This window comes from Rhinatrema bivittatum, chromosome 10 (assembly GCF_901001135.1).
Source record: "Rhinatrema bivittatum chromosome 10, aRhiBiv1.1, whole genome shotgun sequence".
NCBI lineage: Eukaryota > Metazoa > Chordata > Amphibia > Gymnophiona > Rhinatrematidae > Rhinatrema > Rhinatrema bivittatum.
The window spans coordinates 115,228,769-115,372,947 of record NC_042624.1 but is presented as its reverse complement, the minus strand read 5'-3'; the positions used below and the strand labels follow the sequence as shown (position 1 = coordinate 115,372,947).

Sequence of the window (144,179 nt, the reverse complement as noted above, 5' to 3'; positions counted from 1 at the left end):
GATTTGGTGTGGTCTGCTGGCTAGGGAGGTGAATTATGAGTCAAGAAAGTTCCAGAGCCTTTTGGGTTGAAATCCCACTGACTGTCCATGAAAACACGGGCAGGTCTGCCACTGCCTATCATTTCTATGGCGCTACCAGACACACACATCGCTGTACCGATGTGCATGAACAGACGGTTCCTGCTCTGTGGAGCTTACAGTCGACAGTCGCTTTAAATAGCCTTGCCTTTGTTTTTCCACCTGCAGCTCAGCAATAAAAATCACATCTTTCCTTCTGCCCTTTGAATGGTGACACGGGAGTAGGAAGACCTTCCACCTTAGAGGTGAATGCATGCCTGTTTTGAAAGTATTAAATTGCAAAATGCACAGGCACTGGATTTGGATGAAAGGTGCCATACGAATCCAAATTGCTATGATGTTACAATCCATCAAACAGACAAAGATCACTATTCAGAAAAGCAGCAAACAGATAATGTATCCAGCTAAAATGAGCTAGATAAGTTATCACTGAAATACACAAATATACATTGAATATACACAAATAAAGTTTTCCAGGTAATGCTTCCTTTATGTGTGTGAATATTAGCTGGTTAGGTTTATTCAAAGGTTCTCAGGGAACATGTACTCAGATACCTTTTCCTTTCCAGCTATATTCAAATTATATAGCTGGTTAAGTGTTTGCAAGCCTGCAGGACCAGCCCCCCTCTCAATACATGAAAGTAATATCAGGCATTGCGACTGATCTCCTTCCCCCCCAAGGCTTCCCCTGTTGGCCTGAGGAGCTGCCTCACTCACCCCTCTGTGATTTTCTCATAACATATTGACCTTCGGCCTCCTTATCCCCCGTTTCCTTCCTCCCCCTCGCAACACTAACCCACATGCCCCCACCTCACCCGGCAGCCCTGAGAAGCCCCGAGGCTACCATCCTGCCAGCGTTACGTTCACAGCGACGTGGGAGTGTAAGCTGCCAGCGGATGAGTTACCCAGCTAAGTTAATTGTGCCACAGAATGCCCCCCGGACTGCCTCCAGTTTATCCGGATACATTTTATTCGGTTACTGACTTATCTGGATAAAACTGATCGGGTTAAAGGGTCCGGATATTAAAACAACTCCAAAATTATCCAGACAAACCCCTTTGAATATGAGCCTCGCCATAATTTGCAGAGAGCACATATGCACTTTAAATGTGCATCAATTTAGCGAAATACTGGCCTCTGGAATGGCGTAAACTGCATGCCAAAGTCATATAAACACCATCATGACATTTACCCTTGGTGTTAAAACACGTTTCAGCGCCCACATGGCTTTCACAGGGCCATTCGTACGGTTACAGTAACAGAAACACATTCTTTTGTGCAACTTAACATTTGTAGATCAATTCCATATGTCTTTAATCCAAAGACCATGGTTCCTCAGTGGCTCCTAGCCATGCTTCTCCCCTTCCCCTTCCTAGCCTAAATATTGACAGAAATGTTTAGAAATTGCTCAGAATGTGCGCAATTTACAACTCCTTACCTGCTACCTGGCGCATTGACAGGACAAGTCTCAATACGTCCAAACCCAATCAGCAAAGACATTTGTAGCCTGAAGGCAGATAACGGGAACTCTTCGTTCATAAGGATTTCGTGCCCTGTGTCTGCAGTGGAAGATGCACTTTCCTGCCTCGTGGCTGAGTGGACCAAGAACATTTTCCATACAGCAAGTTCCAGGTGAGAATATACCTGGTGCTAAGCAATTTTCTTTCGGGGAGGGGGGGTGGAGGAGAGGGAGATATTAGTTTTCTTGATGCCAATAAAAATTGCCAAACGTCATTGCCTCTTTCAACCAAAGAATTAGCTGCCTGCTACGAAACATTTCAATAGTATCCATCAATGTGCCATTAGTTACGGTATTTCTAACAAGACTGATGGGGGAACCTGAATATCAACATATGAATACATTTTGTTAGGGAGGGGGGTCAGTTTCTAATACATAGGCCCATGCAATATTGGCGCATGGAAAACAGGCGCTCAATGATTGAATGCCTGCTCTCCTAACGCGCGCCGATCAACCTCTCCAGGATTTCAGCTTTCTACCTAAGAGCCTACATTTGGCTTCCAGAACCTCCCTCCCACATTCTCCTATGCCATCGGTGCCCACATGTACCACGACAGCCGGCTCCTCCCCAGCACGGTCTAAAATCCTATCTAGGTGATGCGTGAGGTCTGTCACCTTCGTATAAGGTAGGCATGTTACCAGGCGATCCTTGCGCCACCAACAACTACGATGGCTGACCTAACCCTTCCCGCCTGGGCTGTGGGCCTTGGGGAGATATCCTCAGTGCGAAAGGACAATGCATCACCTGGAGAGCAGGTCCTTGCTACAGGATCCTTTCCTGCTGCACCAGGTTGATGCTCTCCCATCATGAGACCTTCCTCCTCCAAGGCAGAACAAGGGCTGCTAGACTGGAGTTCGGACTCGGCTACTATGTTCCCAAAGGTCTCATCTGTATACCTTTCTGTGTGCCTCAGCTCCTCCAGGTCTGTCACTCTAGCCTCCAGAGATCGGACTCATTCTCTGAGAGACAGGAGCTTTTTGCATCGGATGCACACATACAACTTCTCACCTGTGGGTAAAAAAATCATACATGTGACACTCGATGCAAAAGACCGGAAGGCCCCAATCTTGTTGCTGGACTGCAGCCTTCAATTTAAATTTGATTAATTCCTAGTTAAGTTTAGGTTGCTATGGGAGTAGGAATGCGTATAATTAGTGTCCTTTAAATGTATTAGTGTGTTCACTATTTATCTGGTAGTGACCTACAAGGGAATGATTAAACTCTTGATAAATTCAGAAATTTCCCTCACCTTAAGTTAAAAGGCGGATTTTTATTTTTTTTTTAAATTGAAAGTGTCTCCTGCTTATAAATCAAAGGATGAGCTAGGATGGGAGGGAGGGAAATACACAAACTCCTGGCTTTTGCCTGCTTCTGACTAGCTATTTAATAGAAACACAAAAACACACTAAAGAATATACCCCAATAGTTAATTCTACTTTAAGTTCTAAAATTTCCCCACGCAGTACTCGCCGATTCTCTTCAGCCACCGGGCAAAGTGATTTTTTTTCCTCTCCGTGTTCCAACTGGATGGATCCTCTTAATCTGCTTGTGCTTCAAAATACTTGGAATATTTTTGTGTCATCTACAAATGGGCTCATTTTGCTCATTGCTCCCTCTTCCAGATCGTTAATAAATACATTAAAGAACACCGGTCCTTGTTCAGAAGCCTGGGGCACGCCACTATTTAACCGTCGGAACAACGCCGGAAGCCTCTGGGATTATTGTACGAGCCAGAAAGGCCTTTCCAGAGGTACCAGGTGGATGGGAAGGGGGGATACTGCTGTCAGATTTGCCTAACCAGATGGAGGAGAGGAGGAGAGCGTAGACTGGTGAGTGAACCCCCGATTTCTTTTAATTTGTATTCACTGTTTTGAAGGGTTTGGGAGGGGGAAGGGTCCATTTGTGTGGCTTTGGAAGGGGAGTCTGTGATTCAGGACTCTTGTTTTTATAATATGGCCACCTAACTGGTTATAGTCTTTTGGGGCCGGATAACTGTAAACATACCCAGCAATATTCAAAGCTAGCCGGTTAGGTTTAAAGGTTAGTCAGGTAACTTTACTCCTCAATATTCAGCGGAGTGTTTATCCCACTCAGGATCCTGGGTAAATTATCCGGCTAACTTTAGCTGGAAAAGTTTTCCGTTTTAGGGGGTTTTGATTATTGGTTCCTCTTTGTTCTCGCAAAATAACTGAACACCAGGCTGCCAGGAGCCCTCTCTGATGCACAGATTCGGGAACCGGGAGGAACGAAGGCAGGCATGCACACGGATCAAAACGATGGCCTGGGCTGGACATGGGGGAAGGAGGGGCCGAGATGATCCCGAGGGAACGGAAAGAGAAGGCAAGAAATGACTGAAAAAGACGTGTGAACCTCTGCTCTTCCCAAGGTCTGATTATGAGATCGGCGAACGAGGCTTTGCGGGGCCCGGATAACATTTTTTTTTTTTCTTCTGACCAGACTGAAAATTGCCTGCATGGAAAAAACAGTCCCTGCTTTGTCAGGAAATACTAAGAAGGTAATTAAATGGGGGGGGGGGGAAAGCAAAGGCAACTTTTAAAGAAGTTTCTGGTGCTGAATTGCTTCTTAAGCTCAGTGCAATTCTGCTGAGGTTTATCTTGGATTTTGAGTGCAGAAGGAACATGGTGGGAAGTGCACCGTACAAAGGCAGAGCTGGGATTTCCATTTGAGACGGGAGACAAAGCTTCACAGAGGAGAGCTGTTTTCAGAGACTCTGCTATCCATTCCCAGATGACCGGCCTTGCACTGCTGGTTCTCACGCTGGCCGAGGACTGGATGGGGAATTCTCCTTTACGGGCGAGTGCCTCAGTGCCTGCTTTCCACCAGCAGGGGTCACCCCAGTAGCAGCAGTTGCCTTCCTTCTCACCTGAGGCCTGGATGTGCCGAAACCGTCCCAGCACGCCTGGACTCGGACCCGAGCTTTCTGCACTGCGTGGCAAAGCCGCAAGGCAGGCCCAGCCGAAGGGCTTTGAATCTCCAGGGCTCAGGCTATGCAGGGCCGAGCCGCTCCCTTCCAACCTTCTGAGGAAACTTAACCAGGTTCTGTGCAGACTGTGACTCCTCGCGTTACGCCCACAGGAAAGTTACGCCCGGGCGTGGTATCTGCGCTTTCCAGGGCACACAGGTTCTTTCTTCAGCTGAGTAAAATATTCTACATTTTCCAGGATGCGTGTGGTTATGAGAACTTTGCGCCACGGGAATTATACACCTGGTGAACAACTCCACCTACCGAATGCAATTTTCAGACTCCCCGGAGACGTGCACAGTCGGTGGGTACTTTCTACCCGACAACTGTGCACCGACTTTCATAGGGGAAACTTTTCCATTGAAAATTGCCCAGGAAAAAACATCTGCACAACTTCGTACCTGCTTTTGAAATCACCCAGAGAGACATTGGGGGGAGGGGGGTAGCGCACATAATTCGGTTATGGGGCTGCTTTTCCCCTCCGCACTCGCCGCGGGCATTCCAAGGAGCCGATTTGGGGATGGGGAAACCATTTGCACGCATTCTTTCAATTTTTGAAAATACGAGCGCGGAGAAGCACGCGCAGAAAGCTCCTCCTGCTCGGGAGCGGGTGTTAGCATTCCACGGGTTTTGTCCATGCGGGCGCCAGCATAAAAGGAGGAATTCTCAACACAAGTTTATGCGCATAATAAATCTGCTGAGAAATTCGGGGAGCAGCCTGCGAGTAACACTGTGCAGGTAGAGGGGTAGAGTCACACGCAGACTTTATCCCGCATTTTAAAAGTTCGCTTTTTAAAATCCCCACGATGCACACAGCAGCTCACCTGCACAAAGCCCCACCTGCTGTATCGAGGGTTAACTCATGGGAATACGTAGATCTCAACTCCACTCCAGCTTTGCCCCCAGAGCACCTCTCCCCGGTGCAGATAAAAGCAGGCAGCACATACTGAACCCCAGGCTATTTTAGAACAGCCGTTTTGGCATATAACACTGTGTTTTATGCTTGCAAATGACTTTGAAAATGTATCCTTTAATTAATAGATAACGATTAGACTCTTGCTCATGGAGGCCTGAATGGGCTTAGGGTTATTTAATTACTTGGTCTTTGGGAAAGGACCTCAAGTGGTTTCTCACCGCGACGAAAGCAGGACGCATGGTGTGCAATGGGGGAGACCCCTGGTGGACGACCCACAGTAGATCTGGGCATGCTCTGTCAAGCTTGAGGCGGTGCTGGGGGTGGAGTCAGAGACAGTGGGTGAAGGAGGAGGAGGAGCTGTGGAGACAGAGGAGTATTCTAGATTAAATGCACTAAAATACAGACTAATAAATAAAAACAAGAAAAAAATATATAAGATGACTTTCTGCTTAGCTCACTAGGGCAGCGGAAGGCCTTTTTGGATGGGGGGTGGGAACCAAGCTCTGCCTATACTCTGCCCCCAACTCCCAGTTTCTTCCTGTACATTTACAGTTAGTCATTATTTCTTACATACATTCTTTGCATAAATCGTGGAATAAAATTATTCATACAAGACCAACCATTACAAAGCTTGATGTCAGAAAACTAGACATAGTGATGGAAGAGGAAGCAACCAAAACAGCATTACTAATGGAAGTGCCAGTACTAAGCGACTCCTCCGTACTGTGCATGGAGAGAGAGGAGATCATCAAGTACCGAGAGATGCAATCAGAGACCAGGAAAATGTGGCCTAAAGATACATGCAGAGTCCTAACTATTGGGCACCTCTCACCTGCTGAAGAAAGTGCCTTCATATCTCTGTTACATCACTCAAGCTTCAGAATGATTGAATTAAGGTCACTAGCGGTAAATTGTAGACCCAGCATGCTGTACCCTGGCTTAAGAGCGAGGTTCATGCCTGTCACTGTATGTGCAAGACGAACCCAATATAAATCCTGTTCCTCCAGTTCTGCATCCTAGGGCTCCCCAAATCTGTCCTGGGGACCCCATAGCCAGTCGGGTTTTCAGGATATCCACAATGAATCTGCAGGAGATAAATTTGCATACACTGATTCTTTGTCGAGTGGCACAGGTGCTACACTTGCTTCAGAATAATACAAGTGAAGGGGCAACCTTTTATCAGTGCTGCTCATGTTGTTGCATTATAAGTGCAGACGTGCCATACGTCTCCAGCCCTGCCGCTGCTCTTACGCAGAAACGGCCCGTGGTGCAGAATATCTGCAAAGACCTGCTTAAGTTCCTTCTCCTTTTTTTTCTCTCCCTGCAAGTTGTACTGTAAGCATAAATCAAAATAGTTCTCCTACCAAAGTCCCTTCCTCTTCTTTTGTGATCTGGGGGTGATCCTATCTGATGATCCTAAGGTGGCCAAACAGGTGAACGAGGTGATGGCAAAAGCCAGAAAGGTGCTTGGCTGCATAAGAACATAAGACTTGCCATACTGGGTCAGACCAAAGGTCCATCAAGGGAAGTCCTTGGCTGCAGAATCAACTTCCATATCTAGATTCCTGGGGCTTGTTGTGGGCTGTAACTCTTTATGACCCCCATCTCCATCTCAGGGGAATAGCTTGTTTCACATCCTCTGCTGCACAGTTCTGAGCCACTCCCCAGAAAACAAAACAAAAAAAACAGGCAGACCCAAAACAAGTGCCTTTTTTTTTTTTTTTCTCTTGTTTCACTCCAGATAGGTGCAACAGCTCTTTCCATTCCTTCCTGGTTTCTGGCAAGTTCTCATAGGCTCATCAGTGTCATGTGGTCTCCTCACTTTGTAAGTTGCCAGGTTAACCATGAAGCTGCTGGTTCTGCAGCAGAGACATGAACTTCATGCAAAAACAAGTAAATCCTGTGTCTAACATACAGATAATTCCTTTAGCACCTCTCTTCCCACAGCTGGGGAACATCTAGTGGGCGTGACAGTGGTTAAATTCCCTTTAGCAGATCTGAGACAGGTAGGTATTAGAAATGTTCCCAATACTGGAAACCAGCATAATACGAGTTTAGGGGCTAGGGACCCAGATCATGGAACTCTGTTACCCGATCAGCTTTTAGTAGAGAATTCCTAAAGAAATACAAATAGCAGGTTGTTTAGAGCAGGAGACTATATGCAACTTTAGCAATCAAACAGCCAAGATAGTATTGTACAATATTTTCCAAGTTAGTCACTTTCCCTGCTTGCCTTCCTGTACAGGTTATACTTTTGCAGCTGTGGCCCTTGCCCTTTGTCATAGCCTTCCTGCAGGAGCCAAACTCACCTCTTTATTCAGTCAGAGATTTCTCTGTTTGCCTGGTCCTGCAAATTACTCTTACTGTAAGCTTTAATATTGTCTAAAATCAGAAAATCATTATGGGCATACTTTACATCATTATTCTTATCGTTGCATTAATTATGCATGTTGTTATGTTATTCTAAGATAAAGTAATTTCATTCTTCTCATGGAGCCGTCTTGTAGGTGCTTTTTTTAAAATATGTACTAGACTTGCTTTACTTAACACGAGAGTATTATTTTTTTGTCCCAATCAGTAGTAAACCCACAATGCCCCTGAGAGCAGACGGTAAGTGGCAGTATTCTAAGGAAATCAGACACTTTCATTCACATTGGAGCCAGATTTAAAAAGCTCTAAAAACTCAACCTTTACAACTGGAAAAGCAAGACCGTTTTGCAAGCCTTGTGAGCTTAGACCAGAGGGACGGGCTCAGGAGAGATGACTTTGGAAGGGACTTAGGCTACAAGGCATGGCTGGGCATGCATTTTGGCCCGCATGCTGACATGAGTGCAAGTACAGCCCCCAGGGGAAGGTGTGCAAAGTACAATCTCCTACGGTCAAAGTTTGCAGCTGCTTTTTACCCATGGATTTTTGCACAAGAGTTTCTTTCAAGTTCATATGCACTTGCCCTTTGCACATCTGATTTTTTTTTTTCCCAGGTAGATTTTCTACAGAGAATAACACACATAGACTCGGAAACACAATCTACCTATGTTATTTTTGATCCTGGCTAAAACACGCCTGCAAGAATGCCAGGTAAATGGCTTTGAAATATTGTCCTCCCCATGAGGACAATAAAAACAGGCGGGAAAGCTTGTTTGCTTGATCAATTCTGTTCCAGTAAGAGAAAGTCAGGAAACTTCTGTTAAGCACTCATGCATTCTGAACTTCTGATAAAGAAGAAATGAAAACGAGCCAGTCCGTTGATGACAAAGGCCTGATTTATTGAGATGTATCCTGCGCCTATGGGAAAACAGCTTGGTTAATGAAGACATAGGCTAAACAAAGACTTGCATCCTCCAAGTTCAGCTAACACGTGGTTGTCTAAAACAGGGATTCTCAACTTCGATCCTAAAGGATAACAACCACCGCTGATTTTCACAGTAGCCAGCATATGAAAATGTTTCTTGGACCAAGCGTATGGAGATAAATCTGATCAATATTCATTGAGGACATTCAGAAAACCAGGTCCAATTATGGCCCTTGAGGACCAGAGCTGATTGAGTACCTCTAGTCTAAAACTACCTAACCTGTTTACTCTAATACCTTTTCCTTTCCATTCGCTTACTATACTGGTTCACATTTTGGCTCTGTCAAGACACCTAAATGCCGCGCCAACTCATGGGAACGTTGTCATTTGGAATTTCCCTGAAATCCGATGCATTTAAATATTACGGCTTTGAGGAAAAGCACGCGAGTCTTCCACTAGCCAAAGTTCATTCCCAAACCTACTGGCAGACTTGTTTCCAGAAGAGATGGCACATTGAGTCAAGAATGCCAATCCGCACTGCCGTGTTTTAAACTCTCCCCTCCATGGCCTTCATTCTGCCGCACGTGGGGAACCCCTCAAGCCTGTTTTTCCAGTAGTGCCCTCCTCCCCCCGCCCGGTGAGATTTCAGCCAGTAGGATCCAACATTTAAACTGGAAGTGTGAGTGGTATGAAGCTTGCTGGGAAACGCCTGCCTTGCCCTATGAAATGATATGAAAAGACTGGGGGGGGGGGGGAAGACAAAGAATGAGAAAGGTCTGCTCTCTTCTCCTTCCGGGGCATCGTTATACGCTGCAGTGATCGGGCCTGACATCCTCAAGCTGAAATCACACATCTGAGAAATGAAAAGGATTTAAAAAGTGAATGCTGGATCCTTCAAGCACAAGACGTTGGTGCCAAATCTTGAAAACTACCTCTTTTGTTTGAGTTTGAATGTTGGCCAAATCATTCCTACCAATCGTTTACACTCTCGAACATGGATTCCTGTTTTAAATATGTCCAGTTAGACAAATGTCAGATGCTTCTAAAAGGTTGATTTTGGTTTGTTTTAGTTATCTTTTATTCTTTTTTTTTTCCCTCTGTGTGTCTGCAGAACAAATTCAAGTTTGTATAAACAGATTCAACATTTTTGAGCACCACCATCCAGTTGTTGATATTTTCTCTGTCCGAAGATCTGTCTCCATTACACGCAGTATACATGGAAAGTAAAAAAAAAATCTGGAAGTTTCCTGGGCATTTAATAGACAAGTAGTGTCCAATTCATTTACTCTCAACGTGTATGAGTCCATTTTCAAAGGGGTTATGCATGGAAAATTAGCATAAACACACACCTAAGTATTCGCATGTAGGCTATTTTATAAACATCAAAAGTACGCATGTGTTTACGCTTCCGCGTGCACATATACTTTGGAAAAAGGGGACATTCCAGGGCAGGGCCAGGAGCTGTGCGCAAAGTTGCTATTTTACAGGACATTATGCAAATACATTTGGCAAGCACGGGAATCACAGGCACCGTCAACTTTGAAATGGGGTGTGCTGTGCCCCACCAAGTTTGATGCTATCGCCTCTTCTCTGGCTCTCCCCAGCCCTGGAACGTAAGCGGCCGAGGAGCAGTGACACCCGGCGAACGAACGAACGGAGCCCATCCTGCTCGCCGCCATGGCGCGAGGACATCCAGCAGGCCGGGAGCAGAGCCCATTCTCTCACGGCCAATTAGCAAGGACAACGAAATAGGGCTGCCTGTGCACAGGAGCAGGATGCAGAATTGCAGTCCCTGCAGCCCACGAGGCTCTTCATTCTTTCTGGGCTGTGGGAGATGGAAGGAGGTTGTCGATTAATCATGTGCTTCCCAGGGAAAAAGTGAGCGAAAGAATGCATGTGGGTCTATTGAGAGCATGTGTGGAGAGAGCATGTGTCTGGGTGAGCCTGTGACAGACAGAATATGAGTGTGACAGCAAGCCAGTATGTGTGTGTGAGTGAGTGAGAAAGTCTGAATGCAAACCCCCCCCCCCCCCCATTCTCATTCCATCCTCCCCACTAATCTAAGACAATCTCAATGCATCTGCAACTCAAAAGTTCCCAGGTATGGAGACCAGGTGATTTTGTAATCCTTATTAGTTTTAATTATTGTTATTTGATGTGTCTGCTGTTTTGAAATATTTTATTGGTGTTTGGGATTTTTTAAAAAACTTTATATGATTTTTTTCATAATTGGATGTTCTATTTGTCACCTGCTTTAAAATATTTATTCTTTTTATTAATATGGCTTTATTTACTATTATGATTGATGTTTTATATTTCTTGAATTTGTTTGATGGTTTATGAGGAATGATGCTTCAGTTTTGTTTCCATTGTTGCACAGCATACAAAGTCTGGCTTGTAGCTGTTTCCAGTTCAATTTGTGTCTGATTGTTTCTATGTATACTTTGTGGTCTCTTTATTCATAATTTGATGGTCTGTCTGTGTTCTGTGGATGTGACCGAAGTGAGGTATGCTGCAAGCATGTAGTTTCTCTATAGTGGCCTGGTTTATTCTGTTTTCCTAACAGGAGGTATATTGGTGTTTTAGGGCCCAATATAATTCTTGCTGTTTGAGTGCTGGCAGTTAGTGCTCAAAGGCATCCCAGCTCTCTCCCCCCTGGTTTTTGTATGTGTGTGTGAGAATGGGAGCCTGCCAAAGTTATGCACCTCCTGCTGGGAAAACAAAACAAGGCTGCTAGGGATCCCATCCGCTCGCCTCGATCACACTTGCAAAACACAGAGAGACCGAATAGTTCACCACAAATTACAATGCACAGTCAATATTTTAAAGTCACAGCGCAATGCAATCATTCCCTTTGAGCACTAACTCATTTTTTGTATTACATTTGGAGGCGCAGAATTCCCCCAGAGGTGCTGTACAATTCTGTCAGGCTTGAACCCAGGGCTGGATTTAGGCACAGGCAACACAGGCACAGGACCCTGGGAACCAAATTCTGAAGGCACCCACAAACTGGGACTTCCCCGTCTGATTTCCGGGGGCAAAATCTCCCACTCCCTGCTTCTCTGCCTATCGGCGCCATCATTTTAACTCTGGCCCTGGTTCCACCCACAGCCCTCCCCTCTCAACATTTCCTCTCTCCAGGCTCAGTCTTCCTCCTCTGCCTCGTCTCCCAGCTTACTCCCCCCCATTCCCAGGCTCAACCCCTCCCTTGGCCAAATGCTCCGTTTGCTCCCTGCCCTCTCCCCCTCCCATTTATTACCCCTCCCAGTTTGCTTTCCTCTCTCCCTCCACACCCTGCCCCGTTTGCTCCCTCAATGCCCTGCCCAGTTTGGTTTTCCCTGCCCCATGCCCCCTCCCTCAGCTCAAACACCCTGTCCAGATTTTTCCTTGCCCCATGTCCCTTCCCTCAGCTTAAATGCCCTGCCAAGTTTGTTTCCTGCCCCTTGCCCCCCATCCACCCTCCCACCCTCAGCTCAATAACCAGTTTGTTCAGGTTATCTCCAGCTCCAGCCTCCAAACAGGATCACACTGTCCTCTGCTCTGCTGCAATCCCTCCAGGCCCACGCAGGATGAAATGTGCTTCCTGCTGACCATCTTCTCCCAGCCTGGAACTTTCTACGGCTGCTCCTCCGCCTCCTTTATTTGCGTAATTACGGTGTGCGACTCCAGCTCTCCCCCTGCTGGTGCAGGTGTGCTGCAGCCCCCTGCTAATTCGGCTGCCTGTGAGGTTAGCAATGGGGGTCAGGTGTGCCGGCCCTTGGCGCAGGCACAAAGCAGCAGGATGGAGGAGCGGAGATTTAAAAAAAAAAAAAAAAACCAAAACAATTTCCAGCTGTGGCTGTGTCGGATCTCGTGCTTTCTCCTCTGTTCCGTCAGTGCAGGTCCTTCTCCTGTCAAGCTGCGTCGCCGCGGATTTTTTTCCTGCTGGTTCGCTGCCGCCCGCTGCCCATCAGAATAGATGAGAGAAGGCAGCATTTTTTTGTTGCGGCGCAGCACACAGCAACATCATGTGCCATCCCACCTCCCCGGGCCCCAAATCAATTTTTAGCGCACCTGCTTGTCAGTTCCTCGCCGCTCCACCGGGTCTCTCACCAGCTGACAAGGGGGGTGGGGGAAGGAATATATGACTGCTGCAGCCGCCCCCCTAAGTGTGCCGCTCCGAGCAAATGCACGATATGCACACCCTGTCTAGCCGGGCCTGCAGGCAGGATTAGGTTTTGGCTTAGGGAGCCCATTTTGTTTATTATTAAATGTCATGAAATCAAAGATACCTGAAAAGTCTTGGGTATTTTCATAGAAAGCTATTTTATTTATTTATTTATTTATTTATTTTATTTCTTTTATATACCGACATTCAATCGAGATATCACATCGGTTTACAGGTAACTGAGCGGATAGGGCGAGTTCTGCCCTATTTTACATTATAACATGATAACAAATATAACATGGTAACAATTATAACAGGAATATATGGAAAAAATAATATTATGGCATATAACATATGTACATTATGGGGCGGATTTTAAGAGCCCTGCTCGCCTAAATCCACCCAAATCCGGGCGGATTTAGGCGAGCAGGGCCCTGCGCGCTGGTGAGCCTATTTTACATAGGCCTACCGGCGCGCGCAGACCCCGGGACTCGCGTAAGTCCCGGGGTTCTCCGAGGAGGGCGTGTCGGGGGCGTGCCCGAACCGCGCGGCGTTTTCGGGGCGTGTCGGGAGCGTTCCGGGGGCGGGCCCGGGGGCGTGGCTACGGCCCGGGGCGGTCCAGGGGCGTGGCCGCGCCCTCCGGACCCGCCCCCAGGTCGCGTCCCGGCGCGCTAGCGGCCCGCTGGCGCGCGGGGATTTACGTCTCCCTCCAGGAGGCGTAAATCCCCCGACAAAGGTAAGGGGGGGTTTTAGACAGGGCCGGGCGGGTGGGTTAGGTAGGGGAAGGGAGGGGAAGGTGAGGGGAGGGGAGGGCAAAAGAAAGTTCCCTCCGAGGCCGCTCCGATTTCGGAGCGGCCTCGGAGGGAACGGGGGTAGGCTGCGCGGCTCGGCGCGCGCCGGCTATACGGAATTGATAACCTTGTGCGCGCCGATCCAGGATTTTAGCGGCTACGTGCGTATCTACTAAAATCCCGCGTACTTTTGCTGGCGCCTGATGCGCCAGCAAAAGTACGCCAAATCGCGCGGTTTGAAAATCTACCCCTATGTCTTGATGATAAAATAATTTTGGTTCACTCTATTCAGAATGAATGAAAAATGGCCTCACTTGTTGCATTTTCTGCCATCTGTTAGAAACAAATGCACATCCCTATCAATTAGTTCCAGCCAAGAAACTCCCTCAGGCTGGGTATTGATTATGGGATTTCCACAGCCCTCGGCTTGAGAATTCAGAAATCTCCTTTTGGATTGAAGAATTATTAACACCGCACACAAAGAGCAGGAAACAGCCTTCAAGTCTAATCAGCAGCCACATGTTCAAAATATACCCACAATGTGCCTGAGCAGACAAAGGGGAACGGCTAATTGAAAAGCGTCTTCAATTTCCGTGGGGGTAATACGGTACTAATGAGGCAATTAGGGACCTACACACATGGTGTCGAAATATCTGAATTAATCACCAACAGGAAAAAGGCCAATGTCGTACGCCTTCATAGATCCCGGCCTTCAGGGATTTCTCTGTTACAACTATAATAATCCACACGGAGGGTAATTTTATTGCAACCCATATAATTTATGCTTTGCCAAAAGGCATACGTTATATCAATTTTCAAAGTGAGCATCACATAAATTTACTTTGAAAATTAACTCTAAGAACATGCACAAACTCACCCACACAGAGTTGCACTTGATCTTTCTGAGGTGTAACTTGTGCATGTTAATTTGCACACACGAGTAGATTTTCAAAGGGATTGTGCACGGAAAATTAGCAGGTTTCCAGGTAAGCAGCCTGTATTTGTGTTCACGCTATTTTATGAACATTCAAAGTGCACAGGTATTCTCGTTTCCACGCATACATTTATATGCGCAAAAATGGGGCGATGGAGGGTCATTCTGGGGAGGGCCCAGGAGCTATGAGCAGAAGTTGCTAGTTTATAGGAGATTTATGTAAATATGTTTGGCAACGTATTCACACAATTTTACACCTGCTAATTCACTAGCGTGGCTGATATCAGACTCATCTGCTGTCTGCTATTTTTGGGTGGGAGGTCTGGGTGAAACACTAGGAGGGTCTTGTGCATTCTAACTAATCGGAGAAAGTTATTTTTCACTCAACGCACAATTAAACTCTGGAATTTGTTGCCAGAGGATGTGGTTAGTGCAGTTAGTATAGCTGTGTTTAAAAAAGGACTGGATAAGTTCTTGGAGGAGAAGTCCATTACCTGCTATTAATTAAGTTGACTTAGAAAATAGCCACTCCTATTACTAGCAACAGTAACGTGAAATAGACTTAGTTTTTGGGTACTTGCCAGGTTCTTATGGCCTGGATTGGCCACTGTTGGAAACAGGATGCTGGGCTTTATGGACCCTTGGTCTGACCCAGTGTTGCATGTTCTTATTCCTTTACAGCACAGAAATCCCAAATCTGCCCCAGCTTCACAACCTGGAGCACTTCTATTTTGTTTTCATAAAAGCATGCGTGAAGTCGAGTTAGACCCACACTTTTATGGACCCAGTATTGAGAGCTGGCTGTTTAAGTAATTTGGCCAGATATAATTTTTCTGGCGTAGTTTCATGGTATATTCAGTGGTATATATTCGCACTTAGCCGGATAAGTACTCACTGCCTAAGTTGGACCCGCTCTATAGCACGTCTAGCTTATCCGGTTAACTTACGCGGATAAGAGCAAATAGCGCTACTTAGCCACGTAAGTTATGCAACAAAGTCGCTCCGCTCTGATCCACCCACTGCCTGCCCATGATTTATGCGGCTAATGTTTTAGCAGTATAAAGGGACTTATGCACCTATGTGGTGGACACTACTTAACTGCATAAATCCTACTTATCCTGTTAAGTAGCACAGAACGTGCTTTGAATATCAGGCCCTTATGGGTACAACTCCCGCACAATTTTATAACAAGCCATTTATACGCAGAGTTTAAACCCAGTACTTTATGTGCTTTGAAAACTCCCCCCCATTATGCTGAGATTATTTGAAACCCTGCCCCTTCTTATTTCTCTCTTACCTTTGATATAAAGTGTACATTTCTTGGGGTTTGTTTGTTGCTTCAATTATGCTGTCTTTATTCAATGAATCAAGAAAAAAAAAGAGGTCTTCATTCCAATATAATTCAGATTAAATTAGTTTGCTGGCGTTCTGAGGTCTTACTAAATCAGTCCTGGGCATTGTCTCAGCAGTGAGGATCAAATATGCAAAACAGAAATATGGAGATGGGAAATGGAGATATGAAGGTAGAAGAACACTGTAGGTCTGGTCGGGATGTGGGCACATATTTAGTGATAGATGAGGTTAAAGTAATGGAGCATCTAGTTTGGGACCTAAATCCATTTAAACCCAGATGTTCAGAGTTGTGAGACTTGTATCCTTTACTAAGGGATCTGATAAATCTCTCGTTTTGCGATTAATTTCACAAAATACAAAATTTAAGAACAGAAACAGCACCTCCCTTTGACTGGAAAAGAGCTGTGAAACTGGGACAAGGCTACAAGATGGGCCTCCTATTACGATATCACCCACCAACCTCACTAAGCAAAAAAATAAAAAAACGAAGATCTTATCAACCTAGTGACCAAGTCAGCGCTAGACCCACCACTCCTCCTAGGAGGCTTCAGTTGGCATTTTAAATACCCAAAAGGCCGTGCAGCTTTCAATATCCTAAGTGCAACATATACACTGACCTACAGCAAATGTATTTACCCAGAGCTGGACACCTCGCTGACAGTACTCATCTGCAACTCCAAAGATTTGAGAGGATCTATCCATAATCTTGAAAGCAACCCAGTATTCTGGTCAGTCCATTCCACGATCGCATTTAATCTCAGCATATCGTTAGCAAAGAAGCACAGTTTCATAGAAACCAACCCTGAAAACCAGAGGGAAAAGCCAATGCTCTGCAACCGAGCAAATATCTAAGCGCCAAACCTGAAACCTGGAACATATCCTGTTGGGCAGTTACTCTGGACCAGGCAGCACCACTGAAAACTAGAAACAGTCTGCCCCAACCTCTCCACGCCATGGTTCACACAGCACATAAGGCAACTCCAAAAGCCCTGCAGAAAACAAGAAAGAATATGGGGCAAAAATCAAGAAGACTGGGCAGAATGGGCACTAGCCTTTAAGAACTACAGGAAAGCCTACATGCACCAAAAAAAAAAGCCTCTTACTCAAATGCCAAAAAGGAAGCAAAAAATCCTACCTGAGAACTAGTCCACATTGCTAATGGACTCCACAACTACACAATGATGCACTGGAAACCTCCCAGTCTGTGATCAACTCGCTGAATATTAATTACTCCCATAGAACAATATAGCTGGTACCCAAAGAAGACTAGACACCACATTTCAAACAGAAACTAAAGATAAATCAACCATAATGACAACCTGTGAACCCACATTAGGGGAAAAAGTGACCAAATAAAGTCAAGATTATCTCACTTTTCCCCGAACACAAGAGACAGATGCAGCCACCCTAGAACAGTTTTACAAGACAGACTCTGAGAATATAAAAAAAGCTAACTGAGCAATTAGGAAATGAAAACTGTGCATCAGACCCATGTCTTGCATGTCTCTTCCAAACCCTACCAAAAACAATTCTTTCCTACCTAGTAAACACTGTAAATGACTTCTGATATAAAGAACACTACCCAGGTTTATTAAAGTCCATCAATGGCAGTCCCATGATGAAAAACCTCTCACTAGACACCCCAAAATGTGCCAGCTGCCATCCAATATGAAACCCCCCTACATTAGCCAAACTCCTGGATTCTGTAGTCACCAGAAAATTACAAGAGACCAGCAGACTGGACCCAACCTGAGTTTCCCTACAGGATCCTTATTAGATGACATGCAACTTAGGATGGATCATGGTGGGCCAGGTCTCTTGATCCTCCTTAAACTCTGTGTCATATTTGACGCAATTGACCACCAAATTATGCTGTCCAAGCTAAGAAACATAGGGATCTGGGGAAAAGCAAGAAGCTGGTCTGAATCTTTTCTTACCTACAGAACCCAAGCAATAACCTGGAACCCACAAACGTCCAAAGATTGGCCCTTCAAATGCCGTTTACCTCAAGGCTTACCACTATCACCCACCTTATTCAATACATACCTCACATTTTAAGGAAATTTGGCCTTAAAGCACACATCTATGCAGATGACATTTAAATCCTCATGCCAACATCAGGTTCCTGGGAAGAAACCACAGTAGTTTTAAAAACTGCCTGAAGGAGATCATCTTGAACAACAATGAACTCCTAATAAACAAGGACAAAACCGTATGGATAAGCAATTCATCATGACCTTACAACGGCCCCACCTCCCTCCCACCACCACCACCACCACCACTTGTCTTGGACATATCACACTATACATACAACAGAAGGTGAAGAGTCCATCCTAGGTTGTGCATTGACCATGAAGAGCCAAGTAGAAGCAATGACAAAGAAAGCATTCTAGCATCTCCAAATGGTGAAGCAACTACATCCCTTTCAGCTTCCAGCCAAGCTCAAAACAGTAATGCAAGCCACTTGGACTACTGCAACACCATCTACATAGGGCTACAAAAAAAAAAAAAAAAAGACACATTACAGGTACTCCACAGCACCAGTGCCAGAACAATCATGGGCAGAAAACATGGGACTACATCTCTCCCCTTTTAGTCACCCTACACTGGTTTCCCATTTTACTATCTATCAAATATGAGATCCTATCACTTACATTCAAGGCACTGAAAAACGGCTCCATATAGCTGACTCAATAGATAAAAGGGCATCACCCAAAACCTTCACGCAAGTCAATTACAACAGCTTGCTCCCCTTCCCCTTAAAATATCCTTCAGTGGAGCAGCACCAAATCTAGGAGGTGCATTTCCCTCCTATCTACAAGGAATCTATGACTACTTAGACTTCTGGTACCAATTAAAAACATGGCTGTTTTACACAATAGATTGAAGTCCCTAATCAGCATTGGCAAATTGCAAAGAAACTGTAACACTCAAGAACTAGGAAGCAGAGAGACTCAAGAAACTTGATCTATGCAAAGACCTTGATATAATGCCTCTGCCTCACTGTAATGTAGCCCCTTGAAATGCATTACCCCCCAACTCCTGAACTAAGCTACCACTCTGTAATCCACTTTGAAGCATGTTTCCAGCCACAAAAAGATGGAATAGAAATATCAAATTAAATTGCCATTTAATATGACAGCCATCCTATGACTTAATGGCAAGGGCTTTTGTGGAAAATGGCAACCACCTGCAAAACTGGTTCCAGCCACCACTGTCATCAGATAAAGTGTGGTTAAGAAAAACTTCCTTCCTCTTTTAAAATGCTTTATAATTTTTTGGCACACAAGCACTCCAATGCAAGGGTCAGAAGAGTACCTTGCCAGGATTCAGCAATATCCTCATCCTATCTCCTCTTCCTACAAAGAAATAATTTGCCAGGAATCATGACAGACTGGCAAGCCTTGATTCATGAGAGTTTTTGTCCCATTCTGTACCCGTTCATGATTCTAGGCCTAACCATCTAGCCACGATTCTAGTGTAGCTATTACCTTTCTTCTTGTCTATGCAGGATGTCGTTTTCTTTCAGCTTTACCTAGGATCCTGAAGCTGGAAGTAAAGACAGACAGCCTGCACCAGCAAGCACGCTGTTAACTTGCACATCTGAGGAATCGGTTTGCTGATCCTGAGCCAGCCAGAAGCTAGATAGTCCTGAGCTTATTAGGAGATTTAAAACAGAGATGTGGCTAGGGCAGTGTCTTCAGGGAGCTGAACATGGTAGTTGGGGGCCGCTGGTGAGGAATGAGATTCTTCAGTCTGCAAGATCTATGTTGCATAGCCAGGGGCTCCCCAGTCTGGTATCTCCACTACCTCCTCAGCTGAATTGTGTGGTAAGCCAAGTTGCTTTTGGCGGCAAGTATCACTGGCTGTTTTCAGACCCAGTGAAAATAAAGGAATAGGAACCAGTGTGAACGCTGTGTGTCTGCTATTGTGTCTTGCGCAAAGAGCTGAAACTGTAACTTTGTCTGCATACGCTGTGAGTGAAACCAATCCTGCCTGAACCGTGAACCTGCAGGTGTGGGCCTTACCTAGGATTTATCTACATTATGTAGCTTGTTGCAGAAACAGAAGTTACGAGATGAAGACCTTTTGATCTATGATCATCTCAGTCTGCCAATAAAGAGGGACGTGCATTTGTTTAAAACGAATGGGGAATCAGAAAGAAAAACAGGCCATTTTCGTTTGGGTGTTTTTCCTGAAATAAATGCACGGTGCCTCCGAAAACCCTTACAAACTTTGGGCTTTTCATTTTTGCAAATAGTACACAAGCAAGCCGCCGATATTCAGAAGCCATTTAGATAGATAACTGGCTATATTGAGAGCCATATTTGACTAAATTCTAGCTGCATAATGAGTTATGTCGAGGGTATTACGGGAGCAGGTGGGAGGAGGCGGACCAGAGTTGGCCCCATAAGTTATGTGGCTAACACCAATATTCAGTTTGACAAAGCAGGCTAACTTTAAGATAGTTGGGGATATTCAATGGCGCGGCCGCATTGCTGAATATCCCCATTAACTTAACTAGCCGCTCCACGGCTGAATATCGACCTCATTATTTGCAAATAGTCCATGCCATCTGCCAAACCCAAAAAATACAATTCAGATGAAATTCAGCCAAAAAACGGGCCAGAACAAGAAAAATGTAATAATCCAAAACCTTTTGCCTGCACAGTCTACCAAAAAAATCTACCAATGTGTTTTATTTAGTGTGCTGCATCCTGACATAGACACACACAGAGAAAGTGAAAGACTGAATAGGCTTCTGGAATTGTTTTATGCTACCTCTTATTCTTAAGTGAGCTTGGTTGTAGAACTTTTATTTGACTGTATTAAGTAAGTACATTTCTGATTTTTTTTATTTGGTGTGGGAGAGGGAAGGGATTCTATAGAGGCTTGCATGTGGCATTTACATAATAACATAATGACATCAGAAAAGGGCCAAATGGTCCATCCGATCTGCCCAGCAAGCTTCTTACGGTAGTAACTGCCACTCCATGCAGGTCGCCCTCATGTTTCTGTTAAGGGTAGTAAGTGCCGCTCTGTGCAGGTTACCCCATGTTTCTGTTAAGGGTAGTAACTGCTGCTCCATGCAGGTTATCCACCATGCCTTCTGTTAAGGGTAGTAAGTGCCGCTCTGTGCAGGTTACCCCCATGCCTTCTGTTAAGGGTAGTAAGTGCCGCTCTGTGCAGGTTACCCCCATGCCTTCTGTTAAGGATAGTACGTGTCTCTCTGTGCAGGTTACCCCCCATGCCTTCTTTTAAGGATAGTAAGTGCCACTCTGTGCAGGTTACCCCCATGCCTTCTGTTAAGGGTAGTAAGTGCCGCTCTGTGCAGGTTACCCCATGCCTTCTGTTAAGGGTAGTAAGTGCCGCTCTGTGCAGGTTACCCCCATGCCTTCTTTTAAGGATAGTAAGTGCTGCTCTGTGCAGGTTACCCCCATGCCTTCTGTTAAGGGTAGTAAGTGCCGCTCTGTGCAGGTTACCCCATGCCTTCTTTTAAGGATAGTAAGTGCCACTCTGTGCAGGTTACCCCCATGCCTTCTGTTAAGGGTAGTAAGTGCCGCTCTGTGCAGGTTACCCCATGCGTTCTGTTAAGGATAGTAAGTGCTGCTCTGTGCAGGTTACCCCCATGCCTTCTGTTAAGGGTAGTAAGTGCCGCTCTGTGCAGGTTACCCCCATGCGTTCTGTTAAGGATAGTAAGTGCTGCTCTGTGCAGGTTACCCCCATGCCTTCTGTTAAGGATAGTAAGTGCTGCTCTGTGCAGGTTACCCCCATGCCTTCTGTTAAGGGTAGTAAGTGCCACTCTGTGCAGGTTACCCCATGCCTTCTGTTAAGGATAGTAACTGCCGCTCCATGCCGGTTACCTTCATGCCTCATGCTCATTTTATCTCATACACACTATGGGCCCGATTTTAAAAGCCCGGGCTGCGCAAATCCCGGGAGATGTGCGCGTGGTCGGCCGTTCTCACACCGAGCACATTTTCGAAATGGCCCGGCCACGCACGTATCTCCCCTTATGCACGGAAGTGCAGGGCTCCAAAGAAGGGGCAGGGCCAGCGCCTGTCCCGGGGAAACACGCACCGGCAGCTGGCCAGCACGCGGAACTTACTCCTGCTCCGTGGAGCGGGCGAGTTCAGCAACAAAAAAAAGTTAGGGTAGGTAGGTGGGATTTAGTGGCTGGGGTGGAGATGGGAAGAGAGAAGAAGGGTAGGGTTAGGGAAGTTCCCTCCCAGTCCGCACGCATGTTATAAAATCGGCGCGTCCATGTGCACGTGCGGGTTTTAAAATGTACCCAAAATTTCTTTTCAGACTGGCTTAGCGGTGCCTAATGAATCACCAGGGCACCGCGTTCTGTTTCAAGCTCAGCTTTACTGACTGCATAGGCCCCAGATATTAACATTTAAATCCCCAAAGGTTGTATAGGGATTGAAAATGAAGCACCTGTGGGACTTCAGTGATGTTTCATACATCGAGAGGATGGTGCTGGGCTGAACTGCGCACAGTTTCACAGGCCGTTAGCTCTTGTGTGCTCTCATAACTCACCACAACTGCAGGCTTATGATTGGCTGTGCATACGCATCTGGATAGAGAAATTCCTACAGTACCTGAATGTAAACCGGTGTGATATCTCAATTGAGATGAATGTCGGTATATATAAAAAAAAAAAAAATAATAATAATCTTTAACAGAGGAAGCACTTAAATGGCCTTGGGTTTTTTTCATCGTTTTGGTTGGTAGTTTAAACAAATATCTTAACCCCACAGAGTGAAGGGCGTGCAAAGAGCCCATCCCACATGTGAGGGTAAAATAAAAAAAATGAGATTCTAACTGGAAGACTGAGCGGATCTGACCTGAAAGTCACACAGGTGCCTCATCTTCCTGAAGTGACTTCTCGCTGTGCAAGATTCCCTGGGACATTTCTTAAACTGATTTAAGATAAATGTGTTAGTGTTTGCATTATCCCAGAAGTCATTGCAAATGCATTCCAAGATAAGCTGGAAAAGAAAATGGCTCACTTTGCAGAATAAAACCTGACTTTAGATCAATGTAGTACTAAACCTTTTGTGAAGGTGTTTCACGCTGTGTGAGGTGATCTGCGGGCACCTCCCATCTCAGGCCTAAACTCCTCGGCCATTCCTCTTTCTCTAATCATTCACTCTGTGCCATCCCAATCATTCGCACCTCCTTAGCCCGTGATGCTTTTATTGTAATTACAAAGAGCCAAGGCAAACTCTTGTACTTCACCCCTTTCATGCAAGTCAGATAAATGTCCTCTCACTGGGAGGTCTGACTTTCTCATTACACTAATGGATGGTGTGGCTACTACAAGGCAATAGCAAAATCCTTGATCATTTATTTCAAAAGAAAAACATAAACTTGGAAAAAATACATGTTAAGGCAAATTATTTAAAAAATTCTCTCACTCATGAGACTATTTAAATTAAAATAGCAAATGCCAGCTCAAGGTGCCAACCACGAGTACTCATGGAAAGTCAGTTCCAGCACCCAAAAATAGATATTAGCCAACTTCCCAACCAAAACTGGGCTGATACACTATTGTTGTGAGATATGCAAATACTACTTGTAGGTAAGATTTCACCCTAGCCCTGGCCCACACCAGAAACTTCTACCTTAAAACAGCAGCACCAGCACATACAGTTTTAGGTCTTTAACAAGGTCCTTCTGCAGTTCTTCACAATTTGCTGCTTTTTGGATGACTCAAAACAGTTTTGTGTCATCTGCAAATTTGATCACCTCACTCATTGTTCTTTTTTCCAGACCATTTATGAATATACTAAATAGCACAGGTCCAATACGGATCCATTTGGAAAACTGACCATTTATTCCAACCCTGTTTCCTGTCTTTTATCCGGTTACCAATCCACCATAGCACACTGGCTCCCATCCTATGACCTTCTAATTTCCTGGGGAGTCTCACATGAGGGACTTTGTCAAACACCTTTTGATAATCCAAATATCAACCATCTTACCTTTATCTGCACGTTTATGTACAGCTTAAAAAAATGAATAAATTGGTAAGACAAGCCATCCCTTTGCAGAAATCATGCTGACTCTCCTCCATTGAACCGTGTCTATCTATGTGGTCAGTAAGAATGGGGAATTTTCAAACATTTGGCTGAAAAATTATCATATATGCACATAAGTAGCGTGTACTCATGGTTACGCTATTTTATAAACATCAAAAGAGTACATGCATTTCTGTTTTTGCGCGCACATTTATAAGTGCAAAAAAGGGGCGGTCCCAGACCATTCCAGGGCGGGGCCAAGAGCCATGCGTGCCATTTGCTGTTTTACAAGCACGTGTGCACATTTGGCATCTTATTCAGGTAATTTCACACCTCCTAATTGAGATCTATTTTCTACTGTTGGTTGCATGGGAGGTCTGGGTGAACTGTGGGGAGTTCAGAGTGAAGAACTGGGTGGGTCTCAATGACCTGGAGAAGGACTGGGTGAACTGGTGGAGGTTTCGGCAAACTGGCGATTTCAATTACGCACTCACATTTTAAAATATAATGACTTTTGTGCATAAAACTGGGTTTTACATGAGCAGGTCACAGGTTTTTTTCGTGTGTAAAATACACGGGTGTTTGTTTTTAAAATAGGAAACGTATACACTTCCACAGGTGAATTTTTAAAGGAGTTACATGCGTAAATGAAACATACTGTCGTACCAACTGTAAAGCACACCTACATGGGTAATTTCTATGGACAATTCAATGGCATATATTGAGACAATTTTCAAAAGTCCACTTACGTGCGTGAATAGGTAAGTCTTTAGCAGTTTTTTAAATTCTCTTCGGTTTGATGTCAAACGGATATTGTCTGGAAGGGAATTCCATAAAGTAGGTCCGGCTACTGAGAAAGCACGTCATAGTGCATAACACATTGAAATCGTTGGCTCAGTGTGCTGAATGTTGGGAATTATTAGGAAGGGAATGGTTAATAAAACGGAAAATGTCATAATGCCTCTGTATCGCTCTATGGTGAGACCACACCTGGAATACTGTGTACAATTCTGGTCGCCACATCTCAAAAAAGATATAGTTGTGATGGAGAAGGTACAGAAAAGGGCAACCAAAATGATAAAGGGGTTGAGCAGCTCTCCTATGAGGAAAGGCTAAAGAGGTTAGGACTTTTCAGCTTGGAGAAGAGACGGCTGAGGGGGGATATGATAGAGGTCTTTAAGATCATGAGAGGTCTTGAACGAGTAGATGTGAATCGGTTATTTATGCTTTCGGATAATAGAAGGACTAGGGGTCACTCCATGAAGTTAGCATGGGGCACATTTAAAACTAATCGGAGAAAATTCTTTTTCACTCAATGCACAATTAAGCTCTGGAATTTGTTGCCAGAGGATGTGGTTAGTGCAGTTAGTGTAACTGTGTTTAAAAAAGGATTGGATAAGTTCTTGGAGAAGAAGTCCATTACCTATTAATTAAGTTGTCTTAGAGAATAGCCACTGCTATTACTGGCATCAGTAGCATGGGATCTACTTAGCTTTTGGGTACTTGCGGCCTAGATTGGCCTCTGTTAGAAACAGGATGTTGGGTTTGATGGACCCTTAGTCTGACCCAGTATGGCATGTTCTTATTAAGCATTTTTCCCATAGATAGAAAATGGAAGAAAACCTTCAGTAAATAGCCCCCCTTAGATTGTGAGCCCTCTGGGGACTGGGAAATCCCTACAGTACCTGAATACAATGTGCTTTGAAGTGTCTGAGGTGTTTGAGGAATATGAATCAAATAAACATTTTATAATCTGCCTGTATCTGATCTGCACAGGTTCCAAAATGCTGTAGTAGACCTCAGTGCAGCCATATCTGCACATATATGGGGTCGTGCAGAGCTGTTGAAAGTTACCCTCATAGTGTATCACGTATTGTTCTATATTGCTTGTTTGTGGCCTGGAATTGCGTCGTACTCAGGCTCAACCCTTTTACAGCGAGCCCTTCCCCAGTCCAATAAGAAAACATCGTGATTATATAAAAAAAATAAATGTGTTGGTCTTTTGCATGCTTACAAAGACTGACCTCATCTACACTGCATGCCGACTCCTCCCATCCTTGGTACCCGTGGGCACTCTGCCATGGCTGCCATTCTGTGCTTTGGGCATGCTTTGCATGTACAGAGTGAGTGTCATTTTGGACATCAATTTAATCTCGCCTGTCTTTTGTTAAATTATGGTGGGGGTGTGAGTGTGTGTGGAGGAGGTTCTTCTATGGATTCTGCCCATATAATTTCATTGACTTAGTCATATGTGTGAAACAGTTTCCAGCTCTAAGTTCAACACCTCCTCCCCCATTTATAATGTATTGCACTATCTTGAGGAAGAGTTTTTAATTGTCTTTTTCCCTTTCAGCCACATCCTAACGTGTTAGGTCTGCAGCAAAAACCAACAGCTGAAGGAGATGCTAGAGCCTAAGACGGAGACGACTTAAGAGGCGCCAAGAGGAACCTGGCAGATCTCACCAGAAACGAGACCTCTGGGTCTTCATTGTTTTTAATTGAATATTTTCAGTAAAGATTTTATTATTTGAATAAATATACCGTGTGACCCCACTGCTAGTAGGTACAGTTGTGTGCGAGCGTGTGTGTGCGAGCGTGTGTATGCGAGCGTGTGTGAGCGCGAGAGAATGCATGTGTATGTGCAGCGTATGCGCTGCTCCTATGAGCAGGAGACCAAGAACTTGAAGGCCAGGTTGGATTGGAAGGTGGGGGAATTAGTGGTCAGTGTGAGTGTTAGGTTTCTTCTGTAGGAGGCAGGGTCCGGCAAAGTGCTTTAAACAAAAATAAAATAAAAAAGGTAAGCACCCAGCTCTACAATGTTCAAAGTGGCACCATTCCATTAAAATGGCTTTTACCATAAGAAAGAGCAGCCAATGTTTTGGGTTTTTTTTAGACAAAAGAAATAAATGTTTTGTCACTTTTGCCTCTCAGGACAGCTCGGCTTGTTTCAGATAAGGGTATGGGTTTTGCCCTGAGAAGGAAAGAGGCTAAAAATGACAACATGACTGACACAGAGCAGAGCAGGAGCTGTGTGGCTGTGGGAAGGGGCTTTCTGAAGCCACTCGAGTCCTGGGAGGCCGTGAATATGTTCCTGCGGGAGGCGCGTGGGTGCTTCGTGGGCACAGCACGGCGCAGTTAACGAAACTTTCCGCGTTGCAGGAATATCTGGAGGGAGATTTGAGTGACCCCAAATATATTTGCCCTCCAGGGATGCGGCTGCGCGTGAAGTTTCTGACAAACCCCTTCCTCGGGGGGGGGGGGGGGGGGGGATCTCAGCGCCCTATGGCGAGGGGCTCCGGGAATCGCAATTGTGGCCAGAAAGCCCCTCCCCCCCACACACTTTAATTCGCTTTTCTTGCCGCACCGTAAATCAGGGCTTCCGTGCAGCCGCCGTCCCTGTAAGACGTTTTATTTCCCTGCTCGGCCACGGGGGGAGTCTTCGGCACTGCAGCAGAGAAAGTGGAAGATTGCAGTGAGGCCGGCCACGGTTTCCCAAAGCAAACAGTGCCCTTGCCCGTGGCACTTTGCTGTCAGTCTTTATTTGCAGTTTTTCAAGGAGAACAGAGGGGGATTTCTTTTGGACAAATTCTCAATGGGGAAGTCGGTTTTAACGCTCAGTACTTAGAGGTCACTGAACTCTCTGCTCGCATCGATCCAACAGGAGGGGGGGGGGGGGGGAAAAGGAAAACAATCCTACCAGGCTACAGTTTGATTGCCCACAAGGCCCGCGATAAATGCCAAGTCTTCAATCCCGTTAAATACTGAGCAATTAGCTAAAATGCTAATACGCGGCCATTAAAAAAGCACATTTCTTTTGGGTTAAAAGACTGGGGTTGGTTTCCCACGCAGAAAACGGAATTTGAGTTTTCTAATAGTTGCCGAGCCATGGGTTGGTGGCAGGGGCAGAGACTAGCCGAAGGGCTAATGAGAAGAGAAAGTAATAATATAATTGGAAAGAACAATCGTGCCGAGCAGGTAGATTTTCAAATGCATGCACCTGGCTAAGACGACCTCGGAGACACCGAAAAGTGGGCCCAGGGGTCCTGCGGGCCATGGCTCGGCCTGGGAAGGGAAAAAGCGGCCTGGGTGCGGTCCATTTCCAAACGTCCCGGCGCCCTTCCTCCCCGCAGGCGCAAACTGCACCGAGGCTGTTAACGCACCCTGCTCATTTTCAGAGGGGACACCACGCAGGCAGTTTCTCTTTCAGGTGAGTTTTAAAAGCCCAGCGCGCGCATCACAATTAGGGGATGCGCGAAGAAGTCAGGCTGTTATCTGGTTAAATGCCTCTGAAAATTACCCTCTCCTTACAAGAGGCTTTCCTTCTGGCTCACCTAAAGAAGTTGCTGCTTTGTTCAGAGGAATTTTTGCTGCTTTCAGGACTCAGGGAGAGGACAGGGAGTCAAGCATTAAGGGGCATTGGCAGGACCTTGGAGTGCTTTCAGTACCACTGGGGGAGATGTCACATGAGCAGAAGACTGACTTGACTACACTTCCCAGCTAAGGGGAAAGACCAGGAAGAATAGCTTGTACAGCTTGCAATTGGGAGATATCCCTAGCACAGCAAGTGGCGATAAGAGGAAAGACTAAAGAGGTTAGGACTTTTCAGCTTGGAGAAGAGATGGCTGAGGGGGGATATGATAGAGGTCTTTAAGATCATGAGAGGCCTAGAACGGGTAGATGTGAATCGGTTATTTACACTTTCCGATAGTAGAAGGACTAGGGGACACTCCATGAAGTTAGCATGGGGCACATTTAAAACTAATCGGAGAAAGTTCTTTTTTACTCAACGCACAATTAAACTCTGGAATTTGTTGCCAGAGGATGTGGTTAGTGCAGTTAGTATAGCTGGGTTTAAAAAAGGATTGGATAGTTCTTGGAGGAGAAGTCCATTACCTGCTATTAATTAAGTTGACTAAGAAAATAGCCACTGCTATTACTAGCAATGATAACATGGGATAGACTTAGTTTTTGGGGACTTGCCAGGTTCTTATGGCCTGGATTGGCCACTGTTGGAAACAGGATGCTGGGCTTGATGGACCCAGTATGGCATGTTCTTATGTTCTTAAGTTAATGGCCTGAAGCTAACAGCTTGGGAGATATCCTTAGCGCATTGGAGACAATTATAACCAGGCAGACAGGAGGAGCCAAATGGTCCTTATCTGCAGATGTGTGCTATGTTATCACAGTGGGAGTCCCCAGGTTTCAGGATAAAATCCCTCTGCTCCTGGCTGGAACACTTCTGCAAGGGCAGAACTGTCAATTATTCTATAAACTTTAATTAGGATTGAAAGTGGTTACAATGATAATATCAGACGGTGCCTCACATTTCCCTTTAGCCTATTCCTGTTTGACTTGGTGCGCAGTTGCCTCTCCGGGATGCCGCGAATAACCTGCCATCTGCGTACCCGGCGCGGAGAGGAACGGGGACAGGAGCGGGGCCTGCGATTGGCGCAGTCCAGTGACATCATCGGGGCGACCGCACGGCTGGGGTGGGGGGCTGTTAGATGACGCACCCTAGAGGGCAGGAGGAGCAGAACAGACCTTGGGCTTGCCTGGGGGGGGGGGAGAGGTGGTACAATGGCTACACCAGGTGTTGTGGTGGATGAATAGGGAGGGAGCAGCTCAAGATCCTTCTCTTTTGTTTCCTCTCCCCATTTCTCACCCCCTCTCTCCTTCCCTTTTCAGATTTATTGCCCGATAGAAATAAATGTCTAGTTACAAGGTTTGCCTGTATCTTATGTCGTTGATAATTAATTGTTCCTGCATTTACTGGTCGTCTCAGTGTTCAGCCTCCTGCCTTACAATTACCACTAGGATTCATCTGTTTATGTTGTGATATTCCCCATATAATATTACATGATATTGTGTATTAATCCGATACATTTATTTTAAATCTTTGCTTAATACCTTGATCTAAAATGTGAATTCTCTTTCTGAGGTCTGGCATGATCTTTCATTAGAAATTCCAAAAATTACAATTAAAAATAATGGCAGGAGACATTCTCACAAGCCCCAGAAAAACGTCCACCACTGAGACCTATTTTTCTTCCTCGGTTATTACATCACCTGTTAGTCTGAGGGTTTTTTTTTTATTCCACTAATGACTTGTCCATCAGATTTTGGGCTCCTCTGATAGATTGCCCTCATGTCATCTCGAGGGCGCTCCCCTGCCACTTGTTCAGGGTCTCATCATTGTCTTGGTTGAGGTGGCAGGAAGCACTCTGACAGCGCAATCCTCAGTAAAAAAAAAACAAACCTTTTCACTCTATAGAGTGCGGTGCCCGGCACATATGGAGGACAGCTTGGTGTGCTCTCGTGTCTTTTCGCTCAGTTTGAAATGACTCTTAGCTGGGGAAAGCTGTATTTGTTTGTTCATCTGTGCAGCTGTGTCAGTACAGTAACCAGAGCCTCTCGTAGGAAATGTGCAACAGCCGCAGGGGAAGCCCATTAGGGTTTAATTAAATTTTATGTATTTCAATTCGCAATCATTCACTGCTTTCTTTCCCCTCCCCCTATTCAGTTGTTTTTGCTGGACAATAGACTCATAAAAGTAGGGTACGTTTCTCTGTGAAATCTCAACCCCGTTTTGCAGTGATCGCACATTAATTGTTGGTACCTTTTTGAGGTTTGTTTTCATATTTTGCGAAGCCTTTTCTATTATGTATTAGAGATGTGATTCGCCCGAACCTTTTGGTTCGACCTTTATTTGTGGCCTGCTGCAGGAAATTTTGTTTTCCCATGGTTCAGGCCAATTTTATTTCGGCTGCCCCCGAAACGAACCCCCCCCCCCAAAAAAAACAAAACTTGCCGAAATTCCCTGATGGTCCAGCGGGGGGTCCCGGGAGCGATCTCCCGCTCTCAGGCCGTCAACTACCAGTAATCAAAATGGCGCCAATGGCCCTTTGCCCTTACCATGGGACAGGGGCTATCGGGTACTATTGGCTGGCCTCTGTCACACGGTAGGAGCAATGGACGGCCAGCACCATCTTAAAAAATCCATTATGATGGAAGTTACTGAATGACGGTATACAAAAAAAACCAAATATAAATTCCCACACACAACCCAATACCGACTTCTCCCTCCCCCATGTCTTTTACCCAGTGGCTCAGCCCTTTTCCTACCCCTGCCCTCCATATCTGCCCCAAGCATGAGAAAAATATGTTACCGTGATGGCCTCCACTACCTCTGTTGGTAGCCCATTAAGGCCTTGCCATCTTCAGCTTTGCTTCTTTACAAGACCAATGCTTAAGTCAACACTCAGGCCCTCTTCTTAGCAAATTTTGTAATAATCCCTCCAGCCACCAAGGTTAAGTAAGGTATTGTAAAAATTGTTACCTCCTGCTGTTCATAGAAGTTTGAGTTTTAACCATGGTCACCTCTATGCGGGTCACCTCAATCTTCTTGGAAGTCTCATGCAATCCTACCACAGCTGGTTAGGGTTGCAACTGCTGTACCATACGAGTTACCCCAATACATATAGTATATGTGAACGTGTGTGGAGCTGTCTATATACGGTATATAAGGCTAAGAGAACATGTCAGGGGGTAGCTATAGATTTATATTTCTTTATAGGTGTTTGTTGGTTGGCACATGTGTATGAGGACTCTGAATTATCTAACCCAGTTAATCCATGGTTAGATTATAGAATGTAAATAAAGACCAATACAAAATCTCCTCAATCTTTTCATTCATGACCCACTTTTAAGGACAAATTACAGGACTCATCACAAAAGATAAATTACTTCAGAATCTAAGGCAACAATGTGTTTTTCTGTAGAGATGCCGAACTTTAAAAATCATTGAATTCTGCTGTCTTGTGTTTACTTTTTAATTTTCTTGTTAAGCATTGTCTGATGGACCCGCCTGAAAGTATTGAGACCCTTTAGTGGTTCCAGGTCCACAACTTAAGGAACCAGGGAGCCAATGTTTCTTATCTTCGGCGTAATAATACAACAGGATGTAAGATTTCACATCAGAGAAGCTAGCTACTTACTGACTTCCAAAATAAAGATTGCTTTCCTTGTTGGTTATTATAATGACATTGGCTGAAACCTGCAAAAGATTTGCAGTCACATTAGTTCTGTGTTATAATACCTCTCTCCCCCTCTCTCTGCCCACTCTTGCTCTTACTTTGCTTCCTCTCTCACCCTCTTCCTCTCACCCCTTCCATCTCCCCCTCTCTCATCTCTTCCCCTGTCATCGCCTTCCCTCCCCACCTCTCACTCTTCTCCCTCTCTTTCCTTCGCGCCTTTTCTCCATTACTTTGCCTTCCCCCTCCCTCCTGTTTCCCTCCTCTCCCACTCTGCAGATGCAGATAGTTTCCTCTGGCCCCACCTTTCTGATTTTCTGCCTTGGCAATGCAGCCTGACTGCTCCCAGCACAGCCCAATGCCGCCACTAGGGCCTCCGCAGGTTGGAACAGTGACCCTGAAATTCTCCAGTGAGCAGGTCTGGTGCAGCTGTGGTATGCTGATGCCTTAACACAGTTGTTTGAGATGATTTTCTCTAGCAATTCATGAGCCACAGCCCTGCAGAGTTGGATGCCACGTGCATGCAGCCATTTCCCCAAACGACAGGCTCTGGGTGTTGTGATGTACAGTTTTAGGAAGAGATGAAAAGGACTTTTTGATCTGCTGTACCTATGACCCCCAGTATATAACAGGAAATGCAAAAGACAATACGTTAACAAGTTGTCTCTAAAACTGTGCTTGCAGCACTTAGGGGAAAGATAAATGCATGGGGAACCCGAGATCTCAAGTCTGTTCCTTTCAAGAATGCCTTCATTTATCAAACAAATAGTAGGGATGGGTAAAATCCCCCTGGCCTAAAACGAGTTTGGGCTTGGATCTCCTGAATCACAGCTGGTCTGGTAGACTGGACCTCATTAGAATTAGATTAAAAACAGTGCTGTTTGGATCTTGCCAAACTCCGACCTGCTTCTCTTTGCTGACATGAAAAGTCGAGTTTTGCAAGGTTTGCAGCATTTCAGCAATATAAGGAAAACACTGATGCAATTTTTGTGATTAAAGGTTAAATGTTGCTTTATTGTTGTTTCATTTTCATTCATTTCTATTTATAGGATGCTTTTACAAATAGATGAGCTGATCAAAGTGGCCTTCCCCATATGTAACAAAACAATCACATAAAATCAAACACAGCTGAAACTTGCCAATATCAACACAAAACTAGATTGGAGAACCTATTATTTCTAAAAGAGACTATGCTGACCATGTTTGTGCATTCATTTGAAGCAAATGGGTAATCTGAAATGAAACAGGCCATTTTTCATTTTGTTCAAAATTAAATGAATGAACAGTCCCCCGAAAATAATGAAAATGTTTCTTTGCATTCATTTTTGGATCCTAATCAAGTCTATGGGGCAAACCAAATTTCAAGTTTTTTTCTAAGCCAGACAAAACAGAGTCAGGGTGGAAAAGGACAAGGAAGAAGCAAGGTCAAACTTTTTTTTTTTTTTTCAATCGGCCTATCCCAGCTGGCAACAGCATGGACTGACAAAGAGTTCCTCATTTTTTTAAACCTGAAATTGAAAGCAAAATGTAACTTTGAGCAGTCACCATTTTGTTCCCTCATTTCTCTGCTGGATTTCAGACAGAGAGGTTGTGATTCTGAAGCTCTTTCTCAGAGGCAAAGAAAAAGTTAAAAAAAAAAAAAAAAGCAGAAAGTGGCAAACTCTCACAAATTTCAAGTGAAATATATGGTAAAATCAATGGGTCGTTGATAATTGGGTCGATGCAGTTAAACTTAGAGGTATTGTGTTTGTTTCCTTTCATTTAATTTAGCACTCGCCAGGTGTTTTAGCATATGCTAAAATCATTAATTTTCACTAAAGTTAATCAGGGCATACTAAAAGTATTTAATGTGATAAATTGTGTTAATACCTGCTAAAACCATTTAACAAGTTTTTAAACAATGAAATGAAAGGACACAAAAAATAAGTTTTCAGCTAAACATTCCTACTAAAATTTGTACTAAAAGAGTTTTAATGTGTATTGTAAAAATTATAGCTTGGATTTTAAAAGGCTTGCGCGCGTAAATCCGGGGGTTTACGCGCGTGGCCAGGTCTTGTGCACATTTTAAAAAGGGCCCGGCCACGCGCATAAACCCCGGTACGCGCACAAGTGCCGAACCTCTCCAAAGGGGCGGGAAGGGGAGCTGAGGGTGGGGGGGTAGGGGGGCCGGAACAGCACCATTGTACGCTGTCTCGATGACTTGCACATTGACAGCTAGCGGGCGCGCGCAACTTACTTCAGCTCCGGCCCTGAAGTAAATTCAAAAACAACAACAAAAAAAGGATAGAAAGAGTTTAGGGGGTGGGGAGGAGAGGGGAAGAGGGAGGGAGTTTAGGTGGGAGGGGGTAGGGAAGTTCCCTCCTTAATTGGAACTGGGGAAGGCCCAATTGCGTCACTGCACGTAATTTGTAAAAATTCCCTCCCCCTCCCCTTGCACTAACCCATTAGATAAGGAGGTTACAGAATTTCAGTAGAAGACAAACCAGACATAAGTGTGCGTTTCTGCCCATCTGTCTTCTGTGTCAGGAAGAGCCTTGAAAGAGTGGAGTGAGAGGAGGATGTGACTGCTGAGAGAATAAAACATGGAAGAGGGTGAAGCGAGAAGGAATTTGCCCACTCTGACTCAGAAGCACACTGTCAATCCGACTCTCCGTCCTCCATCAGCACCTTGCAATGTTGGGCCGGCAGTGGCTGAAGGACAGACTGTGAGGGCCTAAAACTTAGGTCCCTAAATTTAGTCCTGCTGTTTATCTGCTTAGATTGGGGCTCCTAAGTTAGGTGACTATTGCTGAAAATTAGTGCTGAGAGCCTAATTTTTATTTTTATTTATTTATTTGTATTTTTCTATACCGGCATTCACGGAGTTCGTATCATGTCGGTTTACATAAAACAAGGGGTGAGAAATACATTATAACGTAAATAACTAATAACATAAGAGTATACATTAAAAGTAAAACAAGTGCATGGAAGAAGAAGTTACAATAAAACGAGGGTCATTCTAACTGGGATTAGAGTTAGAGGAAAGATAAAAAGTTTAACAAGAAGTAAAACATTGTAGTGATTGGTAGATAGTGACTGTTTCAGTTTAATAGGAAATGTTCAGTAATGCTGCATTTGATGGTAGTGAATCTTTAAGGGTCCGGAAATGCTTTCATGAACAGCCATGTTTTCAGTCTTTTCCTGAAGGTTAGAAGACATGGTTCCTGTCTTAGTTCTAGGGGGATGGAGTTCCACAGTGGGGGACCTGCTGTGGAGAAGGCCCGATCTCTCAATGTTATATGTTGGGTGGTATTGTTGTGTGGTACCTGTAGATATTCTCTATATGCTTCTCTGATGGGTCTGTTGGAGGAGTGTTTTTTAAGAGCTATTTGTAGATGGAGTGGAGCCAGTCCATGGATATTCTTGTAGATTGTGGTGAGGGATTTATGAATTATTCTGTAGTGGATTGGTAACCAGTGTAGGTCTTTAAGGACTGGTGTAATGTGATCTCTTCTTCTTTTGTTTGTTAGAATTCTTGCTGCGGTGTTCTGTATCATTTGGAGCGGTTTAGTATGTGATGATGAGAGGCCTAGTAGGATCGAGTTGCAGTAATCAATTTTCGCAAATATTATTGCTTGGAGCACTGTTCTATAATCATGGAAGTGAAATAGGGGTTTTATTCTTTTAATACGTGCAGTTTGTGGAAGCAGTCTTTGGTTGTTTGGTTGATAAACGATTTCAAATTTAGCCGGTTATCTATGGAGACTCCTAAATCTCTTACTTTTGAGGTTTGCAAGTTGGCTGGCGGGTTTGTAGTGATTTTGCAATTATCTGGAGAGATTAGAATGAATTCACTTTTTGATTGGTTTAGGATTAGATTTAAGCTGGATAAGAGCTCGTTAATTTCTTGAAAGCAATTTTCCCAAAGTTCTAGCGCTTTAGTGATGGATTCTTTGATGGGGATCACAATCTGGACGTCGTCGGCAAAAATGAAGTGTTTTAGGTTCAATTTGTTTAGCAGTTGGCAAAGCGGGAGAAGGTATAAGTTGAAAAGTGTTGGTGAGAGAGAGGAACCCTGAGGAACTCCTTGTGATGATGGGTATCTGGAGGATTCTTTGTTGTGGATTTTAACTTTGAAACCTCTGTTTTCTAGGAATGTTTTGAACCATGTTAGTGCTGATCCTGCAATACCGATGTTCGCTAGTTGATTTAGTAATATGGCATGGTTCACAGTATCGAACGCTGCCGATAGATCCAATAAGATCAGTAGGAAGGCCTGTCCTTTATCGAGGCCCAAAATAATATGGTCAGTCAGTGAGATGAGAAGGGATTCGGTGCTTGAGGCTTTTCTAAAACCGAATTGAGTGGGGAAAAGAATTTTGTGTTCTTCTATGTAATCTGCTAGTTGTGTGTTAACTAGTTTCTCCATCACCTTGGCAATGAAAGGCAGATTTGAGATTGGACGGAAGTTGTTAGGATCTTTGGGGTCCAAGTTAGGCTTCTTAAGTAGCGGTTTGATGGATGCTATTTTGAGGTCGTCTGGGTAGAAACCCTGGATGAATGAGCAGTTTATAATGTCTGCTAGGGTTTTGGTTATGGTGTCCGGGATTAGCAGTAGTAATTTAGACGGAATCTGGTCTAGTGGATGCGATGAGGGTTTCATTTTCTTAAGAAGAGTTTGGATCTCTGAGGAAGAGGTGAGTTCAAGAGATTGGAGGGAGATGTCTTTATTATGAAGAATGTAATTGCTGGTTGGTGTGCCGGTATTATGCTTTAATTGTGTTAGTAGGTTTGTGATTTTCTTACTGAAGAAGAGTGCCAGCTCATCGGCTTTTGTTTGAGCTTGGTTAGGTGGTATGTCAGGAGGGTTTGCCTGAGTTAGATTGGAGACAAATGTGAATAGCGCTTTGGAATCGAATATAATGTTATGAATCTTGTGTGCATAGAAGTCCCTTTTTGTTTTTAAAGTGGAGCTCTTGTATGCTTGGAGGGCGAGTTTGTATGTAGAAAGTGTGGAGGGGGAAGGGGCTTTACGCCATTTACTTTCTTTTTGACGCAGGTCGAGTTTGAGGTTTTTAAGTTCATTTGTAAACCATGGCTGCCTTTTTGACGCACCTTGTTTGACTTTTTTTGTTATCCACGGACATAGTTTGTTTGCCACGGTTTCTGTTATGGAGGACCAGGAATTAACGGCTGCATTGGGTGATGTGAAGTCCATGTGTGAAAGTTCCGTGATTAGATGATTGCTGAGTTCATCAGAGGCGCATACTTTTCTGTAGAGAAATGAGTGTTGAGGGGCGTGATTATTGTTCATTTGGGTCATTGAGAAGGTGGTGGAGATTAAAGAGTGGTCTGACCAGGGAACTTTTTTGTAAGTGGGATGTACTGAATGTGTTATACCTGAGTTCACAAAGTTAAGGTCCAGTGTGTGACCTGCCTTGTGGGTAGGTTCATTGATTATTTGTTTGAATCCCATTGCAGACATGGCTGTAAGAATGGTTTCGCAGCTGGTTGAGAGTGTGGGGTTATCAACGTGCAAGTTGAAATCTCCTAGGATTATCGTTGGGATGTCTGGTTTTAGATAAGATGCTAAGATTTCTAGGAAGGGTGATGGGTCCGTTTCTAGAAGTCCTGGAGGGGCATATATTAGAAGGATTTGTAGTGAGTCTGATTTGAAGAGACCTGTTTCCAATTTCGAGTCAGATTTGATTGGGTGATGAGTGAATCTAAGATCTTTCTTAGCTGCTAAGAGAATGCCCCCACCCCTTTTTTTCTGTCGTGGGATTGAGAAAAAGTCGTATGTCTGAGTAGGTAGTTGATTAATTAAAGCTATATCTGTAGATTTAAACCACGTTTCTGTTATAGCACATAAGTCTGGGTTTGCATCTAGGAGAAGATCATTTAAAATTAGTGATTTCTTGGATAGTGATTGAGCATTAAATAATATCAATGAGAACAGAGTGAATCCTAGAAGTTGTGTGATTGGAGTAATCATGATGGGGATAAGTGATTTGTAGGTGTGTTGATTGTAGATTATGTTTGATTTTCCTGTGAGTAGCGTTCTATGATGGAGAATCAGTATTGGGAGACCGTGGTACATTGTTTGCATTGTTAGGAGCGAAAGTGGTGTTAGATGGTATTAGCTGAGATGAATGCTGGTGAGGCTGGATGCTGGGGAGATGAATGCTGGAGCGGCTGGAAGAATGCTGGAGTGGCTGGAAGAATGCTGGAGAGGCTGGATAAATGCTGGAGAGGCTGGATAAATGCTGGAGTGGCTAGATGAATGCTGGAGATGCTGGAGTGGCTGGAAGAATGCTGGAGATGAATGCTGGTGAGGCTGGATGCTGGGGAGATGAATGCTGGAGCGGCTGGAAGAATGCTGGAGTGGCTGGAAGAGTGCTGGAGAGGCTGGATAAATGCTGGAGAGGCTGGATAAATGCTGGAGTGGCTAGATGAATGCTGGAGATGCTGGAGTGGCTGGAAGAATGCTGGAGAGGCTGGAAGAATGCTGGAGAGGCTGCTAATGTTTTTTTCCCCATCCTAACGCCACTCCTGTAGTCATTCACTTTTCAGGTTCCTAAATTTAGGGACTGAGCCCTATTACATTTTCAAAGAGGCCAGTTTAGGAGCCTAAGTCATAAAGTTAGGCACCTAAATCTTTTCAATATTGGCAGCTCTCCTTTTTTTGAATATTGCCGTGCAAGGGACCTTAATGGCAGAGAGAGGGAATAGACCACAGATAAATTAAGGCCTGTGTCAACACAGTAGACAGGTACACATGGTCAGGCTGGGGGTCCTTTTCTGGAGCCATCTTGTGGGTTTCTGGGATGAATTATTAGAAGGATTTATGCACACCAAACTCGGTTTCTTGCACAAAAATGTGATTTTTGAAAAGTGCCTGGTGCTGGTGGTGGTAGGGGAGTGTTAGATGCATAAAATTATGCCCAAAAGTGATTTCACACCCACTTTTCCATGCACGAGAAAGAGACGCTCCAGGAATGGAGTAGGTGGGGTGGGGAAACCAATTATGCTCTTGCTTTCAATTTCTGAAAGTATGCACGTAAATCTACACACACACCCACACCACTAAGGAGTGGACACAGATAGGTATGTGCATGCCACGGGGTTCTACATGTGCCCCATTCACTTGTACATGGACTTATGCACGGAAGTTCACTTTGAAAAATTTGTGCGAAAGTTTGCATGTACTCTCTACATGCCCATCGCCGGCTGTTATAAAATGACTTTCTCTGAAAGTATGTTGCACTATCACATGGAGACTATAAAACATTTTCTGTTGCCTGGTTGTAACCTGCAGTAAATGAATACCATTTACATTGTAACACATTGTTCCATGGCTAGAACTAGAAAAAAGTAATAAACTACAGTTGAAATATTATTATTAAAACCAGTTGGAGCACTGCTCCAGGAGAAACACAGATATGTTTAAGGTCGAAACTGTTACGCCACAAGCACAAGGATCCTCTGAAAGGATTCAGATTCCATTGCACAATGTTAAAAAAGCAAATGCCCAACCATTTCATTTTTATTTAGAATTTAATGCTAGCCATCCATAGAGAGTAAAATCCAGATAAGCTGTAAAAATAAAAGACCGGACTTTTAGAATGGCCACAAAAATAGCACAGGGAAATATTTACCTTAAAAACATTCCAAAGTACTGCTGTAAGCATTAAAACCTTCAAAGGCACTGAAGCTTAAGACCTGGAAAAGATTTTATAATAAAGAGACCTTTATCTGCTTATTTTATTGAATGTTTTTTTTTAAAGTGGCATGAGAACAGAAGCCTGCTTTTCTATGCTCTTTGCGATTATAAATAAATCATTTACTGTCAGGACACGGAATACAAAGCATTGATTAGCATGTGGATGCAATAAGGGGATATGGAATGTGAGTGCTTACATGCTGCATTTTTAAATTCTGTAAGTGCGGTAAGACCACTATACTGTGTAGGGCAAGCTGTTGCTTAGAGATCATTGAAAAATAATTGCTGCTCTGTGCTTAATTACGTCCTAGTCTCCAAATCGGAGCTGGTTTGCATTCATCCTGTGAAGCAGGGATGGTAGTGGCAGAATCCCGTGCATCCCTCTGGGTGTACCACGGTTAGCTTCTGCCAGCAAAGGGTGTTGTAGACACCCTTGAGAAAGTCCCTAGATTTTTCCCAGGTGAGAAGAGGATTCTTCTTTATTTTTTTTCCTAGCAAAGAGAAGAGATGAGCTAAATATCTGTTTGGTTAGAAAGTTTTCCCTTTTCATCTTTGCCAGGATAAACATAGGCCAACCTTTTCTGCCTTCGTTGGTGAGAATTGGCAGAGTAGATAGAAACACGGAGACGAGAGAAAGGAAGAGAAGGTTTTCTGACAGTCTCCATGAAAAGTATAGCGTGAGTGACGGAAGAAATCCTTTGCCTGGATAGAAGAGAGCGAAGCAGTGGGCTTTTCGTGTGTTCAGCATGACCATCCTAATCCCAAGGTTTTGATGTGGATTTGTAGACAGAGCTGAACAAGGTCCTAAAACCATCTGTCAAAGGAGCAGAGAGTGTTTCATGTGGGAAGCTGTATTTTCTGGTGATCCAATGCTAATACTGTCATGTAAAGGAAATACAAACCCCGGAGTTTCTCAATGGTGGTCTGAGAATGCCATGCTGCCTGACATAGCGGAGTGGGCAGATTGTTACTGCAGATTATCTTGTAAAAATGGAGGAGAGAGACTTCCTATTTGATAAAAGCTTGTGGCTAAGTCTGGTGGCTGAGGCCTTGTGGAGAATTTGCCCACAAGCAAACAACGAGGCACAAGGGGGTAAAGAGGCTGAACATTTAGCTTTAGTGTAATTGTAATCTTTGAAGAGGAAGAGACTGCATATTTTGTAAATGTTTTTGAATAATCTACCTCTGAATATTATCAGTTCTACCTTGCAAATAAACCAAAGTCCTTGGGAACAATGCTTCGTGTGTGCAGAGTACATTTTTTGATACAGAACAAAATGTATGGGTGAAAAGACTCTCCACTAGAGAGCCAAAACTGAGAAATTTTTGAATTACTGAGGTTAAAATTTATATAAACTTCGGCAGGCTCACAAACTCACCTCTTGACAACAAGCTACACAGTGAACATGAAGGTGGAGGGAGGATATTAGTGAAGTGCCTCTAAGTCTAAATGGTGCCGGATTGGCATCACTGTAAACCAAAACCCTCAACGTATCAAAAGAAAATGAATGGTTGGCCAATGTCAGTCAGTCTTTCTCATGGTGCCTTTCTGGGGGTGCTTAAGGGAGAGAAAGAAGCTACTTCTAAGGAATAAGTACTGGACACTGTGCCGCAGGAAGGACAGCCCATATAAACACAAGCAGTGATTGGGCCTACTTCCCAGCACACAGCTAAATTCTGGCAGGAAGATGAAGAGAAACCTTATGTTTCAATGTCCTGTGCAAAAGAGAAAACGAGAAGGAAGAAAAATTCTCTTCTTTGTACCTTGTCCGATAGAGCTGGCCATTTACCTTACGTGCAATTTCAAAATCTGCAGAGGAGCAACAACGAGAAAGCAAGGTCTCTGGATCCCATTTTTTGGGGGGAAAGAATCAGTCTAATCCAGGAAGAGGAAGTCTATGAAAATAACTGTAACCTTGAAGGAGGGTTACCAGAGCGAAACTTGATGTATTTGACTTTTATGCAAATTGCATTCAGAGCTTGAGGAGATTGTAAAAATAAATAGGTACAAACTGGCTCCACTTGATCCTTATCAGTCAAGCTTTCACAATTTTCCATGTGTAAATGGGTCCGCAGAGATTAATGCTAGTATTTTATAAACCGTGTGGTGAGAGCCTGGCAGTTTATTAAAGACCATGTACTGCTGCCCTGAAAGTGTGTACGTACATTTCGGTTCATGTGTATATTTGAAATGCAGGAACACGCATGCTTTCTCTACCCATTTCATGAACATGCATATGTGTGTTTTACGTGCTTGATTATTGTAACAATTCATGCATAATCTAGAATTAAACGTGGAGACGGGTATTTCATAAAAGATGTGGGTTCTCTGCTCTGAAAATATTTACTGGCACACCCATTTGAAATCACCAGTTCACTGATACCATCTTCAGTTCACCCAGACCCTCCAGCACCTCACTCTGAACATCCACCAGTTCACCCAGACCTTCCACCCAAACACTGCAGAAACAGACAAGTCCGATGTCACTTGTGCGAGTCAGTTAACAGATGGAAAAGTGCACAGACAAGTTTAATAATATATAGGCATATACTGCTTACCAAATAGCAACTTGTGTGTGTATAATGCTGAACCACCACTCTTCTTGTCCCTGTTAGAATTTACATACCGTACTGCAAGTACCCATGGACTCTGGAGATTTATAAAATAGCATATACTGTATGCAGGTGCAGGATATTTACATGTGCTATTATTGCGCGTGCAACCCCCATTGAAAATCACCCCCTTCCCCCGTCTTTGAAAATGACCTCCCATGTGTTTCCTGCACTAGCCAGTTTTATGGCGCTGTCTATGTATACCAGTTAACCCATTAGATAAGTGAGTGAGAAGAGGTGTAATTTAGGAGTGACAAAGATATTTGGATATGCTGTATGGCTTCATCTCACTCCTCAATCGGGCAGGATGGAGCCATATTGTATTTTGTTCAATTTGCTGTTGTTTTGGCTGTCCTGGGCTACACAGCTCTGAGAATGTCATGCTTTTGGGTCACTTGCTTTGCGATGTCACCCACAATGGACTGGTCAGCCTCTGTATCACCGCATTCTAGGGATGTGAATCGTTTTTCAACGATTAAAATTATCGTCCGATAATGTTAATATCGTCTTAAATCGTTATAGAACACGATACAATAGAAATTCTAACGATTTATCGTTAAAAATCGTTAAATCGTGTTAGTGCGCACTAACGGGAGTTAGTGCGCACTAACTCCCCGTTAGTGCGCACTAACTCGATTTAGTGCGCACTAACTGAAAATGATACAAATAAACACTTTCCAGGTCACTGAAGGTCAGTTAGGAATGAATATGTGTTCCTATTGGCTGGCTGCCCTCTTATCTATTGATGTTACCAAGGTTACCACTGAGGTGATGGTTGGGGGGATGGGAAATGGAACTGGAAACTAACGAACACCAACAGAAAATGAAACAAAGTGTTCACACTTCCCAGGTCAGTAAAGGTCACTTAGGAATGAATATGTATTCCTATTGGCTGGCTGTGCTCTTATCTATTGATGTTACCAAGGCTAACACTGAGGTAATGGTTGGGGGGATGTGAAATGGAAACAGTTGGAAGCTTGACAAAAAAAGTAATGTAATGATCAGCACTCACGTGACTAGAACTTGTTTGTTTATTATTTTTGTTAGCAGGCACCTGAATTGCTAGTGCATGTTGAATTTGCCAATCACTGTGCATTTTAGAAAGGTGGTCCTGGCTGGAACTGTACACAGTTGAAATATATGTAATTGATTGTTGGTAAGTGTATTTTTTAAGTAGCCACACTGGCACAAGTATGTTTACTTTTCCTCCTACTTAACTCACTAGCTCAGCTTTGTAAGAAGGGCTTCTCTGCTTGTGTGTTGTTTTTGTTTGGTGTGAGGAGAGCAGAAACATCAGATCTTTATTCAATCTACTACAGTCATCTCTTACAGTGCCCTATCCCTATTAATACCAGGAGTGTTGTGATCTTCCTGCACACAGTGCCCTAACCCTGATACCAGTCTGAGACAGCTCCCTCCCTGCATTACTAGTGAGAGGCTGGCTTCACAGACAGGGGGGAGCTGCCTGACCCTCACTCCTGACTTCCCCCATGTCCCAGCTAGTGAATGGTGTGTGGGTGAGGGGGGGGGGGAGGATGGTGAAGTCTGAGACAGCTCCCTCCCTGCATTACTAGTGAGAGGCTGGCTTCACAGACAGGGGGGAGCTGCCTGACCCTCACTCCTGACTTCCCCCATGTCCCAGCTAGTGAATGGTGTGTGGGTGAGGGGGGGGGGGGGATGGGGAAGTCTGAGACAGCTCCCTCCCTGCATTACTAGTGAGAGGCTGGCTTCACAGACAGGGGGGGGCGGCCTGACCCTCACTCCTGACTTCCCCCATGTCCCAGCTAGTGAATGGTGTGTGGGTGAGGGGGGGGGGAGGAGGATGGTGAAGTCTGAGACAGCTCCCTCCCTGCATTACTAGTGAGAGGCTGGCTTCACAGACAGGGGGGAGCTGCCTGACCCTCACTCCTGACTTCCCCCATGTCCCAGCTAGTGAATGGTGTGTGGGTGGGGGGGGGGGGGAGGATGGTGAAGTCTGAGACAGCTCCCTCCCTGCATTACTAGTGAGAGGCTGGCTTCACAGACAGGGGGGAGCTGCCTGACCCTCACTCCTGACTTCCCCCATGTCCCAGCTAGTGAATGGTGTGTGGGTGAGGGGGAGGGGGGGGGGGAGGATGGTGAAGTCTGAGACAGCTCCCTCCCTGCATTACTAGTGAGAGGCTGGCTTCACAGACAGGGGGGAGCTGCCTGACCCTCACTCCTGACTTCCCCCATGTCCCAGCTAGTGAATGGTGTGTGGGTGAGGGGGGGGGGGAGGATGGTGAAGTCTGAGACAGCTCCCTCCCTGCATTACTAGTGAGAGGCTGGCTTCACAGACAGGGGGGAGCTGCCTGACCCTCACTCCTGACTTCCCCCATGTCCCAGCTAGTGAATGGTGTGTGGGTGAGGGGGGGGGGGGAGGATGGTGAAGTCTGAGACAGCTCCCTCCCTGCATTACTAGTGAGAGGCTGGCTTCACAGACAGGGGGGAGCTGCCTGACCCTCACTCCTGACTTCCCCCATGTCCCAGCTAGTGAATGGTGTGTGGGTGAGGGGGGGGGGAGGAGGATGGTGAAGTCTGAGACAGCTCCCTCCCTGCATTACTAGTGAGAGGCTGGCTTCACAGACAGGGGGGAGCTGCCTGACCCTCACTCCTGACTTCCCCCATGTCCCAGCTAGTGAATGGTGTGTGGGTGAGGGGGGGGGGGGAGGATGGTGAAGTCTGAGACAGCTCCCTCCCTGCATTACTAGTGAGAGGCTGGCTTCACAGACAGGGGGGAGCTGCCTGACCCTCACTCCTGACTTCCCCCATGTCCCAGCTAGTGAATGGTGTGTGGGTGAGGGGGGGGGGGGAGGATGGTGAAGTCTGAGACAGCTCCCTCCCTGCATTACTAGTGAGAGGCTGGCTTCACAGACAGGGGGGAGCTGCCTGACCCTCACTCCTGACTTCCCCCATGTCCCAGCTAGTGAATGGTGTGTGGGTGAGGGGGGGGGGGGGAGGATGGTGAAGTCTGAGACAGCTCCCTCCCTGCATTACTAGTGAGAGGCTGGCTTCACAGACAGGGGGGAGCTGCCTGACCCTCACTCAAGCAGAGAAGCCCTTCTTACAAAGCTGAGCTAGTGAGTTAAGTAGGAGGAAAAGTAAACATACTTGTGCCAGTGTGGCTACTTAAAAAATACACTTACCAACAATCAATTACATATATTTGAACTGTGTACAGTTCCAGCCAGGACCACCTTTCTAAAATGCACAGTGATTGGCAAATTCAACATGCACGTGTCTGCTAACAAAAATAATAAACAAAGAAGTTCTAGTCACGTGAGTGCTGATCATCACATGTCAAGCTTCCAACTGTTTCCATTTCACATCCCCCCAACCATTACCTCAGTGGTAACCTTGGTAACATCAATAGATAAGAGCACAGCCAGCCAATAGGAATACATATTCATTCCTAAGTGACCTTTACTGACCTGGGAAGTGTGAACACTTTGTTTCATTTTCTGTTGGTGTTCATAGTTTCCAGTTCCATTTCCCATCCCCCCAACCATCACCTCAGTGGTAACCTTGGTAACATCAATAGATAAGAGGGCTGCCAGCCAATAGGAACACATATTCATTCCTAACTGACCTTCAGTGACCTGGAAAGTGTCTATTTGTATCATTTTGAGTTAGTGCGCACTAACTCGAGTTAGTGCGCACTAACGGGGAGTTAGTGCGCACTAACTCGAGTTAGTGCGCACTAATCGGAAAAAACGATTTTTAACGATTTTTCAACGAAATAATCGTGCCAAACACGATTTTCTTCTCCTGCCACACGATTTCTATCGTTAAGACGATATGGAAAACGATTCACATCTCTACCGCATTCCAGTTGAGAGCAGTGATTACAATTTTAACAATTAACGAGAACTTTATTGTTTCTTGGAACTGTGTTCAATGAAGGTGATAGCTATGTAGAGTTCACAAACGTTGTATAAATCTGGCTGATATATATCTTACAAAATCTAAAACAGAAAAGAGTGGTAATAGAACTATCTAGTGACTAGAGACAGAATGGAAAATAAATGCTGAGATGTGATATGCTCTGGTAGTGAGGATGAAAGAATTCCTCTCTTGTGGATGAGTCAACATGGCACAGTAGCTCATTGGCAAACATGCCCTGTCAGGTATGCTGAGCCTTCTTCAGTCTGCTTCCAATAATAAAAAATATTTACTGCTAAATGGATGAAATCCTGGCTTGCTGAGGTTTGCTGCAAATCTTTAAGCAAATCCAAATGGTTGAGAGAAAAGAGAGGCAAGTCCCAGGCTCTGGAACATGGCAGAAAGAAGCTGCAAGCACAGCTGGTACCGGTCCTAGCCCAACAGCACTTTCATTTCCATAAACAGAATTTCAGCCAGAGAAACATCGACCTCTTGAGGCCCCAGCAAGCCCTTTGGATTCAGATCCAGTATGTTGAAGAAGGGGACTTTGTGTCCTTTTTGTAATCCCTGCATTTGGAGAAAAGATTGCTGTCCCTTCCTCGAAGCTTGCCTATGATTTTTCTTACACTAAGACACATTCAGGGATATTGAAACTCCCTGCCATTGAATTTTTGCTGGCCCATCGCAGGTGAGCGAAGGCAAGTTGTATGCAGTCCAAGTGCAACTAACAGGGTAATCTGAAAGTGACTTCTGTGGTTAAAACAGCCTTTTAAACACAGAAATAGCCCTGTAAAAACATGCGCTCTTGAGATGTGGATAAACGTATGCACGCCTGTCACATGCACACCTATGTTTACCAGGACTAAGTGGAGACATTCCCAGGAGAGGCTGGAGAAGGGTTTGCAATTACCGGTATATACACACCGCGCGCATGTTATAAAATCCGTTACCTGCGTGCACTTGGGGTTGGAGGAGCTAGCTCTTCCCTTGGGGAACTGGTGAAACTGGTCATGGCGTGGATGTCTGCCCGTTATAAAATACCTTGATGTACGTGGCAGAAACCCGATAGGTGCAGCTGAATGCACACATACTTCAAATTGGGCGCACACGTGCGTGCGTGCAGGCTATTTTATAACATGCGTGCATATGTGTGTGTGCAAGTTATAAAATTGCCGCGTCCCTGGGCATGCACTGATGCTCACGCGGCAATATGCACTCGCGCACCCCTTTCAAAGTTGCTGTCATAAAGTACAAGGCATTTACTACAGCACAAGCAGCTTGCCTAAGGAAGCACACACAAAAAAAATGCCTCATCTGACAAAGTACTAAAAACAATCACGGTAGATAGGGAAGGAAATAAAGGTGCTAGAGCAGAGGTTCCCAAACCGACTCCCCCCCCCTCCCCAGCCAGTCAGGTTTTCAGGATCTCCCCAGTGAATATGCATGAGATACAATTTGTATGCTATGGAGACAATACATGCAAATTTATCTCATGCATAGGCATGGGGGGAGATCCTGAAAACCTGACTGGCTGGGAGTCCTCCAGAACAGGTTTGGGGACCTCTTAGCCAGACCAGTGGTTCTCAACCTGTTTTCTGTCGGCACGCAGCTGACAGATGGTTCTCACATGCGTGACACACTGACCACATGATCGTCACGGGACTAAATGTAAAAGTACAGTTTGCATCCACGGGAACCCCCCTGACCCACAATAATGGATGTAAAGCAGAATTAAGACATTCCCCATACAACTCATCCTACAAAAAAGATATTCTGGTTCTGGGGCCATCTCAGTAACAGCAACTCAAACTCCTTCTACTACCAGGCTCAATAGCCCTACTTATGAAAAGACAGCAGTTTACCACCAATGCATGTCCTCTTGAGAAAACACAACAAATAAGACTGATACAAACGCCTACATGCTAGTAAAATATCTCATCTCGGTAACAGACACAGAACCGACCAAACATACTCCCAGGATCTGTAGTAATGCACATAAACTAATCCGCACACAGTTACACCTGTATTATGGAACACACTCAAACAGGAGCAACCCTATCTATGAAAAGGCAACACTACAAATATTAAATCAGGCCCTAAACACCAATACCCCTCCTATTAGGAAAACAGAACTAGCAAGCAGCTATAGATCCCCACACAGAAATAATTGTAAAACTATATTAATAAGCAGAATAAAGGTTTCACAACAACTATGAACAGAATAACATCCAACAATTAAAAACTCATAAAAATTATTTAAAATTCTCCAAACACCAATAAAATATTTCAAAACAGCAGACACATCACATAATATTCAGTAATTAAAATGGCAGTCAATCAAGAAAAATAAACTTTAAAAGCCACCTTTATTACCCTCTCCAGCAGCTCTCCTACTCCTATTCCATGCAGGCCAGTAGCACACACCAGAAGCAGTAGTGGTTAAACTCTATACTCATGGTCCTCTTCCTTAGGGCCCATGACCAGTCTCTCTGTCTCTCACACACACATATACCAGTTACACCCCTATGATCAGTTTCTGTCTTTCACACACCAATCATCTCCCGACCAGTCTTTCTCTCTCTCACACACACACACACACACGTCACCTTCCCAAACAGTCTCTCTCTCTCATGCACACAAACACAGGCTTCCCACTTCCATGTTCTATCTTACATATACAGGCTTCTCACTGCCATGCTGTGTCTCTCACACACCCAGGTTTCTCACTCCTATGCTAGCTCTCGTCACATGCACAGGCTTCTCATTCCCATAATCACTTTCTTTCTCTCTCACACACACATACAGTCACACTCACATACCAGTTTCTGTCTCTCACACAACAATCATCTCCTGACCAGTCTTTCTCTTACACACACACACACAGGCTTCCCACTCCCATGTTTTATCTTACATATACAGGCTTCTCACTCCCATGCTGTGTCTCTCACACACCCAGGTTTCTCACTCCTATGCTAGCTCTCTCCACATGCACAAGCTTCTCATCCCACTTTCACTCTCTCTCTCTCTCACACACACACACACACACACACACACACACACTCCAGTCATCTCCCTGACCAGTCACTTCCATTGTCTCTCCTATACACACACACACATCACCTCTCTGACCAGTTTCTCTCAATCACACACATGCTCTGTCTCACACACTTACATAGATGATCTCAATCAAATGCTTTCTCACACAGGCGCTCAATCACAGTTACACATACACACTCTCACTCACACATACATTCTCTCACTTACAGACACAGACAGGCTGACTGGCTGGCAGTCTCTCTCTCTCTCTCTCACTTTCTGCCCCCCCCTCCCCCTCCCAGCACAAATGGTAGCTGCAGCAGCCTCCTCCTCTAGCCCCCGCAGGCCAAGAAGGAAGAATCCCACCGGCCACGGGAGGCTAATTCTGCTGCCTCCTGTGCCCATTGCTGGCTGCTTCTGATTTTGCTCCAGGCCCATGCTACAGCTCGGGGGCCGATGCTGCCGCCGCTACTTTTTCATGCAGCATGGCTCTCTTTCTTCTTCCCGCGCACCCCCCACTGCGCGTCACTTCCTGTTCTGGGAAGAAGAAAAAGGCCCGGCCGCGGTTGCCAGCCTCCACGAACACTGCTGCCGTTCCCATCCGGGCTTGAACGTGCTGATAGCCCGGGCGGGAATGGCAGCAGTGGGCGCTCGTCCGTCTCTTGCTCGGGGAGGGAAGAGCAGCGGGAGACCGGTTGGGAATCGCTGAGCTAGAGGATGGACATGAAGCAAGCCATATTCAGAAGGAGCTGTGACCCCCAGGCTATTAGCACTCCATAAACTGCTCCACAGGAGCTCTGTTACAAAATCCCTGTCTCCCCCACCCGAAAAGCTGTAAAAATGCCACAGCCAGACGTGCATCCAGCGCTCCTTCTGAACAGGTCTGTTTTGCTTGACACAGCTTAATCTGAATAGGCGCAGGGCTCAAATAACAGCAGATGTAAAAAAATAAAAATGGCCAAAGCTGTGCATGTGTCTGCAGGGGAGGAGTTTATGTCAGAACTACAAATCAGCTGCACCAGTGGTTTAAGGTATATGTTAAATAGCACTGGTGATTTTATGGAGCCTTGATGGACCCCACACAGTCTAATATCCATGGTGCTGACATGTGGTCAGTGAAATGCACTGTTTGTTGTGTGTCGGAAAGGAACTGAACCACGAGAGGACCTTGCCACTTAGACTGGCTTCTCCTAAGCAAGATAATAAGATGTTATGATCTACGGTGTCAAACGCTACAGAGAAATCTAATCGCACCCACACTGCTGCTTGGCTCCTGTCATGACATTTATGTATTTATGTAAACAATTTATATTCCGCTGATCCACAAATCTCAGCAGATTACAAGTGACCCACACAACAATATTTAAGGACAGCAATAATACAACAGATCATCCAACAGGGCAACTAGGACTGTTCCATGGCCTTTTCTGAATCCTGATTGATACGGGTCCAGCTAATTTTTCTCTACTAGCCAGTCGTTCAGTTCAGCTCTTACTAACTGCACTATTAACTTCCCTAGGAAAGGGATATTTGACACTGGGCACATGCATATCCAAGTATAAAAATCCATCAGGGACATTGAATCATAAAAAGTGTAAAAATAATAAAAACAGGGATAACAAATGCAACCACAATCATAGTAGTAAAAATCTAAAAATATAGAATCTATTATAAAATGATTGATGTGATAATCAAATACATTAAAATTTAATTAATTTTAAGACGTGCTGGCGTCCTGATAGGGTGCACGGAAGAGAGCTGCTCCTACTTTCGTAAACATTTTCCTAAGATGCCGCCGAAGAGAAAAGGGAAGGTGAGGGTCTTCCCCCTCAATACCTACCCAACTATCGGAGCAGGCTCTAATAACGTCCTTCCTCGCCCAGGGAGCTGTACAAAACGAGGTGGTGAATCCCGCTGTGAAAACGCCTGGAGGAGAGGCGACTTCACCAGGGACCGAGGTTTCCCTCAGCCCCCCCGATACACGCCCACAAGCTGCCAGAGGAATCTCGACCCCGGACGCACAGCAGACAGCGCGGACCGATGAGGTCGCAGCGGCGGGTCTGCTGGGGGAAGCGACGGCGAGTTTTGAGGAACCAGGAATTGGAGAGGATTCAGCGCGGGGAGAAACGTCGACCCTCGCTGAATTAGCACCTTCAACTGCAACCTCCGAATCGACTCCCTTAACATCGGGTGCCCGACCTGAAGCTCTGGTGAGGCCAGCGGCCGTCACCCTTGAAACTTTATGGGAATTGTCTGCGGGGCTAACATTGGCAGTTCGTGACTGTAACACTAAATTGGACTCTTTTGCTCTACAAGTTAACAATAAAATTCTTACTCAAGATAATACCTTGACTCAGCTTCAAACAACTGTGGGAAAAGTAGAAACGGAAATATCACAACTTAAAGAATTCAACATGGCTACTATACGAGACAGAGCTGCTCTTTCTAGAAGGCTTGAATTGCTGGAGAATTGGAACTGCCAGAGTCATGGGGGAAATGCCTATTACCACTTTAAAAAGATACTTTGCTGAAGTTCTTCTTTTACCTGAAGTTCAATTTCCACCAATAAACAAGGTTCATTTCCTCTTAGGGCAAAATCGTTCAAATGAACAGGCTGTACCCCCTATGGATCTTCAAAATTTGACTAACTTTCTTGAATCTTCTGCCATAGAGATCATTGACTTTTCTACACTTTTAGTTTCTTTGATATTAGAACAAGATATCAGTAGGCTAATGATATCATACTTAAAAAATTTAAATACACTGTTTCATGGCAGTAAAGTTCGTATGTTTCCGGATATCTCAAAGATAACCCAGGAAGGGTTTCCTAAATATGAGGCAGGAAGTGATATCTCTGGGGGCTATCTTTTTGCTTCGATACCCTTGCAAGTGTATCATAAAAAAAGAAGCGGATACATTTATTTTTTTTTTCCCCAGAGCAACTAAGGCTTTATTTAGATTCCCATGCCCCTCAGGGAATACCGTAATTTCAGGGGAATAGAGGAGATTAACAGCTCCCTTTTTCAGGTTAAGCCGAATTAATCTTTTTTTTTTTTTTTGTTTCTTATATTGTCCTCGAAAGTTGTCTCCCAAGTCTAGATTAAAATGAGAATTGGTTACTACATTAGACATTTAATTTTCATGTATTTGCTAAAGTGAATATAACTTTGTTTTCTACTAATGTAATGTAACATGTTTCCTTTATGTTTTATGATACAACAAGCCGTTAAGCCCGTTAAAACGGGCTCATTACATTTTGTTTTCAGTCCATTTTCTAACACAGCACCCTTCTACACTTTTTCTCCCTCTCTCCCCCTTCCCCTCGTTCACTCCTCCCCTTTCCTCCACTCAGTCTTACTCACCCTCTGTCTCCCACTGCCTTCTTCCCCTCACTCTCACCTCCCTCCCCTTCCCTCAGTCACTCCCACCTCTCTCCCCTTCCCTCAGTCACTCCCCACCCTCTCTCAATCCCATCCCCTCCCCCTCAGCCCTCCTCCACTCCCTTTTTCTCTGCTCCACAACTTCTTACCCTTCCACTTACTCACATCCCTGTCTCTCACCTCTCCCTCATTCTCCCTCTCCCCCTTCCACTTACTCACATCCCTGTCTCTCACCTCTCCCTCATTCTCCCTCTCCCCCTTCCACTTACTCACATCCCTGACTCTCACCTCTCCCTCATTCTCCCTCTCCCCTCACTCTTCCCCACCCCCTACCTCCCTCCCACACACTCACCCAATCCTCCCTCACTCTCACTCAGTCCCTCCCTCCCAGTCCCTCCCCCTCACTCAGTCCCTCCCTCCCAGTCCCTCCCCCTCACTCAATCCCTCCCTCTCACTCAGTCACTCCCTCCCACTCCTTCTCTCCGTCCCTCCCACTCCCTCCCTCTCTCTCTCTCCTCCCTCCCTCGCTACTGGCCGCCGCCCGCCGCCATGTTTTTTTTTTCCTGACGCTGCCTAAGACTGACGTGCTCGCCCGCACATGCGCAGTAGAGCTGCTCTCTACTGCGCATTTGCGGCACGTCGGTCAACCTTCATTTATCTAGTTAGATTGTATTAGAAATCTGATAAATAAAGAATTAAAAAAAAGTTCTAAATTTATTTATTGTATTAAGTTTTATGTATTTCATTTTCATTGACAATTTTAAATGCTTTTAATAAGGCATTTTAATCAATCTGTACACCGATGTGATATCTGTTGATGAATGTTGGTATAAAAAAACCCATTTAAATAAATAAAAGGAACCATGTTTCTATAAAAAATATGAAAAACAATCATGGTAAATAAATAATTATAATTGATATATACCTTTTTAATTTTCATTTTTATAATATACCTTTTTGTTTTTATGGACCACATGCCCTTTTGGGATCCTCAACAGCATTACCCACCTTTGCCTGCCCACTGCTGTTTAGATATGTATGGGATATGCATAGGAACCCATGTTTTTGGTTTTCATTTCTATCTTTTGTGTTTTATTTCCATCTATTGAGTATTTATAGTTTGGTGTACTGGGTGGCTGGTCCCTTTCACACTTTTACAGCTTATTTTGGTTTTATACTCCATGCTGGCAATATTACCGAAACATGACCATGTCAGATTATACATTTTAATATGATATTGTTTAATAAATTGAGATTTTACTGTTGCTTAATCAATGTATTTATTTAGTCATATATTTTATATATTCATTGTTTATGTAAAATAAATACTCATTCCCTGTAGTACCTGGAGCAGTCCAGACAGTGGGTTGAGCCTCCTGTCCAGCAGAGGGAGACAGAGAAAAACTGAAAAGGTATCCTATATCAGGACAGTGCTCACCCTGCGTCCCTTCAGTATTTCTCTGTCTCCCAGCAAAGGCAGGCAGTTGAACCTGCGGTTCCCTAACTTTCTCTGTTTTTCACACTGTGGTGATTTCTAGGGATGTGAATCGTTTTTGAATGATTAAAATTATCGTCAGATAATTTTAAAATCATCCAAAATCATTAGAGTGCACGATACAATACAAATGCCCCCAATTTATCGTCAGGGGCATTTGTATTGTATCGTTAAATAGGGTGCGGGAAAACCGGCACACCAAAAAAACCCTAAAACCCACCCCGAACCTTTAAAACAAATCCCCCACCCTCCCAAACCCCCCCAAAATGTTTTAAATTACCTGTGGTCCAGTGGGGGGGGGGGGTGTCCCGACACGATCTCCCTCTCTCTGGCCACGACTGCGTTGAGAGAAACGGCGCCGGTGGCCCTTTGCCCTTATCATGTGACAGGGCAAAGGTAGCGCCGGCGCCATTTTGGTTCCTGGCTCCTGCCGTCACGCGTGCAGGAGATCACCCCCGGACCCCCGCTGGACCCCTAGGGACTTTTGGCCAGCTTGGGGGGGCCTCCTGACCCCCACAAGACTTGCCAAAAGTCCAGCGGGGGTCCGGGAGCGACCTCCTGCACACGTGACATCGGGAGCCAGGAACCAAAATGGCGCCGGCGCTACCTTTGCCCTGTCACATGATAAGGGCAAAGGGCCACTGGCGCCATTTCTCTCAACGCAGTCATGGCCAGAGAGAGGGAGATTGCGTCAACAATTACTCAGCACCAAAGACCTCCCGTTTGCAGAGGCAGAACAGGCAGAAAGGCTGGAAGGCGCGATTGCGTATGGGGCTGATGCTCTCTATGATCTCCTCAGGGTGCATGCCAGAGCTATAGTCTCAGTGGTGTCAGCCAGGCGATTGGGCTGCAGACTCCTCTTCTACATCGCAGTTGGGCACTCTACCCTTGAAGGGTAAGTTACGTTTTGGAGAAGACCTGGACCAGCTTATCGAATCCTTGGGTGACAACAAGGTTCATAAGCTACTGGAAGACTGCCCCAAGCAGTCCAGATCCTTTTTTTCCGTTGCGCTCTGGTTTCTGGGGACAGCGTAGGTACAACAAGCCGAGTGGAGCTTTTCAACGAAACACCTCCACGAGGTCTCTAGCAATGTCTCACTCCTTTCGGGGGAGACGGCCCTTCCAAGACGGTACCCATCAAGTCCTCACAATGAGATATGGCCGGAGACAATTGATGTGCAAAGGTCCCCAGATTCTTCAGCCACAGAAGAGAGCAATGCTCACAAGGAGTGGAAGCACTGGTCCTACCCTGGCCTCACAATGTCCTTCTTTACATGTTCCCACCTTGGCCTCTGGTGGGAAAGGTACTCAGAAGAATAGAACTCCACAGGGGGGGCCGTTCGTCCTTGTGGTGCTAGAGTGGCCTCTGAGATTGTGGTTCGCAGATCTGGTGAACTTCGCTATGGATGGTCCTCTCCTCCTCGGCAATCTGCCAAATCTGCTCAGACAGGCCCAGTATTTTTCGATCAGGCAGATCGCTTTTGTCTAGCGGCCTGGCTTTTGAGCAGCAGCGACTAAGGAAGAAGGGTTATAAGGAGGAGGTTATCTCCACTCTGTTGCGGGCCCGTAAGACTTCTACCTCTCTGGCTTATATTTGGGTATGGCAAGTGTTTGAGACTATGTGCTCTGAGTCCAGAGTTCTGGTGCGTAAGGCTTCGGTGTCCCAGGTTCTCTCCTTCCTGCAGAATGGTGAATAAAATGGAAAACGTCATAATGCCTCTGTATCGCTCCATGGTGAGACCACACCTTGAATACTGTGTACAATTCTGGTCGCCGCATCTCAAAAAAGATATAATTGCGATGGAGAAGGTACAGAGAAGGGCTACCAAAATGATAAGGGGAATGGAACAGTCCCCCTATGAGGAAAGACTAAAGAGGTTAGGACTTTTCAGCTTGGAGAAGAGACAGCTGAGGGGGGATATGATAGAGGTGTTTAAAATCATGAGAGGTCTAGAACGGGTAGATGTGATTCGGTTTTTTACTCTTTCGGATAATAGAAAGACTAGGGGGCACTCCATGAAGTTAGCATGTGGCACATTTAAAACTAATCGGAGAAAGTTCTTTTTCACTCAACGCACAATTAAACTCTGGAATTTGTTGCCAGAAGATGTGGTTAGTGCAGTTAGTATAGCTGTGTTTAAAAAAGGATTGGATAAGTTCTTGGAGGAGAGGTCCATTACCTGCTATTAATTAAGATGACTTAGATAATAACCACCACTATTACTAGCAACGTTAACATGGAATAGACTTAGCTTTTGGGTACTTGCCAGGTTCTTATGGCCTGGATTGGCCATTGTTGGAAACAGGATGCTGGGCTTGATGGACCCTTGGCCTGACCCAGTATGGCATGTTCTTGTGTTCTTATGTCTCTCCAAAGGTTTATCTTTCAATTCCTTGCGGGTACATGTTTTGGCGCTCGGTTCCCTCCTTGGGTGGGTCGATGGTTAAGCGTTGGTGACCCATCCAGATGTCATGCGGTTCCTCGGGGGCTAAGCACTTGAACCTGCCTGGCCGGGCTACTTGTCCATCGTGGAGCCTTAACTTGGTTCTCCGCATTCTTTGCAAGGCACCCTTCGAACTCCTTCAGCGAGCCACACTTAAAGATCTGACCCTTAAGACTGTCTTTCTGGTCTCTATTTCCTCAGCCAGGAGAGTGTCCAAGCTCCAAGTCCTGTCTTGTAGGGAGCCTTTCCTTTGCTTTTCTGATTCAGGTGTTTCCCTCCAAAAGTCCCATCCTCCCTGCCAAAGGCTGTGTCCTTCTTTCATCAGTCAGTGGAGCTCTCTGCTTTTTCCCAAGAGGACATTGCGAACATGCCTGGCATGGATCTACGGCACCTTGATGTGAAGAGGGTCCTACGGCAATATTATAGAAACATAGAAACATAGAAATGACGGCAGAAGAAGACCAAACGGCCCATCCAGTCTGCCCAGCAAGCTTCACACATTTTTTCTCTCATACTTATCTGTTTCTTTTAGCTCTTGGTTCTATTTCCCTTCCTCCCCCACCATTAATATAGAGAGCAGTGATGGAGCTGCATCCAAGTGAAATATCAAGCTTGATTAGTTAGGGGGTAGTAGGGGTAGTAACCGCCGCAATAAGCAAGCTACACCCATGCTTATTTGTTTTAACCCAGACTATGTTATACAGCCCTTATTGGTTGTTTTTCTTCTCCCCTGCCGTTGAAGCAGAGAGCTATGCTGGATATGCATCTAAAGTGAAGTATCAGGCACATTTGGTTTGGGGTAGTAACCGCCGTAACAAGCCAGCTACTCCCCGCTTTGTGAGTGTGAATCCTTTTTTCTTCTCCCCTGCCGTTGAAGCTATGCTGGGTATGCGTGAAGTATCAGTTTTTCTTTTCCCCTGCCGTTGAAGAAGAGAGCTATGCTGGATATGCGTGAAGTATCAGTTTTTCTTCTCCCCTGCCGTTGGAGCAGAGAGCTATGCTGGATGTGCATCGAAAGTGAAGTATCAGGCACATTTGGTTTGGGGTAGTAACCGCCGTAACAAGCCAGCTACTCCCAGCTTTGTGAGTGCAAATCCTTTTTTCCACATTTCCTCTTGCTGTTGAAGCTTAGAGTGATGTTGGAGTCACAGTAACCATGTGTATGTTTATTGAATAAGGGTATTGTGTCCAGGCAGTAGCCATCATTCTGGTGAGTCACCCACTCTTCATTGGCGGCCTCTTGACTTTATGGATCCACAGTGTTTATCCCACGCACCTTTGAAGTCCTTCACAGTTCTGGTCTTCACCACTTCCTCCGGAAGGGCATTCCAGGCATCCACCACCCTCTCCGTGAAGAAATACTTCCTGACATTGGTTCTGAATCTTCCTCCCTGGAGCTTCAAATCGTGACCCCTGGTTCTGCTGATTTTTTTCTTATGGTAAAGGTTTGTCGTTGCCTTTGGATCATTAAAACCTTTCAAGTATCTGAAAGTCTGTATCATATCTCCTCTGCTCCTCCTTTCCTCCAGGGTGTACATATTTAGATTCTTCAATCTCTCCTCGTACGTCATCCGATGAAGATCCTCCACCTTCCTGGTCGCCCTTCTCTGTACCGCTTCCATCTTGTCTTTGTCTTTTTGTAGATACGGTCTCCAGAACTGAACACAGTACTCCAGGTGAGGCCTCACCAAGGACCTGTACAAGGGAATAATCACTTCCCTTTTCTTACTCGATATTCCTCTCTCTATGCAGCCCAGCATTCTTCTGGCTATTTGCAGGTGACGAATGATTTTCGAGTCTCTGATCATCTCTGTCTTATGGAGCAGGCCGAGTAAGGGGAATAAGGCTTCTAAAGCTATTATCGCTCGCTGGCTAAAAGAGGCGATTGCGTCGGCATATATTTGTCAGGACTGGTTGGTTCCGGAGGGCTTAAAGGCTCACTCTTTACGTTCTCAGGCTACCTCTTGGGCAGTCTCGCCGCAAGAAATCTGCAGAGCAGCTACTTGGAAATCCCTACATACCTTTGCGCGTCATTGTCGCCTCGATGTTCAGGCGCCAGTATTTGGCTCTTTCGGCAGACAGGTTCTTTGAGCGGGACTGTCTCGGTCCCACCCTGTTTAGGGAAGCTTTGGTACATCCCACTGTCTGGACTGATCCGGGTACGTACAGGGAAAGGAAAATTGGTTCTTACCTACTAATTTTGGTTCCTGTAGTACCACGGATCAGTCCAGACTCCCGCCCTGAATACATCTACATTGCTACGTCCGCTCAGAGTTTTTCTTTCACAGGTTCTTTTTGGGATTCTCTACTTCCTATTTGAGCTTTAAGACACTGGAAGTTCATCCGAATTGTAAGGCTCTGGAGGTATCTACTATATATATATATATTGATAGCTGTGAAAGAGCATTTTTCATACATGTTTGAATTTATTCGTTTCATTTGATAGTTATAGTTTTACTTGCTTGATCTTATTCTGGTTCTCTATGCTATTTTGGCTGCTTTGATATTGATTATACTGAAGGGACGCAGGGTGCGCGCTGTCCTAATATAGGATACTTTTTCAGTTTTTCTCTGTCTCCCTCTGCTGGACAGGAGGCTCAACCCACTGTCTGGACTGATCCGTGGTACTACAGGAACGAAAATTAGCAGGTAAGAACTAATTTTCCTCCATTTTACCATTGCATTTTTTATCATAAAGTTAACATCATTATTTTTTTCTACTTGCATACCTCTTAGAGTTGACAGATGGCAGCATTATCATGAGCTTTCCTATACCTTTTTATCTTAAAAGCAACCATCATCATCATTATCAACATTTAATTATGATATGCTTTTCCAACAAAAGAGTTCAAGTCAACTTTCATCAAATTTTCAGTATTGAGACAGAGTTAGATCAATAGAGAAGCCTGGTCACAGTGCACCCAGACAGCAACAAAATGCACAGTTGGAGGCAACATGAAAACATTTCTGATTATCAAATTGGTGGGGTCGAGTTAAAGCAGGTTTATCTCAGGGAATGGGTAGCTCAGTGGAGGAAACTGCTTGGTTGTCCTATAGGGGACGGAGGGATTTTTAGTAGGTTTGATGTGTTAAGGGTTAATAGGCAGTTCTAGTATTTTATAGGATTAATACATATTTTTTTCATTTAAAAATAGGTTGGGGTATTCCCCTTTCTTCCTTCCCTTTAACTCTCCCCCAGATTTCTGCCCCTGTGTGACGCGGGTTCTCTCTGATTTTGGCCTGGAGGAGAGGATTCTCTGACTTAACCCCTCTGCGCCTCGCTTGCGCCAGTCAAGTGCCACTCTTCTTCTTGAATGAGGATACCTATGATGTGCCCGGACTGTGCTGGCACTCACTGTCCTATTCCACAGTGCACTGGGCTGGGCTCTTCTCTTTAATTTTCCATGCTCACTCTTTGCATCCTCACTGTCTTCACATCAGTAAGTGGATATCTAATCCTTGGGTGTGAAGCAGGGCTTGCCAGGCTGACTCTTACCATCTTGATGACTAATATCGTCTTCCCCTGTCCGTAGAAGACATGGGATGCAGTCCATCCTCTGAGAAAGCATGATGAATGCAGTTTCATCTGGTGTTGAAAGTGAGATACCCTAGAGTCCAGGCTGTAAATCCTGCGTTTCATGCCAATAACAGACTGAATTGTATTTATACCATAGGACTGTGTCATACAAGTTATTGTCTGCATATTTTAGCCTAAAAGTGATTAATGGCAAATGAAAACCAACTTGCAGTTACAAAGACTAATTTGTTCTGTTATTATTTGGTATGTTCCGCAAAATTTAATTTTACATGTGTCTGGGTTTTCTTTCTACATCCATATTTTAAAAAATAGCCAGTGAGAAAAGAGAGGAAAAAGAACATCTGGATCGAATTTAAGTAAAATAATATGTTAAGCTAAATATTATGAAAAAATATGTTTGAATGCATAAATTAATAGCATGCACGTTATGCTGTGGTGAGCTGTTATTAAGCAATGTGAATATTTTTGCTTTTTGAATGTTATTTGTAGATCCAGTGTTTTGATTTCTAGACAAAAGTTACTTCAGATGAACAATTCTCATATTTCTTTAAAATGTTCTTGGTGAGATTGTCAGAATAATGATATTAATGAGTGAGGCAATATAAATTAAAAACTTAGACCGAAGAATTAAAGATTTTCTGAGATCCAGCAGGATGTTAGTCCTCACACATGGGTGACATCATCGGATGGAGCCCGGCACGGAACTTCGATCACAAAGAATCTAGAACTTTCAAACATGCCCTACCGAGCATGTGCAGCTGTAGTCATCACCCTGCCCCCTAGGCAGAATCCCTCAGTCTCTTTTTTTTTCCGCGGAGCCGTGTGGTTGCGGGAGCCGTGTGTCTTACGGTATTCAGCTTTGCTCTCTACCTCACAGACTTTGACCTGGATTTTCTAATGTCGCAGAGCTCTTTGAATCGCGCGGTAAGGGGGGGGGGGCGGGCCTGTGAAAGCCGGCAGCGATTGCACCACCGCGATCTTATCGCTGCCGGCTTTCGCACCCAATAGCGCCACCGTGAAAGGTGGCGCTATTGGGCGCGCTACTGGCAGCGATAACAGGGCTTACCTTATCGCCGCCAGCGAAGTTTCCACCGCGTCCGCCCCGACTCCTCCTCTTCCGGTCCCGACTCCGCCCCTATCAAGCTATCGCACGCGAAAAAGGACTTTTTGCGTGCGATACGGTTAGAAAATGACCCCCTTTGTAAGTGATTTTTCTAGAGCGGCAGTTGTTTTCTTTCCTTTACCATTTTTCTTCTTTCCTCGGTCTGTCAGGCACATGGCAGGCCTTGGTCACTGTGCAGTCTGATAAAGTCTATTTCTTCCCTTTTTCAAAAAAAAAAAAAAATGCTACACCTGCAAGGGATTGTAGGAAAATATCAGCCTGGGGGATTTTTTCAAAACTGGCCCATGGGGTATCTGACGCCCTCATGCACTTTCCTTGCAGCGCTTGTATCTTCCGGTCATGGCAGGGTGGGCTCTGCCGTGGCCTCGCAGGCCTCCAGGGTTGGTGCTGGCTTTTTTTTGCTGCCCTGTGTGAACAATTACTGAGCTGCCCCCCCTCTCCCTCCCCCGCATCATTCAGTCTCTGTCCCGTGCCCATCAAAAGATGCCCAGCCCCCTACAGCAATCTATATTTTTAAAAACTAATCACCACCACCCCCCCCGACGGAACCCATGGTCAAGGGAAGGGTATTAGGTACCCTAAAGCAAGCCTTACAGCCTTGGGCACACGCAAACGCACAATTCAATTGTGCATTTATAACAGATTTTACATGAAAAAAGAACATTCAAAAGTACTGAGGCAAAATAAAACTTACAACATGCACTGCTATGCTGCCACCCAGAAAATCCTGCAAAAAAAGACACTTGGAACTCCTATGGAATTACACGTTTTGTAATGTATGTAGGATGTGGGCTTGGCCCTCAGAAAGCCATGAATAAACGGAATTACCATTACAATATGGTAAACCCAACATGAAAAAAAGATATATTCAAATTCTGGGGTCGCCTCACCAAAAAAAAAAGACCCCCTCCACTGCTAAACATTTTGGGGCAGATCTTAAAACCTGCGCGCAGGCGTAGATTTGTTTGTGCAACCCAGAGCAAACAAATCTACACCCAATTTTATAACATGCGCGTGCAGCCGTTCGCATGTTATAAAATCCAGGGTCAGCGCACGCAAGGGGGTGCAGAATTGTGCAACTTGCGCGCGCCGAGCCGCGCAGCCTTGCTCCGCTCCCTCCGCCTCCCCCCACCTTGCCTTACCTAACCCCCCCTTACCTTTGTCAGAGAAGTTGCGCCGGCCAATGGCCGGCCTGCGATCCCGGGCACAGCGGCAAATGGCCGCTGTGCCTGGAGGCTCCGACCATGCCCCCGGACCACCCACGCCCTGCCCCTTTTTGCAAGCCCCGGGACATACGCGCCTCCAGGGGCTTGTATGTGCCACTGAGCCTATGCAAAATAGTCTCGGCGCGCGCAGGGTAGGTTTTCGGGGGTTACGTGCGTACCCTTTGAAAATCTACCCCTTTGTGAAGTAACACAAACCCCTGCAAAAAAAAAAAAAGGTACCTAGAGCCTTGCCATACCATATCCTAACAGCACTGACTCTCAGGACTCAAATAACAGCAACCTTATGAAAAAGAAGCAATGCAAATACTACACCAGGCCCTAGAACATTAATACACCACCTACTGGGGTAACAGAACAAGCTGGACTGCTACAGAGAAAATACATGCGAGCAGCAATACTGCACCTCAGTCACACACACAGGCAGAACACAGACCGACCCTTACCTAATACAGACATAAGGGACTACAAATTAGAAACAGAAATGTGTAGACAAAACCGAAATAGAAAGCCTGAGGAACCAGACTCTGAACAGTGGAAGGCTAAAGAGCAAAATACAAAATTATAAGAAATACACATACCCACCGATGGCAGATTCCAATTGCTAAAATCTCAAAATATTTTTTATTTTACTTTTGTAGTTCTTTTTATTTTTATAATCAGTTGGTCCAGGTCTCTTTTTCCACTTTCCTCTTGTCAATCTTTTCCTAATTCTTTCTCCAGGGTCACTCTTCTCTCTCTCCATCTTCTCTCTCCTATCTTCTTCCCTTCCTCTCTCTCACACACATACAAAGGCTCATGCTTTCTCTCAAAGACTCCCTTACACACCCAAGCTTTCACTCACACACACACACAAGCTCTCACACACACAGCCAGGCTCCCATTCTCACTTGCACGCACTGGGGCTCACCGCAAACCCCCTTTCTTTGCTGAACTTATATATAATTCATAAGCAGGGGAATATAAGTTTGAAATAAATAAATAAATACAGGAAGAAAACACACTCCATTTTTCGTGTCTGTGGTATATTGGTGCGGGGCTGTGGGAGGGAGCATGGAAGATGGGGCATTCATTGTCCCAACTGCCCAAGTTATAATAATAAAAAAAACTATTATTTTTTTTTTTATTGAATATACAGTATATTTCTCTGAGCCTTGAGTAAAACTCAATCGCGCCATAATTAAATTCTATAAAGGAGTTGCTAGTGCCTCCTTTGGCTACAGATAGATAAAGATTACCATCTCATCAATGTTGTATTCTATGGGGCCTGGGAAAAATCTGGCGAAATAAGCCCTTCCAGGGGAAAAGATGAGTGTTGACTGATGTTGACAAGGAAGAGACTGCCAATAATTCATACCGGGCCAGATGTACTAAAGGGTCTTCCCATTTTGTGTGAATGGGAAAATTGCTTGCTACATCTGGCTCACTGCAAGTTAAGAAAGGAAACAAAAGTATTGGTTTGAGATTTAACCAGAAAACTGATCCCATTGCTCCCCTAAGAGCCATTCACATTTAGCACGTCACATAAAGTGCACTATAAATTGTGCATTGCAGACACTGAAACTTAAAAATAAAAGGCCATTAAGAATGCGGACGGGGTCTGAAGTTAGTGATCCTATGGCACACAGATATTTGCACTTTTTTTGTCTTCAGTAGCTCAAGCACTCCATGAAAGACAATGTAAGTTCTTATTCAATTTCATTTCATTTAATTCCAGATTTTCATACCTCTTCCAGGCCATCCATCAGTCCAGTCAAAGGCCATTCATCAGTACGAATTTTACTAATATACGTCTACTGACCTGTTAGTTCATGAAGCAATAGATATCGTATATTGATTTCCTCTATCAAGTTTTGACCAACACAGTCAAGAAGTTCTTTAACAGAGAAGCAACCCTACCTGCAAAAAAATAAAGGCTTATATAGCTTGGGTTCCACTGGCTATTGGAAATCACAAGTATATCTGGGAGCTGAGGGGTCATCGGTCACCACATAGGGCACCCAGGTTTTTGTTTGAAGCTCTGTACGGTTAGAACTTCAAGGATACCTGTTAGTAAAAAAACCAAAACAACAAAAAAACCCCCCCACCCATGTTTTGGGGTTGTTCCCATAAAATAAAAGTTTATTGAGGTATTTATGAAACAGAATGTACACCTTCCTCTGGTAACGTCCATAAACAGACAAAAACTAAATGCAAAACAGTAACATACTTTATAGACAACACTAACACAGCAGCGGGGGTTTCCTAAGACTCAGTCCAAGCCCCTCTCAGGTTCCTCTTTAGGGACAGTGTCAGACTGGATTCCTTTCTTGCTACCTGATAGGGATGTGCATTTTGGTTTTGAGACAAAATGAAAGCTTTGATGAAACAGCCTCATTTCATTTTGTTTAAAAACAAAACAAAAAAAAAAAAACCTCTGGAGTTATTTTTTCATTGACTTTCATTTTAGAAAACAACAATAACAGAAAAAGCCCCGAGAAGTCCCAAAACAGAAAAATGACCCCTGATCCCCTTAGGCCTTTCCCCATAGACCCCTTACGCTTGACGTCTCTTACCCCCTTTCCTAGGGCATGTAAATTAGAAAGGGACAAGAACCATTGCCCAGTTGCTCCTGTCCCGCCACCGTCCTAGTCTGAAAATTGGCGCTGGTCAGCCCTGAAGATGATGCCATTATGTTGTATGGCCGTACAACAACAGGACACAGACCTCAGGGATCTTGATGGGCAGGAGTGTGTGGGGAGCGTTCCCGTCCCAGACCCCCGGGAAGAGGGTTAGAAACCTTTATGGAGAAGGACTGGTGGAGGCAGTTTTGATGCCAGGGTGGTGGAGACAGTTTCATTTCGTTTTTTACTTTCAGTGTTTATTTTTATTCGATATTTATTTATTTCCCTTCAGTAAACAAAACAAACTGAAATAAATATTAAACGAACTAAAACATGAAAAAAAAATACACAAAAAAAGAAAGTTTTCCTTGCACAGCTGATGATTTCTCCTCCTCTGATATCCTCTGTAAACTAGGCACAAGTAAGATTTTTCTTACTCTTCTGGCTCCCTACTGACAATATCTGGTGATTCACATTGGTAAGGATCCTGCTGCCGTTCTTTGGCAGCAGAATCTCTTGAAGGCAGAACTCACACCACCCCAATAGGTACCGAGACTTTCCAACACAAAATCCCCAAGCTCGGGAAATGCCAAATTTAGGACAAAGAAACCTGGAACAGGTTTCCCTCCAGAAAGGAATCTGAGCCAGGCTGCTCCATTCACACCTCCCTTCTCCAACAGCTCCAGGGACTCTGACCTTGAGTCCTGGACCGTCCGAGGAGAAAAAAACAAAGACGCTTCTAGGCTCCTCCACCATATTGCATGTACCGTGCCTCCCAGGCACCTCTCAGATGGGGAGTGGCGGAATACAATTACCAGCATCTCTCTGACATCACAGACTATCAGGACCCTTTACACTTACATTTCCCGAAGCAGTGATCAGATCTGAAGGGTTTGATCGTCAAATGCATAACGGGGCAACAGTGCCTTGAAACATTGATTTAAAATCACCAGCAGCAAGGTTTTCAACCTAGAACATAAGAACTTGCCATGCTGGGTCAGACCAAGGGTCCATCAAGCCCAGCATCCTGTTTCCAACAGAGGCCAAACCAGGCCACAAGAACCTGGCAATTACCCAAACACTAAGAAGATCCCATGCCACTGATGCAATTAATAGCAGTGGCTATTCCCTAAGTAAACTTGATTAATAGCCGACAATGGACTTCTCCTCCAAGAACTTATCCAAACCTTTTTTGAACCCAGCTACACTAACTGCACTAACCACATCCTCTGGCAACAAATTCCAGAGCTTTATTGTGCGTTGAGTGAAAAAGAATTTTCTCCGATTAGTCTAACTTCATGGAATGCCCCCTAGTCCTTCTATTATTCGAAAGTGTAAATAACCGAGTCACATCTACTCGTTCAAGACCTCTCATGATCTTAAAGACCTCTATCATATCCCCCCTCAGCCGTCTCTTCTCCAAGCTGAACAGCCCTAACTTCTTCAGCATTTCCTCATAGGGGAGAGGTTCCATCCCCTTTATCATTTTGGTTGCCCTTCTCTGTACCTTCTCCATCACAACTAGAATTGTACACAGTATTCAAGGTGTGGTCTCACCATGGAGGCATTATGACATTTTCTGTTTTATTAACCATTCCCTTCCTAATAATTCCTAACCATTCTGTTTGCTTTCTTGACTGCCGCAGCACACTGGAGAACAAGAGAAAGGCACATCTAGTCTTGTTCCATTTCACCTACGCACAGGCTATTTATTTATTTGCCTCTGGCCAAAGTTCAAGTTGTATTCGGCAAACCTAAAAAAAAAAAAAAAAAAAAAAAGAACAACAAAATTCTAACAAGAATCAGTGACTCAACAGAGGAAGATGACAGAACCCTGCAGTAGTAAGCACACTAAGCTGCACTAAATATTATCTGTTGGTTGAGCCTGTGCTGAATCATTTCATTTTGGCAAGTGTTGTTGGAAAGAAGCCAGGCCCTTCTGCTCTCTTCAGATCCGCCTGGGATGTCCCCCAACCATGGGGAGAATGAGAGAGACCAGGAAGCTGCCTGCACGTACTGACACGGTATCAATACTGTCTCTTTCTTCAATGGCAGGCTTCAACAAGTGGACCCAATTATGTCCATCAATCCTCATGCAGCTCCCGAGCCCCTCATTCAGAGTGCCTCAATTGCTTGATCCTGGATATGATACTCCCACTCTTTGTACGGGCAAATGAATGACGTTAATTATTACATGACAACAGTTGGGCTCAGCTTCCTCCCTCCTGGTGCCCAGGGACTTCCTCCCTTCAGGACAGAAAGGCCTGAGACAAGGGAAGTCCCTACGGAGGATTCCGGTTTCCTTCGCGGCCCGAGGATACCTTGCTTTATCTTACAGGATTTGTTGTTTCTCTCTATAGTCTCCTCTAAGGCAGACACTGCATTTCCTGTTGTACAAAAGCAGTGGCTGGCCAACTGATACTTGCCCGTTCAAAATTCTCACAGCCTGATTTGCCGATGGTAGAAGAGCCTGCATTTTCCGGCAAACTCTTCTTTTTATCTCTTGGTGAGCTCAAGCTTGGTCTGGAAGCTAAATAGCAGATGCCCAAACCGTACACTAACAACTTGCTGGAATACACCTCTATTTCTCATACTGCCTGACGTTTTTCTAATGTTTCCTAGGCTACAGGATTTTGTACCCTGTGCCCCCTCCTTCATCCATATCTCCAACATCTGAATCAGTTTACTTAGCCACAACATAACCATGAAATCGTTTGGCTTTTTAAACATTTTGAAAACAACACAATGGTATTACTAAACCCCAACTCCTCCAAAAAGGAATAAATTCTGTCACAGTTAATTCCATGTATGGGAACCAGCGCAGACAGACAAACTATGCTGTAATCAGCTAAATAACAGTTTGTTCCACTATTTGAGGCTAGCGTTCAGTGGTGATTTTTTTTTTCTTTTTCCAGGATGAAAATACAATTTTAGAACTGTATGAATGGTAAATACAGAAAATTGATATTTATGTAGACAGAAAAATACAATGGTTTAGGTTGAAAGCATCAGTTCAACAGAGACAAAGTACAATGGAGCTATTTAAGTGTTCATATGAAAAATGTCTTTAAAGTTGAAAATAGAAAAATTAAGCTAAGATGAATTTCTGGATCATGATCAATGGACCTTTGTAACAAGGGAGTCTCTTGGGATCCCACCCAAGGTTTCAAGACGGCAGATCATGACTTGTGGATCATGGTTCAGTGGGGACAGCTGATAAGTTTGAAGTGGTCCAGCGCTACCCAAGTTCATTTCTCGAGCACTTCAGTAGTGATTATTTTATTCTGGCTGGTGGGTATCTCTCTACAGGGGCCAATGTACTAAAATGGTCCGGATTTCACAAAGTCTGCTTTGCATGTAAAAACAGCAACGTGGGTGCATACTTTGGACTTCAATGCACAATTTTCCCTTTCTATGTACAAAGCAGACTTTGCAAAATGTTTGGACTTGATATGTAATAATCGACATATACATGCGGATTTACTCTTCCAAAGTCAGAGCTGCCGCAGTACAAATTCAGTTCATTAGCTCCCTTCTCCACGCTAAAATATTTGCAGAAAGGCCTTCGCACAAGCAGTTATGAAATATCATTATCCTCTTTGCCATGCTCTCCGTAGAAAGCTTTGCATACATTTTCCACTGGGTTTATTTGCATAAGAGTTCCGGTAGAAAAAAAACTTTCATGCAAAACAAAAAAAATCACAACTTTTGCATGAAATTCGGCAAGCACGGGCCCCTAGGTGCACAGATGGAATGCCCCATTGAACTTGATTAGACTTACCAGACAGCGTGTGAGGTAAGATGCTGGGCTCAGATTGATTATGTTGGCAAATGACTTGAACCACTCATCAATGCAAGTGGAATTTGAAAATGTAATTCTGTTATTTGCAACTGAAATCCCTATTAATAGCCCTGAGAGACATGCACTCTTGTACTTATTTTAAATGAGTAGTGCATATGAACCGTAAAAGACCTTTTTCAATTCATTCCAAATGGTCTTGCACAAAAATACAAGAAATTTTAGGGTGTTTTTGTTTTGTAAAATAAAACCTCCAAATAATAATACAAATTTAAAAAAATTGCTTCTCCAGCCCCTATGGGCCATTCTGCTTATTCTAGGATTCCCATTGATTCCTTGGTGCCTTCCTGGACCCTAACAATCCCCTTCCCGTGCCATAGGGCTCGGGCATAGCTGGCTGGGCTGAGCTGGGCCCAATTGGAGCCACCTGGGCCTGTCCCATCCCCCCCAGAAAAATGTTCAGGGCCAGGGAACTCCCTGACTCTACTTACCCCTTCTGTGAAGATCAAGAATAAAGAAAGGAGCAGAAACGATGCCGGTCACTCCAGCCCCTCTGCAAATCCTTTAAAAATGTCACCAGCAGCCAAGAGATCTTACAACCTAATGGCATTCACCAGCATTGAGACTGGTGCCAATATGATGTTTCTTTGGCGCCGGTCACAGAGCCAACGGGTCCATTTTTAAAGAACTTGCGGAGGGACAGGAGCAAAAGGGCATTGGTCGTGCTCCTTCCTTCATTGTCTACCCCACAAAAGCAGTAAGTGAGGACCAGCAATTTTCTGATGGTGGTAGAAAAGGGGGTCAGAGGGGTCCAAGGTGGCTCCCGATCAGCCAAGCCCACCTACGCTGGATAGGCTTGGCCCCCTTATCTTTCTTTAGGTAGCGAGAAGGGGGCTGGGGCCTGGCGAGGCATGGCCAGCTAGGAAGGGGAAAGGGGCCAACTATGGCAGCAGGGGGGAGCCCTCCGATGAAGTGCCTGCCTGCCAGCAGCTGTGTAAAGGCTGCTCCTTCAGCGGTGGCATGGAGTCCTAATGCCCCACCTCATGGTGAGGCGTGCCTGGAGCCTGGCGCCCTGCGTGGTTCCACTTCTCAGCCACACCTTCCAATGGCCTTGGTTCTAGCTTTCAGCAGGTTCACCCATAAGAAGCAAATCCACGCTTCCTTCAGTTCCCAGTAAAGCTGTACCCATCAGCAGTCAGCACATGGGGTTTCACAGATCCTCCAGCTTCCCTCTGCTCCTCTCTCTCTCGCTGCAAATATTTATTTAAGGAGACCTCACCCACCCTTCCTTCTCTGCCTTTCTAATTGGAGGCAGACGTGGAAAGGGCACAGAGAAGGGCGATCAAAATGATAAATGGGTTGGAACGGTTCCCCTGGTGAGGAAAGGCTAAAGAGGTTAGGGCTGTTCAGCTTGGAGAAGAGACGGCTGAGGGGGAATAGAATGGATAAATGTGAATCGGTTATTTAATCTTCCGAAAAATACAAAAAATAGGGCTGTGATGCCGAGCGGTCAGGACCAGCCAGCGAGCAGGCTCCAAGCTGAACTCTGGCAACAGTCTTTATAAGCTTCTTTATTTTTAAGCAATAGTAAAGAAAACAAGTTAGCTAGTTTGCGCAATTCAACAAAATTAGTTGTAATTTACAGTTTGTAATCTTGAGGCTTCCATCTTTCTCCCTGGGCTGCCCCCATCCCTCTGGCCCTGGTCTCTTAGCCCCACTAGCAGTGCTCCACCCTATCCCAGAATCCCTTGCTGGGTTGGGAGTTAAGGAGGGCCAGTACAGATAGCTGTGGCCAGTCCTTTCTGAGGGAGTTCCTTATACTCCCTCACATACCCTCTCACTCAGTTCGACCTTGTCAGGCCGGGCTTCCAGCCATGCCTGAGCTAATTCCCAGCACTTCCTCACCGGCAGCCCACCCCCTGTGTGGGCTATCCAGATTCCCTGTCAGCTGGACCCACAGAATCATAAACTGGAGACAATCATGTCCCAAAATAATGGGTGTGGGTGCCTAGGAAGGACTCCCATTTCCATAATGACCTGACCTGCTGTGGTCGTCAGCAGAACCTGGCTGGTTGGGTATTCCTGTTTGTACGCAGGTAAGTGTCTCCTTTTACTTGTGGTAGATGCACTCTTCTTGGAAGACGTCCTCACTATGGAGAGTCTTGCCAGACCCTAAAACCACCAACTATTGAACGGAGACTTCATCCAGTTCCACCTGGATCACAAACTCCTTGCAACGCTAATGAGGAATATCCACTAAGCTACAATTTTGTAGCTTATGAACATGTTCACCCACTCTTCTTCCCATTTTTCATTCTCATTCTGGGGTACAGTGACTGCCCCCTTCTCTTTCTTGCACTGTTCCTCCAGCTTGCGTTCGCACTCCATGTCTTCGACATTGTGGTCCATCACTTTACAAAAACAGCATTCCCACTGTGTGGGTTCATCTTTACCTTTAGTCATTCTCCTCACGGGCTCTTTATTTTTGGCTTTTCCAAATGGGCGGCAGTCTTCCTGATGACCATTCCATGCACATAGGGCACAGAAGAGAAAACTGTTCACAGTTTTGTTCCTGGGCTGATTTGAACTCTTCCTTCTTCCGAGGTGAGAATTTTTTTCCTGCTTTTTCCTTTATCCCTAGACACTTTATAGCCTAGTGTTGTCTGGATCACTAAGCTGACATCTATAACTTCTGGCCCCTGAAATTGTCAGTCCCTTGCAAAATGACCTCTCCGACCCCAGTTAAAGAACGTGGAAGAGACTGTGGCCTGGGTTCTTGGTACAGAAGATAAGCTTTCCTCCTCTGAAGGATGCTGCTGGGAAGTTTCACTCTCTGTTTCTCACTAGAAAGTTTGTGTGCGTTGCCTTTCTAGCCCCCTTACCTCATGGGGCATTAACAGTGCTTGGTTGAAGGCATCTGTCACTTCTAATGCTCTTTCCAATATGAGCCCTGTATGACAGCAGACCCAATTTCTCATAGGCTGGTCAAGTCCATCTAAGAATTGTTCCAGAGGCACCTGACAGGATACTTCAAGGCCAGTCTTTGACTTCCGCTGTAGCCACTTCCAGCTGGCATCCTTCAGGCAATGAAATAGACTTCCGGGGCTCTCCCTGGGCTGAAGGAATCCCCTCCGGAACTGCTGCTAGTAGGTTTCTGAGGTGTACCTAGCTCTCTCCAGGATAGCAGCCATGACTTCTGCATAGGTAGCTGCCCCTTCCAGGTTGGCTGCTTGGAAAGCCGTTTTACTTCTGCCCGTTAGTAAGTTAGCCAAGAACGTATTCTAATTGGTTTCAGGCCATGCTGAAAGGTGGGTGATACACTCAAATTTTCTCAGGAAGACCTCTGGGTCCTCACCTGCTAACTCCCGTTAGTGCGCACTAACACGAAAAATGAATTTTTCCGAAATTTCAGAAAAATTCATTTGTTTTTCGGTTCCCCCGAACCATTTCACTGAAATTACCTAATTCAGGAAAAACGAATGCACATCTCTAATGCCTAATAGCCTCAATCACATGCATTTGCATGTGATGAGTGCTATTAGATCCACTCCGCGTTGGATGTACCTTGTAGAAGCGCTAATCCCCTTATTGCATAAGGAGATTAATTAGCGCATATACAACCCGCATCCAACTGCGGGTTATACAGTGCGCTCAGATAAGCGCACTGTATTGCATCAGCCCCTTAGAGATTCAGCTTTAATTTCCAGCACTGAATCCCTTACCTAGGTGCTTAAAGTTAGGTTGCCCTTTATCCGGTTAAACTTCAGCTGCCTCACGTTAAAGTTAAAAACCCATATTGTAAATATATATTTTTGGCATCTATGCTTGTTGAATATAACATTTGGTGTCTAATTTTAGCATCTAACTTAGGTCCCTAAACTTTAGCGCTGCTTGAGTATTGGGTTCATTGTAGATTGGTTGCAGTTATCCAAGTTCAGTCTGCCTGATGCCTGAAAACAGGGCAAGTTTGCTTTAACGGATGCAGGTTCACTAACTCAAAGGGTGGAAGAGAAACCTCGTCATTAGTAGGGATATGCATTTGTTTAAAACCAAAATTGTAAATGTTATCAAAATTTCCCATTTTGTTTCAATTCATGATGAATGATTTTTTCAGTTTCTTTTTTAAAATTGTGTTTTTGTTTGCTTTTTCACTTAAAATACAAAAAACAAGAAACAAACAGCAAATGAAATAAAATAGAAAATAAATGAATTAAAGAAAAAAAGATGTCTGTGCATACCCCTAGCCATTAGAGCAGAGGGCTGATTTGAACTCCAGGGGTTCAAATCCTACCTCTTCCATGATGTTCCTTATAACCTTGGAAAGTCATGACACCCTCCACTGGACAATTGGACTTGCTTTGGAAAAGTGAGTAATTACATTCACATCCACATTCTTGATTTTTATATTTAATTTAAAGTATGGTGAACTGCTTCGACTAATCTACAAATTTCGTGTGGACTAGTTAAATTAGTTTGCAAAGTTGCATTAAACATTCATGCATCTCTGCTTACGTACAATACGTTTACTGGGCCAAAGATTTAAGAGACTTGAGGGATACATGGCAATTAACGAAAAAGGAATTCAAAGCACATGGTTTAAAAGGGTTTATTGCATAAGAAACAGTCTAATGTCATGCCTGAGAGAATGAGGTATGTGCCACTGAATGAACCCTGAAGGGTCAAAGGGTCTCCATTTTCCCCCTAAATATGCTTTTAATGTGTTGATAAAAAAAAAAAAAAACACAACAAAAATAACATGAATTCAGAAGAGGCACAATTCACAAAACTAGCATGAGATTTTAATCTTAGATAACCGCATAGTGTACTGTTTTGAGTAATTCTGTCATTGTAATTTAATCATACAAGATTACAGGCCAGCGCTATACCACAAAGTCAGCAACGAAGCAGAGCAATGTTACCATGGACAACTCTGTCTGGTGCTTTCAGATATGGCGGAAAGATGGTTGAAGAATGAGCGTGGTGAATCAATGCTGCAGAACCCGTCAGACACCACAGAGTCGAGATTAGCTAGATAAGAGCAACTGGAAAACCAAGGCCCGCTTTCAGTTTTGCTTTTCAGAAAACCACTTTGCTTCCGAAAATAAAATCTACTTTACATGGTTGTAAACTGAATTGAATCTTTCTCTCTCTCTCTTTTTTTATTAGTTTTTTTTAGAAGACCCTGAGAATCAGCCACATGTGGATTTTTATGACTGCCAAAATAGTTCTGATGTAGAAATCCAAGTATTCAGACTGCAAAGGAAACAAAAGCTGAAACAATTCAGAGACTTGCAACTGATGGAAACTTCTGGAAGCCCTGTCCTGGTTAACTTTTTCTTTCCGATATATTTCAACGGAGCTAAAATCCGGTTACATGAAACTCTAGCTGCCAAGAGAAATTGCCAGGCAAGCCAAGGTTATTTCAATGGCAGCATCTCTCGTTAACTAAGTCAGTTTGTTTGTCTTGCAGTCTGTTTTCAAAAACAAAATAATTCACAATTACAGTGAATCATAATTAAGACAAAAGTGCTATGGATTTATACTTGAGAGCGTCTTACACAGCACATGCTATTTTTCTTGTGGTTCTTCACTACCACTATGCTACTTCCCCCACCCTTCCTTCATCCTTTGTATCATGGTCTGGCAGGCTGGAGTCAGGGATCATCCCCACAGACGTGACCCAGGCCTGCAAGGCAGGACTACAGGTGAACTTCAGCCTCACCCACCCCCTCGCCCACCAGGGACCAGTAAGACTTTCCTTCTAGTGAGCATCATGGCTGGGAGTTTCGGATGCAGGCATAAGCTGGGGCTAGAACTAAGTACAAACCGGGAACTGGAACTAAATACTGGCTGGGGGCTGGAGACCAAGGACAAGGGCAAGACCTGGGAGACAGACAAGGGTAGGATCAAACAAAGACTGGACAGGACAAGGACAGGCAACAATAAACAAGAAGGCCCAAAGGCCTCAAGGCAGGACAGAGAGGCCCCAGAGGCCACAGAGCAAGGAAAGGGAGCCCGGAAGGCTAAAGAGTGAGGCGGGGAGTCAAAATAGGCTACAGAGCAAAGCAGGAAGCCAAGGCAGGCCTCAAGGCAAGACTGGCCAGGTAAAGGAGCCAGGGTGACTCCATGAAGAGGCACTGACAGGCTGGGTTAAGTAGGCTGGGGCTGAGGCATCAGGTGATCAGTGAGAAGGTGCAGAGGGCAGCTCTGAGCGAGGCTCGCTGAAGACCTCTGCTGCTGAGGAGGCTGCATAGCAAGCTGAACCGTGACCCTTTGGAATGGAGATGTGGCCTAATAATTAGTGTTGGGCTAACCACCAGGAAAGCCAGAGCTCGGATTTTGCTTCTCCCACTGATGTTCCTAGTGAGCTAGGGCAAGTCACTTCACCCTCCACTGCCCTGGGTACCAAACCTCTGGGACAAGGGAATTGTATTCAGCCATGAGCATGGGCTTGGAAAGCCTCCTACCTCAAAACTATTTGAAGAAGACGACCTAAGTGAGTACTAATTGGGTCTGTGAAAATGAGGAGAGGGAGCTTAAGAGGCTGTGTGAGCACCCACCCATGCTAGCTAGCGCCCTGGAAATGTATTTCTACCCCCACCCCGCCAGTGGAGCCTCGGCACCCAGGCTCCGAAGTCTGATGTTTGTGGGGAAAGTGATAGGTCTGGGACAGTGAGATTGGCCCTGGGACTTGCTCTGACCCCTGTATTAGGGTCTTTTAAACCGGAAGGGAGGTTACATGGATATCATGAAAACTAGACTGGCTAGGAAGAATTCCAGGACCGGTTAGAGAAACAGTGCCCCAGACCATAGCACGATGCAAAACATTACATACAGGCACAATGAATCACGTCCTTGAAGAGTTTGCCACTTAATTAAATACACAACTGGGACTGTAAAAGGTGAAAAGACTCGCTCAAGGTCACAAGTGTCACGGGCAGAACCTGAACACAGATCTCCTGTTACTACCAACCACTAGGACCACGGCATAGATCACTAGGAATTACTATTAATTACTTTTTTTTAATTTATATTTTACTCAATTTCAAGATACATTAACAAGACAATTCTTGTATTGGAAAAATCCAAAAAAGGCATGAAATATATATAAGAAAAAAAAAAAGAATAACATATACTGAAATACTTCAGTTGCCAAGTTCGAATCAAGTCCCCTATCTGGGAGAGGATACAGAACTTCAGGAAATGTAATATTACAATTATATAAAGAAATAAGAGAGCGCTATAACAAACGAGGGTACAATTATTAGGACTCTTACACCATAATAACAGTTAAGGGCGTCTAGCAAAGTACATTATTCAGGTGGCTGTTTATCTGCAAGAAATAATGACAATTGCGCAGGTTGAAAGAAAACATATGAATCTCCCTTAGACTTAATACAAAATTCAGCTCTTAATTAGACTCCCCCGTCCCCCTGAGATCGTCAAGGGACACCAAGACCTCGTTCCCAAAATGCTCTATGACAGATCTAACTTATCCAATTAACTTAACCGGATAAGTATGAATATCATTACTTGTCTGGCTGAGTAGTGCCTCCTCGATCCATCCACTGCCTGCCCACTAGATATCTGGTATTTACTTAAACACATAAATGACTTATCTGGCTAAGTGCCATTCCCTGAACATAAATGGATATTATTCAGTGGCCACCACTTAGCTGGATAAGTTGAACCTTATCCGGATAAGTAGCGCTGAATATCAGCCTCTCTGCAAATAATTTTTAAAGAATTTTGTGTAAAATTAGCTTATGCATGCATAAATAAATGCATGTACGTATATATATATATCTTATTTTACAAACCTCAGGAATATGCATGTACTTGAAGCGTCGTGCGTAAATGTGAACAGGAAATAAAGGGACTTGATTGGTGGGCTCCCGGCTTTGGACGTAGGCACACAAGTTGCTATTTTATAAATAGTGTAGGTGCACGCATTAACGAACTTGTCCTTATGCCGTTACACCTCCGAATTGATGGGCGCAATTGAAATTGGTTGGCAGTTGATAGATGGAAGGTCTGTGTGAACGGGTGGGGGTGCAGGGTCTGGGTGAACTGGTGAAGGTCCCGGTGCGCTGGTGATTCCAAGTACGTGCGCCAGTATTTTCAGAAGCAGAGTACATTTTGTATTTTTATTTTATTTAGATTTCTATATTCCGGCTTTTCACACTTTTTTCAGCACTTCAAAGCGGAGTACATGCTTGCTTTATAAAATACCTGCCTCGGGGTTGTTACGCGCACATTCAGGCCGATACAGTACAGTGCGCTCCAGTGGAGCGCACTGTTAACCCGCATTTGCAACTGGACAATTATCTTTGAGCTCAAAAATTCACTTTATTTCATATATATATTAGGCATTGCTTATATTTATATTTATTGCTACGTTAAATAGTTATACTTCTTATATAAAATATTATATTTCTTTATTTATTACCAGTTAAAATATTATCACTTTATTTAGCACTATGTTAAATTGTCAACCAGTTATACTGTTCCATATGTTATACGGTTCCATGTAAAGCTCCGCTCTCTGTTGAGCAGTTCTTCGTTTTATGTAAACCGGAGTGATTTGTAGTCCCTACAAGAACTTCGGTATATAAAAATTAAAAATAAATACATAAATAAATAAATAAATAAAATTTGGATGTGCGTTTTTCGACGTGCTAGCTTTACCCCTTATTTTTCTGAATCGGCCTGATTGTTAGAATTATCACAATCATAAAATGTCTGTGTGGAACCTTATGGAGCAGGCAGAGAAAGTTAGCGTGCTTTCGGAATATGTGCGAGCACTGAAACATGAGCATGTGCTTTTGGAGCAGAAATATACGGTATTTTATAAACTAGTAGCCTAAATCTTCACGGGCCCACTTATGTGCCCAAATGGTATGCCGCAGATAGTTTTCACTATTGGGCTCCCCAGAACTCGATTCTCTTTTGAAATATACAAAAAGCTCTTTAAAGTGCGAGTGCATGTTTGGTGAATGTAAAAGTTAATGCTAGCTGTACGTTTTTTTTTGTTTTTTTTGAAAGATAATTTAAGTTTGAAGGTTTAAGAAAGATGTGCACCTGGACAACAGCCAGGTTTGATGGCTCAACAAATGGCGATACAGCTCACAAGTTTCAAGCTCATGCTAAGTCAGCCCCATTTTGGGGCAGATTTTCAAAGTGGTATGCGTAAGATACGCGCGTACCCCCCAAAAACCTGCCCTAAGTTCCCCCTGTGTGCGCCAAGCCTTGTTGAATAGGCTCGGCGGCGCGCACAAGCCCCGGGACATGCGTAAGTCCCGGGGCTTTCCTGGGGGGGGCGTGTCAGGGGCATATCGCGGTGGCGCATCATCCGGGGGCGGGGCCACGTACATGGTTCCAGCCCGGGGGTGTTTCGGGGGCGTGGCCGAGGCCTCCAAAACAGCTCCCGGCCCGGGGAATCGCGCAGCCGGCGCACGCGAGTTACGCCTGCCTCGGGCAGGTGTAACTCTTCAAACAAAGGTAGGGGGGTTAGATAGGGCTGGGGGGGTGGGTTAGGGAGGAGAAGGTGCGGGAGGGTGGAGGGAACGGAGGCAGGCTGCGCGGCTCGGCGCACGCAGGCTGCTGATTTTGCACAGCTTTGCGCTCGCCAACCCCGGATTTTAAAGGATACGCGTGGCTACGTGCGTATCTATTAAAATCCGGCATACTCTTGTTCGCGCGGGCGTACTTTATTAAAATCTACCCCTAAGTGTACGAATAGACAAAATATAAAAAAAACAAGTCAGCAAGCAAGCTACATCTCAGTAAGGAGAGGCCAGTTCAGAATACTACAGCTCCTCTGTTCGTGCAACGTGCCATGTTTAGGGTAGATGACAGGCTATAATCTGTCCAAAAAACAGAAATAATTCCTTGCCTGTAACTCCACTTGCATGCTTCACTAAGAAGGAGGCATCTGGACCACCATTGAGAATTGGGCAGGGGGATGCAGTTTTGTGATTTACAGTGGGTGTTCTTTCAAACCACCTACAGAAAAGGCACGCATCCTGCCAATGTTTTATCTGAGACAAGAGTCCTCGGGGTACGTTAAAAACACAGACACACACAGCATCTATACATGCACAAGGAAGAAGGACAGTTGACTTATGGGAACTTGGACGAGTTTGGTACCTCCTAGAACTGAAAGAGCAGGAAGCTCGACCCACCTTGAAGGCACATCCTCCAGCATTTAATCTCCCCGTTCCTTCCCGCACCCCACAAGCAATTTCCTCTCCATGTAACACTCATGCTGCAGACTGACAGTTTAACTTCAAAGGCATTTTGACAGGAAGTGATTAAACTGATGAGCATTTTTGTGGCTTCTGGAGTGACACATAAATGATCAGTTTATGTAAGCTGTTGCAATTTATATAATAACTTTTCCTCTGCTTAGATAAACTTGGGAAAAAGCCCAAAGAATGTGGTTGTGAATGTTATGTAATTAAGGGCTAGATCCTTTCACCATAAAAGATTTGTGAACACAAATAAATATGCATTTAGGTAATTGAAGCGCTAAGCCTCCGAACCCAATCAAACACATGCATGGCTGGTTTAGACAAAGCCCTGCTCTGCCAAAATGTCTGCCAAGAGTTGAGAAAGAATGGTTGAACCCTGGATTTTGCATCCCTACCACAGTTTGATCTAAATCTCATTGTGCTTACTCTATAATTAGAGGACAAAGTGAGATTAAAATAACTCAACGTTCTACAAGGGTTGACTGCAAATTTCAAATCTATGCATCCCAAACTTTTAAGCAATACACACAATGAGAAACATCTTGATTTCAGGTTCACTGGTGTGGCTCATCATAGCCTAATATTGCAGAAACGCCACTCAGGTAAATCACTACTAGAGAAAAATATCTCTAGAAATACAGCATGGGGTGAATTGTAAAAGCCTGGCACGTGCCAGGACCGGGAGATACGAGAGTGTGTCCGGCCAGCGCGCATCGAGCGGATTTTAAAAGCCAGCCGTGTACGCCTGAATCTCCCGGTACGCGCACAAATAAGAAGTTGCAAAAAAAGGGGGTGAGTGTGGTGTGGTCTGGGCGGGGCATGGGCGGGGCATTCCAGGACTTTAACAAGAAATGCGCCCATAAGTATTTATGCTCACAAGCGCGTGCCGTCGGGATCTCCTGTAGCGTAACTTTACTACTGCTATGGGCGGCGTGAGAGTAATAAAATAAGAAAACCTAGGCTAGTCAGTGGGGTTTTAAGTGCTGGTGCTAAAAGGAAGGCTATTTAACTAGGGAGGGTAGGAAGTTCTATCCCTTACCTGGGAGAACTGGGAACGAACTGAGGAAACTTGGTAATTGCATCGGTGAGTGTGTCTTATGTGCACACACATGAGCGTGTCCATATTAAATTGCGAGCACATATACGCACATACATCCTATTTTATACCATGCGCGCCTATACGCGCGAATGTTATCAATTGGCCGCATCCTTTGGCGCGAGCCGGCAAACACACATATGCGCACCTGTGCGCCAATAGCAAAGTTACTGTCCCTATGTTTGCCCCAAATACTCTCATTACTCCAAACATTATGCAAAGTAACAAGGTCGCAGCGGCAGCGTGATTGGCCAGCGAAGTTACTTTGTGCTATGGATGTATTGGCATTTGCTTAGCTTTGCTTTTTTGGGGCATGATAAATTTTTAGTTTGTACTAAACGTTTAACAGGCACTAAATTGATTTAATGCACACTCAGGGGGTAATTTTGCATAATTTACAATGATTTTCAAAGGTGACTATAACACATAAGTGTGCTTTGAAAAATATCTCAGCAAAAACAATGGGGTAGATTTTCAAACCTACGCGCGGGCGTACATGTGAGCGCACTTACCCAGCGCGCACACATGTATGCCCAATAATATAACATGCGTGCGCCGTCGCCCGCGGCCTTCCCTTGTTCCCTCCCCCTAAACTAACCTTCCCACCCCTTCCCCTAACCTATCCCCCCCAGCCCTATCCTAAACCCCCCCAAAATTTAAATTTACCTTCTGCGCGCGCTGGCAGCCTGCCGGCACGTGATCCCCCGGCACAGCAGCAAATGGCCGCTGTGCTGGAGGCCTCTGGCCCTGCTCCCGGCCCGCCCTCGGACCACCCCACCCTGCCCCTGGACTGCCCCTTTTGTAAAGCCCCAGGACTTAGACGCGTCCCGGTGCTTTACGCGCATCACCGGGCCTTTATAAAATAGGCCTGGTGCGCGTAGGGCTTTTAAAATCCAGCCCAGTGTGCATATAAGTATGCATACTATTTTGATGCACATTATTTTGCCAAGGGAAATAATGTGTACATTTTTGAAAATCGAAAAGAATGTGTAGAAATCCCAACCTTGCTGAGACTCCAGCTCCTGGAATGTGTTTTAACCGTGCGCAGAAAAGTGCACGCAGGCAGTGTGTATATTTATGCATAATTTTCTGCATGAACTGGTCAAGCAATTTTCTGAGAGGTCATTTTTCTAGGTACCCACCGGAGTGCCTTTGAAAATCATCCACTCTCACATGTTAACGTGCATGAAGTGAATATTAGGGTGCACTAAAAATCTGAAACATAAAATGAACATGTTTTGGCTTCATGCTCTTACTGTGGGATGCCATGCCCATGTTGTGTACCATTTTTCCAATCAAATAACTTTAAGAAAATCAATGATAAAATCCTTACTGTAACTGCATGATCGTGAGTCAGTGGTGTTCACTGATGGTCCTCAGGAACTGCACACGGGTTGGGTTTTCAGGATATCCCTAATGAATATGTATGAGATGGATTAGCATACAGTTGAGGTCTCGCGCATGCAGATCTCTCTCATGCATATTCCTTTGGAGTTTCCTGGAAACCCAACCTGTTGCAGCTCTCAAGGACTGTCAGTGAATCCGGCTGTCCTGGGCAGTATTTTACTAGGGATATTCAGGGAAACATATTTAGTTTTTGTTTTGGGGTGTATTATTTATTCGGGTTTCATTACATTTCACATTTATTTTTGCTCTTTTTGTTTACTGAACTGAAACAAACAGAACAATTTTAGAACAAAAAAACCCAAAGTCGTGATCCCCTCGCCCTCCTGACTATATTTACCCCTTCTGCAGGGTTCTCCAATGCAGAAAGAGGCAGGAGTGATCCGCAGTCACTCTCGCCCCACCTGCACCCGTTCAGAAACGGTGCCGGCAGCAGCAGCTCCCTTTTGTTTTATGGCCGAAGAGCCCATAACCATACAACAAAAAGGCGCTGGTGCCATTTTCAAAGGAAGCTGGTGGGTCATTGCGCCTGCCCCTTTATAACAGACCCCCGAGGAAGGGCTTAGAGTGCTGGTGGGATGGCAGGCCTCCTGGTTTTTTTTTAAATTGACTTTCTCAAACAAAAGTCAACAAAAAACAAACAAGTTTCAGAGGGGAGGGATTCTGTTTTGTTTTTTAAACTTGGATGAAACAAAATGTGAGTGCTTTGGCGCATTGTTCATGCAGTTTAAAAATGAATGCTTTACCTGCAAGCTCATGCATTACCTTCCTCTCAAATGCCACAGGCACTATTTTGGCATTGCAATGGTTTTTTTCTTTGACAAAGCAGGAAACATGAAATCTCACAGAGCCACCTCTGTTTTCAAGGATGGGACAACACCTTGGTTCCTCTCTGCTACGTAGAGACAAGACAGCTCATCCGCAGCGTTCCCTTGAGATGGCTCAGAGATTCTTCGGAAGATGGGAACAGGGGCCACAAAAAAAGTGGCCATCGTAAAAAGTGATTCTTACGGAGTGAGTTGCATCACGTGTGCTGTTTAGATGCTTAAATTATTTTCAAGGCCCAAATGCACTTTTTTCCAAAAATTATTTTTTAATAAAATCATCTTTGTATGTTTAGTGGTCATTCTGTGGGTTGGTTTGTTTGTTTTTTTTAACTTTGCTGATATCTTAAATTGCATTAGCGCCATTTTTAGTTTCTTTAATTTCCATGAACTTTTTTTTTCTCAATGTGCAAAAGGAGAAAATGCTGCGGTTGTTTGTGGTCACTTCTCAGACCCGTTTGGGCACCAGGGATAGAAATGTCCTTGGAACTGCAACACAGGACACGCAGAAAGGAACTGCGCTGGAGCCCTCTCTGCCCATGCACGCGGGCTCAGAGCCCTCCACTTGACTTGTCCTGTTTGAAAGGATAACAAATTGTGCACACCCCTCCCCCAAAACATCCTCCTGTAAGTAAAGCCTCTTAGCTCAGTGAGCGTGCTTTTCCTTAAGAAATAAAAATTGGTGTCTTGTCTTTGGCTTTGCACCCATGGTGTGTTGTAATGATTAATCAAAGCACATTCTCTGGTGACATAAAGCTTGGAAAAAGGGAAAAGATAAGAAAAAGCCGTCAATAGTGTAATTTGTTAAATAAATATCTTTCTGTGCACTGAATCCACAAATAGTCTGGGCAGCAGTAAGAAGCTCTTATGCAAATAGGCAGCAGTTCTGCAAGATTCCCGAATCAAGTGAATGTCCAAATAGCTGGAGCCCTTCACCCCACAGTATTTTTACTTCTGCTGCCAAAAAGATATTTGGGCCAACGTGAGGAATAGTTAGTTCTGGTCCGGAGATTTACTTCTGTTCTGTTCAGAGGCACAGGGGGAGGGGTGGGGTGTGGGGGGGGGGGGGGGGGGAATCATGATTTTTTGCACCGGAGAAGCCATATTTAAAGCAAGGTTTCAACCAACTATGATTTCACTACAACCTGAGGTGGGGGGATGTGGGAGGGGGGTTCTAGGGATTGGAATAAGCGGCTCGATCAAGTTGTGAGGCAGACCTGGACCATTCACATCCTGCCTCAGGCCTTCATAGTTGCCAGATTTTGATTGCTGACTCGGTTCGGATATGAATAGTCAGGGATTTGCACCTACAGCACAGAGCTGCATTTAAAAAAACTGTGCTTGTAAGGGGACCCCCAGATGTGCAGGTCGCAATCTAAATCCAGAACCAGGAAACCGCAACTAGCAGCAACGAGTCACAGACAGCGCTCCAGAAATGACAGGAACATTTCAGGAATCGATAAATAAGGTACACAGAGTGACTAAACACGGGACATGATTCAAAGCGAAGGTTATGCAATAATAAATAAGCAAAAGCCAGAGAAAACCTAACATCAATGAGAGGAATTATGGGACCTAATTCACTGTAAGCTCCGTGTGGTTGTTTGCTGCTTAGCATTGAAACCATGTACCCAGTCATTCATTTGACCAGATTTTGTATAAATCCAGCGCTGAAAGGGAGAATTACAAGCTCCCGACATATTATCCTTTTGGACTTACTTTGCATTTCCAGAGACAATTCGTCTTCCTTTACCTCCAACAAAGAGCTTCGTTCTGATTCAGCCTCCCAGCTCGGATTGCAGTGACTCATAATGGGAGAATAAGCTCCCTCACCACTTTTCTTGACTGAGTTTCTTTGAACACCTGATTTCCAATACAATTAAATGAGCTGAGAGTCCTACCGTAGTGAAGATAAAAAAAAACAACCCACAATTAAATTCCTCGTTAAGAAGTTATCTGAAGTTTAACCGAAGTCACCCAAGTCTCAGTAAAAGTTACATTCCCACCTTAGGGTGGGTGAGTTAAATGTCACCCGAGATGACTTCTCATCTCAGATCCCTTGTCAAAACCTAATCCAACTGGTTGCAAATGCGTTGCGCAGCCAAACTGATCTGTGACGTGAATTTCGGGTTACCTGGGATAGCAGTTGGATTTCAGATTTCTGCCCTTGCCACATCGGGAAATTTTTACAAACCCTATGGAAATAAATAGTTGGCAAACTCTGAACGAGTCCAAGTCGGAAGGTTGTGACGGTTTTGGATCACAGCAGAGCCGTAGCTAGGCACCCGTCCACCAGGGAGCGCCGCTGTGATCTCACAACGGGGCCGGAAAGCCGCTTCCCCTCCGAGGGAAGAATTGCTGCTCTGGCTCCTGGTGTCCCCCCCTTCCCTCAGGGTCATCCTTGAAGGCAGTGACTGCCTGTGTGACTGAGCATGTGAATGAGCGCTTATCAGTGTGACAATATGTGAGTGCACATGTGAGTGCATTTGCTTGAGCATGTGAAAGCATGAGTGTGTGTGTGACTGAGTATGTGAGAGAGCGCGCATGAATGGGATTGAGTATGTGAGAGAGCATGTGAGTGTGACTAAGCATGAATGAGAGAGAGATCGTGTGAGTGTATGAGCAACAACCTCATACTCTCCCTCTCCTAATGCACAACAGTCTCACTGCATCTGTAAATCAAAAATTCCCAGGTATGGAAAGCTGTGGATTTTTTTTATCCTTATTAGTTTTAATTATTGGGTACTAATTGATATATCTGCTCTTTTGAAATATGTTAGTGTTTGAAAAGGTTTTATGAGTTTTTAATTATTAGATGTTCTATTCATCAGCTGTTTTGAAATATGTATTCTTTGTATTAGTTTTACTATTATGATTGATGATTTCTATTTCTTGATTTTATTGTTTGATGTTTTATGAGGAATGGTGATGTTTCTGTTTTTCCATTGTTGCACTGCATACAGTCTTGCTTCTTGTGGCTTCCAGTTTACTTTTTGTCTGCAGGTTTCCATTTATACTTTATTGCCTCTTTATATTTGGAGACAGTCTATCTGTGTTATGCTTTTTGACTGAGGTGAGGTATTCTGCTGGCATATAATTTCTGTGTAGGCATCTATAGCAGCCTGGCTTGTTCTAGTTTCCTAACAGGAGGTGTATTGGTGTTTCAGGGCCTGGTGCAATATTTGTAGTGTTGCCTTTCCAAAGAAAGGATTGTTACTGTTTTGAGTTCTGGTAGTTTTGGTATGAGATGTTCACTATGTTGTAATTGTAATTCAGTTTGTTCATGGTTTTCTGAGGGCCTTGCCCACACCCAACATGCCGTAGGCCAAATAACATGTGTACAAAGTGCCTATTTTGCTTTTTTGCAGTTTTCTGTTGGCTCCACAACAGTGCATGTAAATATAATATACAGGTTGTTGTAAAAGATATTTTTACCTCAGAAGACTGTACTTTACAGTTATTTCTAATATAAAATCTTACAATTAAAAATTATACACCTGGGGGAGGGCGGCACAAGGCTGTAATGGGGGACTTTGGAGCCAGCAAGGATCGTGCTGGGATTTCATTTTGAAATTCCTGTGTGTGCTTTATGGTGTTGACTTTGTATCTGCCACAAAGCAGCAGCACAGTCTGTAGGTGGGTAAGTAACCCGGTTCAGGCTGGCAGTCTCTCACCAAGTGTACATTGGAGAGGTTTGATGATTCTGAATTCTATGATCTATCCATAAGATAGATGCAAATATTTTCCATGCACATTATTCCAACATTGGAAACCTAACTCATTTAAATAGCGTGAACACTAGTTGTGCCATGGATGCATAAATAGTTTTGCTTGTGAACCTTTTGATGGTTATAGGTTTTATTTAGTATGCATATCATTTTGCACCCCTAGAATTGTAGATAGAGCAGGTTATAAAGTTTAAAAAATAAATTAGATAAAGAAATAAGGCTCGTGGTGCCAGGATCGTTGTAGTGGTTCTGGTTGAGCTGGAAGCCTAAAGGGCAGGAGAAAAGTGCAGAGACAAAATAAAAAATTACAATTAAAGCCCCCTACCGTGAACAGTCTCCCAGTTTATGGTGTTGTGTGTTGTGTTCAGGGTGAGGGGGGGTGCACTTTTTCACTTGGCCATAGCTGCCAAATGGCCTGGCAGCGGTTCTGCTGGTCAGTCTGAATTGGCTTCCCCAGCTCTGCTCAGACAAACTATCCGGCTGAAAGAGATCTTCATCCGCTGACTCTTTTTCTTCTGCCTTGCAGAAAACAAGAGCAGGCACTGATATCGTCTACATATCTATACTATTCGTTTCTGGGATTTTGTTTGAAAGGTCCTGTGTCATGGCAAGACATTTCATTTAATTATAGCCCTGTGCAGCATGCTGCAGCTCTTGAATGAAATAAACATTTGTTAGGGGCTCATTTCTTAAATGCAAAGCCAACACTTAAATGTGAAAAAGTGTTCTGCTGAAAGCCATATATCGGGGAGGATGATTCATGGTGGCCACAGAAGTTGTGATTTAGGATTACAAACCTGAATCACACCCTTAATCCAGGGATTTTGCAGTAGACAGGGTTTAAGGGATTGTCATTCTAGATCAGTGTTTCCCAACCCTCTCCTTGAAACACACGTAACCAGTCAGGTTTTCAGGAGATCCACGATGAATATGCATGAGATAGATTTGCAGTTATTGGGGTATAAAAATCTCTCTCATGCATATTTATCGTGAATATCCTGAAAACCTGACTGGTTAGGGATGACTCCAGGAGAGGGTTGGGAAAACTAGCCTAATCTACAGGGTCATTTTTCAAAATCGCGATAAACGCACTAACGCATGCGACAACTACCGCATCGCGAAGTTAAAATGTAAATGAGGGAGAGGGGAGGAGTCTGGGTGGGGTTTAGTAAAATGAGGGGCCGGCAGCAGCGCCGGAAATACCTACACCTTTTCTACTGGCGTTCAGTGCGGCCGCGACCGTGGCGTGCGATACCGTGCGCACTTTCGTCCTCCTCGCCTCTTTTTTTTTGGCTACGGGCGATCATTTCTCTATAATTATAGCGAAATGATAAATCTAGGCCCTAGATTGTTTCACTGAGAACTCTTGAAATCATGAAAAACTGGTACATTTCCTGACTGTTTTCAGAGACATTGCCTTTTTCTCTTTGAATTTAAAAATTATTATTCGTGTGATCTATGATCAGGAGCAGATGAAACCTGCCCAATCCCAAAATTTCCAAACTAAGTGCAACACTTTTGAACTTGGTGCTAAAGATGCTAAATTGCATTAGCCGCTTTGGTTACAAGGAAGTGAATGTGAGTACGTTTGTCCTGAGGTTTTTGTCGCAGTCGGAATATTGACATTTTGCTTAGGAGGATTTAATTCTCCTCTTAGCCTTTCTTCTGATTGCTGGCTCTAGAGTGGGGGTTGATTTATATCTTTTGGACCTGATGTTAGTTCCTCGAGTGTTGGATGTGTTGTGCCTATGCTTGTGCTGCCTTGTTTTTATGCAGATTACTCCAACTCACACTTTGCATGTGAGCAGGCTATAAATCTAATAAATAAATAAACAAGAATTAGGATTCTGAGCTAAATTGCAATTCTTGTACTCAGGACCGGTGGAAGCACTAGGCGAGCTAGGCCTAGGCCTAGGGCACCGACCATTAGGGGGCGCCGCTGCCGCTCGCGAGCCAATGAAGAAGGGTGAGGTGGCCGCTTCAGGTGGCCGACTTTTGAAGGGGCAAAAAATTGCCCCTTCAAAATTCTGCCCACCCCCACCTCACCATGCCTTCCCACCCCATCCTGCCACCCTCCCGACTCCCCCCAAGACTCAGCAAAACCCCTAGTGGTCCAGCGAGGGGCCCGAGAGCAATCTGTGCACCCGGTTCGAGAGCTGCCACTAACCAAAATGGCGCCAGTGGCTTTTAGCCCCTACTATGTAACAGGAGCTACCAATGCCATTGGCTGGCCCGTGTCACATGGTTGGTGCAACGAATGACCGGCGTCATTTTAAAAAACATACAATCCAGGAAGAGGTTTGAATGACGGACAGAGAATTTAACCAAGTGAATAAATGAGCTGGCATCTGATTGGATTCTTTTGGTTTAAAAGCGACTGCCAGCCATTTTTGTTGTATGAAGTCAGTAGGCGAATGCCACGTGTGAGTATATCAAATGTTTGAACATTGCAAAATTTTGGGAATTATTTCATATTTTGAATGTTTTAAATTTAGAAACGTTTTTGGAAGCTGTGGAACATAAGTTGTACTCCCTGAAGCAGCCGCTGATATCGAAATGCTGGCCAGATCGGAGTTTCCTCTAAACATTGAAAAATTCCATGGATTGCAGAATTTTCATTTTATAATGGGAACTGATCGACCGGGACTTTCAGGACATACAGTTGGCTCCACTGTTTCCTTCAGACTATACTGTGTATGTCTGGAGATATTTCCTCATGGAGAGGGTGGTGGATGCCTGGAAGGCCCTTCCAGAGGAGGTGGTGAAGATGAAAATTCAAGGTGGTGAAGGAATTCAAAGGGGCATGGGATAAACCCTGTGGATCCCTAAAAACCAGAGGATGGAAATGAACAAAAAATGTGCATGGAAGTAACTGGGGGTAACTTGCTTTAACAAATAAGCCTTGTTATTGTTAATGCAACTCCATCATTGCTCTCTGCTTCAACAGCAGTGAGAAAAGGGGAACTGGATTCAGTCAGCAACCGAGGGCCCTGACATTTACGCTTTGGCAACAAATAAGCAAGGGGGTAACTTGCTGATGCGGCACTTTCTACTCTTAATCACTAAGCCTGCTACTTTTGATGCAACTCCAACATTGCTCTCTGCTTCCACGCCAGGGGTTATGGAAAATTGGATTCAAACAGCATCTGAGGGCCCTGACTTTTACAGTCTGGTAAACTGATAAGCACGAGGGTAACCTGCACAGTGCAGGAGACACTGACAATCTTCTGGGCAGACTGGGTGGTTCATTTGGTCCTTTTCTGCCATCATTTCTATGTTCTTTGTAATAATTACAACAGTGCTATGTGCGGGTTGTGATATGCAAGGTTGAAATGAGTAACCGTACCCACAATATGGAGTTTTAATGGGCATATCAAATCCTGAAGTACTTCAATACAATTCTAAAGCAGAGAACAAAATCATCAGGGTAGTTTGGCCTCTTTTTAAAAAAATGAGTTTGGACATATACAAAGGGGAGCTTAGCGGTAAAATCAAAAATTCCCAGGTATGGAAAGCTGTGGATTTTTTTTATCCTTATTAGTTTTAATTATTGGGTACTAATTGATATATCTGCTCTTTTGAAATATGTTAGTGTTTGAAAAGGTTTTATGAGTTTTTAATTATTAGATGTTCTATTCATCAGCTGTTTTGAAATATGTATTCTTTGTATTAGTTTTACTATTATGATTGATGATTTCTATTTCTTGATTTTATTGTTTGATGTTTTATGAGGAATGGTGATGTTTCTGTTTTTCCATTGTTGCACTGCATACAGTCTTGCTTCTTGTGGCTTCCAGTTTACTTTTTGTCTGCAGGTTTCCATTTATACTTTATTGCCTCTTTATATTTGGAGACAGTCTATCTGTGTTATGCTTTTTGACTGAGGTGAGGTATTCTGCTGGCATATAATTTCTGTGTAGGCATCTATAGCAGCCTGGCTTGTTCTAGTTTCCTAACAGGAGGTGTATTGGTGTTTCAGGGCCTGGTGCAATATTTGTAGTGTTGCCTTTCCAAAGAAAGGATTGTTACTGTTTTGAGTTCTGGTAGTTTTGGTATGAGATGTTCACTATGTTGTAATTGTAATTCAGTTTGTTCATGGTTTTCTGAGGGCCTTGCCCACACCCAACATGCCGTAGGCCAAATAACATGTGTACAAAGTGCCTATTTTGCTTTTTTGCAGTTTTCTGTTGGCTCCACAACAGTGCATGTAAATATAATATACAGGTTGTTGTAAAAGATATTTTTACCTCAGAAGACTGTACTTTACAGTTATTTCTAATATAAAATCTTACAATTAAAAATTATACACCTGGGGGAGGGCGGCACAAGGCTGTAATGGGGGACTTTGGAGCCAGCAAGGATCGTGCTGGGATTTCATTTTGAAATTCCTGTGTGTGCTTTATGGTGTTGACTTTGTATCTGCCACAAAGCAGCAGCACAGTCTGTAGGTGGGTAAGTAACCCGGTTCAGGCTGGCAGTCTCTCACCAAGTGTACATTGGAGAGGTTTGATGATTCTGAATTCTATGATCTATCCATAAGATAGATGCAAATATTTTCCATGCACATTATTCCAACATTGGAAACCTAACTCATTTAAATAGCGTGAACACTAGTTGTGCCATGGATGCATAAATAGTTTTGCTTGTGAACCTTTTGATGGTTATAGGTTTTATTTAGTATGCATATCATTTTGCACCCCTAGAATTGTAGATAGAGCAGGTTATAAAGTTTAAAAAATAAATTAGATAAAGAAATAAGGCTCGTGGTGCCAGGATCGTTGTAGTGGTTCTGGTTGAGCTGGAAGCCTAAAGGGCAGGAGAAAAGTGCAGAGACAAAATAAAAAATTACAATTAAAGCCCCCTACCGTGAACAGTCTCCCAGTTTATGGTGTTGTGTGTTGTGTTCAGGGTGAGGGGGGGTGCACTTTTTCACTTGGCCATAGCTGCCAAATGGCCTGGCAGCGGTTCTGCTGGTCAGTCTGAATTGGCTTCCCCAGCTCTGCTCAGACAAACTATCCGGCTGAAAGAGATCTTCATCCGCTGACTCTTTTTCTTCTGCCTTGCAGAAAACAAGAGCAGGCACTGATATCGTCTACATATCTATACTATTCGTTTCTGGGATTTTGTTTGAAAGGTCCTGTGTCATGGCAAGACATTTCATTTAATTATAGCCCTGTGCAGCATGCTGCAGCTCTTGAATGAAATAAACATTTGTTAGGGGCTCATTTCTTAAATGCAAAGCCAACACTTAAATGTGAAAAAGTGTTCTGCTGAAAGCCATATATCGGGGAGGATGATTCATGGTGGCCACAGAAGTTGTGATTTAGGATTACAAACCTGAATCACACCCTTAATCCAGGGATTTTGCAGTAGACAGGGTTTAAGGGATTGTCATTCTAGATCAGTGTTTCCCAACCCTCTCCTTGAAACACACGTAACCAGTCAGGTTTTCAGGAGATCCACGATGAATATGCATGAGATAGATTTGCAGTTATTGGGGTATAAAAATCTCTCTCATGCATATTTATCGTGAATATCCTGAAAACCTGACTGGTTAGGGATGACTCCAGGAGAGGGTTGGGAAAACTAGCCTAATCTACAGGGTCATTTTTCAAAATCGCGATAAACGCACTAACGCATGCGACAACTACCGCATCGCGAAGTTAAAATGTAAATGAGGGAGAGGGGAGGAGTCTGGGTGGGGTTTAGTAAAATGAGGGGCCGGCAGCAGCGCCGGAAATACCTACACCTTTTCTACTGGCGTTCAGTGCGGCCGCGACCGTGGCGTGCGATACCGTGCGCACTTTCGTCCTCCTCGCCTCTTTTTTTTTGGCTACGGGCGATCATTTCTCTATAATTATAGCGAAATGATAAATCTAGGCCCTAGATTGTTTCACTGAGAACTCTTGAAATCATGAAAAACTGGTACATTTCCTGACTGTTTTCAGAGACATTGCCTTTTTCTCTTTGAATTTAAAAATTATTATTCGTGTGATCTATGATCAGGAGCAGATGAAACCTGCCCAATCCCAAAATTTCCAAACTAAGTGCAACACTTTTGAACTTGGTGCTAAAGATGCTAAATTGCATTAGCCGCTTTGGTTACAAGGAAGTGAATGTGAGTACGTTTGTCCTGAGGTTTTTGTCGCAGTCGGAATATTGACATTTTGCTTAGGAGGATTTAATTCTCCTCTTAGCCTTTCTTCTGATTGCTGGCTCTAGAGTGGGGGTTGATTTATATCTTTTGGACCTGATGTTAGTTCCTCGAGTGTTGGATGTGTTGTGCCTATGCTTGTGCTGCCTTGTTTTTATGCAGATTACTCCAACTCACACTTTGCATGTGAGCAGGCTATAAATCTAATAAATAAATAAACAAGAATTAGGATTCTGAGCTAAATTGCAATTCTTGTACTCAGGACCGGTGGAAGCACTAGGCGAGCTAGGCCTAGGCCTAGGGCACCGACCATTAGGGGGCGCCGCTGCCGCTCGCGAGCCAATGAAGAAGGGTGAGGTGGCCGCTTCAGGTGGCCGACTTTTGAAGGGGCAAAAAATTGCCCCTTCAAAATTCTGCCCACCCCCACCTCACCATGCCTTCCCACCCCATCCTGCCACCCTCCCGACTCCCCCCAAGACTCAGCAAAACCCCTAGTGGTCCAGCGAGGGGCCCGAGAGCAATCTGTGCACCCGGTTCGAGAGCTGCCACTAACCAAAATGGCGCCAGTGGCTTTTAGCCCCTACTATGTAACAGGAGCTACCAATGCCATTGGCTGGCCCGTGTCACATGGTTGGTGCAACGAATGACCGGCGTCATTTTAAAAACATACAATCCAGGAAGAGGTTTGAATGACGGACAGAGAATTTAACCAAGTGAATAAATGAGCTGGCATCTGATTGGATTCTTTTGGTTTAAAAGCGACTGCCAGCCATTTTTGTTGTATGAAGTCAGTAGGCGAATGCCACGTGTGAGTATATCAAATGTTTGAACATTGCAAAATTTTGGGAATTATTTCATATTTTGAATGTTTTAAATTTAGAAACGTTTTTGGAAGCTGTGGAACATAAGTTGTACTCCCTGAAGCAGCCGCTGATATCGAAATGCTGGCCAGATCGGAGTTTCCTCTAAACATTGAAAAATTCCATGGATTGCAGAATTTTCATTTTATAATGGGAACTGATCGACCGGGACTTTCAGGACATACAGTTGGCTCCACTGTTTCCTTCAGACTATACTGTGTATGTCTGGAGATATTTCCTCATGGAGAGGGTGGTGGATGCCTGGAAGGCCCTTCCAGAGGAGGTGGTGAAGATGAAAATTCAAGGTGGTGAAGGAATTCAAAGGGGCATGGGATAAACCCTGTGGATCCCTAAAAACCAGAGGATGGAAATGAACAAAAAATGTGCATGGAAGTAACTGGGGGTAACTTGCTTTAACAAATAAGCCTTGTTATTGTTAATGCAACTCCATCATTGCTCTCTGCTTCAACAGCAGTGAGAAAAGGGGAACTGGATTCAGTCAGCAACCGAGGGCCCTGACATTTACGCTTTGGCAACAAATAAGCAAGGGGGTAACTTGCTGATGCGGCACTTTCTACTCTTAATCACTAAGCCTGCTACTTTTGATGCAACTCCAACATTGCTCTCTGCTTCCACGCCAGGGGTTATGGAAAATTGGATTCAAACAGCATCTGAGGGCCCTGACTTTTACAGTCTGGTAAACTGATAAGCACGAGGGTAACCTGCACAGTGCAGGAGACACTGACAATCTTCTGGGCAGACTGGGTGGTTCATTTGGTCCTTTTCTGCCATCATTTCTATGTTCTTTGTAATAATTACAACAGTGCTATGTGCGGGTTGTGATATGCAAGGTTGAAATGAGTAACCGTACCCACAATATGGAGTTTTAATGGGCATATCAAATCCTGAAGTACTTCAATACAATTCTAAAGCAGAGAACAAAATCATCAGGGTAGTTTGGCCTCTTTTTAAAAAAATGAGTTTGGACATATACAAAGGGGAGCTTAGCGGTAGGAGGAGGGAGAGAAAATATCACAGATGGAGCAAGATTTGTGTCAGCACAGTAGGCAGGCACAAATGGGTGTGCTGAGTGGACCTAGTGGTCCTTATTTGCTGACATCTGTGGCTCGTCTTGCACATAACACGGTTCTAACAATGGGGATTTCTAATTCTCTTTTGAGAAAACCTGCAGCATGCACTCTGAAATATCAAGCTGCATCTCTATGCAATCTAGATTTTGGAAGGGGCAACTTCCAAGAGGCTATGGCAAAAAAAAAAAAAATAATAATAATAATAATTAAATTTAAATCGTGGGTTTGTTCTTTAAATATAAACTCTCCAACAATTCTGAGGAAAAAAAGAAAACTTGTTTTATTTTTGTTCAATGGTCTGTTTGATCATGAGGAACGCCACCAATAGGCCAACGAAGCAAAATAATGGAATGCTGCAGGGGCAACTCTGAAGCAAATCAACATGATATATGCATATGCCATCAAATCTGTATTTACATTTCCCTTTCATGAACGAAAGGTATTGCCCTTATTTTATATAACAGATTTTCAAATGCATGCAAAATATTTCTCTTTGGATTTGTGGCTCCAGCAGCTGCAACGGAGCCCAACAATCAGCAAGGCCCTTGTTTCTATTGGACCTGAAGTGCCTTGTTGAAAATGGATTGGATTACAGGGATCAATCAGCAACAGGTCAATGAGGCCGGGGGAATTATGGCAATAGAGATCCTGCCAAAAGCAATGAAAACAAGGAAGTGAATGGGAAAGAAGAAACCGATGTGCTGTAAAATCTTTTGTTTTACAAATGACAGAAAAAAAATGTACATAAAGTTTTTTCACTCTTTTGCGTATAGAATTAATTTATATTTGGTAATTGCTTGTATTTCGTTTAGCTTTCACAGGCTATGCCAATCCAGAGCAGATGATACCTTAGGGGCCATTTCAAGCTGTTTTCACAACCTCTCTTTTTTTTGTCTCAGTTTTTTTTATGCACCAGAAGGGGATGATTCGGCCGGACGGATTAGCCACGTTGGCTTCTGCTGATGATTGAAATCAAGATGCTTGGCTGCACGTTGGCCATGCCAACTGTTTGAATCAACTCCTTGGAAAAATTCTGGCAACTCATTGAGAGAGGGCTGAAATCTAAAAGACTTTATCCTTAATCTTAAGGCTCATGAGCAGAGCCATGCAAATTATTTGTGAGGAGCCTCAAACAAGGTGTGCACTGCCCTAGTCACATCACATCCAGCGAATACTCACTAGATGTTGTGTGTGTTTGAATGCAAATGCGACTGGGCATCAGCTTTTTAAAACATTTCTATGGCTCTCTGAATTAGGGAACAATTTGCAATGCAAAGGGCCAGATTTTATAACATGCGCGCGGGCGTGGATTTGTGCACGCAACCCGGTGAGAACAAATCTATGCCCGATTTTTGTTATAAAAAGAGCCTTCTCTACAGCGGGCCCCAAAATCTGGAATACTCTCCCACCAGAACTCAGAGCAGTGCAATGCTCATCTACTTTTAAAAAAAGACTCAAGACTTGGTTGTTCAACCAAGCTTTCCCATAACAGCTTCCTGCGGAACATCCCTGCCAATGCTTATCCACCTGAGAGCTATTTAGATCTTCTATAGAACTCACGTAAACTATGGCAGTCGAAGATCATAACCTAGTCTTATAATTAGCAACTGTTTATTTAACCTACATTAGGCACTGTATCTTTTACTTTTACCTACATTAGGCAATGTATCTTTACTGGTTAACCCCATATTTACTTATCCAAGTTATATCGACCTGTTCTTTGTAAGACATTTACTTGTCAATGTTATTGTTCTGTTAAAATGTAAACCGAATTGATCAGTAATTCTGTTATTGGAAAGTCGGTATATAAAAATGCTAAATAAATAAGTAAATAAATAAAATCCAGGGTCGGCGCACGCAAGGGGGTGCACATTTGTACAATTTGCGCGCCACAAGCTGAGCAGCCTTCCTCCGTTCCCTCCTAGGCCGCTCCGAAATTGGAGCGTCCTCGGAGGAAACTTTCCTTCCGCCCCCCCGCATCTTCCCCTCCCTTCCCCTATCTAACCCACCCCCCAGCCCTAACTAAACCCCCCCCCCCCGACCTTTGTTGGAGAAGTTACGCCTGCCTCCGGGCAGGCGTAACTAGCGCGCGCCGCCTCTCCATCCCCCGGCCCCGTGGCTGTTCCGGAGGCCTCGGTCCCGCCCCCGGGCCGGCACCCCGCCCATGGCCCCACCCCCGGAATGCCCATTTTTTCAAGCCCCGGGACTTATGTGCGTCCTGGGGCTTGCCTGCGCCGCCATGCCTATGCAAGATAGGCTCGGCGTGCGCAGGGGGCGGCAGGGGTAGGTTTTCGGGGGTTGCGCACGTATCTTACGAGCGCAACCCTTTGAAAATCTATCCCAAAGTGCGTGGGCTACTTTAATACCAATTCTCAATGGCAAAAAACCTTCATTGTTCTCTTTGAAGATGAGCAGCAGATGCGAAATGTTAAAAGTTTCTGCGGACTTTGTACCTATTTGTGCAAGTGGCTGAGCAGGGAAAAAATAGCACGCGTACTTTTGGAAATCCTATATATGCTTGATATTTTCCTCCCCGACAGGAACCCCTCCTTTCAGTGCAGCTGAGCGTATGAATTGCGGATACTTCCGGCCACATTTGCAAAGGCAAATTTCCAGTCAGCTTATTTTACCTGGGTAAATGCCATTGAACATTGCCCTCCTACTCTCAGACGTTTTGCATCTGAGAACGTGAGGTCCATATTCAAAAGCCATTTAGACGGATAACCTAGTTATCTGTCTAATGGAAAAAATGGCATTTTCAGCCACTTATCTGGCTGGATAAGTCAGGGGCATTCCGGGGGCGGACAGGGAGGAGCAGAGTTATCCGGCTAACTCTGGTCATGCCGCTGACCTGTACTAAAGTTAGCCGAATAATCTCATCCAGCTAATTTGAAGATAGCCAAGTATATTCAACAGTGGTATCATGCTGCTGCATATACCCTGCTAGTGTGCAGGCTGATAATGGACCTCCACATTTATAGGTTATTTTCATGATTTCAGTTCATTTTACTGATTTTCTAACAACCAATGGCCAGATCCACTGTGCTGCAGCAGGAATACTTCCCATGCCTCTCCTTCTCTGCTTGTACTTTCTGGGATTGGTTGTCTCTGCCAACTGCCCATGGCCTTCTCTGTTCTCTGGTAGTCCGCCCCAGCCCTCACCTTCCTGGGATCTGCAGTGTGTGAGTGTGTGTGTGTTAGCTGCCTCATCTCTTCATCGGCCTCAGCTTGAGCCTTCTCATCAGCAATCTGTATAGCTTCCTTGGTACTCCAGCGGTCTTCATAACATCCTCACACCCTGCCTGGATATTGCATTAGAATGCATACAGTCTTTTATCCTCCAATGGCCTGCTCCAGCTGTGCATTTCAACATGTGTTCCAACCCATCACTCAATCAACGTCATCTCAGGTCAATGCAAAGGTATAACTGTAAGGTACCCTTAGCAAGAGATATACTTTCTTTATTTCCATTTAATCTAAACTAAGTTCTACCTAGTAATTATTCTTCTCATAGCTATTAGTTACATTGACTACCAAGTTATATCGCCTGTTTCTGAATTGCTGTTCACTAAGTTATATGTAAAGCCTGTTGCTGAATTGCTGTTCGCTGTAAACCGATTAGATGTTCCAAACGATTATCGGCATATAAAAACACAAAATAAATAAATAAATAAATACATAAATATGTATGTGTGTATATATATTGAAAATTGCCTGGCGTTGCTTGGGTTGTCTGGTTCATAACTGATTTAAATTTTAAAATCAAACAAAATTGAAAAAGATAAATATTGCTTTATTTTATTAACTAATTAACAGAAAGCATTTAGAAATTTAGAGAACCTCTCTATAAGCCACATTGACAGTATATTAGATTTCTCCTATTGCTCAGCTCTAGAAAGTGCTATATAGCAATTGTTATTGAATAGTAAAAGACCTGAGACCTTCCAAAACAGCTGTGAAAAATGTCCAAACAACTGGCTGCAGATGTAAAACTCAGGAAATTAATGTGGACTTTTGCTAAACAGACCATGATGACCATATAAGGTCTGACATTTTGACAGCCTTGCCATCTAATCAGATTTGAAATGAGCTCTAGCCAAATGACAATGAATTTCTGATATTAGAGTGTCCTTCTGATTGTCAAAAGGCTCAGTCATATCCAATGACATATCTGGACATGATGTTATAAACCAGATGTCCATGAACTGATTCGCAACTAAATTTCAGCCACTCATAAGCTAGATACCTACAATGACAAGCTAACTGCCTATGATGACTGCCTATGATGACTGCATAAAAAACCATCAGCTCAGAATTTTAAATCAGAAAGATCGCAATGGACAACAGGAAATGGTGAAAACCAAAGACATTACAGAGGGTGCTGGCAGCATAGAGACACACCCTAATAAAAACTTATTTAAATTGATAATGATTTCTAAAGAAGCTAAATTTCAGGTGATATAATCTTAGATGGGGGTCGATTATTTCTGTTTAAGGTTATCTGTCCTGCTACACATGCTAAGCAATGAATGTGGTGAACTTGTATGATACATCTTATGTGACTCCATTATTGTTTTCTCTTCATTTGGATCCAACAGACTGTGGTCCAGGATTGGGAGGGGCTGGGAATGATTCTCTAGTGGCCACAGTAGTTTACATCAGCACTGAGCATGCAACATTGGAGACGAATACCATTGTTTTTATATGGAGTCGATTTGGGGAGATGGTAGTTATTATGTCACTTTATTCCTTCATGCTGGTGTTTGTTATGGAACAATTAATATATAATTTTAAATGGCGTGTCTTTTTACCACACCTGCTCTCGTCTATTCTATAAATCCTCAAGCTTCATTACTTTATATTGCCCGATTTTAAAACAGCACTTAGGGACGAAGTCTGCATTTGCAAATTACACATAGAACCCCTGGGGTGATTTTTAAAAGGCTCATGCACACGTGTAAAACACGAGTAAATGCTTTTGAAAATCAGGCCCATATATACTAATTTTACACGCGTAACCCCTTTGAAAATTAACTTGTAAATAGCATGTAGATTAGGAATGTGCATTCGTTTAAAATGAATATGTAAAATGCGTCGAATGACTTGATTTTCAGTTTGGTTAATTATAACCAAACCAAAAATCCAGTCATTAAAAAATATCTGGAAACCTTGGTATATTTTCATTTTAGCGAATAGTGTGCACTATCAGCAAATAACGCATTATTTTCCTAAAGTATTAAAAAAAATTCTACCACCCCCCCGCCCCCCCGCCCCTCTGTCCCCCACCCCCTCATTCCACTTACCCCTTCCATGGGGGTCTCTGTTGGAAAAAGGGAAAGGAGCATTTTCCACTCACTCTTGCCCTATGGCTCCCAATTGAAAAATGTCATCGATCTGCTCTCAGAGAGACGCCATTTTGTTTTATGGCCATATAAGGCCACATGGTTTATGGCTGTATGCTTTACAGCCACAAACATATAGGCATTACTCTCAGAGTTGGCCAGTGCCATTTTTCAACCAGGAGAACATGAAGTACCAGGAGAACTAGTATATTCTATTGGACTTTATGGCATATTTTATGTTAATAATGCTAAGTCCCAAGTCTGTGCACACTTTGGATTTCTCAAACAAGAAATGGAATGTTTGTCAAAATGGCAGAAAAAATGGTGCTAATAAATTAAGAATAGCTATGTATTTGTGACCACCACGAGAAGAAATTTGCTTAGGTGCCTATTAGTGTTCTTATTTGTTTCTTACTGACAGCTCAGGGACTTTGGGGCTATAAGGCTTTAATATGTCTAAACAAAAAATGCAAATATTACTGGGAATGAAATATTTTTCAATATATGAATTTTAAATTAATTAGCTTTGAAAGTCAAATGAAAAGTACATTAAGGAAAAAAGAGCTATAGTTATCCAAATTCATTTTTTGTATCTAGAGGGCAAATACAATAAAACAAATGGAAACATTTGTTTAAAAAAAACAAAACCCTGATATTTGTGAGCTATTCACCATAAAAAGAAAATATTCATTATGGCTTGAGAAATGAGCACAAGAGGAAAATCCACCATAGACCGTCCATTAACACCCTCCACCCTTCCTTAGATATGCAGGCCCACAAACACTTATTAACCCTGGTAAAACTAAATAAGTGCTTTTTATTTACCACAAACAGTCCTCAGAATCAAATATATTTACTTCTGCTAAGGCCAATGGCAGACAGCTTCCATTAATTCATATGGGAGTGAGAAAGAAGAGCAATCCTCCCCTCGTCTTCTTAACCTTCCTGTGCTAAGTTGCTGTATTCAGATCATAATGAACTCCCAATGTATTCTGAACTAGGAGGGGTAAAGTGGAGACTAACATTTCAGAGAGCGACAAGCTGGCAGATATTGTTTGTGAAGGATTATTCCTCTTGACATTCAGGACTGCTGACAGGGCAATGAGGGCAAGGCAAAGTATAGAAAAATGATGTAATTTTGTATGGATGTCAGCCTTCTCCACCTCCTATATATAGCATTCTCTTTAACTGACTTCTAATTGTAATAGTGCTTCAGGCACTAGGAATGAAATTTTTTTTCTTTTTCTTTGTGTTATTGATTCTTGTGGAACTGGATCACATAGGTGCTTTTGAGTATTCTTAAATGAGGAACATAATAACTGAAGTGTAAATAAAAATTGCCCTTAGCTCCAGCTGACATCATGGTAGAAACCTTTCAGTGTGTTAGCGTCAGCAGTTCAAGATGCTGCTGACATCGGGAGAGTGATTCTCGACATCTAAAACGGGATAAAGAGGGTCATGCACTTTCCCCTTGTAATGAGGCTGATGCATATGACAAATCTCCAAGCAGGGGAGAGTCTAAAAGCTCATCTAATGGAGGTTTATCAATGTTTTCCCAAGATGCACAGGGACTCTGAGACATGTTTTTAAACATAGGAGATGATTATTTTCATTTGGCAAACCTGTTCAATAATTTTGCCAATAAATTTTTCTAATTTCCAAATTTGGGGGAATCGAGCCCTTTAGAGATATCATTGAGGTGTTGGAAAAAAGAAATAAAGACAGAAGAAAGGAAAAAATAAGTCTTTTATTTGGAAAGATAACTTTAAAAAAATGGTTCCAAAGTTCATCTATCATATTGCGACTGTGTGTGTGTGTGTGTGTGAGAGAGAGAGAGAGTGTGAGAGTGTGTGTGTGTGTTTGTCGCTATCTCTATATACAAAGTTGGAAGACTTTTCAATGATGGGCCATGCTCAATCCATGGGACGCTTCTTTTCATACCATTCTGAAGTAGATAATGCCAACAACACTGTATTGTGAAAGGAATCCTCAGAGGGGCGAGCCTTCATAATTATATGCCTCCATTCATTTTTTTAAGTATCTGTGAAGGATTACTAGGCTAAAGGAAATTAATAGCTTGGCAAATTTGCATTGCCAGCATGGGTGATGGCGTATTTGTCTGGCACAGTTTTAAAGTAATTGCAGCTTGCGGTCATGACACAATGCACATACAACACACCTGCAGGTTACTCGAGAGCACCTGAGTTGCAATTGTAACCCACACTTGGACTTTCTGATTCTCTTATCGTTGTATCTTTTTTGTTTTCTCCTAGAGGGGTGTGTCAGATTCTGCAATGCAATCTTTACCAGCGCTGAAGATGTGAGTAAGCAGGGAAGGTAGGTTGAGGTAGTGTTGGTCTGGTCCATACCCTAAGACTGGCTGCTTGGGAACTGCTTTCTAACTTGATTTTTTTCGGCATCTTTGTGTTTTTGATTAAAATGTCCTGGATAGAGTGGTGAGTGCCACCACATTTTTTCACTTTCTGTAAACACATTGAATGCCCACAGCATTACTTGACACGTCCCAAGGAACACGTAGTCCTGCTTGTTTTCATAATTATTTACCCAGCAGACTACTGGAACTCATCCTTACTGTTTGATTCCAATGCTTTTTAAGCATTAGTTATGGATTTTTTTCCCTCTTTCTATATAAAAACACATACATGGGATGACGGCAGAAGACTGCATGCTCCATCTAGTCTGCTCGTCCAGCCAACTAATTAGCTTTACAATTCCCATCGCTCCCTCAGAGATCCCAGGCTTTCCTGAATTCAGATACTGCTTCTGTCTCCACCAGCTCCACTGGGAGGCCGTTCCATGCATTCACCGCCCTCTCTGTAAATAAATATTTCCTCAGACTACTCCTGAATGTACCCACTTTCACTCTCATCCCATGATCCTTCGTTCTAGAGCCTCCTTTACTTTGAAAGAGGCTCAGCCCCAGTGCATGGAAACCTTGGAGGTATTTAAATGTCTCTGTCGTATCTTCCCATTCTCGCCTTTCCTCCAGATCTTTAAGTCTTTCCTTCAAGATCTTTAAGTCTGGTCCCCCCATATGCTTTAGGACGAAGACCACTGACCATTTTAGTAGCCTCCCTCCGGCTCGACTCCAGCTGATTTCCATCCTTGTTGGACTGTGCTTGACCCATTAATACGGCTGCCAGCGCCTCCACCTTCAAGGGCACAGGGCAGAGCTGTCCTCTTTCTGTCCCGCTGTGCATTTCCCACATCACTAGGTCCCTTTCTTTCCTGCTCTATTTGCTTTCTGAAACAAGTTGTGCACTCAGCATTGCTAAAAGTTTATTTAATTAGGAACAGACCATGATTAGCAGTTTATGTTTATGCCTTGCTTTTCCGGCAGAAGAGTTCAGAACGTGTTACAGCAGAGTTTGTGTTTACAACAGGGGGCGAGCACACGGGCAACAGAATTTCAAAAGGTTTTCAGTAGCTTGGTAACAGAATTTTAGCACAAGTGGGTATGCAAGTTTGGATTCGCAATAGGTGCCGCATGCATCAGTAATAGGATTTTGGAACAAGTCTGGATGCAAAAGCGGTAATGGATACACTCAGACAAGCATAAAGTACATTTGTGTTATATGTTGCGGTGGTCTATGTCAGGGACTGGGCATCCTGTCACCACTGTATAATAGCATGGCCGAAGCTGACAGGTCAGGCCACATTGTCTCCTCCATTGCCAGGCTAGCTTCTTACTTCCACAGAGTTTTTGTCATGCTGGTGCCTCTTCCTGCCCTTCATGAACGACCGTGCAGAGCTTGGTGAACTCCCAGGAGGATGTGAAGGCAAATGCACCCTTTGTCTGTGAAATTACTGAGGCCTAAGCTGACAATCGGGCTGATTCAGTAAACCGCGCGGGAGAGCGGGCGCTCCGAGGCGAGCGCCCGCTCTCCCGACGCGCGCCCAGGCCACTCTCCTAGGCGCGCGATTCAGTATGCAAATGAGGGCCCACGCTAATAAGGAGGTGCTAGGGTCCCTAGCGCCTCCTTATTGGCGGAAGCGGCGGCTGTCAGCGGGTTTGACAGTCGACGCTTAATTTTACCGGCGTCGGTTGTCGAACCCCTTACAGCCACGGCTTTGGAAAACAGACGCCGGCAAAATTGAGCGTCCGTTTTCCAACTCGCGGTTTGTGTGCCGATTTTTTTTTTTTTTAAGATTTTTAATTTTTTTTTTTTTACTTTTGGGGCCTCCGACTTAATATGGCTATGATATTAAGTGGGAGGCGGTACAGAGAAGCAGTTTTTTCTGCTTTTCTGTACACTCCCCCGGTGCTGGGAATGTTGTTGGGGGTTCTGATCAGTAGTTGACTTTCAGCCAGGGCGCATTCGCTTTCATGAATACAAAAGAAGGTAAATTCTTGTAAAACATCGAATCACAACAGTGAATTCTATCAATGCATAATAGCAGGCAATGCCTTTTTTCCCCCTTTAAACAAGCTCCTATGGCGAGCCTCCTCCTCGTCTCTGCTTGCACAGTATACAAGCAGCCAGCATGCATCCACCTCAAGCTGGGACTGAGCTCTGATTCAAAGGCTTACTTTCCACTTTCATCTGCAAAACTAAGCTCTGGGTCCACAATGGCCATTCATTATATATATGTGTATAAAAAAAAAAAAACATCTCCGTGTTTTAAAGAGGACTCTACCAAGTGCTATTTAGATATTTCTGTTAGACAACATTTGGCTTCTGGGTTCCAAACAGCTAGAGACAAACACTACCGCTTCACAAAGGCACGCAGCAGCCGAGTGTGTGTGAGAGCTAAAATGCTTACGCCTGGCCCATGGTAGGAGGTTCAATTTTAGAAACTAGCAAACATACTATTTATTTATTATTTTTATATACTGACATTTGATCTGAGATATCACATTGTTTTACATTCAGGTACTATAGGTATTTCCCTATCCCCAGCAGGCTTATAATCTAGAGGGTAAAGTGACTTGCCCAAGGTCACAAGGAAGAACAGCAGGACTTGAACCCTGGTCTCCAGCCCACTGCTCTACCCACTAGGCTACTCCTCCTGCATGGAGGAAAGAGTGATGTGCTAATTAACAAGTGCCTGCTAATGCATAACTTGCACATGACATTCTTCTTTTACACGAGCGAAATAGAAATGAATAAAATATGTAATGAAAAGGTCTGCTGCAGTACCATGCCGAGCTCCCACCTATGTAAAGGAACGGTCTCCATTTTACTGTGTTTCCAGCCAGCATAAAGAGACTGCTAGAAAATACTTCACGTCTTCCACAGGTGTAAGTTAGCACGGCGTGCTCCGCGAACCAGTTCAAGAGCAGAGCATCACTGCTTCCCATTGGGAGTGCTCGGCCATCAGCAGTGTGCAGAAAGCAGCAGCTGCGCTGCATGAGTTACCAGAATCTCCCGATTGCTGTAACCTGTCTTTCAAAATTAAAGTGTTAGAGAGAAACCACATCGGAGCAGAAACAGGGTGGGAATTCAATTAGCACTTATCCAAAGCTCAACGTGTCCCCTGCACTTGCTCCTTTCTTATTGCAAAGTTATTACTTATGTTACTGTTAAGACCTAACACCCGTGGTGAGTGCGCTAAAATCGCCATACAGCGGGTGCAGAATCTTTGCTCGCCTTTTTCTTTCTTTCTTTTTTTTTTTTCAAAAAGGCATCAGCATGTCGGAGAACCGAAAGAGCTGCTGGTAATGGGAGACGCCTTGTCAGCCTTGTCAGCCGGTAATGGGAGACGCCTTGTCAGCCTGACAGGCAGGGCTCCATCCATGCAAGAAAGCAGTGCCAGACCCAGAGCCTTCCTCTTAGCCCTGGGGCACCAGTGTTTGAGAAGACCGAGGGCTAATCCCCGTGTGCCAAATGCGCTTTGACTGGGGGAGAAAGGGAAGCATCGTAGTTCCCTATCAGGTAACGATTCTCGACCTAGTCACTAAAAGTAATAAGCGATTGCTGGCCTCTCTGAGCAGGAAATAAACCAAGTGTTTAAAAAAAGCATTGGTGCTGGGCAAACCGAATACAGCTGCTAACTGGCGTGCATGGCTTCAGGTTGCATCAACTCAAAAATGTTAAAGCGTTAACACCAGATTTTGTTTTTATTGTTTTCTTATATACAGAAGATATGATTGATGAGTTACAGACTATGAAATAAACTCACAAAAATGGCTATGTTCAGCCTTTCATGGATAGGGAGAGTTCTCTGTATCCTTAAATTCACCTGAAAATCAGCTGATAGTCCCTATTTTTGTTCAGAACAGAGAGAGACCAGTCCCACGGCTGAATTCCAGCAGGCCAATATCTCTACAATTAAAAGAAGGTGTTTTTGTACAGCCCTTAGGACTGCACCCTGACATTTTTTTCATTTCTTTTTGTCTTCGTTTCATTGTGTTTGTTCCATTTATTTAAAATTAAAAAACAAATGAAACAAACAATAAATGATGAGGTCCATATTCAGCCGCTGTAAGGCCGCACCGCTGGATATATTGTACAGCTATCCCATACGTTTATCCGGCTAACTTTAGGACAGGCCTAGAGGGAGACCAGAGTTATCCAGCTAACTCATCTCTTTCCACCACTTAGCTGCTGACTGCAGCCGAATATTTAAAACACTCCACTTAGCCAGATAAATCGGAAGTTATCCGGCTAAGTGGCGCTGAATATCAGCTTGAAATTTATAAAAAAACAAAAGAAAATAATGAAACAGAGATCAAAATAAAACAAAACAAGAAGAAATCAAAAACCCTCCTGAGCCTCGCTGCCGATCTCTCTCTACCATCCGAACCCTCTTTACCATAGTTTTCTTATTCTTCACAGGGTAGGAAGGATTCCCTAGTCGCTCCTGCCTGCCGTCGGGATGCTTAGAAATGGCACTGGCAGACTGAGGCTGGCGCCATTGTTAATTTCTTACACACAAAATGGTGCCAGCCTGGGTCTGGGCCTCTTTGTATGAAAGACAGTAACCATGGCGTTGGCCTTGGTGTGTGTCACTGCTAAGCATACCTCCGGTGGGGCAGGTGCAACTTTTTCTCCCCTCAGACACTGGATTCATGCTCGGTGCTGATTCTAATGAGTAGGTACTGCATTTCTCACTTGGAGAGAAATAGGGAACAATATGAAATGTCTCCCAATGTGTAAAGTCCAGAATAAGCAATTCTCTCTTCTACAAATAGGGACAGAATTCAAAAAGAGAACGTTAACCAATACTTCTTCTAATCCAGACCCAGAGTGTGGGGCCTAGGATTTCTTCTCAAACCTTAAATCAAGAACTGAAGAGAAAACACTCCTTCCTCTCTGTCCATTTCTGCTCTTTCATTGGGTAGGATGGTATAGTGTAAGAGCAAAAATGCTCTGGTAGACGATGAACAGTGGAGGGGGAGGGTTGGCTGCTGACACAAGAGGCTGTTGCTCTGCTTTTGAGTCACAAGGTGTCTCTGATAAGTTTAAGTTGGAGCAAGCTAGGAGGTTTTGCACAAAATCTGAAACTAACACCTTTAACCCCGCCCCCGAGGAACCAGATTAGTTTCCAAGGCTTACAAAAGGGATCTTTGGCAGCAACACCTTGTTCCCAGCAATTTGAGGGCTGTTGAGTTTTTCAAGAGAATAAAGCAAGAGATGTATGAAGTCTTATTACTGAAAAAATTGTATATTTTGTTTGTTGAAGTGAGGGAACTGAACTATTTATATGTACATGGACCACATCAGTGTGAGTAACTTGAACGGAACATGTATACATCTGCTTGAAATTGATCCCTCTGATTGTATAAAGTCCTTTTAGGTAATTGGACTTGTGTTTATGTTGAAACCTGCTACATGTATGCCAGGACATTACTGTTGTATTGCTATTTTAAATAAAGCCAAGCTTGAAACTTAAGAGATTATAGCTTACACTAGCAGAGGCTTGAAACCTGACATACAGGCATCCGCATTTGTGGAATTCATGTGGTTTGGACTTTTCTTTGCTATCTGACTGAATACGCTCCTCCTCAGGGTCTTGGAAGACGTCCAGGCCAAGTTCAGTTTTCTACTGGGTTGAACTGGAAAGCTTTTCTCCTGCAATAAATGTTTTGATTTCCTTTGGACATCTGTCATTCTAGGAGGGCCTTTCCCAAGTACAGATTCCATTGAAAGGGACCCTTTCACCTCCTCATGGGAAGATCAATAGAACTTTACTGGTGCTTTCTTCTACAATTCTTGGGTTAGTAGCAGACTCAGTTATAAAATCTTCCAGATCTTACTTTTCTACAGCACCGGTGAAACTTCTCAGAATGGTGAATCGCACACACTTGTCCCCAGCTTTCATTACTCTGCAGGATAAAATAGGGAATAGATGATGGTACAGCAGGACTTAGGGCCTCAGTATTGCGCATATAAAAGCTTGCAGCATAAATGCCTTTTGCATGTATTGTTTACATCCCGGTGGAAAAATATAGTGCAGCTGAGACGGAGAAACCTGTGGTCCGTTGTGTCTGTTGTATACTGAACTGCGGTAAATGGCAGTTGCTTCAAAAGGCGCCATGAGAAGGAAGAAAAAGGTTTTACTTTGGCTGAAAAGGAAAATGCTTTGCTTCCCAGGGAGTTTCCTAGCTCCTTTCACAACTTGCAATTGTTTTGGTACGGGCACATTCAGCTGATTACAGATTTGGAAGCTGCAATGGCCTTTGATCCTTCGGCCAACGAACTTGTGCAAATTAAACTGAAACTGAATACTGCCTGGAAGGAGAGCGAGCCGACGGATACTCGCAGGCTGCTCCTATTTGCGGGCTTCTCCTCCACCATGTGCCTGCAATGGCCTTCCCCTGCTGGTGCGCCTTGCGCCATCTCTGGCTGAATTCAAGTCCCGCCTTTTCAATCCAAAACCCTCGACTCTGCCCGATCTGGGCCCTCTCAGTCTAAACACGTTTTACTGTAATAGTTAAGTGATTACTATAAATTCATTTTTCTTGTCTTTATGTCTCAACTAGATGGTAAATTCCATGGAACAGGGACTCTCGTTTTTTTATGTAGCTGTACAGTGTCGTGTTCACCTCGTAGCGCTGTGTGTGACTCTGGCCCAGCCAATCCTTTAGGTAAATGGGGTTCACACTCAGTACTGGGCCTAAGTCTTTTTGTGAATGCATATCCTCTGTTGGAGAGAAGAACAATAAACCTTTTGAGGCCTAAGGCATTATGTGTACGCTGGTCTTCTTGTTCCAGTAACAGTCGGGACTCCAGGATGATGTTCCAATAAAAACTTCACTGAGTCATTTGTAAAATGATCACTGTGTGACAATGTGCACAATTTCTTCTTGCTGGCTGTGGTCCTTTGAATTCTTCCCTGGGATCCCCCTCTGATCCCTCGTGGACCTTTACAGCTGTGTCTGGGTATTGTGAACAGGTTCTTCCCAATCCTTCAAGGATTTCCATGCCACGCCTTGATCTTTATATTTTTTTTCCCTCTGTCTTTTGCCTTTCGTTCCAGGTTGGCATTTCCTCTCTGTCTCTGCTGGGTGAGCACCAGACTGGTAGCTCATTGTCTTCAATTCTCTATCCCAACACGGGCATCCACTCCTTCTTCCAAGATATGCTCAGTGGACAACTTAGCCTGTCTGGGTGAGTGGCATAGGGATGACTCTGAGGTTGCAAAAAGGTCAGAGTAACCTCCAATCACTAAAATAAAACTCCTTCCTTACAAAAATAAATCACTACCAGGATCCGTCTTCTCATAAGAGGCAAGGCCCTAGAGGAAGAAAAGCTTTTAAACAGCTGGTAGGTGGCCTCTGTCCTCTCTCCTAAAAGGGAAAACAAATCCAGGAAACAAATATCACATGAAGAGAGAAATAGCTCACTAGCCAGCCACAGGGAATGAAACTGGTAGAAAATCTCTCACCTAGGGCCAAGGTTCCTCGCCAAGGCTTTGCCCCTGCACAAATCAAGTAATGCAGAGCAAAAGGAATAAAGCTTTTGCTCTCTCAAAAGCCAATTCAAAAATCCACACTAACCATTAGGGGTCGCTTTATGGTTGTGGAAGCTTAGTTTTTGGGTAATTGCCAGGTTCTTATGGCCTGGATTGGCCACTGTTGGAAACAGGATGCTGGGCTTGATGGACCCTTGGTCTGACCCAGTATGGCATGTTCTTATGGTCTTATGGACTATTGCAACAGCCTCTAGTGAGGGTACAGTGGCAAATACGGTACATTCCACTAATCCACGTTCCTCTGCAGGACACTTCTACAGGACTTCCAAGGGGGCCCTACATACTGAAATGATAAGTAGTAGTAGTAACGTGGACCTTATGGGGATCAGTGCATGGTTTATGCGCATAAATTGGCTTTTACAAAACCTGATTTTCATGTACTTTTTCTTGTGCTTGAGGTAGGCATTTCCGGAGGGGGCAGAGAAATCATTTGCAAACCTACTTTTCATTTTTTAAAGTATGCATATAAATGACCATGCAGAAAGTTACGTTAAGCCTGCTTGTGAGCAGTTGTAACTTTCTGCAAATACATCCACGTCCATGCAGGTACAGGCACAACATGGGATTTTTCAAAATGGACTTCTTTGAAAATGTAGGTTAAATTATGCAGGTACATAAACTGTTGAAAATTGCCCTCCCTGTTTTCCTTTTTTTGTCATCTGAAAGAGTTATTACTCTATTCATTAAGAGGTCGATTTTTAAAAAAACCTGTGATCAAGTAAAATAAGTGGGTAAATGTAACCTTTACGTGGATATTCAACCACACTTAGCTGTCTTCTTGAGCATCTCAATATCTGGGTAAATCCACCCATTCACAATGTGAGTGGGTAGATTTAGGAGCTCCCATTTCCATGGCTGAGGTTACCCAGTTAAACTTAGCCAGTTAGTGTTGACTATCATGCTAGTCTGTTTCATGAGCGTCTCTGACCCAGTGGGATAAGCACAGAGGATCTCTAGTGGCAAAGACGATGGTAAACAAACATTAAGCACTCGGGTAACCTGTTTCCAAAACAACATTGGTATGACTGAATTGGACTTCCAAGAAAACACTGCCTGCCTCATGGATTTGGTTTACTTGTCCCACATCTCACAGACTTCTTCAATCAAAGTTTCAAAAAATGGTGCACTGTGTTGGACAGTTTTTTGAAGCTAAGTAGTGCTAAATGTTATTATTGGGAAAGGATATAGCTAGTATAGTACGCAAAAGGAATTTTGAACCAGCAGATGAATGAATATCTCATGTGTGTTTTCCTTAATATTGTTGTATTTGGATGTAATGTATGTTACATAGGATTTCAGTGTTAATTGTTACATGCAAGTCTACCTGTTTCCTTATGGCAAGGAAAGCAGTCATGTGTGAAACAGAGCCATAAATTACATTACTTTCTCTGGTGCTTGAGGGATGTGTGTGATGTATGGAATATTAGGGATGTGCATTTGTTTTGAACGAATGCGCAATCCGCAATGTATAGGTCCCTATTCGTTGCATTCGTGGGGTTCTGAAACGTATGGCGAACCCCCACGAATGCAACGTATCACTAACAAATAAAACCCCCACCCTCCTGAACCCCCCAAGACTTGCCAAAAGTCCCCGGTGGTCCAGTGGGGGTCCTGGAGCGATCTCCTGCACGTGGGCCGTCGGCTGCCGGTATTCAAAATGGCACCGATAGCCTTTACCCTTACTATGTCACAGGGGCCGACCAATAGCACCGGTAGCCCCTATGGCACCGGTAGCCCCTGTGACTTTTGGCAAGTCTTGGGGGGGGGGGGTCAGGAATCTCCCCCAAGACCTGCCAAAAGTCCCTGGTGGTCCAGCGGGGGTCCTGGAGCAATCTCTTGCCCTCGGGCCGTCGGCTGCCAGTATTCAAAATGGCACCGATAGCCTTTATCCTTACTATGTCACAGGGGCTACCGGTGCCATTGGTCGGCCCCTGTCACATGGTAGTAACACAAGATGGCGCCGGCCGTCCATTGCTCCATGTGACAGGGGCCGACCAATGGCACCGGTAGCCCCTGTGACATTGTAAGGGCAAAGGCTATCGGCGCCATTTTGAATACCAGCAGCCGATGGCCCGAGTGCAGGAGAATGCTCCAGGACCCCCGCTGGTCCACCAGGGACTTTTGGCAAGTCTTGGGAGGGTCAGGAGGGTGGGGGGTTGTAGTTTATTAAATTTAAAGGGTTGGGATGTTTTTTTTTTTTTTTTTTTTAACTTTAATGGGAAACGAATACTATATGTAACTAATGGACGAATCGGGGTCTCCCAAAAACGGATGTAACGGATTTGGTTCCCGAAGAATACTGAATCGAACATATCCATCCCTGCTGCACATCCCTATGGAATATCATTTGTGATATCATAATCAATTTGCAGTATGTGATAGAATGTTTGACTCTGCCTCTAGCATGGCTGCCCCTAAGGCAGCAGATGAGATCCTTAAAAACATTTAGAGGGCAATTTGGAAACCCCTGTGGGTAAGGTTACCAACTGGCTCCAGATTTTCAGGACTGGTTGATCCAGTCCTGCTTTTACTCCCCTGCATGCAGATACTTACATTCTTGCTTTTCTTAGGGAATGCAATAGGGAAATCAGAATAAGTTCCAACATGCAACTGGGTCAAACCAGGACTGGATCAACCTGTCCTGAAAATCTGGAGCCAGTTGGCAACCCTACCTGTGGGGCTTGCAAGCCTGTGGGAAGATTGAAAGCCACACCACAGTATACACAGACTTTGAATCTGATTAGCAGCAGGGACAAAGTCTGTGGCTTACGCCACATGTGGGAATTTCAAAATGAAATTTCTGTGCATTGTTGGCTGAACCCACATCTTTTCGGTACTGTGAAAACCACCAATGGGGCGGGCAATATTCAGCCCCTCATTTCAGCCGGGTAACTGCTCAGGCAAAACTATTTGGAAGACATAGAGAGTGCACTTTGAATTGATGTAGGCTGCGTATTCCAACTTTTATTCGTATGTCCCTGCTGAATCATTAAGTAGTACACAGAGGGGTAAATGTTAAAAGGGTGTAGGTGTCTTTTTTTCCCATAGATAAAAATTGGATTAACCTACCTAGATCAGTCATGGAATTTCAGCTGTCAGAATAGCTGCTTGAGCTTTCATAATGTGCATCCTTCTGGCTGCATAGGAAGGCCTTTCAAAGAGCAATCGTTGAAAACTGTGCACGCACATTTCGTTTTCAAAGCAGCACACTTGTAGAAGGTAGGCATGCCCTTAAGGCGTGGACTTCACAACAACATGCAACACATTCAGCTGAGTGGGCGCCTATATTGCCAGTTAGATGCCTTATGGAAAATTTACAGTTATGCTGCTTCTTCTTCTTTTTTTTTTTAAGAAACCAGGACTGCACTATACTTTTTATGATGACATAGGTCAGGTGAGAATAGTATCCATAATTGTCAGCATGGGATCCATATTCAGCCACTGGCCGGCTGGGAACATTAGCCGGATAAACCTGGGACATTCAGCAGTGTGTTAGCTGGATATGTTTACCCGGCTAAATTTAGGACTGCTCTTCGGCTATCTCAAAGTTATCTGGCTATCTCGAATAACACTGAAAACTGGGGGTTATCTGACTAATTTAGCCTGCCCTGGATCACCCCCCCGGGACCCTCCCCTGACGTAGCCGGATACGTTTCTAGCCAGATAGCAAGTTATTCGTCTATGTCAGGGGCAGTCAGACTGGCAGGATTTTTACGTTAGCAGGGCAAATGTGCTGAAGAAGGAGCTCTGTATGATTTTTTTTTTGCACAGGTTGGAATCTTTGAGCTTAATTCAGTAAAATGATTTTGCCCCCACACATATCTGCAAGCAACCCACAGGAAAAGCGCTGCTCGCATAGCCCTGGACCTCAAACTTCACAGCCTGACTTCCTTAGGCAAAAAGTGAAGTGAAGGACTTCAGAGTCCCACTTCTTTAAGAACCCTATGGAATACAAAAAAAAAAAAAAAGCCACCTTATTACTTTAAAATGACAAGCTATAATTCAGTCACGTCTGTGGGTTAGTAAAACATCATGTTTTACTGTACAGTTCCTTTGTGGCTCACAAACAGTTTCTCTCACTTACTAGTAATCCTCATTAAAGAATTCTTCCGCTGATATATCTTTTTTTCACATTTAATTTTATGAATATATGCTTCATGTAATGTGAACGGAAAAATACAAACCTGTAGTTATGACCAGGCTTGGAACATTTTGCATACAGTAATAATTTCAGTTTGGGCTTGAACCTTTCCTGTGGTCCAAGAGTGAACGCCAGAGTCCACATGTAACTGATTAAATGCACCAGGCCTCTTGTTTCTTTTGAAAATGAGATCTACTTAGCAATTTCCTTCCCTGTTTCCTGCATAATGTGATAAGTTGCTATAGAAAATTACTACATCGCTCCTAAGCAGCATGACAAATTCTTAAACAGAGCAAAGAAATTCACCTTAATGACAAGCCTGAAAAGATTAAAACTGATATTCTTTTGTGATACATTATTCTGTACAAGTTATCTAAGCCGCCTGAGATTAAAGGACCGGAAGAGGCCAGGCATGGTGTGTTTCCCGCAAGCATCATAGCAAATGACACTGAAAGGATTTTTGCCATCATATCCGATTTAGGATAAGGTTTCTCGTTAAGCTTCAGCTATTCATGACCATGTGAACCTGCTTGAATTTTGTAATGACTTTCCAAATACATTTTGACTTTTGATGGTCATCAAATGACTCCAGGTCTTCAGGGACAGCTTGAGATGTTTCCAGTTTTGATCCGCTGAACGGGGGACCTTTGTACTTCTGGAGAAGGATTACAGGTGTACAAGGTAAATTCAATGGAACAGGAGTAGAACTGGTTCAGTTAGTCTTTTGGTGATGTGATTGTGAAGACATCTGGATTGTAATAACCCATGACCTAGTAACTAGAAGGATTCCAAAACTCAGAAAGCAAAGATGCAACACTTAAAAAATCAAGAATGCACCATCTCTTCTTGAAAACACAGAGCTCTATGGTAATCTTACGATTAAGACAAGCAGAAAGTAAAGCCACAATGTTTCATATCTCTTCCTATTAAGCTAATTCAGGACAAGGAGCAACCATTTAATCATTTAATTACTACTTGGATGATCATTACCAATTGTGGTACATGAGTACCAATGCCAGTATGATGAGAAACATCTGAGGAAATTAAAAAGTCATGCAATAGGAGACAGTGTCCTAAAGTGTATTGGAAACTGTTAAAAGATAGAAAACAGAGAAGAGGGCTAAATGGTCAATTTTCTCAATGGAGAAATGTGAATAGTGAAGTAGCCAGGGATCTGTTCTGGGATCACTGCTTTTTAACATATTTATAAATGACCCGGAAATGGGAACAACGAGAGAGGCGATCAAATTTCTCAATGACACAAAATTATTCAAAATTGTTAAATCACAAGAGCATTGTGAGAAATTGCAAGACTGGGAGACTGGGCATGCAAATGGAAAATTACATTTTATGTGGACAAGTGCAAAGTGATACATTTAGGAAAGAGTAAACCAAATTATAGCTACAAAATGCAAGCTTCCACCTTAGTAGTCACATGCAGGAAAAGGATCTGGGTGTCATCATGGATAATACAATGAAATCCTCTGCTCAGTGTTCGGCAGCAGCCAAGAAAGCAAATAGAATGCTCGGGATTATTAGGAAAGGAATGGAGAATAAACAGAGAATATCATAATGCCTCTGTATCACTCCATGGTGCAACCTCATCTTGAGCACTGTGTGTAATTCTGGTCACAATATCTCAAACATGCAGAGCAGAATTAGAAAAGATACAGAGATATGATAGAGGTCTATAAAATAATGAGTGGAATGGATCAGGTAAACGCAAATCAGTTGTTTATTCTTTCAAAAAGTACAAAGACTAGGGGTTTAAGATAGGAGTTTGGACAAGTTCCTGGAGGAAAAGTCCATAAACCATTATTAAGGTGGACTTGAGGAAATCCACTGCTTATCCCTGAGATAAGTAGCATGGAATCTATTTGTTTTTTTGTCATCCTGCCAGGTTCTTGAGACCTGGATTGGCCACAGTTGTCCATTTGGTTGTTACATTATCAGTAAATTATGCATATTTCTACTGTCATGTATTCACTATGCTTTCTAGATCGGTCAATAATGCTATACTTTATGCATTAAGCAAAGATAATTTTCATAAGCTTAGAATTAAAGTTTGAAAAGGTGAGGAAAATTCAGTGAGTAAAGATCTTATCAGGATTCTGGTTATTCCAAGCAAGCTAAGAAACGGCATTCATGAAATCAGGCACCAGGAGCAAAGTGGCAAATGCTGGGCGAATGGGGGAGTCTGGGAGATCTTTCTGAAAGGGACAAATCAATCAGGAAGAGCAGGAATGTGAATAAAAGTGACTCGGCGTCGGGACCGCATCAAGGAACGGAGTCGGGAAATGTGTACATGCGAAGTCAAAGTTTAGGACAGCGTGATTTAATGCCAGCCTTAAAATGGTTTCAAGCCATCAGAGCAGAGGAAGAAATATGTGGTGCGTGTGTCTCAGTATCATCAGGCCAGTTAACAAATTAAGTGAAATGTGTCAGGGCAAAAAGTATTTGAATGCATACAGAAATATTTCTCTTCTATGGTCCTGGCACTTTGCCACTGGACGGCAGCTAAATGCTCTCGCTCCTATTTCACTTCAGGCTCTTGTTTGTTGGGTTTTTATAGTGGCAGTCATTCTGCAGAAGGAACGAAACCTTCTTACACAACTTCTGTTGTCATTTCCAGTGCCAAAGAAGTAAACAGTTTATGTCTTGCTGGTCCAATCGACTGTTTTGCACGTATAGCAAGACTGTAGCCAAGCAGTAGGGTTTTGTTTTTTTTTAATAGAGGAAAAATGATGTTGAGAGTAAAAGGACAATAAAAAAACCCCCTTGTGCTTATACCAAGGCGCTGTTGTACGTGGGTATGACTGACTAGCAATACTTTTTTTATTTACTGACTTGTTTACCTTTTACCTGGCCTAGCGCACTAGCCATAAGGATGGCAATTTTCAAAGGGACTTATCCAATAGCCATTTTGAAAATTGCCTGTCGCTTTATGCGTAAACATCGCACTTATACCCTGTCTACATGCAATTTTACACACATAAGTGGAGAGGCATTCTCGGGGGTGGAATCTGGGCAGGGTTTGGATTTCCATGAATAGTTTTTCAATTTTGAAAAATATCTGCATACATTTTCCAGGTAGCTATAACCTATACAGGGAGTTTTGCCGGGATAATTTTCAAAGCAAACTTACCATCTCCTCTGGCAACAAGTTTCACAGTTTAATTGTGTGTTGAGTGAAAAAATACTTTCTCCTGTTTTCTGTTTGGTTTTTTTTTTATGTGCCACTTATTAACTGCATGGAGTGTCACCTAGTCTAGTACTATTTGAAGGAGTAAATACCGTAACATAGAAACATGATGGCAGAAAAAAACTATATGGCCCAACCAGTCTATCCATCTATCCAATTAATTTAGCATTATAATTCTCATCACTTCCTCAGAGATCCCCTGTATTTATCCCAGGCTTTCTTCAATTCAGATACTGTTTTGTCTCCACCACTTCCACTGGGAGGCTGTTCCACACATCCACCACCCTCTATTTACAGAAATATTTTCTAGGATTAGTCTTGAGTTTACTCCCTTTCAACCTCATCTCATGACCCCTCGATCTAGAGCCTCCTTTAAATTGAAGAAAGCTTTACCTCCTGTGCATGGAAATCTTTGATATTTGAACGTCTCTATCATATCTCCCATATCTCACCTTTCTTCTAATCATGAATCATGATTCAAGGGGCCTCAGGTCCCAGAGCAGCAGGTACTAACACTAGAAAGAGCTGGAATAGTAGTGATAGTACTGTGGGAAAGGTCATTTACAAACGTTCAGAGCATTTTCATGGCTACCACTCCTTTCCTTGTGGAGAGCACATTTACAATAAAGATCAGCCTGTAGTAGACAAAATGACAAACTGCACCCCTGTACATAGGGAAGACATTATGGCAAGGAAGTTACGAAGAGCCTAGAATGGCAATGCATGCATGAGACTGGGAGGTTTCATTGTGAAGGATAAATATGCGGGATTGCTGTGTGAGGGTGTTTTGGAAGTAAGAAAATCTTATGGTGGGTGTTAAGTCCCATGAGGGTAATGTGACAACACTTAGGGAATACTGAGGTCTCATTGTGGTGGATAACACACAGGACGTCCTGGAGAGCAGTAGTCGGAGAGGATATCCTATTTTCTTTTTCCTTTAATGGTTCAAGGTAAGGTTGGCCTTTCCTCTTGAATTTCCCAATTGTTTTTTTGGATTCCATGGTCTTCCTCTCAGGGGCGGTAATATTCAAAGCCGTTTCTATGGGTAAAACGGTGCTTGAAGAAGAGAAATGGCTTTTACAAAACTGTCCACCTGGTATGCAGATTGGGGCAGGGTTTGGAATTTCTTGCATGTGTTTGCAGTTTCAGAAGTTTGCACATATTTTCCCCCTGAGATAAATCTGTGTACAAATAAACAGGTGTACTTGTCCGTGGGTAGATTTGGTGAGATAATTTTCAAAGGGGAAGTAGGTGCACACGCTCCCTTTAACAACTGGTGTAAAGTCTGCGAGTAACCCGTAATGCAAATGTTTCTGCATTTCCACTCTTTTTAAATTACAAACCCATATATACAACAATCAATTACACAGACCAATATCTACTTCTCGCTCTGCACTTTCTGTTGTACTGGATGCTTTGTTCCCATTAACCGATAATTAGGGATGTGCATTCATTTCAAACGAATGCTAAAAATGGGATGAATGAGGTAAGTTTTCCAAATGGACCAAATTGAAAATGATATCGGATGAAAATAAAACTCGACTATTTTGAAGTTCTTCTGTTTTTGTGTGTAGATGGGGAAAACAGTTTAAAAAGGCCTCTTAGAAGCCTTCATATCCCCCTAACAGCCCCCAAAGTAGCCTCAAGGTCTGGACTGGCCTCCTCGGTCCCCTCCAATCCTTCTCTTCCCATGGCTCCTCTTATCCCCCATCCCTTCCGAAACTGACTTGGATTAGGGGCTGGGGGTCGGGGACCTCTCCAGCTCTCATTTACCCCAACCGTGAGGTTTCTGTGGTCCCACTCATTCCTCTCCTGTTCAGGTATCTTTAGGACCCGTCCCTCCTGAATAACACTGAAGTGACAGTATGGCTGGTGACGTATTGTATGTCACATCAGTGTTGCTCTAAAGAGACTCAGACAGGGAAGGAGTGGGCATTGCTTCTACTCTTTAGGATCATTAGACCCTCAAGGACAGAGTAGGTGGGGGGGGGGGGGGGGGCAAGGAAATCCACAGCCCCCAGCCCTGGTGAGTTTTGGAAGGATGGGAGGTTGGAAGGATCTTAGCTAGGCCCCCCAATTAAATGAACTGAAAAACAAAAAAATAACAATGAAATGAAAAACAACCCGAAACAAAAATCTTGGGCCTGTAGATCCCTATAAAATCATGCTTGTAAGATATCAGATCTGTTTTTGTTCAATGCATATTTCCCCACCCACCAGTTCAGACTGCTCCTCTGGACATGTTTAAGTGGAAGCTGAATAGGTTTCTCATGGCAAACAGATGAGTAATCATGACGATAAGTTACATCTTGGATGATGATCCAGGGAGATGTCACCTGGGTGAAGAGGAAGGCAGTTCTTCCAAAGGGAGTTCAAATTAACTGCAGGAAAATGCTCCCCTTCCCCAGGATGACTACTAGGCTGCTGCCAAGAGAAGAAAGGTTAAACACAACGGGCACGCTAGCTCCTTTCATGGATAAAAGAAGTCATTAAAATTAGAACTGAAAAAAATATAATCAAAATATAAGCTCTGTTTAAGATAAGAGTCATTTTCAAACAGCCCAAATAGGAAAGCCAAGAAAAATGTACCTATCTTATACCAGTTTTCAAAGCAGATTTAATGCACATAAGTCCACTTTGAAAATTATTATCCCACCTACCACTGGGGGAAGGCGACTTTTTCCTGAAAACCTTCGTACACATTGAGTTTCACACGTAAAGGTCCTTTTGAAAATGATTGCCAGTTAATTGAGGAGGGGGAATCTAGAGTGATTTCTCAGAAGGGAATGCGAGCAAATAACAGTGACGTACCTTTAATTTATTGGCCCTTTTATCTGCTCTAACCCTTTTTTTTTTCCCTTTCACCACTAAAGCACTGACAGAGGGAGGTTGCTGAAGCCTCTGGAAGCTCCTGGGGACCCAGCTGATTAATAGCTCCAGGATGTAAATGCTTGACCTCACACGAGACCACTCAAGTGGTTTAACAGCTCAGCAGCCCAGAGCAGTTTTGTGGTTAACCAACCCCTTTAAGGCTTTTAGTGAAGTGCATAAACTGGGCACCACTGGTTTTTTGGAACCGGGTTTGCAATAAAGCCCGCAGTATCAATAATATTACTGCTGGGTTCCTAAAGCCGAACATTTTATCCCAGGGAATGGGGGTTGCAAACTGTGTGAAAATGACACACTGACTGGATATCAGGGTCGTAACAAACCCCCCCCCCCCACGACTTCCATGTTTCAAGGGCGACTGACCGGGATTGTAATGCCGGAAGCCGCACACATTCCTGTTCCCTGGAGAACATTTTCGGAGCCTAAGGGGGCTCTATTTTCCAACTGTAATCCAGAATCATTCAGTTCACCTATCCTTTCTGACACCAACCCCTTCAAATATAAATCCTCTCTGACTCCTGCCAGCACCTTGTCCTGCACTCACCCTCAGTTGCTGCTACTTCCTGCAGTTTTACCATTCTAGGTTTTGGGGTTTTTTGCCTTCCTTGGGCTCTCCAAAGCTTTTTTTTTGCCTTCCTTGGGCTCTCCAAAGCTTAAGTGCCACATTTTTATCGTTAAGATTTTAATGGCGACGTTTTATTCAGGGGAAAGCACGAGTGGGTGGGTTAGAACTGGAAATATCCAGAAAAGTTCCAACCCTTATCATTAAGGCCTCAGCATACCAGACAGTTCTAGCTGGATCCAATTAGTCCCGAGCAGATAATGACATTATAAACTTGTGATTATGGGACCTATGCAATAAAACTCGTGCTAAGAACGATTTAGCTTGTGGCTTAGTAAATGTTTTACATGCACTTTAAAACCCCACTTAAGATGCTTCATAATTAACGTTACAAAGGGCATGATAAACCTGTCCCTCCATAGCATGGCCTCAGTATTAATAGTGACATTTACCCTGAGGACTATACCCAGAAAATATTTTTCTTTTAGATTGTTAATTTTTGTTGTACGCCTCCTTAATTGGTTTTGCTCATTTCAAATGAATTTTGTTTTTGTTTTGTCAATCATTCTTTTGTTTTTCATTAAAGTCGATGGGAGAAGCAATGCATGATACTTTGAGCTCCACAGCTGGGGTCCTTTATTTAAGCTTAGTAAAGCTTGCAGGTTGAGTCAGCAGCAGAAGGAAGGATATTTGAAGAATGGGGCTAAGTGACACCAAGAGTGGCCTGAATTGCCCAAGGCACCATGAGAGGAGCAAAGCTGAACCAAGGGTGGCAAGAACATCCCAAGGCTCCAAAACAAGGGGGAAAAGAGCACCACAAGGGTGACTTGAAGACCCCCAAGAGACCGTGAAAGGTACAGCAAAGAGGTAGAAACATCAGATTGGCTTGGCAAAACTAATAGTAGGTTCCCCAAGGGAATTTAAAAGCAGAAGCAGAAACACCCAAGGAACCAAGAGAAACTAGAAGTAATAAGGGTACTGGTGTTTAAAAGCATAAGTGCAGAGCGGCGCAGGAAGAAGAGTGATATCCAGTAGGGGTGTGCATTCATTTGCAATGTATTGGTAATCCGCAACGTATAGGACCATATTCGTTGTATTCGCAGGGAAGCGAAACATATTGCGATTCCCCACGAATACAACGAATCTTCACTGAATTATTCGGCCATCTAAAGGAGCGGATTTAAACAACCCCCCCCCACCCTCCTGACCCCCCCAAGACTTACCAAAACTCCCTGGTGCTCCAGCGGGGGGTCCGGGAGTCATCTACTGCACTCATGCCGTCGGCTGCAGGTATTCAAAATGGCGCCGATAGCCTCTGACCTTACTATGTCACAGGTGCTACCGGTGCCATTGGTCGGCCCCTGTCACATGGTAGGAGCAATGGATGGCCGGCGCCATCTTGTGCGATTTATCAAAGGAAAAGTACACTTATCTTTTCCAAAGAAAGCAGTCTAGAGCAGAAAGCTCGTCAGTTTGCTCTATCAAACGCCCGACACCACTTACAAATTGGGAGCCAAAAAGCAGGTTCCTGTGTTATACGGCATGAAGTGGGACCCGCCATCTTAAAACTGACGTATTTAAAGCCACGTACAGCTTCAAACACCGACCAATCAGAACTAGAGTTCAACAAACAAAAGGATGCTATTGGAGGATTAAACTGCCCTTTAAATCAATGAAGTCCACTCGATGGCTTCATTCATGCCTTGAGGGAATTCCATACAGAGTCTGAAGATCCATCTTTGCTCTCTGTAATTCAACAGGGACTATTATACATTGGTCATACATCGAGACCGATTAGGACGCGTTTAAGGGAGCATAGAAGTAGACTTAAGACAGGAAATGTGGAAGCACCAATTGTGAAGCACTGCTTGTCAGCAAGTCACGATTTTTCAGACCTCCGGTGGACCATCTTGGACATGATCCCAGAGAATACTAGAGGGGGAGATACAAAGTCCCTGTTGAATTACAGACAGCAAAGATGGATCTTCAGATTCTGTATGGATGGCGGGTCCCACTTCATGCCGTATAACACAGGAACCTGCTTTTCGACTCCCAATTTGTAAGTTTTTGACAGTGTCCAAAGCCCCTGAAGAAGAGATTTTCGAAACACCAGTGGTGTCGGGCGTTTGATAGAGCAAAGCTGACGAGCTTTCTGCTCTAGACTGCTTTCTTTGGAAAAGATAAGTGTACTTTTCCTTTGATAAATTGCATTGGATTGGAGTTAAAGCTTTCACAAGTTAAAAAAAAAAAGGGCATCTTTCTTTTTCAAAAAAAGCTTTTGTGCTTATAATAGTGGCATATGTTAACGTGACGAAAAAAAAGGGTCGCCCCATGATTATAAAAGGTGAGTAAGCACATTTATAGTAAGTGCATAAAGATTTGAAATGCTGTTTCAGTGTATATGTATAGTTGCTCATATATGAGGGTGAACCCGTCTTGATAAGTTCACGTTAATATATTTATTTATTTATTTTTAATTTTTATATACCGATGTTCCTGTAAAGAATACATATCGCACCGGTTTACAAGGAACTGAACAGTCGCCTCCAGGGCGGAAATACATTAAAACAGTCGCCTCAAGGCAGAATACATTAACACAAGTATACAGGAAAACTATTAAAAGAGAACTTTCATAAACTCAATTAAATGTAACTGTGAACCATAAATCAGGAACCATAAATCAGGAACATATGTACAGAGGTAGGTATATCGTCTGTCGCTTCACCAGATTTTAGCTCTCAGGGAAAGGTTGAGTGAATAGCCAAGTCTTTAGCTTCTTTTTGAATGTCGGAAGGCATGGTTCTTGGCGGAGGTCCGGTGGGAGCAGGTTCCAAAGATGGGGACCTGCAGTGGACAGAGCTCGTTTCCTCAATGAGGTTTTTGTTGGCTGGGTGTGAAGCATGTTCTGGTATGCACTTCTGATCGGTCTATTGGAGACGTGTTGCTGTAGTTGGAAGGATAGGTTGAGGGGGGAGATGTTGTGAAGAGCCTTGTGAATCATCATGAGGGATTTAAATTGTATCCTAAATTTTATGGGCAGCCAGTGAAGATTTTGGAGGATAGGGGTGATGTGATCCCATTTTTTGGTGTTAGTGAGAATTCTGGCTGTCGCGTTCTGGACCATCTGAAGTGGTTTGATGGTGTTGGCTGGCAGGCCCAGGAGGAGTGAGTTGCAATAGTCCAGTTTAGGGAGGATGATAGATTGTAGTACCAAGCGGAAGTCTTGGAAGTGTAGAAGAGGTTTTAATTTTTTTAAGACTTGCAATCTGAAGAAGCAGTCTTTGGTAGTATTGTTTATGAACTTGGTGAAGTTGAGTTGGTTGTCCAGAAGTACACCAAGATCTCTTACTTGTGGTGTGTGGTCGATTGATGTGAAGGAGAGTTGGGTGGAACTAGTTGGGTTGAATAGAGAGCACTTGTCTGGAGCTATTATGAGGATTTCAGTTTTGCTAGTATTTAGCACGAGGTTGTGATGTTATATGTGAGTTAAAGTGACAAGCCATAGGTGCAGAGCAAGGTAGCAAGAAGAGTGACATCAAAACCCCAAGGCAAAGAGTAAGGTCAAAGGCAGGAAGAAAAATGGCATCCAAACAAGGCACCAAAGGAGAGGCAAAGTGGTGCCAAGCATGGCATGAACACTCCAGTAGTCGTTTAGAAGGGCAGCAAATCATTATCTTGGCACGGAAAGACCAATAAACAGTAAGTACCATAAAGGAATTTGAAAAGAAGATAGTTGGAGCAGAGGCAGAACCACCCAAATGCAACAAAAGGGGCTCGGAGCAGCAAAAGCAACTGGCATTGAAAACCATAAGCCATAAGTGCAGATCAAGGATCTTGTAAGAAGGGCAGTACAGCCCAAAGGAAGGCATTAACACCCCAAGGCACAATAAGTGGACTGAAGCAGCAGCAACAATAGTATGAACACCCAAGGCATAGAGAGCAAGGTATGGCAATCAGCATCAAGCCCCCTCCCCCCCCCCCCCAGGCATAGAAGGCAGGCAAACAGCACAGTGGCATAAAAACCCCCAGGGTATAGAGCGCGGAATATGGAAAACAGCACAGTGACATCTAAATCCCAAAAAGTAAAAATGCAGTCTGTAGTAAACAATGCAGTGGCATCAGAAGCCCCAAGGCATACAGCGTGGGGTATGGCAGACATCACAGTGGTATCAAAATACCCAAGGCATAGAGTATAGGGTATGAAAAATAGCACAGTGCCATCAACAACAGTGGAATGTACAGTTTAAGTTGCCAAAAGTGCAGCAAAGCAGCACCAACAATGATATGATCAACCCAAGGCACTGTGAAGGGTCAAAATGATACCAGTCCAGGGGCGGCAGGAGTTCTCCAAGGCACCATGACAGGGGCAGGAAGAGGCCAAGCAGTCACAGCAAGCCACGGACCTAAAAAAGAGGTGGTGTGAGAGGAGAAACTTGCAATTTGTTTTTCTTTTATATTTTTTTTGGAGGGTGGGGGAACAAGACACCCCAGGAAATGCTGGGCCACATTGTCAAGGTCCTGCTAGATGGCGACCTTGTCTGCCAATGGATTTGTGACCTTGCTTTTTAATGGGCATTGCCAGATACTGTGTGACTGATATTTATGCTGACATCTCCTTTGCTAGGGGGGGGGGGGGAATTCTCCTCTGCCAACTGTCATGTTTCAAGAGAGAACATTCTGCCGTGGCCAGGGAGTGGAAGTGGAGGCCGACAGGGGTAGTGCTCTGGCTGACACTTCTTTGTGGGATGTCCACTCTTTCCTTTACTGCATTTCCAGTCTCCCTCTGAATGTCTTCCTCTCAGAAGATATGTTGAGGATTGTACTGCAGACAGAGGTGTTGAAGCATCTGCACTATTGTAGTAGTTTGTTGATTGGGCTTCCCAATAAGTTATGCCTCGTGCTGCAGTTCATCTAGCATGCAGCTGCGAGGTTGATTCGTGGTAGTGGCCCCCGTGATCCCATTTCTCCAATGCTGTTTAATCTTCATTAGTTACCAATACAATGGAGGTTGAAATTTAGGTTGCTGGTGATAGGTCCTAAATGATTTTTAATGTTTTCAGAGGACCGATGTGCAGTGGGGCACAGCTTAGAATAGGATGAGCCTGCATGTACATTACGGTCTTCTGGAAGGAAATTTCTAGCTATTCCTCCATTGAGTAAGTATAGGTTACAGTGGACATGAGGGCGAGCTTTCCTTTTCGTTGTTCCCACCTTGTGGAATACGTTACCAGTGGACTTGAGAGAGGAACGAGATATGAAAAGCTTTAGAAAGAAGGTAAAGGCGTTGTATTTTAACAAAGCTTTTAGTTAGTTTTATTTTGATTTATATTATTTAGTTGTTTTCGATGGAGTTTGATTTTCTAGTTTTATGTATTATTTATGCACGTATATTTAATGTAATCCTCATGAACTATGATGTGGAAGAGGCAGTATACAAGCTTGTTCAAATAAATACATAAATAAATACTTGAGATGACCAAAGCATAAACTATAGTTTTTAATGCACCTACGTCACCAGCTTCAGTTTCAAGTAGGCATTTTTTCCCATATAAGCTACCTGCAGCTCAAAGTTTAATGATGATTTGAGTTTAACTCCCAAAGATTTTATTTCAGATATAGTTGTAATTGTCACCCTATCAATTACTGGAAGCATCTGCAAACTAGCAACATCCAAGATCCAATGTACAAAATTTCACTTTTACTAGGATTTAAAGCCAGTTTATTTTCAATAAGCCATACTACTATTTCAATTAAGCGTTTATTCAAGTACGAAATGGCAGCCTCAGGATCTTTATCTAGAAGAACAACAAACTAGATGCCAGAAGCATAAATATGGGTAATAAACCCAAATGACCAAATAAATCTGCCCAGAGGATGTGAATAGATATTGAAAAGAAGTGGAGACAGAGATGAGCACAGATACCATAGACCATCTCTCTAGCAGCAGATATTATACCTCCAAAACATAATGAAAGGAAGAAAAATATCCAGGCGATTACTCCCCCTTCCAACCCAAGCAATGGGCAAGAGGTAAAAAGGCAGGAGTGGTCAACCAGGTCAAAAACCATTTGAAAGATTCAATAAGACCAGCAACAGCCATTCCTTTCTATCAAGAAGGGCCAAAGTGTCATCCAAAACTGCAATTAATGTAGTTTCAGTACCACAGCCTGGACAGAAACCCGCTTGACTATCACCCATACCCTCCCTGCTGTCCAATAATTCAGAATAGTACAAGTCCAACGGAATAAAGCTAGGTAGCCGCGTGTCGGCCATGACCATGTCACTGACCACCATAAAAATCAGCCAGGGATGACACTGCGGCCTTTCATGATCACATCTGTAATTTGGATAGCTCAAGTATAGCACCGTCTTTGAACTGATTCATTTGATGATCCAAAGAAAGGTCCTGCCAGCTGTAAAAAGTCCAGTTTTCCCTTAGATAAATAATGATACTGAAAGGAAAAGTAAACTAAAGTCAACCTCTAGTATTAGTGAATGGTCTTTAATGGTTTTTGAATATATTTAGAACTGATTCCAAATGTGTTTGTGGGGACCATTATATAAAGAAGCTGCTGCTCGTGGGTAGTTCATATTATTAGATGACTTTTTAAGGTATTGATGATTGCTATTCTGTTTCAAATTTGTCATTCAGAAGCAGGATGCATGCCAAGTATGCAGTTGGCCACAGTCTTGCCATCCAAGCAGAATTTCTTCAGCATTGTCGTCGGCCAGTCAGCCATCACACAGATTAAAAGATATTGTTCTTAATTGGACTTCCTGCACAACATGTGATTTACCAGCAATTATCAATAATCCTATGCTCACGGAGGTTGGCCAGTTTCAAGAAAAGAAGATTTCCTGGCACTTCTCCTAATGAGCTTGCGATGCAAGGTGCATCAAGGGCTTACCATTTATCTCACTTATAACAAAGGTTACCAACTGGACACAGCTCGAGCCGCTCCTGGTTTTAATCCCAGTGCATCTATGAACTTGTATTTCTGCCTTTTCAAAAACTGGAGCTATGGGGGTAATTTTCAAAACTTTTTACATGAGTAAGCAGGTCTTTACCTTTGTAAAAATCATTTTCTGTTTGAAAACTTTCCTGTCTCCTCCACGTGGGGGGGGGGCTAGGTTAGATTGGGAACTGAAGGCATGTGCAGGGATTTCATTTTTAAAATCCCCATGTGCACTTTGCATCTGCTTCAAAGCAGGTGCAGGGCATGCTGGTACAAAGTACCCACATTCACCCCGCTGCTCGCCTTTGAAATATAACTTGCAGGCCCGGCCTGCAAGCCCTGCGGACAGGATAAAAATTGCCCCCCAGAAGTCTGTGGAACAGTGGGGGTGAAATGAGAAGTAACTCGTCCTACCTGGAAAGCTGCATGCCAGCAGCCCTACGTGTAGGTCCTAAAACTATGTTAAGGAGCCGAAGTAGTAGAGTGAATTAACATTATTAACATTAATATGTGTTAAACACTAAAAAAAATGGTTAATGGGGGTATACTTGGAAAATAAAGCTTTTATTTTCTGTCATTTTATTTTCTTTTATTTACTATTTTGTAACATTTTGTACATGGTTTCACAAGCTCTGTCATTTATTTCATTATGTTGTTTATTTGGTTTCCAATAAAAACTAGGGGAGCTGATGCAATATTGGTGCATAAAATCCTAATGTGTGACCTGCCACCTCTCCTGGGCCTGCAATGCAATATTTAAATGAAGGGTCTCACTAGCACCTCCTTAGAATCGGGTGCACAGGAGAGGTGGCTGTCAGTGCGGGTTGGGAAAAGGGACGCTCAATACGAGCCTCCATTTTCTCCTGCTACTGGCACAGTATACATGCACAAGATGCATGGCCTGGACCGGTTATCTTTCACATGTATATTGGGCCCCCAGAACTTTTTTTTTCCCCTGTATTTGCTTTCTGTGGTTCCTCCTAGTTAGTATCATGACAATACTAATAGAAGGAATCAAAGAAAGCATGATTTTTTGTTTTAAACAATGAGCCTTTGAGTGCGGCATAGCTTTAAAATTTGTCATGTTGCAATGGGCACATTGGCCACAAGAGACATTTTTTGCATCACTGGTATTTGCTAATAGCACTCATCTACATGGAGTTTACATGTGATGAGTGCTATTAGCTACGCGGTGGTTTGACATGTTTTGGACACGCTAATCCCTGTATTGCATTGAGAGCTATGGACGCACGTCCAAAACACCGTCCAATCGCATGTTAAGCCGTGCACTGGCTGCAGCGCATGGTATTGCATCAGCTCCTATGGGAGAGGCAATGCATCCTATTTGTGACTCTAACATTAGGGTTTTCCACCAAAGATGGCAAAATTTGCAGGGGTGTCTGAGCAGCAGAGACAAGAGCACCACAAGGCACGAGAGAGGGGCAAAGCTTCATGAACCATGGCCTAAAGACTCCAAGGCACAGCGAGAGGGCAAAGCATCACAAACCATGTGATGAACACCCCAAGGCAAAGAGTAAGGGAAAGGCAGCAAGAAGAATGGCATCAAAACTCCCAAGGCAGAAAGTGCAGAGTGAGGAAGCAAGAAGAGTGACCTCAACAGGCCAAGGCACCGTGAGGTGGCTCAGCAGAATGAACACCGCAAGGCACAGAGTAAGGGGTAAGGCAGCAAGAAGAGTGGCAACTGTACCCCCAATACACAGAATGCAGAGAGGCGGCAGCAGCAGCAGCAACAGTAGTGCCCGGATCCCAAGGCATCCAGAAAAGGGCAGCAGTAGGGAAGATTTTTCTTTTTTTTTTAAATAATGTTTTCGATTTTTGGAGCCGAAACACCACAATGCAACCAACAGCAAGGCAGTGCAGGAGGAGCAGGCCGGTCAGCAGAAGCAAAAGTGGTGATAAAACAGCACCTCCCATGATAAAACATTGTGGCATAATAAATGACCCCCCCCCCCTTACTTAACTAAATTTCTCTGGCTGGTGCTAAATATCGGCACTGGCCAAGCAAATTTTAGCCTCTCCCTGGAACCAGCCCCACCCTGCCTCTCTTTATCTGGTTAAATATTAGCCAGCTAATGACTTAGACAAGGACATTTTATCTGCTTAGCAAGGTGAGAAATTTAAAACTTGGGACTTGTAGAGTTTCCCAGACAAACCCTTTGTGTGTGTTAAATGGGGACATTTTTTTGCTGTTGTTATTTTTGTATGATAAGAGATATAGAGCCCTACGTTTTCTCCATTCCACGCCTAGGGAAAAATTCCTTACTGAATAAGACCAGTTAAATTATTTTTAAACATCCAAACAGGCCTCATGGCATTCAAAGCAGAAAAGATATAGTGTGTCTAGATTTTAAAGCATGCACACATTTATACAGAAGGCGTTCGATGGGAAGAGTTTTTCTTGTTGACATCATCGGTTTGGAAGACAAAAGGAAATATGTTTTCTCTTTAGAATGGCAGGAATTTTGAACTAAAGCAGAAAACATTTTTATCCAAGTGCAGTTCTGTCAGCACTCACAAGGTAAATCGTATGAATTTCTAAACATTAAAATCTGCTTTTTATTTATTTCTTTTAAGGGTTTTCTTTCAACATTGAAAAACAAAGGATCACAATGCAGCAAGGGGGGGGGGGGGGAGAAAAGCCTCTAGAATATTTGAATGTATATTTGAGAAGTTCTTGGCTTGGATGAACCTTTTTAACGGTAATGAACAGCAGAATAATTCGTTTTCACTTCCTGCACAGGAAGTAGTATTTTCTGACTGATGCCTCCTTTTTGGCAGTCGCAGGTTCACTTGGAAAGCTTTGCTTGGCACACCTGCCGGTAAAGGTTTGAAGCAGTTCTGAGGCCTACATTAAGACTTCCAGCCAAGTTCCCACCCCGCAAAAATATGCCATCTTCATTACAAACGGTTTGTTGTGTATGTACAAACGAAGAAGTGAAGGATATGCTCTTGCAGATCTGTTAACGCCTTCCTCCTCACTTACACAGTTTGACCGATTCTCTTCGGGAATGCCCCTTCTGGAAAAGGTGGCGAGGACAAAAACGGTAAACGGATTGAGAAAGGCATGGGACAAACCCTGGGGATCCCTAAAGGCTGGAATTGCAGAAAAGGGTGCATGAGGGTAACCTGCATGGAGCGGCAGTTACCACCCTTAGCAGACGGCATTTGGATTATCATCCTTAACCAATTAGCCTTGATTCTTTTGATGCATCTGCAGCATTGCGCTTTGCTTTGACGGTGGGGGGAGGGCAGAGGGGTAGGAAGGGGAAAAAGGGGGAACTGGATTCAGATGACTGCCAAGGCCGGGCCCCTGGTCCAGGGATACTGATACACAGACATTAGGGATAAAGCAGAGGACTGCTTCTGTGTCCAAGTCCAATAGCAAAGCATGTTTAAGCAGCATTGTCTGAATTATCAAGAAGGCTGCTCACCCCATAAAAATATTATTAGCAGTGATTTTGTTATGGGTTTGACAGCAGCAAGATTTTGATTGTAAATATTACTACCCTTAATGTAAGGCTTGCGGGGGGTAACCTGCATGGGGCAGCAGTTACTACCATACGAAACTTACTGGGCAGGCTGGATGGACCATTTGATCTTTTTCTGCCATTATTGCTTTCTTACAATGTAACAGAGATGCAATTTTGAATAACTTGTGACCTGCGCTGTTTGCAATGTATGCTGGTACTTTTATCATGTGTACATTGCAGGCAATTTTTGAAGGGAAATTACCCGGGTCACTTCCCTTTGTATGCGCTGGGCATTAAAGGCTGAGGGGACGGACAATGGAAATGTATGTTTGTTGGATTAGTATATTTACTTGTTTGGATTTCAGGTCCACTTTTGCCGCAACGTGCTGATGACCACGTGATCCAGGTCCCCCTGCTGAATCCCGTGCCTGTTGACTGCCCCCAGCATCTGGACTTCTCCTCTACATCCCACCTTATCCAGGGCACCCAACTACTTTCAGGTTTGATAGGCCTGACTTCGGTATATATAGAAGCCCAATCCGCTCCCCGGGTGCTTCACATACAACCCTCGGGCTAATTTTCAAAATGTCTGTTTATGGATGCATATGCTTCTGAAAAGCATACACATGTTCTATGTGCATAGCAAATGAAACGAATGGAATGACTACACATCCCTATTGATTTCTTTCATAATGCTGGTGACTCATCTGTTTCTTACCCTAAAGCAACCTTCTGAATATGAGCCCTGTAATTGTTTTCAAATTGCAACACACAGGAGTTCTGCCATCAAAAACCACAAGAACGACTATTTAGGGTGTGAGCCATGGTTTTGCACATCTTTATTATCATTAATCCATGGCTTAACTCAAAATATGCAATAAATTGAAAGGGCGGTATTACTGAAACTGGATAAGTCATTACTGCATCTCCCAACCAGAAGGAAAAATCTGGTTCATTTTCAAATAATCAAAAGTGTCAGACTCCATCTATCACTGCTGCTACAGAGGTAGCTGCTTTCAGCTTAGATCTGCAGTGCATACTCATCTGAGCTTAAATGTAATTTGCAGTTTGGACATCTTCGTAGCAATTACATTATTTCGTATGTCTCAAGTTGTATATGCAAGGGAAGTCATAATAAACCTCCTCAGGAAAAAATATCATCTTATGGCCAGAAACAGCCCAAGAATTAAACGAGGACTGCAGTGTGATTATGTGAAATGCTTCTCTTCCCATTCTGCACTGTGCTAAGGTTTTGGGACACAATCCTTTGCAGTAAGCACCTCATTCACTTAATGATTTGCTACCCATGCAGATGTTCCATCCCGTGCACGGGTGGAAAGTTATGCAGTTACGTTTTTGTGTCCGGACGTGTGAAAGCAACACAAATGGGAGAAGGGCGGGAGGAGGCGACCTGTGGATCCCACAGAGCCTGCCAACCGAAGAAAAACAGAGCCAAGCCAGAGGCTGGAGCGGGGGGGTTGTCCAAGGCAGTTGCCCAGCCCTTGGCATCCAAAGAGTAAGAGGAGAAGCAGCAGGGCTGGAAGGATTTCCCTAGGCTCTGCTAATTGAAGATCAACGTGAGAAGCAGTGGGGCTGGTGGAGCCCCCAGACCCTATCAGCTAAAGACAAATGCTGTCCCATCCCACCCTGCCTCCCAATATGGCCAAGAGGGTCAAAGACAGCCACTGCGTGGTGGGAGGAGGTTAGATCTTTGCCCCCCGTCTGGCTGGGGGGGGGGGGGGGGAACGGGACGACAGAGAGCACAATAACGGGAAGTGGTGCTGAGTACAACAGAAGAATGAAAGTCCTGGGGACTGTGGGAGAGAGAAGAATGAGTTGATGGCGAAGGCAAAAGAGATTATGAGGGTGAGTAGTGGAACAGGGGAGGGAGGAGTGAGTGAGTGGGAGAGGAGAAAGGAGAGTGGGAGGAGAGAGTGAGTGGGGTGAATGGGTGGGGGGGGGGGAGAAGAGGACTGCAGTGGATGAGGTGAGGAGTTGAGAGACGGAGAGAAAGAGCTGCAGGATGGTGTGGTGGTGTTCACTTGTCAGGGAAGAACTGCACTGCACTTACCTTGTACTCCTGCCACCGCGCCCGCTCAAACAAATTATTGATCTGACACCATTTTATCCCTACTTCTTTGCCATGCTGCATACTCCGTGGCATACCCTTTCCCTATCGTATTGCCATTGGAAATGCAAGCTTCCCATGCCTTAACCCATCCAGAATTTGAATGCAATAATCTAGTGATTGTAACTTTGTAAGCCCCTTGCACCCAAAAGGAAAATTATGTTTCACGTGATCTGATAAAAAAAAGAAAAGAAAATTATATCGTACAAGGAATATGAGAAACTTTGTATATATCTCGTTTATGTTATTCCTTATTGTTGTATTATGTGTGCAGTTCTGGTCGCCCCATCTCAAAAGGTACAGAGAAAGGAGAAAAACATGATAAGAGGGGTGGAAAAGCTCCTTTATGGAGAAAGGCTAAACAGATTAGCTTGGAACGCGTATGTAGGGAATGATTATTTACCCTTTCAAACAACCCTAGGACTAAAGGACTCTCCATGAAACTAGCAAACGGCAGATTTTAAACAAATTGTAGGAAGCTTTTTTTTTCACTTGGCGCACAATCAAGCTATGGAATCTGCTGCAAGAGGGCGTGGTCAAGGCAACTAACACAGCGGGATTCAAAAGAGGATCGGACAAGTTCCTGTAGGAAAAGTCTATAAACAGTTATTAGCCATGTACACTTGGGAAAGCCAGAGCTTATTCCTGGGAGTGAGAAACAAGTAAGAGCTCAACTATTGGGGATCTGATGGGTACTTGTGACCTGGACAGGCCACCTCTGGAGACAGAATGCCGGGCTCAATGGACCCTTGCTCTGACCCGGCATGGGCACTTCTTATGTTCTTAATGATGCCTCCGTAAAGAAGGCCTGAGAATGAGACTTTTTCGATATTACGAAACTGGTGTGTGTGTGTGCTAGGTGCTGTTACCTACAATGGTGTGCATTATAAGGTGAACGTCAGCCAGTACCAGACAAGGGAAACTTGGCTGCATCCTGTATACTTAGAACAGTGCCAGACTTTCATAACAAGCTTACAATAAACATTTTGTTCCGCAGGACTGTGTCATCACTGTGCTTAGTCTCTGGCTACTGAGAATGGCAGGAGTAACTTCATGGGAGGAAGTATTTATAAATGGCTGGGAGGAAGTCATAACAAGATCTATTCGGCCACCAATTCAATGGAAGCAAAAATAAAAGAAATAAAGTCACTTTTCCCCTAAAAGAAGCGAGTAGTAGACAGAAATGAAATCTAAAGAGGGAAGAAAAAAGGCCAGAAGTAGGCAAGTTGATATTTTGAAAAGTGTAATGCTCGAGCCCCATCGATCATTGTCCATTCACTGTGTGACCACACAGTAGAACACAGGCTGAATCACGTTTTTCAGGAACGTCAGCTCATGTTTTTCAGAGTTAAGCCTATAAGAGACAGGCAGGAATATTTCTTGAGGTCTAAGCAGTCCTTCTGCCCAACTATCGGGCCGATACTGTACAGTGCACTCCAATGGAGCGCACTGTTAACCCTCGATTGGATGCGCGTTTTCGACGCGCTAGCGTTACCCCTTATTCAGTAAGGGGTCGAAAACGCACGTCCAACCCCCCCGAACCTAATAGCGCCCGCAACACGCAAATGCATGTTGATGGCCCTATTAGTTATTCCTGCGCGATTCAGAAAGGAAAATGTGCAGCCAAGCCGCACATTTTACTTTCAGAAATTAAAACCTGCCCAAAGTAGGCGCTAATATATTCGGGCACCGGGAAAGTGCTTTTCTGTGCACCCTCCGACTTAATATCATGGCGATATTAAGTTGGAAATCCTGAAAGTTACCAAAAGTAAAAAAAAAATAAAAAAAATTGAAGTCGGCCTGCGGCTCGCGGGTCGAAAACCAGACGCTCAATTTTGCTGGCGTCCGGTTTCCGAACTCGTGGCTGTCAGCGGGCTCGAAAACTGATGCTGGCAAAATTGAGCGTCGGCTGTCAAACCCGCTGACAGCTGCCGCTCCGGTCCAACAGGAGGCGCTAGGGACGTGCTAGTGTCCCTAGCGCCTCCTTTTACCTGTTTTTACCGATGGGCCTAATTTGCATACTGAATCGCGCGCACAGGAGAGCAGGCATTCGCCTGCTCTCCCGCGGACTTTACTATATCGGCCCGTATGTCTTTTCACTGTCTTACGGCATTTACATATCGAATGTTGCTATGTCAAAGGACACTTATGCCTTACATGTGGCCACACAAAATTCAAGGATCAAGACTTTGACCACTGTTAAATGCAAAAATGTCCAATTACTTTGGCTGCTTCTTCCTTTGATAGTTAATGTAGGGGAGTCGATCACATAGCTGGATCCGTCTCCACTTTGGCAGGCTGCGCAGGAAACCTAGGAGGCTCCCCGATAGTAGTAGCTATGTGGATCAGACCGTGAGGGTAGAATCATAATAACAGATGGATTTGTCTGGCAGGCTGCACGTACAGAGGTAACTAGAAGAAATAGTGGAATCACAGGTGCTCATGTAAGCCAGGTTTGTCTGGGAGGCTGGCAGCCATCATGCAGGTATTGCTGGCTGTTTGGATTGTTGCAGAATTTGGTGGTTCCACATGGGAAAGATGGCATGTAGAAGATATATCTCATGTAGTCGTACTCTGTGGCTGCTATGTGGATGTATTCTTAGTTGTGCGGACAGAATAAATGGGAAGACTGGATAGGCGTCATTTTGTCTTTTTCCGCCTTTTTTTTTTTTTACTAATTTACTACATCGCCATGTTAATACCTAATTGTAATGAAATGGACCCAACAGGTATTCAATTCAAAGCTATATACTTTCACCCAGTTTAAGGACCTGGGTCAAAAATTGCAAACAAATCTCGCTCAGCATTGGTTTAGATTTTGGGGAGTCATATTAGGCTGGCTTGGATTTCATGTGAGCCATTGAAGCAGTCAATTGCAACACAAATGCTCCAACCTCTTAAAGGTGAATTAAAAAAACAAAACAGATGTGCATGCAAATAGCACATATTTGCAGAAGTGCTATTTTATAAAGCTCACACCTGCACGCGCCATTACTGGTGCACGAAGAAATGTGCTCGTGTAAAAAAAAGGGGCGGGGAGTTCCTGGGCAAGGCTAACGTTTACACGTATAAGTTGCTATTTTATAAGCAGTGAAAGCGGCCTATGTTTGACTATTACCTGCGCATATTTACAGCTGCTAATTATCTGCTATAAGTCAGAATAAAACTCTTTATAGCCCAGTAGTGAAAAGAAGGGGTCTGGGTAAACTGGGGGAGTGCAGGCTGAAGAACCAGGGAGGTCTTGATGAGACAGACTGGGCAAACTGGTGGATTAATTGGTAAAACTGATCATTTCCTTTCCGTGCACACGTTATAAAATTGGATGATTTATATACGTAAAAGTCAACAAGTGTTAAGGAAAATATGCAAATTACATTTCCTCGTGTAAATGATTAAAATTAGGATTGCAATACATAGCAGATGTCTGCCACTTATCCAGACAATTTTTGACTTAGCTGGATAAGTCTTAAAAAGTGCTTCATAGTTGGATAAGCTAAAATAGCCAGATAAGTTTTCAAACACTAGTTATCCATCAGTCTTATTTATCCATCTATGAGCTCTTTTCTTTTACTTATTCGGCTATGAAAGATAGCCGGATAAGTCTTAACTAGTCTATTTGTTGGATAAGTTGCCACAGTGGCACTAACTTAGCTGGATATTTGTCACAACTTGGCCGGATAACTCAACATTTATGTGGGCATGCTTAAAATAAATGCCACATATTTTGTGATATGCAAACATGTTGTTGGATAGACTTACATATATTTTATATAATGTGCATGCATTTGTGTGAAAATATAAAATACATGTGCATGTGCGTCCATATACTTATGTATGTGTGTGTGTTTGCACAAGTTTTAAAATGACCCTCAGGGACGGTAACTTTCAAACTAGTGTGCGCCATTCCCAGTTTACCAGTTTGTCCGCCAATTCACCCAGTTAACAGCTAGGTCCTCCAACCCCCCCCCCCCCCAGGTTTGATAGCCTGCACTCCCCTCAGTTACCCCAGGCCTTTTAAAGCCCTCAGAAATGGCTCCATCCTTTTATTTTACGTTACGGGGCAGAGGAGCTGAGCACACACCGGGGTGCGTAAGTCTTTCTGCACACATTACTTGGCCAGGCCCCGAAACCCCTCCCCACCCAGACCACACCCATGCCCTGCCCCTTTTTGGAAACTTTTGAAATGTGCGTACTGCGGCATTTACAGGTGTATATGGGCGCTTTTTAAAACAAGGTCGGCACGTGCGAGCCCTATATCTTCACACATCCCCTGATTTCAGCGCGCAGTGGGCTTTTAAAATTCACCTTTTAGTGAGAGAGGGGAGTTGGGATTAGGGTATTGGATGAATGATGAGGTGGTTATTGTTTGTGAATTTATTTACATATTTGTTAATGTAGATTCATTGATTTTTATTGTGTTTTAGCAGATTCTGATATTGTATTTTATTAAATTGATTGTAAGCTGTTATGCTTCAGGAAAAGAGTGGGATATAACTATTTAAAAAAAAAAAATGTGCACTCTATTGAACCCTCTTTCCTTCACTCCCTTATCCTACTAACCTCCTCCTGTCTGGCTATTAGATTTAGAGATGGCTCAAAGAAAACCTGAATCAACTTGCCCATCCGAATCTGAAAGGTTTACAATTGTGCTAATTTAATCATATTTACTTCTGTAGCTTTTAGCACAATGAAAATACATTCCAGAGGAAACCAATGTCTTCCTTGAATCATCTTCCATAACAACAACTATTTCTGGATCAGTTTCAGCTATACACCAGTTGCCATCTGAATTGCATTACTCAATACATAACATGACACTGGGTACTTGTCATAACTATATTAAAAAATTGGATACTTGTGTAGTTCATAAAAATATAATTTCATTGGCATTGCCTTTCATATTATTCCCAAATAGCCTCTTTGAGATTTCTTTTTTTAAATTTGTGGTAAAAAGCAGAGCAGCAAAAACTGGAAACTTTCCATCTGAAACCTGACAAAAATACAAAAAAACCCACCACTAACACTTGTAATTACTTATAAAGTGTGCACCGATTATAGATCATGATCACTGAAGGAGCCAACATGTGTTACTCATTTTTCACAAACTATTATAATAATAGTACTAAATAAAACTATAAAAGATGAACTCCCACAGAGACAAATGCAAGAGAAAGCAAAAAATTATGTAGCAATGGAAATTTCCTGACACATCAGCAGAGAGTGAAAGAGAAATTGTCTTCATGCAAACATATGCAACCTTTCTAATGATAGGACTATATAAAATGGCTACTAGTCAACTGAAAAGTATAGCTACTGATATTTTAAGGAATTAGGCACCATTAAGAATTGAATATTAAGGGGTGAGTTTTATGTTGTTGCTTCTGCTGACGTCAATAAAAACGAAATATAAAAAAAAAAAAAAGTTTCTTGCATTAAAAAGTCTGTATACACAAGTTTCTGGGCCAAGCGCGAGCGACTCGTATTTTAACACAGCCCAATTATGTGCAACCAAATGTGTGGGGGGAAAGGGGCGGAGTCAGGGCATGTAAGGGGGGTGTTCCAGGGTGGAGCCGACATTACACACGTAAATCCATATTTTAAATCCAGCAGCTGCAGTGCACAGCTGTTTATATTTACCTCTGCTCTTGATGAGGTAGAAATATCTTTTTATGCCTAAAACGACTGGGTGAGGGGACTGGGTAAACTGGGGGGAGTGCAGGCTGAAGAACCAGAGGGGTCAGGATGACCTCGAGATAGACAGGGCAAACTGGTAAACTAATTGGTTAAACTGGGATTGTCCTTCACACGTACATCTTTTAAAATCTGCTTACGTGTGCGCGTTAGAGCTGAAAAAGCCCTAAGGAAGATACACGAGCTACGTTTGCTCTTGTAACCGCTTAAAATTAGGAGCACACATAAGGGCACTTGGTGTAATTTAAATCCTACTTACACAATTGCATGCACAATTTAAAATCCCTGCATATGTGCACTTGCATGCGCCCATATAAGGGCACCTGCGTGCTCGTTTTAAAGTTACCGGCATAGTATTGATGCGCCGTAACCAAAAAAAAAGAATCTGATGCAATGTATTTCCCAAATTTCATAATTCATTCTGCCATTCGCAGAGTTGTAAATATTATTATAATAAATATTAAAAGCACTGCCGTTATTAAGCGGAATTATGTTCTTCTCTATTTTTGACTGGTTTCGTGAGCTACTAGAGGGAGACTAACTAAGCATCTGTGCTCTGATAGGGCCCAGCAGAGCTCAAAGTACTTCCAGGGATGGAAGACAGAAACATCATCCTAACTATTCCATGCCTGAAGTTGTACATATACTTTTAGGATTAGGTCATTCTCGTCGCATGATGAGATTCCTAATCATTATGGATCTCTGCATAATATGGTTAAAACCAGAAAGAAAAGCAAAACCACACGTATGAGCAAGAGCAGAAAAGTACATAGCAGGAACTAGACAAACTGATATTTTCAGAGAATACACAGGAGAGTAATGCTGTTTTACAAATGAACTCGTTTAGGATTGAATAAAGTTAATTTCAGAGTTTCTTTTGATATCTGAACCAATGGAATGTATGTCTAAGAAAACATTCATTCAGATTTAAAATAGTTCTTGTTTTGATAGTGATTGAAATAAACATTATTATACTTATTATAGTTAAATCCAGGCCAATGAAAGCCATCATGGTGAATAATGAATAAAGAAACAGAGGTTTTTGGCATTGGTGGGGACAGGACATAGAAGGGTAATATGTGCAGGAGTGAAATGCACAGGATAGGTTTTTCTTTCAAGATAAAAACACCAGCCAATGTAGCCATATTACTTCCATCTGCAAGAAGAAGGCCATCCATAAAAATATCTTTTTATTTTACATAATTTTACCTGATTAATCATTTCTGGCACTAGAATATAAATACATTAATCATTTTCAGTGCACAATTTACAAGGATTCATTCCATTTGTTCTCTTAGAAATCTACAGTTAGCCATGTTAGTCACATGAAACAGGATTTTAATTTCAGTCAGCATTTGTTTTATTTACATTAAAATGATTGATGCAAATAAAACAAACATTTTTGATCTCTATATATACACACTGCTTCATGCAAAACCAAATACATGTTTTACAAGCATACAGAGTATCTAAATAATCTGTGTACATGAGTCATGGAACATATGTACAATATAGTTTAATTTGATATTACAATTATATCATGCTATTATCTCCTAGTAGGCACAGTATATGGCTTTATAGCTTGTATCATGGTCTCGGTATTTAGAATATAGCAATTGTATTCAGTGAGCTTGTTTCTTTGCTAATGAATGGCTACACTGTAAAATGAATGGCTACACCTACTATTAGCTTCCCCTCCTGATGAAATCCTCTTGTTAATCTACCATTAGCAATCTCTACCCCCCTGCATACTAGATCCTCATCCTCCTCCTGCCACAGAAGCAACTCTGAGTACCTCAGAGAAGGTAGTGGTCATATCGGTTCTGTTTCACCCTTGTACGTTATTTAAATTATATATGTTAGCTGTTGGTATTTAACATCCTTGGTCCCAGTTCGATGTAACCCCTGTTCTATGTAATGTTTTTCCAATAAGTTGTTTCGCAGTAAACCGATGTGATATGTATTTTTACATAAATGTCGGTATAAAGAAGTTCTAAATAAATAAAAGTTAAAGGTTTGATGCCTAAAGGGAAGTCTTTCATCCATAAGCCAGATATAAATCTATTGAAGAGAATCAATCTACCAAGTATAATAAATCCAACACAACGGTAAATCTTTAAAAATGTGTGTGTGTGTGTGTTTGTGAGTAGAGTAAGACCATTGCCCAATCTTCCTTGCTTGCGTTCTAAACTTTGAATTTACACCAGATTGTTTTGCAGTAACTGAGAAAACTGGAATATCCCTCTGGATGAAACTGCTGATGGAGACGCTCGCTGTCCTTCTGCAGCTTCTAACGGCTTCCCTTCTTAACGCAATGGGGATTTTCTTGGGAGGCTTAGTTCTCCAAAAATACTGGAGATGTTCATTCAATTGAAACAAATAATGACTGAAAAGAAAAAGGCCATTTTTGGTTTGATTTGTTTCAAGTGAAAAGAATCACAGGTGCCTCTGAAAAACCCCAACATTTTTGGGTTTTCCATTTTGGGAAATAGCATGTACTGTTTCTGAATAGTGCTTTGTATCTGAAAATTGCTTGCACAATTCAAAAATAGTGTGCACTATTTTACGAAACAAAACAAAAAAAAAAAGCCCACCCCAATTACACAAAATTTGGCTAGAATGCCCCTTCCCCAACCAAACAAAATGACAATGTGTGGCCTGCACACCCCTAAAAAATACCAACCCTATATTTCAGGTTTTTGAGCATATCTAAGATATTCCCATTCTCTTCCAGCCATCTCTTCTTTGGAATATTATTTTGCCCCCATGTACAAGGACAGACAAACACAGACCTAGTTTGTATAATTGTTGTCCATCATTGTACTGGTTGGAAAGCATAAAGAGAATCATTACTCTAGTGATTGAAGTTTTTCACATCTGTGTACTTGGAAGTTCACTCTTAATCAGACACATTTTTCTTCTCTGATGTGCTCTCATTAACAACATTTTATTGTTACCTTGTATGGGCTTCGGCTAGTTTCAGCATCCCTCCAAGACCAACGTGTTGGCTAGATTTGTTGTAGTTGGTGGATGTCGTACAGCCCTGTTGAGAGTAGAATCAATTTTCAGTGTTTCACTTAGGAACCTAAGTTTCAGATTCCGAAATTTAGGAAATGTTCAGACCACTGAAAGGTCACCTAAATTTAGGGCTTGCAATTCATTCACCTAGATTCAGATTTCAAAGTGTTGTGAAAATCAGTGCCAGGACCAACCTTTTTTCCCTGCACTATTGCCCACCACTTTTTAGGAGCCTAAATGTAGGTGCTCATTCTAGTTCATTTTCAAAGGGGATAGTTTAGGCATTTCACTCCCTAAGCTAGTTGTCTAAACCCTTTAAAAATAGACCCTATGGACCGAATGTTATTGTAGCGATTTGAATGAATTGCCAGGGGCATTCCTGGCTTCTCTGTGGTGCCTGGTACCAGTTTCTTAGGCATCCACATTCAATATATGAATTTTATTTCCTTTCATATTACTACTACATGTTGCATTTAAAAATAGTTTTCTCTCATTATTTGTATTTAGTTTTTCCTTTCCTTTGATTTGAAAACTGTTTTTCTGAGGAAATGCTCAAGGCATTGAACATAAAGATAAAATAGCAAAAGCAAGCTCAAATATTATACAATGCAAAGAAAAATCAATACACTGAATAAAATTTAATTTACAAAAATGACAAAATGGGTAACTCAAGCAGATCAGGTAAAATCACTTTCTAAAATAAAAATACAATAAAAATCAAAAGTCAAATAAAATTAATAATAGATAAATGCAACAAGATAATTAGACACCTAAAAACGCCTTTAAAAGTCACAGTTTTATCAGATATCTAAAAGTCATATGAACCTTTTCCATATCCATAGATACTTCTCTTAATATGGTTTTAATATAGAGTTCCAATAATGTTCTGGAGGATTGGACCGATTTTAACTCTGAAATTACAACCTGAAATCACTCTTGCCATGGCACCAATTGTAGCCTACCTACAAGTGCTGTTTGTGGGTATGCCTATATTGGGACTGAAGTCAACATCAGCATAAAATTGAAAACAGACTCCAAAAATAATGTCTGTCAATGAACTTTATTTTGTCTAACTTTACAAAAAAAAAATTGTTGCACTAATACGTGAGTTTCATATTGAGAAATATTTGAATTTAAATTCATAATTTTTAATTTTATTCATTGAGCTAAGGCTTGGAGGCAAGAAAAAGAAGCCATCCTACTACTACTATCAGTTTTAAGGCACTACTAGACATATGCAACATGATTCAGATACATCTAAAAGAGAATTCCTGCTCCATGGAGCTTACAATCCAGTCAAGACAAACAATTATGACACACAAGTCTGTGGATATTCTAGAGAAAAGTTTAGGATTTACAAGCAGCCTCTGAAAGATGAGTTTTTATACTGGACATAAATATGGAGCAGGAGAGGAGCATGACACACTGCATCAAGAAGTCTATTCCAGGTATATAGTGCAGCATGGTGGAAAACAGGGAGTCAACAGTGGAGGAGAAGGGCATGGACAAGAGCAACTTGCCTGATGAATGAATCCTAACCCACAAAAGATAAATGTACCTACTCTTGTTCTAGCACCTCCAGAGATAACTGAGATTCATTACTATCTCAGAGAAGATACGAATTCACTGATAAGAGCTACCTTGTGCCTTTTTGTCCATAATACGGCAATTTTCACTAGTTTGTGTTGCTACCAAGTACGTGGGAACTTTTGAACCTATGAGCCTTGTAGCTAATTGCCTTCAAGGAATGTGGTTGAAAAAACACTTGTGTACTTTGCATGTACTATTTCTGCAGACACCAAAATGGGAGCAAAGCATAGGAACTTATATACTGTATAACATAAAAGCCGATGGCCTGTCCAGTCAGGCCATCCACATCTCCTACTTAACTTTGCAATCCCTTTCTCACTCTCAGAGATCTTCTGTGTTTGTACCAAGAGTTCTTGAACTCTGTCACTATCCCCATTTCCACCCCTTTCACTGGGAGACCATAACCCTTCTCCTTTATTTATATTACTCTGATTTTACCTGCTTTCACCCTCATGCCATGTCTCCTTGTTCTTTCTGTTCAAAGAGACCTGCCTCCTGTATATTTCATCCTTGGAGGTATTTAAATGCCTCTGTCATTGCTCCATTTTCTCTTCTTCCTCCAGGTACACATATTTAGATCTTTAAGTCTGTCCTCATTTGCTTCATGATGAAGACTGTTGACCATTTTAGTAGCCACCTCTGGACTGACTCCATCTGGTTTATATCCCCTTGAAGGTGCAGTCTCCAGAACTGTACACAATATTCCAAATGAGGACTCACCACGGACTTATACAAAGGCAATATCACTTTATTTTTTATCCTGTTGGTTATGCTTCTTCTTATGTACCTAAGCATCCTTCTCGCTTCTGCTGTTATCTTGTCTATCTATTTGGCCAGGCCACCTTAAGGTCATCAGATATGATCACCCTTAGATTGCACTCTTGTTTTGTACA

At 43.6% G+C, this 144,179-nt stretch overlaps 1 long non-coding RNA gene across 2 annotated transcripts; it reads left to right on the top strand.

Annotated features, from left to right (window-relative positions):
• Positions 1-27,751: 27,751 nt before the first annotated feature.
• On the top strand, positions 27,752-131,930 carry LOC115100180. Of its 2 annotated transcripts, none has more exons than XR_003858986.1 (4): positions 27,752-28,248; positions 101,953-102,016; positions 105,326-105,576; positions 131,225-131,930. It is a non-coding gene; the product is annotated as an uncharacterized LOC115100180 (long non-coding RNA). The 2 variants fall into 2 exon arrangements; XR_003858987.1 differs by lacking the exon at positions 131,225-131,930 and adding an exon at positions 127,065-128,063.
• Positions 131,931-144,179: the final 12,249 nt, after the last annotated feature.